This window comes from Hibiscus syriacus, unplaced genomic scaffold (assembly GCF_006381635.1).
Source record: "Hibiscus syriacus cultivar Baekdansim isolate YM2019G1 unplaced genomic scaffold, ASM638163v2 tig00111388_pilon, whole genome shotgun sequence".
NCBI lineage: Eukaryota > Viridiplantae > Streptophyta > Magnoliopsida > Malvales > Malvaceae > Hibiscus > Hibiscus syriacus.
The window spans coordinates 764,086-907,860 of NW_024063076.1; the positions used below are offsets into that span (position 1 = coordinate 764,086).

Here is a 143,775-nt window from a genome sequence, read left to right on the forward strand (position 1 = left end):
CAGGCACGGGTCAACTGGGCTTAACATATAAGCCAAAATTTTTTAAAAGTCTCATTTTTCTCTTTTCTCACAGAAACGCCCCACCCCACTTTCAATTTGCTCTCAACTGTTCTTGAGTATCCAAGAACAAGGGTCGTGCACCGCCACCTAAAAATGGTGGCCACCACCTCGCCGCCGCTCATCGGCGGTGGTCTATCACAAAACCCGTCATTTTTAAAGACCATTCTCTTCCCACAGTCTAAAAATCCAAGTGGTTTTTCAAAAATCAGCTCGAAAAAAACGCAGATCTAAGAAATAGGTTTCGAAAAATAAAGGCCTCACTTCATTCATTGGCCAAAAATACTTTTTTTGGGGTTTGAATCAAAAACAACACGAAAGGAACGACATACAGGCCACCAAAACGAAGAAAGGTATGGACTTTACCTTTTGTTCTTCTCAAAAACTCAAAAAATGTTTCTGTTTTACCTTGATAATGCTCGTGGTTTTGCTCGAAAGTTTCTGCCTTTATTTCATATGAAATTCCTAGTTACACTTGTGATGATTTACACTTATTTATAGGTACAAATCATCATATTTTTAGACTATTTGTTAGAGTCCTAATCGGATTACAATGTTTGATGTTTGTTATTTGTTGTCCTTGCGTGCCCGAGAAATTTGGAGTTGTTGAGAGGCGTGCGGTAGTGGAGATCGGGCGTGGTTGAGAGGAATCCATAGAGGAAACGACGTTGTGGGACGAGGCACGGCTAGGGTTTTTGGAAACATCAAACTCGCGCTGGGTCCTGGGGCCAGTTCGTCTGTTGGGCCACTGTTGGGTCTTGTGTAACGTTATTGGGGCCTGTAAATGTAAAAACCTGAATTTAATGAAAATATATATTTATATAATATAGTTTATAATAAAAAAATAATATTATATAATATCAAAATTCAGTGTCTTCAGCTTCCCCTCTTTGCTTATTATCGTGTAACGAAAATAGAGCAAAGATTAAAAGACACAAATTTTGTCCTTATCGAATGCCCTCCGTCGTAGAGTTGAAATTTGATATTAAGACCGATTTGTTGATTTGGATTGAATCACGAAATAACTCCCTCGTCGTGAGGTTGAGTCGAACTAGAAATTTCTGAGCGCGATATCCTTCGTCGTGAAGTTGAAACCGAGCTCAAAGATTTGACTAGCAACTTCTGGATCATATTCTAGCTCAAGATACCTCGTCGTGAAAGTGAAACTTGTCTTGAAGACTTCAGTATGGTTGTGTTACAGATGGCTCCTTCGTCGTGAAGTTGGGTCAATCTGTTTGTGAAGTTGGAATTATATATGGCCCCTTCGTCGTGAAGTTGAGCCTTGGAATTGGATATCCTTCGTTGTGAAGTTGAAATCCAATGTAAGATGCGTTGTTTCGAGGCCAATATCCTCCGCCGTGAAGTTGAAATTAACTCTGAAACTGGAAAGTTTTTTGACAGTCAGTCGTTCCTTCGCTGTGAAGTTGAGCTTGTGTTGTCTTGAGTCCAATATCCTTCGTTGTGAAGTTGAAATTGACTCTGAATAAAATTGAAAAGTTGTTTGTTGATAATCAGCCGCCCCTTCATCGTGAAGTTGAGCTTGTGTTGTCTTGGGTCCAATGTCCTTCGTTGTGAAGTTAAATTTGGCTATGAAATTGGAAAGCCCATTCGTCGTGAAGTTGAGCCCCGAATAGAACGATATCCTCTGTCGTGGAGTTGAAATCGTGGATGTGTGGGTACGATATCCTCCGTCGTGGAGTTGAAATTGCGGATGGCCCCTTCGTCGTGAAGTTGATCCTTGACTTGAATATCCTTCGTCGTGAAGTTGAAATCCAAGTATCGTATGTTGTAGGTGGACACGATTCCCTTCGCCGTGAAGTTGAAACCGTGGATGAACCCTTTTATTGTGAAGTTTGGCTTCAAGCTAGATATCTTTCGTCGTGAAGTTAAAATCTACTCTCGAGTAAATTGTGTCATTTCGAGTCCAATATCTTTCGCTGCGAAGTTGAAATTGGCTCTAGATAAAACCTGAAAAATCATGCATATATGTGATGCTATGGATGTAATGCTCTTAGGTATGCCTAAAATGTATATGCAACATATGTTATCTTGGGGCTCTTGAGAGAAATCTCAATCTCCGGTTTCCTGTCTGGAATCTTGAAGTCCCGATCCCTGGTCTTGAATTCTTCAAATGTTGGAATCTGACGTGCATATTTTGCTTTTTTGATCATTGATCTAGGAAATACCTCTCGACCATCTCAAGTATATGCATGAGCTTTGATCGGCTTCCGGGTACCTGTACTTTTCAATGAATCTTTGTACAATAATATGCGATTATCTTTTGCATAAGTAAACAAATCATTAGGTTTAAATTCAATCCAAGATGCTCAAAAGGAATTAATTTAGAGAAAAAGATTGTTTTTATTCACAAGGGGGAAAAATACATGACAAACATTTTGGAAAATGAATACATGATGAAGTATGAGATCTCGATAATGTGAACACGTCTGAGCTGAAAAGTCGTTAGGTGACTTTGAATGCAGACTTTGCCAATGGATCTTTGAAAATGCGACAACATTCTGGGGAGTGCAACATTCCTCCACCCCATTGAGTCTGTAGAAGATTCAGATGTCGGGATGTTTTCAGTATCTGGATTTCTTGAACTGATATCCAAATCGCCCTTTCGGGTTTTCAACTTGGACCCATCATTGGTTACAAAACGCCCTTTACAGGTTTTCATCTTGAACCCACCTTATTTTTTCTTTTCTTTTTTCCTTTCGTTCTTTTGTCTCTTTTTCTCTTTTTTTCTGTTTTTCAATTTAGGGCACCCTTTCGAGTTTTCACCCTAAACATTTTTCTTTTTTATTTTCTTTTTTTTCAACTTAGGATGCCCTCTCGGGTTTTCATCCTAAGTGAAGTATTTCTTGACTGCATCCGAGTTGATGAGATGTGGCAGTTCAGGTTCGTCCATTTCAGCCAGGACAAGGGCTCCTCCGGAGAAGGTCTTTTTCATGACATAAGGTCCTTCCCAATTTGGTGTTCATTTTCCTCATAAATCTTTCTGGACTGGCCAAATTCTTTTTAGCACCATATCTCCTTCGCGGAATATTCTCGGGCTCACCTTTTTGTCATGTGATTGGATCATTTGTTTCTGATAGATTTGACCATGATGAATGGATTTCAGTCTTTTTTCATCTATCAGATTAAGCTGATCATATCTAGGTTGTACCCACTCTGCATCATCCAGTTTGACTTCTGTCAAGACCCGGAGTGACGAAATCTCTACTTCAATGGGTAGCACTGCTTCCATTCCATAATCTAGTGAAAATGAAGTTGCCCCAGTCGAGGTTCGTGCCGAGGTTCGATAAGCGAACAATGCAAAAGGCAACTTCTCATGACAATCTTTGTAAGTTTCAGTCGTTTTCTCCACTATCTTCTTAATGTTTTTGTTTGCTGCTTTTACTTCTCCGTTCATCTTTGGTCTGTAAGCAGTGGAATTGTGATGTTTTATCTTGAACTGCTCATAAGCAGCATTCATCATTTTGTTGTTCAAGTTTGTAGCGTTATCGGTGATGATCCTTTCAGGTAGACCATACCGACATATAATCTCTTTCTTCAGAAACTTGCAAATAGTAGACTAAGTGACACTGTCATATGACGCAGCCTCTACCCATTTTGTGAAGTAGTCAATTGTTACGAGAATGAAACAATGACCATTGGAAGCATTCGGATGGATTTTCCTGATAACGTCCATGCCCCACACGAGAAATGCCATGGTGACATCATTACATGAAGCGGATGGGGTGGAACATTTATCTTGTCTCCGTAAATTTGACATTTATAACATCTTCTCGCATAGTTGATGTAATCACTTTCCAGTGTGGACAAAAAATATTCGCATCTTATTATTTGTCTTGACATCATATGTCCATTTGCATGTGCTCCACAAACTCCATCATGTACTTCTTCCACTATCATTTTTGCCTCTTCAGTATCGACGCACCTTAACAGGACTTGATTATGGCTTTTCTTGTATAAAACCTCTCCGTCAAGGACGTATCCATCTGTCATCTTTCTAAGGGTTCTCTTATCGATTTCGGTGGCCTATTCTGGATAACTCCGATGCTTGATATACTGCAGAATGTCATAGTACCAAGGCTTAGTGTCTTTCAGTTCTTCAATTTGGTAACAATGAGCCGGGTACTCATACGACTGCATGTTAATTGGCATCATTTTAGACTCCCCGCCAGTCTTGAATGCGGCTGCCAAGGTAGCTAAAGCGTCAGCCATTTGATTTTCTTCTCTAGGCACGTAGTGGAATGTGACTTCATCGAATTCCTCGAGGAGATCCAGTATTAGTCTCTGGTATTCCATCAGCTTTGTATCATTGGTTTCTTATTCTCCGCGGAGCTGATAGATTACTAATGTTGAATCTCCGTATACCCGCAGGGACTTTATATTTTGCCCCAGTGCAGCTCGAATTCCCAAGACATAAGCTTCGTATTCTGCCAAATTGTTGGTGCAGTTAAAGTTTAGTCTACTGGTGAATGGGTAGTGATTCCCTTTCGGAGAGATCAGGATTGCCCCAACGTCATGGCCTAATGCATTTGATACACCATCGAAATGCATTCTCCAGGAACTGTCCGTTGAAGTGCTTGCTTCTTCTAAGGATATAGCCATCAAGTCTTCGTCTGGGAAGTCAAAGTCTAAAGGATCATAATTCTCATTGGTTATACTTGCCAAGAACTCTGATATGGCACTTCTTTTGATTGCTTTCTGGCTCACGTACTCGATGTCAAATTCTGACAAGAGCATTTGCCATCGGGCTAACCTTCCAGATAGAGCAGGTACACCCATCATGTACTTTAAAGGATCTAACTTGGAGATCAGCCAAGTGGTATGATACAACATATATTGTCGGAGTCTTTTTATAGCCCAGACTAAATCACAACAAACCTTCTCGATAGGAGGATATCTGACCCCGCAATCGGTGAACTTCTTACTTAAATAGTAGATGGCTCTCTCCTTCTTCCCGAATTCATCATGTTGACCTAGGACACACCTCATAGAGTTCTCGAATATGGAGAGATACAATAACAGAGGTTTGCTCGGGATAGGGGACATCAGGATAGGAAAGTGAGACAAATACTCATTTACTTTCTCGAATGCAATCTGAAATTTTTCATCCCATGCTCCAGCGTTGTTCTTTCAGAGAAGGCGGAAGATTGGGTCACACTTGTCGGTTAACTGAGATATGAATCATGCTATGTAGTTTAATCTGCCCATAAAACCTCTGACCTCTTTTTGTGTTCGTGGTAGAGGTAGACTTTGAATAGCCTTAACTTTATCGGGATCGACTTCGATGCCTTTTTGCTGACCACGAAGCCTAATAGTTTTCCGGATATTACCCCGAAGGTGCACTTTCTAGGGTTCAATCTCAGTTGGAACTTTCTCAATCTTTGGAAGAGCTTCTTCAAATTCTCAACATATTCATTCTCGGTTTGTGCCTTGACAATCATGTCATCGATATAAACTTCGATTTTTTTGTGCATTATGTCGTGGAATATGGTCACCATCGCTCTCTGATATGTTGCCTCAGCATTCTTCAAACCGAAGGGCATCACTTTATAGCAGAAGGTTCCCCACATTGTGATGAACGTGGTTTTCTCCATGTCTTCAGGATGCATCTTTATCTGGTTATATCCCAAAAATCCATCCATGAATAAAAAGAAAGTGTTCTTGGTTGTATTGTCTACCAACGTGTCAATGTGAGGCAGAGGAAAGTTGTCTTTAGGGCTCACTTTGTTGAGGTCCCGATAATCGACGCACATGCGAACCTTCCCATCATTCTTTTAAACAGACACTATGTTGGCCACCCACTCCGGATACTTGGCCACTTGAAGAAAACCAGCATCAAATTGCTTCTTGACCTCTTCTTTGATCTTAAGGATCATTTCTGGTCGCATCCTTCTCAGTTTCTGTTGCACGGGTTTGCATTCTGGCTTAATTGGCAGTTTATGAACTACCATATCTGTGTCTAGTCCCGGCATGTCTTGATACGACCAAGTGAACACATATCTGTACTCCTGAAGTAAGACTATAAGGTTTTGTCTTGCTTGAGCCGATAGAGTTGTCCGATTTTAACCTCCTTTCTGTCATTTTCAGTGCCTAGATTCAAGATTTCGATCACCTTCTCATGTGGTAGTATTTGTTTTTCTTCTCTTTCTATCATTCTCAAAAATTCGGTGGGCAAGTTGCACTCCTCTTCATTGTCGCATTCGTCGAATTCCCCTAGACAAATGGTCGATTCAAAATCCACTTTCGGATCAAGATCATCAGTGCCTACATTATCATTATCTGGGGTCCTGAAGGAACAAAGAAGATATGTGTGTGTGAGAGGAAATATCCCACACGAAATAGTGAAATAATTAAATTTGAAAGAGAATAGAATAGAGTATTGGAATGAAGAAAATAAACAATGAATTCAAAAAGAAATGAAAATAAGAAAACTTGTTTTCCATGGAAAGGAAAAAATGCATCTTTTATTTAATTTAAACAAAATGTTTATTCACCCTTACAAAAGATCACCTATTGCCCTGGGTATAAGCAAATAGGGATAGTTCGAATATTACTCTGAAAGACGCTTGTAAACCACATGTATTTCTTCCACCGACGAACTGCTAGGCACGAACCCAGGTGGCAGAGGGCATATTCTGGATCTATCTTCGCTTTCAACATCTTCTATGGTCACAAAATTAATGTTCATATCTTACAGAGCCGCTTCTAGATCGGATGAGGTAGTCTCGAACATATAACCACCCGACTTGAATGAATTGTAAAGAGGCGGGAATACCATGGGTTCCCTTTTAAGTTTAGCTCCAGTTAACCTGGCTAGTCTTATTTCTCGGTTCTTCTGGACTTCCTTCCTCTTTTCATGGTAACTAGGCTGAAAACCGAGCCCAAACTGATCTAACTTCAAAATTGGAAGGACTGGATTGATCCTTCCTTATAGCAACTTCCCAAACCCTCTTCCGATCTTGGCGCCTCATCCCAAGGTTTGCTTGATCTCTATTTTGGTGCACTGGGAGAGTCAAGGTTTAGGAATCCTTCTTCCTTCTACCAAGAATGTGGCATTCACGAATTCTAAGGAGCGGAATGAGTACTCCACCGTTTCCTCATCTACTTTGACGTATAGGGCCTCCGTGGTCACACTTGCCATAATATCTTCCTTAGCATTGATAATTACTAAGGCCCCGTCAATAACAAATTTAACTTTTTGGTGCAGCGTGAAGGGTACTGCACCTGCTTGATGAATCCATGGCCTTCCCAAAAGATAGCTATAGGATGGCATCATATCCATCACAAGGAACTCAACATCATAGGTGGCTGGTCCGATGGTCAACGGTACCTCGATCTTACTGACTACCTCTCTTTTGGTCCCGTAAAATGCTCGGACCACATTCTGACAGGCTCTCATATGAGAGGTATCTATTGGTAGCCTCTTCAATGTCACCAAAGACATCACATTCACAGCCGGCCCGTTGTCAATCAATACACTCGGTAAAGCGTGTCCCTTGTAGTACGTAGTAATATGCAATGCCTTTGTTCGGCCTCTTCCTCCGGATGGAATCTCATCATCTGAAAATGAGATGAGATTATCAGCTTAAATAATGTTCACCAGTCGATCCATCTTGCTGACCGGTATGTCTTGTGGCACGAACGTTTGATTTAGGACTTTCAACAGTGCTTCTCGGTGTGCCTCTGAGTTTAAAAATAGTGCTAGCGTTGAAGTACGCGTAGGTAAGATGTGAAGTTGTTCTACAATGTTGTACTCGCTGTGCTTCAAGATCTTGAGGAACTCTTTAGCTTCTTCCTCCTTTATAGGTTCATTGACAACTAGCACATCTTCTTTGAATGGCTCAAGTGGTCTTTTCCCCACTTTGCTATCACATCCTTTGGAAGTACTCACATGTCATTCGTACTTCCATGGCACTTTTCGATTGTCGTTGTATTGAAAAAGACGAGGTATTATGATCACCACCTTGGCTGGTATTGTTACTGTCATATTTGCCTTAGGGGTAATTACCAAAGGACTACCCCTTCCGAATCTTTTGTCTGATGATTCTCCGGTGACACAAACATCTGCTTCCAAAAAATCTTGAATTTCTTCGTAAAATTCCAGCTCTTTCTGGTCCATCATGAGCTGGACTATAGATCTGAATTCTAGGCACTCTTGCACATTATGCCCCTCTTCGTTGTGGTAACAACAATGGTTACCATCTTCAATCCTAGTTGCACGTGAATGGGGTGTAAGAAGCCCCGCCTTTACCATTTGGCTCCATACCCAAGCCAAAGGAGCTTTAACTTCTGAAACACAAGTTTTAATTCTCTTGCCATTTTCGGTGGTGATTGCGTTGATTCCTCTCTCCTGATGATTAGGAAAAGGATTTTGGACGACGTTCGGTGTTCCAGAGTTGAAATGGATCCAGTTCTTGTTCCGCATTTTTTGTACAAGCCTCTTGAATGTGAGACAATTTTCGATTGAATGCCCCTGCACACCTCCATAATATTCATAGTGGGAGTTCTCATCAAACCATTTCGGATAGGGGGATTTATCGGATCCATAGGATAGGGTGACACCGCGTAAGTGTCGAAGAGTTGTTGATATAACTCTTTATATGTCATGGGAATGGGATCGAACTACTCCTTTCCATTTCTTTCCTTAGTACTCTCTGAGTTTGGTTAGAAGTATCGGATGGTACAGCTGCAGTGGCTTTTGAACTTAAGATTGTAGCGTTATAGGTGTTGAAATTGTTGATCTCGTGGTCCTTGTTCTTCATGGAATGCTTCTTACTGGAGTCTCCTCCTTCGATTTTTTCTTATTTTAGGGCAAGTTCGATCATTTCATCGGTCATGACCAGATCTGAGAAACTTCCCGATGTGATCGCCACCAGGTACCCGAAGGAAGGTGTCTTCAGGGTCTGTACAAACAACTTTCTTGGTTTTTTTTTCATCCAATGGTGGATAAACTTGCATAGATAAATCCTACGTACTGTCGAAAACTTTTGTTTTGCTTCTTTTCCAGGCTTTGGAGCATAACCCGGTCTGGTCTCATATCATTGATATGTTTGTACTGCTCTAAGAAAGATTTGGCTAAGTCTTTCCACGTCTTGATATGAGTTCGGCTAAGCTGGTTGTACCACCTGATAGTTGAACCGGACAGGCTCTCCTGAAAGCAATGGATTAGGAGTTGGTCATTTCCCCCATATCATGTCACCTTCCGACAGAACATAGTGATATGGGCTGAAGGGCAGATGTTCCCGTCGAACTTCTCAAACTCAGGAATTTTAAACTTAGGTGGAAGCACCAAATCTGGAACCAGACTCAGCTCCATTGCGTCCACTCTATAATAATCATGGTCCCCTTAGAACATCTTCATTTGATCTTCTAACATCCTGATCTTCTTTTCCATCTTCTTTGCCTTATCCTCTTCGTCAAAATCTGGGATAGGGCAGTCGTCTGGATGACTGTCAGGATTTACCGCAGAAGTCTGTAAATTTGCAACCGATACAACTTTCCCTTTGGTGGTAGATGAGTCACCTTGCAGTCCGGGTAAAATCTCGGATGAGACAACCACTTATGGGGTCGGTGGTATGGTTATCCCTTTAGATGCACCTACTCCAAATGTACTTGCCTGTTATTGTAAGCCAGACAACTTAGCCACGATTTGGTCGACTAAATATTCTTGGCTTTTCTTGATGGACTCTATAGTACTTTGACTATTCTGAGCCATTTTGTCCTCTAATTCTTTATGTAGTCTTACCATGTTCTCTTCGATCTTCTCCATTCTGGCCTCTATTTATCTCTTTTTTGCTCGAGTATTGTGCGGGTGATGCGTATCTAATGCTTGCGGTGTTAATTTTGGTGTCTGAGACATGTTTTGTTAGTTAATACGAATGTAAAAATATGGAAAATATAAAAATAAACATGAAATATATAAAATGCAAAGTATGCAATGTATGATGTATACAATTTGGAGGCGTTGATCCAGAAAAGTATCCATTATTATAAATAATCCTTATTCAGACAAAAATGTTTTATCTTTTAAGAGACATAAAAACAAATTAAAGGTACATTCGGACTAAATCCTCTAGACCCCGAATAGCTTCTAGTAGGCTGACAAGTCTTCTGCCTTCATCTGTCACTGGTTGAATACCTTGTCGAACCACTCCAGCTTCCCTTGCTAGGCCGTGAAGACGACGGGCTGCTTTCTGTACCTGATCCAGGAAATCTCGGATGGTTACGTCTCTAGCCCTCACCCTTCGCTGTGCTTGCTCCCAACAGAAACGCCACTGTAATCCTCCGTCAAAGGGTACTATCTGAAGCTCGTTTGCTTGCCTCTTGAACCCATCTACAATAGCTTCTAACTCAGCTATTGTCTTGTCATCTTTCTCATGTTGTTTATCTAAGTCATACACCCAGATTCTCAAACGTTGGTTCTGATGTTGACTGTCTGCCAAGCGTCTTTGAGCAGTCTTCAGTTGTTCCTTCCAAGCTCTTTCATCGGGCCCCTCGAACTTCCTTTTCAGACTGTGAGCTTCGTCTTTCCAGTATTCAGAGGTTACTTTCAACTTGGAGTTATCCTTTACTTTATCCTGATACCCCTTTCTCAAATCTTCGAGCTCAAAACGGACCATTTTATGTTATCTTTCTAGTTTATCTACTCTATCTTTCTGAGAGTCAGCATTTAGCTTCCATTGATAACGTTTAGTTTCAAGTTCCTTAATCCTCTGCTTCAGCTCGTTATTCACAGCTTCAAATTCTGCCTTGGCTATCTCAAGTCCAGAAGGGACAGGCCTGAGATGTTCCTCCATAGTTCAAGTGTCTTCACAGTCTGGCACTGGGACGTTATTATTCTTTCTCAATCTTTTCCACTCCCCATAATCCGGAGTAAGCATGTCTCTAGCAGCTATAACATCCATCCGAATACTTTCTTCCATGAATCGACTGCTTCCTTGATCATTTTCTTATAGCTGTCACTATGATACACAAACTCTGATCTAGCTAGTCCGCTTGTTGCTGGGATAAACTGACATGCCCCATACTTTCTAAGTGCTAACAACAGAGCATACTCAACTACACCCCAAAGTCCGAGTAAGGTCATAGTATCAGAATCCCCACACCAGAAAAGAACGTCGCCGAAGAATAACCAGGGGGCTCTCCAGGTAATGTCCCGATCCTGAAGATGTGTAAAGACTTTCATCCATTTTTCCTTTGTAGCGCTTCATGCCACTTCATAGTGATGAAATCTCTCAAAGGTGAATAGGTGGTGCTAAGTCGGCGGTAATCAACCCCGTTAGTCTTCCAGAAGTGGCTGTGAATCTAGACTTGAAGGAGATGAACACACCCAACGAACCTACCTCCACAAGCTCTTATGCAATGATTAAGAGACCGAAAGGTCTCGGCTAAGATGACCGGTGCTGGGTTGACTCGTCTTGGAAGTTGTTCAAATAGTTCTACCATGGCTGCGTTGATGCACCCCAAAGTCTTCAGAAAGATAACCAAACCATACAGACCTAGTGCAAAAAGGTCTATAGTTTTCCATTCATCAGGGTGGTTCTTTATTAGTTACCTTATGTGAATCCACTCGATTCCTTCCCCGTTACCTTTATGTCGGAGTCTATCAGTCACCCATTTTTCATCAACCCCTGCAATCTTAGCCAGTCCGTTCTTGAAAGGTTGACTTTTGATGTGTTTGATATATGCCCTCTCTAGTCTGATGCTTTCACAGTGCAATAGGGTAGTATACTCTTCGATAGTGGGCATCATGTCCTCCTGGTTAAAGGTGAAGCAACTATATCCCGGGTTCTAGAATTGAATTAATGCTCGGAGCAGGGGCTCATTAGTCTTGACATGGAGTAAGAGGGCAATATCACCATATCGTTGGCTGAACTTCTGCTTTCTGTCATTCTTCCAACTGTCCCAAATATTTCGCAGCTCTTGGACATCATTCTGTTTCAGGATGACAGAGGTGTAACTAACCAGCTCTGATACATAATTTCCCTGAAGACTGTCTCCCTTCTCTTTCTAAGTCTTCTCGGACCATAGTCGTGCCTCAGCATTTTCAATCTCTTATATTACAACACCTTTGTCCATTAATTCAGATTATTTTGTGTTTAATAAACGCTTTTTAAGGATTAATAACCTCTTGTTATGGTGCAAATGCTAGAAAACAAACACAAAGGCAAAAAAAGTTAGTAAAATAAAAATAAATAAATAAAACGACGAAAGAAAAAATCACAAAAAAAATGGTTAGTGTAAAAATATCCTAGGTTTTGGAATGTGGTTTTTGGGTAGGCTCTAATTCTCCATGGTCTCCCGGTTTAGGTTCTAAAAAACGGTACCCGAGTTCTCATTGCTTGTGCCCCCTTGGGCTTGCCAGACCCTTAGTCCTAAACCCATCACATGCTTGTGTGGACTAAGTTAAACTCGAGTGGACAGATTCCCTTATGCCCGCACGGTGAATAAAATCACAAGAAGACATAAGGTATATGAATCCTGAATGCTACTTGCTAGGCCCGCACGGTGAATAAATTCACACGAAGGCGTCACTTTTACCCCCATTTAAAATAGGTTTAGAGCTCGGGTATATAGCCTTAGAGGAAAAAACGAGTTTGGAAGGCTGAAATCATTAGAAAACGATTAATACAACTATTTACTCGAAAAATATAATCAAAAGTAAGCAATAAGGATCGAAATGCTACCTTAAAATTTAAACTTACCCTTTTCGTTAAAAAGACAACTGGAAATTACCTTAACCTGACTCACTTACCTGTGTCCCCAGCGGAGTCGCCAAGCTGTCATAATCGTCTTTCGAGTGGGCCCGGAATTGGGCTTCGACTTAGATTAAACGAATTGGAGTCGCCATCGATCATTTATTTTAAAACAAATGGGTTGATCGGATACCCTATTTCTTACCTGATCTGCGTCTTACCAGTGATGTGTCGGATTCGGGAGTCGGTTACAGTCAAGGAAGGGTTAGCACCCTTGAATTACCATTTCGGTACTACGCAATTTCCAATTGTCTTTAATTAAGAAAATTGTAATTTTAAATTGAAAGGTAAAATAACGATCCGAGACTTACCACTGATTGATTTAAAACACCCTTTAAAAAGAATATAATTAGCTGACCCTATTCCCATAGGTATGAGGTAAGGGGGAGGTAGGGTAGTAGGCTGCCCCCAACACCAGGTTGAGAGCAACTTCCGTGAAAGACCTCCGTTATGAATTGCCCTCAGTGGGACTCGATCATACGACCACAAGTTTAATAGCTTGCGCTCTACCCTTTAAAAAGAATAAAGACGTTAAAAACGAAAATGAATAAAGTAAAAAGAATAGAGTAAAGGAAATAAGAATGAAAATAAAATAGAAAATAAAAAGGGGAGATAAGCTAAATAACATAAAGTAAAACAAATAAATAAAATAAGGACCCTAAAGGTATCATACACATAGAAATATACAATATAAAAGTAAATAAAAATAACCAAAAAAATAATAAGAATAAAAAAGATAATAAGTGAATAAATAAATGAAATGAAAAAACGTTAAAGAAAGCAAGAAAGAAGATAAATAAATGAATAAAGTTGAAATAAAAAAACAGTAATAATAAATAAGGAATAACATAATAATAAAAAATAAATATATATACTAATCAAATATTGAATAATATATATATATATATATATATATATATATATATATATATATATATATACGTATAATAATAATAATAATAATAAATGTAATAATAAAACGTAATAATGAAAAAAAATTAAAACAATAAAAAAAACTAAAAACTTAAATATGAATTGGATTTAACGGGGGGCCAAATTGAAAAGAAAAGTGAATCGAGTGGCCAAATTAGAACGAATTATGGGTTTAAAAATTGAATTTGGGGGCGAAATGAGGGCTTTAAAACGAATAGGGACTGGAAAGGGGATTAACCCCTTTAATGTTGAAAACATGCGGACCTTGTAGGTCCACGGGTCGGGTCGTGGGTCAAGCACGGGTCAACTGGGCTTAACATATAAGCCAAATTTTTTTAAAAGTTTCATTTTTCTCTTTTCTCACAGAAACGCCCTACCCCCTTTCAATTTGCTCTCAACTGTTCTTGAGTCTCCAAGAACAAGGATCGTGCGCCGCCGCCTAAAAAATGGTGGTCATCGCCTCGCCGCCGCTCATCGGCGGTGGTCCACCACAAAACTCGTCGTTTTTAAAGACCATTCTCTTCCCACAATCCAAAAATCCAAGTGGTTTTTCAAAAATTGGCTCGAAAAAAAAATGCAGATATAAGAAATAGGTTTCAAAAAATAAAGGTCTCACTTCGTTCATCGGCCAAAAATACTTCTTTTTGGAGTTTGAATAAAAAACAATACGAAAGGAACGACATGCAGGCCACCAAAACGAAGAAAGGTATGGACTTTACCTTTTATTATTCTCAAAAAACGTTTCGGTTTTGCCTTGATAATGCTCGTGGTTTTGCTCGAAAGTTTCTGCCTTTATTTCATATGAAATTCCTAGTTACACTTGTGATGATTTACACTTATTTATAGGTGAAAAGCATCCTATTTTTAGATTATTTGTTAGAGTCCTAATCGGATTACAATGTTTGATGTTTGTTATTTGTTGTCCTTGAGTGCCCGAGAAATCTGGAGTTGTTGAGAGGCGTGCGGCAGTGGAGATCGGGCGTGGTTGAGAGGAATCCATAGAGGAAACGACGATGTGGGACGAGGCATGACTAGGGTTTCAGGAAACATCAACTCGCGCTGGGTCCTGGGGCCAGTTCGTCTTTTGGGCCATTGTTGGGTCTTGTGTAACGTTGTTGGGGCCTGTAAATGTAAAAACTCGAATTTAATGAAAATATATATTTATATAATATAATTTATAATAACAAAAAACAATATTATATAATATCGAAATTCAGTGTATTCAGGTACAATAGGGAGTTGTGTTAGACTAAATTATCTAAATCTTACAACTTTGCAGAAACAGAAACATTCTACTCAAATACCAAATATTCTTTCCAGTATTAAAAACTTTTAAAAAAACAGTTCAACTTTTGCTGTAAAGGACCTTGAATTGTCTGTTGAAGACCACAATTTCTGCTTCTTCTTTTTTCCAATTAGACAATCAGATTACGAGAATTAAACATTGAAGATCTGGGTTTTTCCTTTTGAGTCATGAGACTGAAGATATAGTGAAAAACAGCAGTTCATTGGATTCCTCGACACCCGTAGCTTCGGGATCCTCAGAACTTAAAAGCTTGGGCTAACAATGGTGTTCTCTGGACCAGATGTAAAGGTAACATATCTGATAAGATTCATGATATACATTGAAGCTAACCAGTTTACTAGTAGTTTTCACCAAGATCAATCATCACAAATATGCAATTCCAAAAGTACATCATAATACATTCCTCAACAGGATAAGCTTGTCCTTTTGAATGATTTTCTCATGGGTTGTTTCCCGGATTCCTTTTTTCCGAATTATAATTGCGAGTCTATGTTTTTTTCTCATAATTTCTCTGAGAGTGTGTCTATTTCCTGTTTGTCATATTGCCTTTGTTTCTCATGACAGTACAGTTATGAACATTTTCTCTTTCGATTTTTTTCTTCAATTTATGGTCCATGATGTAGATTGTTTGGAGGGTACACTGAAACCATATTTCTGAATTGATTTGATTGTTGGTCTCTGAATGTGAGTTAAGGGTAGCTAGCAGCAACCATGATCACTCAGGGTCAGTTTCATTCAATACTATGCTCACTGCCTCTTCATCTTCCTCTTCAGATTCAGACACTGCCTCTTCATCTTCCTCTTCAGATTCAGACACAGAGGTCAGAGACTGATTCAATGGCAAAAAACTACTTGAATTTTGGTTAAAATATTTTGCTTAGATTTGCTTCATATCTTGGTTGTTGTTTCCTGGGTTTATTTTTCCTTTCACCTTTCATATCCCACATGCATGACTCCTGACCCATGAGTGTATAGCTTTTTGTTTTCTTTCGGTTGTTTTCTCCACCATGAAATTTATCACAAAATGGCTTAATGCAACATTGAATCTCTTGATTCTCCTTTACCCTAGAATACAATGAGTTTTTTGCATAATGACAAAAGTACCCTCAACATGTGTACAAAATGACACTTTGCTCCCTGTTATTTTTTGGAGCATTTTAACTGACGTTTCAATTTTGATTAAAAAAAAACCCTTATTTTATGAAAATCATTAGTTAACGAAAGGTTTTCATTCAACAGGGTATGTTTTAATCAAAAATTAAAACGTTGAGGACTAGAATACTTAAAAAAGAAAAGGAATAGGGGGCAAAATGATCATTTGTATAAATATTGGGATACCTTTGTCATTATGCCTTTATATTTTATCCAGGTCACTAACAAGTTGCCAAAGTAGTAAGTTAAAAGTAAATACTCTTTTTACAGCTCTGCTTTATGGGGATTGGAGTTGTGATGTTGAGCCTGATTTGATTCCTTTTTCCATTACACGTCTTTAATAATGGAGACCGGAGTGTGATGGTTGGTGCTTTTTCCTTCACACTCAGTGAGGTGTTGGAGTGTTAAAACAGCAGCAGGCCAGGCAGCACTCAATAATTGCAACAAAACAATTGATGCGGTGCCGGCATGACTTTTTGTAATGTCAGCACACACTGAGCATTGCTGCTCCTGGATCAGAGATATCAGATGGACACATTTGATTAAAATAGATTCCTTTTCTGAAAATTATTCCGTAGATTACATTGACATTACCTTAATGTTATGACCAATGGGTGCCCTTGGATCTTAGAGCTAACTGCCGCTCGTACTCTTTGATGTCACATAACTTTGCCATATCAGTGTTAAGATTAAGCAAAGATGGTTGAACCCCCATATTTTATTTGATTGCACTCCAAAGGGTCTTGTGTCCATTACCTTTGGGAGCTCAATTGGTTTTTCCAGCATCTTGGAACTGTCCATTACTGAGTATGCCCTTGCAACTAAGGTTCTGGTCTCATATTTTCTGATGTTTCAACCAAGGGCTAAACTCTGTTTACATTGTGGTGTTCCTTGAATCAAATACTAATTTATTACCTTTCAGCATTTTTCTATTCACAGATACGAAAGATTTCTACGCTGACGTCCGAATTGCTGGAAAACGTGTCGGTGAATTTCTTTTGTTTTTTAATCTCTCGAAACCAAAGACAGCCCAACGTAGGAAGATTTTCAGATGTTTTTACGTGTGATTGCATCATGTTTTGTTGGCTGTAACTGTCTTCCACCCGTTAATCATTAAAAACTAATTACTTTCGGGTAGATATTTTCCCTGTGCTTTGATGGAAAAAAGATATCTAGTGGGGTTCCTATTTGACTGCTACTACCAAGTACTTGGTCTATGAAAGACCCTACCAAGTTTACAGCTCTTTCTCTCTCCTTTTCTCTTGAAGCTATGGAGTGTGAGGTGGTAATGGTCTCATCTTTCCTACAACTTTAAACTTCCAACAACACATTTATTACGATAGCTTCACAAAGTGCATTGTTGTTTGAGGATAGGATACCACTTTAAAAAATCATTGTTTTCTTATCCCAAACAGTAAAAAATGGAAGGGTAGAAAAATACATACAAGTTTAAATTTTTTTTTCTTTTATTTATTAGTAAAATCTTTTGATTTGAACGGATTTCATTAAAAATATAAGTGATATACTACCTTAAATTTAATAGTATTTAAAAATATATAGTTAATTAATATTTAAATATTATGATATCAATTTAAATTACGTTAAAAATATAATTAATTTTTTTATTAAAATTAAATAATTTATAATGATTACATGTATTCTGTAAAGATGTATAAAATTTACAATAATTTTTATCCAACAAATAATATAAAATTTTCAAATCCTACAAAAACAGTTGGGAATATAATTACAGCATTTCCACTTTATTCAAAGAAAATTCTACATAAAGAGTTGCGAATATAATTACAGTGAAATGATCAACCCTCTCCTAATTTTAGGACTATGGGACTTTGGTGGGGACAAGAGGCCTTGGTCTCTTCCCAAAGGGCCTCATGGGAGCAGCCATTTAAGAATTTTCAAAACTTTTACTACAATTTTAGAAGAAAAATGATTTTCTTCCCAAATAATATATTGATCTAATGACCCAAAGCTTCTTATTTTCCACCCACCTACCCAAGACCCGCATTTCCTTTCTTATTTTCCCCTACAAATACCAAATGGACCCACCTCCCTATCTATATACCTCTTATGGGTCCCTTGTCTTAGAAGGGAATATCCCACATCGACCAACTTGAAAACTTTTAACTCATCAAAGAGCTGCCAAATTTCAAGGCTGCTTATCGATCCATTCATTTTCTGCAGCAATCTTCCCCATCTTGTTAAATGAACCGACTCCAGATAAGCTCTTGAAACTGGTGCTTCCCTCACTGAAATTCCTCGACTTCCTCTGTTTTCTCACCTTCGGGGAGCTGATGTCCATCTCATGATCAGCATCATCGCAATCTTTTATCTTAGCTACCACCAACCGGACAATGGTGCTCCGGCAAAAGGGGCATAACGGGGGCGTTACACGTGCGGTCGTGGGGTTCGGCTTGCTGTGGCAGCAAAGAGCCAGTGTGCATTGTGCACACATTTGGTGGCCACAGTCCTGAACTTCAATCGTGCAGGTCTGCTCAAAGCATATGCAGCATACTTCGGCATAGCTAGCCTACATCGAAAGAATTCCCCAGTGAATATATTATTTCCATTATTGCCAACTGCAAACTGTTGTAAATAATTCACGTAATAGAAGAAAAACATGGTCCACTACTTATTCATATAACCCTAGCAACCAACAGCTAAATAGTAGGGTCAATATGCAAAAATGGGGATTATGCCAACTAAAATATAGGTTTCATAGTACACTAGAGTTAAAAAAAAATTATGCCTAGAATCGCTAAATCACTAAACAATTTCATCCCGGACCACAACTGAAACCAAGATAGCCAAGGGCAATTCTATGCATTTAAGCACAAGTTTAATGGGATACATATCAAGAAATGACAAATGGTTTTCATTCAAGAGTTAAAGAAACCAACTTTTCCCTAGAATCGAAGGCATGGTTTTGGTTCCAGAGTTCTACCTCAGAAATAGTGTCGTCTAATCCGGAATCAGAGTGCACGGGTGAAGGTGATGGAAGTGCATAACCTGTTCCATTCAAGATGTTCTTTTCCCTTTCCCTGTTTGCCTCCATTAAGGCCTGTTCTAATAGTGATTTTGCCTCATCGTTGAGCTCACTAATGAGCTTTAAAGGTGCTGGCCAGACGAGAGGTTCGGCTGATGAAGGATTTAGCAGAGCGGCACATGCTCCATGTTTGTACTTAAGAGCAACTACATACGGTATTCTCCTGTAAGATACAAACATAACAACAGCAAGTCTTAACAAAAATAATCAAAAGCAAATGAAATATATATAGAGACATACATCCATTCGTCGAAATAACTAGACGTGAATCATATCATTATCACATATGGTAAGATAAAAAAGAGAGGAACAAGCATCAAAGCCAAGGAATAGATTCCCACCACTTTACATCAGACTATGTAAGACAAAAAGATTGCCTAGAATATAAATGAGACTAAATCAGGAATCTCTTGAAACAATCAAATAAAAACATGAAGAACAATAGATCTGCAATAAGATAATAATTTAGAAGACCATATAAACATTAAAACAACAGTTAAATTAAACTATACCCAGATGCATCTCTTTGAAGACGATCGGCACCCCACGCCAACAACTTACGGATACAATCGAGAGATCCAGCTCTAGCAGCCAAATGAAGAGAAGTGCTTCCCGGAAAACTGAAAAACAACATTTTCAATCACTATATTCATTTGTAAAAGATTAGCACACAAAAATAAAAATAAAAAACCAATTATTACCCATATTCACCAGTTGAAGCACAAACAAGAGCGCCATTGTCTAACAGGATATGAACGCATTCAGACCGTCTTTGACGGGCTGCTAAGTGCAAGGGAGTGGCTCCCCTAGCATCTCTTATATTCACAAATCGTGCATATCCCCTGATATATATATCCAACCCAGAAAACATATATGATCAATAAAAACTGAGATCAATCGCCCAATTAATCAAAAATAGATTATGAGAAATGATGCCAACCATGAAACGGCAACAGGGCTCGATCGAGCAGCAGAGAGGATGGCTTGAAGGCAGTCAAAGTGACCATAATAGGCTGCATAGTGCAAGCAAGTTCTTCCATGGAGGGAGTCAAACATTAAGATCTGAAAAAGGATATATCAGATCATTCAAATTCAAATTTTTTTCAACACACAAAAAAGATTAAATTGCAACTCCTGGGAATTTGAAAAATGCCTCACATTGGCACCAGCTTCAATGAGCTTCTTCACACAGGAGATCTTCCCATGCATTGCAGCCAACATAAGTGGAGTCTGAAAACATTGAAAAGGAAACACAAAAACTAAATAAAGATAATATATAACAAAAAAGGAACTTAAAACGTTTCAAAAATGAAAATGACCTGCTTGTGACGATTCACCACATCTGGGTTCGCGGATTTCTCCAAAAGCATGCCCAAAATCTACCAACGAATAAAGAACACACATTTCCAAATCAATGAATTGAAACCAAATATGAAAATAGAAAGCTAAAAAGAGCCAAACATAGTCCCAAAAAGTAATCTTCAGACACCTGCAAATGAACTACCCAGTACCCACCTCGATCTGGCCATAAGCAGCAGCTATATGAAGAGCAGAAAGGCGACCATAAACAGTTGTATGGTATAGAAGACTGGGTTCTCTCTTTAACAGAGCTTCCACGGTTTCAATATCTCCAACTTTAACTGCACCAAACAATCCATTCTCTTGGCTCGCCCCACAACTCATCCCTTGACCCATCTTTCAAAAAAAAAAAAGAGGGTTCACAACTTATTCTAGCTTTCACCACCGGTCGTCGGCGGTGGCTGTTGGTGGTGGCCTGGCCTCTCGTTTAATTTTGGCAAAAGTTCACATATAAGTAGTTGTTCAAAAGCGAGTGAAGAGAGAAAATAAAAAAACAATTATTTTTATTTAATAGTATTATTTAGTTTTTTTAATTTATTGGACTTTGTATCTGCCCGAGGCGAGAGGTGGGAGCTGCCCGTGTAGTTACAGAAACAAAGTTACGGGCAGTTGTCAGATATTTCCTTTTTTTTTGTTTGGGGGGGAGAGATCTAAAAGGGAAGATCTCAACCGTTGATTACATCGTTTGTTGAAAACTGTCCGTACGATTGGCGAGTGTAAAATTAAGTGGTCAATTGGGTTAAACAAAAAAACAAGGACAAACTATTTAAATGGTTACTTACTTTTTATGTGTTTTTTTTTATAGAAACTTACTTTTATGTGTTACTTATTATATTTTTAAATTTTTAAATTTTAGTTACTCATATTATCGACTTATTAATTTTTATCACTAATATGTTAAAAATCGTTAGTTTGGTGATATGATATATTAATAAATTAATTATTTTAGATTTATAAAAAAATCATAATTAATATCTAAAGTTTAAGTTTAAAATAAAAAAAACTATTTATTAATTTATTATATCATTAAATTAATAACACTTAACGTTTTAATAATCAATATTTAATAAAATAATAATAAGTTATAAAAAAAATAACTTTTTTTTAATTTGATGCGTAAAAAAATATAAATATAAAAGGTGAAAGAAGTTTATTCAAAACAATGAAATGTGCAGACATTGAAATCGCAGCTCGTTAATTGGAGCTAAGGTGGTTTTGACTACGAGCCGGCGTTACCCACGGTGCTATTTTAGGGTAAATTACGCTTTTAGTAACTAAACTATAAGTTTTAATTTGTTTTAGTATTTTAATTTTAATTTTTTTCTAAATCATAATATCGTTTAGTTTTTGTTTCATTTTAAAATTTCTCCATCATTAACGAGTGATTTTCACATGACCCTTTTTTATGGGTAAATCATATCATTATTTACATGTAAGAAAAAGATAAAAATTTTCCTTAAAAAATGAAACAAAAAGATATATGTGGGTCTATATTAACTTTTATATTAACAATATATGTAATTGTTTTTAAAATCATTTAATATGTTAAACAAAATTTTTAACAGAAGCAATAGAAAAGGTTTATGAACTTTTATATTAAAATCTTATAATTTAATATCATAGGAATATTACATAAACTCAAATTACCTTAAAAAATATGATACACTCGATTACAAGAATGAAAAAAATGGCTCTTTTGCCCTGTACTTATTTCATGCCTAGCCAGGTTAAAGAAACTGATATCAGTAGTAATATATGGCCTTCCTTTTAATTTCCACCAGTAACTTTGTGGGTTAAGTTTTTTTTTTTTCTTTACTGCATAGAGATGGGACCTCAAATGACCTAATCCCTGTCTGAGTTGAAGAGATTTTTATTTTTGATTGAATAACGAAACTATTTTTTTCTTTGTATTTAATAATTAATTATCTAGAACTGGTGACGTAAGTTTGGTCTCCACCACTGTCTTCAATTATTATTAGGGTAAAGTATAGTAATGGTCACTGAATTTTTTTAAAGCTTTCATTTAAGTCCCTCAACTTTTAAAACTTGTAATACAGTCCCTCAACATTTAGTTCATTTGCAATATGGTCCCCCAACAGTTATGTTGGGGACCATATTGCAAACGGACTAAATGTTGGGGGACCATATTGCAAACGAACTAAATGTTGGGGGACTGTATTGCAAGTTTTAAAAGTTGAGAGACCTAAATGAAAGCTTTAGAAAAGTTCAGTGACCGTTACTATACTTTAGCCAATTAATTAACTCTAGTGATAGTTTAATTCAAATATTATTTATTTTATATTTTATTTTATAATATATCATATTCAAGTATTAATTAATCTTATATTTTATGTTATAAATATAATTAGAGTATTATATAATTTAGTTTGTAATATTATTCAAATTTTAATTAATAATTAAATTAAATTCTATTATAATTTGAATGATTAAAAATTTCTTGGTGATTAACTTTATTACGTAAGAATTCAATAATTTTACCCAAACATCATTCTTACCCTCGTTCGTAGAGGGCGACCTCAATAGCCTAACGTGGTGGAGTGTCTACTTAAGAAGGTGTCCGTTAAGGCTGTAAAATCAGGTAATCGGTCAGGTTTCAGTCGGATCCTGGTAGGTCGGGGTAAAATCGGGTACAGGTCAAGTCAGGTTAATTTGATGGTTTGACTCGGATCAGGTCGGGTACATGTCAAATCAGTTCGGGTTATTTTCAGGTTGATTAACACTAGATCCATATAGGGTTCAAGTCGAGTCATTCTCAGTTCGGATCGATGTCAGTTCAAGTCCGAAGCAGATAAAGACCAGTTAATTCAGGTTCAGGTGGACTTTAGTCGGATCTCGTTCAGATCGGGTCACATCATTGATAGATAAAATTCAGTTCGGATATTTATTAGATACGAATTGAGTTCAGGTCGGGTCATTTTTAATTTTGGGTTAATTATTTTGTCATCTTTCGTGATTGTTGAATCCAAGTTGTAATTGTATATGATTTCAAGTAAATTACAAAAAAAATAATCATGGATCAATTTTGTAAAAAAATATAAATTTAAGGACAAAATTGAAGAAATGTAAAATTACAAATAAAATTTTAAATAAATTAAGGGTAAAGTATAGTAATAGTCACTAAACTTTTCTAAAGCTTTCATTTAGGTCCCTCAACTTTTAAAACTTGCAATATAGTCCCTCAACATTTAGTATGTTTACAATATGGTCCCCTAACATTTAGTTTGTTTGTAATATGGTCCCCAACGTAACTGTTGGGGGACCATATTGCAAACGGACTAAATGTTAGGGATTTTATTGCAAGTTTTAAAAGTTAGGGGACCTAAATGAAAGCTTTAGAAAAGTTTAGTGACAATTACTATACTTTACCCTTATTATTATTTTCAATTCACAAGTTGATAAAACCCCAATTCTCTTACCTATTCAGATATCAACCATTTTTCTTTTTCCAAATTGGTGTTTTGGTTTCTTTGCCGTGTTCGAATTTTGGATACTTGTTTTTTTCTTCTTCTGATTTTACATAAATTTATCTTATAATAATTTTAATATATTTAGCTACTCCGAATAATATTATAAAGATTTGCATGTTAAAAATAATATAACATGTGATAATTTAAAGTATTAAACCAGTTATTTCGGTGGAAAATTACATCTGTTTTTCTTTCCAGGTTTCAAAAATATCTTGTCGATTATTATGCAATGAAAGCAGCAGTTTCATTGAAAATAAGTTCCTAATATTGCTCTGACTTCCATTTTCCACCTTAAAACCGAGTCATCAATCACCTGAGCAACTGTCACATTGATTGTTTAAGCCTTGATTATATCACCTTAGAGAAAAAAATTAAGGGTTATTAATTAGTATAAGCAAGTTTAAAAAATTGTTGGGGTTCTTTAGGTTAAGATTCCACGTAACTGCTTGTTAATGGTTAATGCTTCTCGATTTCATTAGTGGATAATATGCTGAGGTTATTAACAGTAACCAAAGAGAGAGATGATTAGGGTTCAAGTTGAATCTTTTGATGGAAGACCGTGCATGGATTAGACGTAGACATGGCTTGCATTGCACGAAAGTGGATGGGCCATACCATCGCCAAGGGTATCTTAGAAGCAGACATCAATTGGTCTGGATTCCAAATGAATAAAGAGTTAAGAGGTTTGGTGGTGATGTCATGCAAAATCATGTTTAAGAAGTTTGTTTCGTACACGATTAAGCATCCTCTTGACATATATTTTATTAAAGCTTTTTTGGCTTTATTGCAGTGATATCAGTGTCTGGTTTTTGACTTCCCACATATTTTTCTTCCAAGCTTTCTAACAAAGATGGTTGTTGTTTATTTTTACCAAAAACAACTCTACTTCGAAGACACAGCCACGAAAATCATTGTTTATATGCCTCAGATTTCCAGTTTTCTTGGCACTCGGTGGTTGCTGTCGTTGGCATGGAAAGCACTGCCTTTTTCTTTTTTCTTCGTGAAGGCCACAAATGTAACATCTCTATTTGCGGCCAAGACAAATAGAATTGTATCAATTTACAAGTCATTTATTATCAAAACAAATTTTAATTCAGACTCCAATCATTCAAGTTTAAAACAATTAAAATTCAATTTTTCGTGTCGGATCGAATCATAAGAGATTCAAATCATTTCAAAGGCACGTTACTTTAGGATCGGTTTGATCTTTAATGGTTAAATTATAGCCACCTTTATTCTATTCCATGGTCAAATATGGAAAAATTTTGTCTAAATTGATTATGCTAACACATCAATACAATTTGACCTAAATGTTAAGATGATGAAACTTGTGATATTTCGTTTGAAACTTAGCTTAGTAAGACGTTGGATGCAGATTTAATTTCTTAGTTTGTCACTTCAGATCCAGCTTGTGAAATTATCTTGTCGATCTCCATCAATCTTGCAGTTGTGAAAACAAAGTAAAATGATTGTGGAGTGGTGCTATGACTAACCTGAGCTATATTGTTTTAGTAACCCGAACACCATGGTGATTTGTTAGAATAGTCGAAAGATTTACAGCACAATTTCACAAATTGGATCCGAAGAAACAAACCAAGAAGAAGCATCGTACATAGGTAAGTTTCTAGCAAGTACATAAACTCTTTCATCTTCTTAAACAAATATTTAAGTAAACCCTAAACCCTTTTACTCAAAAAATAATAGTCTAAACATCTTCTGTTTACTTGATCTCTCGTAATGGCATTGGAACTTCAAACGTTGCTTCGGTTTCTGTATTGTTTTATGTGATCAAAATGGCAGCTATGAACCTTCAGTTGGATCAGTGCCCTACACATGTAATTCTCCCGTCCATATATTTATATATGCGACTCAATAATGGTCATTACATATTGTGACCAGCTATGGAGGAAATGACTGACTAATTAGGGGAGGGTGTTGGGCAAACCAAGCAAGTAGGCGGTAGTATGCTAAAAAGGTGGGGGCAAAGGACCAGCAATAATCATATTACTTCCTACTATCAAATTTAATATTTACGATTAACATTTGAAATTATCTGAACAGGAATCATAAACCGATGTGAACCTCGTCACCATATCTAGACACAGCAAGCAATATCGAATAAGGCTATTGCCAAAACCAGCCACAGAAAGTAAGGGCATAGTTGAGTGGGATTCACCCAGGTCTTCCACAGCACGCTGAATATGACCAGCTCTTTGCCAGATTTGATCTTAACAGGCCATTATGGTTGTTTAAATAGCCTGGCTGTGGCAGGAAACTCACCTCCTGTTTCTCACTAACAAAACAGGAAAAGAAAGACACAAGGGCAATAGTAATCATATCGTTATAAAATCCTTATTTCACCTTTAATAACTGTATTCATTTTCTCTCAGCTAACTCAATTTGTAAATATTTTCTCAATTGGTGGTTAGAATTGCCAGTTCAACTATTTCCCTATCGATGGCCAAAATTAGAGACAATACCTAACTGCAGTATATGACAGACGTACTTCCATGCACCATATGTGCCACACACCCTAATCAGCAACCTCCAATTGACCTTCTAAAGGCATGTCCTGAAAATCCAAATATCTAAACTGTTCCCCCGTGTTTGAGAAGTGAAGACTGTCGCCAACGACAACTGCAGCTAAAGTTGAGAGACAAAACAACAAGGGAATGCACCAGGAGCAAGATGGGCAGCAACACTTCCATCATTTCATGGGTAAGAACTCCTTGACATTTAGCTAGATTCCTTTATTATACGGATTTTTAAACCTCATATCATGACAGGTCAATCCTAGATGCAGCCAATTGAATAAAAATTAGAATGATAGAACATTATAAATCATGGATATCCAGGAATAAGACTTGGTTCTACAAAATATATCACCTGGTAAAGGTGAAGCATTAAGTTGGAACTCTGGATACTTCTTCCAGTTTACCTGGATAAATTAAAAGTTAAAAGAACATCATTTCACATTTTTTTCTCTTATCACATATATTGCAGACTAAGTAAACTATTACTAGCAAAGTGCACTCGAAAATATATCCATTTTTCTTGAAAAAAACAGTTTCTGATTGGTCTAGCAGGGAGCTTACCCACTCTTCAGTTCTGATATTGAAACATATGCAATAGACATGCCATATCAGAAACAGCCCCTACATAGACATAAAATGCTGAAGTAAAATACTTTTAACACGGAAATAAATATGGACAGATACACCTAGAGGATTCAGAAACAAGAACAATTTTAAAAATCAAATGATACAAACCTGCCATAGCACTTGGAGAACACAAAAAGCAATGTGCTTCTTGCCATTACTAAAATGGAACCAGTCTATCCAAAACATCCAGAAAAGGGGGAAACATCAATATACAAGTATCAATAATTGAAGGATATATATATTGCTGAAACAGATGTATTGTATTAGATAAAACATTAAAGGAATGACTTACCTCCACGCTAATTTCTTTCGAAACTTGAAACTTTGAGGCAACTGCAAATAAATATGTTTAAGAAAGTAAATGACTTTAGTAAAGTTAGCAAAAGAAATTTCAATATAAGAAAGCATTGCAACACAAGCTACGAATCCAAATGAATCATAGTTTTCTTTAAGTCAAAGGTTAATCAAGTAGATTAAGAATTCAGGCCTCGCCAAGCTTATACTTACACTGGGATGAGCAAACAACGTAAGAAATTTCAGTAGTGATAAATCCAACCAGAAGAACCATAAAGAGTACATAATTTTTCCGACCTGCATGATGACATAAAAACATCAACCACAAAGGAGGATAATATTTAGTTAAGAATAATCTTATAAACAAAGGGTTATTTGCATGGTAAGAACAGATTAAGAAGGTATCAACAAATCAAAGAAAATTAGTTAAAAAATGTATAGCCAAAAACAAAATGATTTCTAGTACCAAATTACCAATACAGTTTCCAAAAGCAGGGCAGTGGTGGTCAAAACCCTGTACGTATGTCTGGCAGCTCTTACAGTATCTTACTCTCATTTGCAAAAGAGAACTCTGGAAGACATGGTGAGATCAATTAGAAACAAAATTTTGAATGAGGTTGATAGGAAACTTTCAGTCTTAAATTCACTGGTAGCATTCAATAGAAGGAAAAATTGCACATTTCTAATGAACTTTACTTGGTAAATACATTTTGAAACTTCAAGAAATTAGACGTCTAATCAGTTACTTCAAGCATTTTCCAACAATGTGCATGTTAATATTATTCTATTTCTACACTTGCATCACATTGAACAACAAAAAATGAAACCAGACAACCTCTGCGTGAGTTCTAACACCAAGAACAGAATTTCCATCAAGTTCATCCATACAGAACGACTCTTGTGCCACAAAACCAGGATCCTTTAGCATGATCCTGCCATTGGAAATACTATAGCATGTTTTATCAATGATCAACAAAAATTAGCAGAACGAGATTTCTATGTGACTAAGCAAGTTATGTATGTTGCAAAAGATCGAAAGAGACAAATAGAAACAACCTACATAAACCAATGATGAGCATAATCATCTGTCCATTGAAAGCAATGTCCATAACACGTGAAATTGCTGCAAAAACAAAGCAAATAATAGGTTGTCATCAAACAAAAGGAAGTTAATTTCACATTCCCATATTGACAATCAAATTATAGGAAAATATCCAAAATACTATTATTAACTGAAAGGACACCAATCACACCATGTCTCAGTGAGTTAAACTTCACCCAAACTTTCAAATAAAGAAAACAGATGCTGAGCAATTGAGATTATACTTATGCCAATAGATCTGTAATTTCCCCCCAAAAATGGGTAAAGCAATAAAAGACATCCAGCGATTAAATTTAGCTTCAAAAATTGAGGGCAGCGAAGGTACCTTTTCGAACAATAGCAATATAAACACCCGAAATTAAAAATATACTGAAGAACACAAAAGCTGGAGCCGATGCATTGAACCCTAGAAGCCGTCTACACCACCCTCCAAATTCCATAACCATAAGCAAAATAGAAGCTGCAAAGAAGAGAAAGAAGTGTGTTATTGAACTTCAGAAAAATCGAGAACTTTGAATAGTTTCATATATGATCTTGAGAGAGAATAGACCTGAGAGTGCAAGTTGAATGAGGTGGGGAGAAGCTGAGAAAAAAAGAGGAACCAAAAAGAGAACAAATTGAGTAAGCAAAACGGATACGCATGAAGTTGTACATCGACCGATCGATTTCGACCAAGCTAACATCTTCCTTTGATCATATAATTGTAGCAGTTTCTCCATCTCTGAGAAAGTAACGATATTTGAGTAAATTTCTCACTTTTATTTTCGCGTAAACTACGTTAAATGGTCCCTAATATTTGAGTAATTTTGTCTTTTTCCCATCGATGTTTCAAAAGTAACGATTTAGTTAACTTTTTTGAGATCATTTGATCATGCTAAAAACTCGCTCTTTCTCTTCCATCTTCACCCTTCCTCTGGCCTATTGGTAACAAACACCAAAATTGTTCAAAATATGGAAATCTCAAAATTTTCGAGGAAGCAAACAAGCACTGTGTGAAAATGTTCTTGGTTAGAGAAGGGGCATAAATGTAAAACTACCAGGCTCGATACATTTTGCAAGGACAAAGCCTGCTAATTTGATTGGTGATGACGAGGCTTTTGTAGCTAAGAGGATATTCTCCGTCTTCAAATCTATATTCACAATCCTATTTCTCACTGGATCAAGTTCTGATTATAAGTTTAGCATTATCAATATTTGTTGATGCCCTCTTCCTACATCCTATCAATGACCATCCACTTTCTCATATAACTATCTCTAAAGAATCTCACTGTAAAGGGACAAAGCTAGGATCCCATTGAATCTTGAGTGGACAAATTACTTAACTCTAAAATAAGTAGGATCCTTTATATTAATTAAACTATAAAAACTAAGACACAAAGGGTTTACTTTCATTAAATTTAAAATTTAAAGGTGTTTAAAAGTAATTAAACCACATAAATTTGGGGTAAATGCTTAATTTCATTAATTTCAAAACTGATAATTTCTTAAAAAAGAATTATACCAAAAAAATTGAGAGGGCTAAGAGTTTATTTATAATAGTTTTAAAACTATCAGTAACCTAAATAGTAATTAGACCATCAAAGTTGGGAGGGGTTACATGTATAGCACACTAGGGTACCTCCGACGACGGTTCATTGGAGTTGGCAATTGGGTCCTAGTTTGAAACTAAGCATGATGCCCAATTAACAGTGAAAGAGTTGTGTATCAAAGCTCATATAGAATTCTATATGGTGGAGTCTGATCAGAATACATATTTTGTCAGATATACCAACCATAATGTCGTCTATAAGTGGAGGATGTTGGTTTCATATTACATCGTAAGATGTTGTGAGAGGTAACAATGTTCTATGGCACACACAGCTATACATTGAGCTCATTGACTCAGGACCGCAAACACTTAGATTTTGATGTCATATGCTCATACGAAAAACTTTTGGTGGAGAAAAATCCAAGGATCCTAGTTTCAATGATAGTTGCATCCATCCAGAATGATTTTGGTTATATTCCATCTTACTACAAGTTGTGGATAGAAAAAAAGAAAGTGATGACACTATTATACGGTGATTATGATCAATTATATAATGACCTTTCACATTTGTTGCACGCCATGGAATTTTTCATCCCTATAACCATTGTACGATCTTATACTCATTCTGCGACTATTGATGGATAAGTTATTCTAGGGAAGAAGTTTTTGGAGGGTTGTTCTGGGCTTTCAAGTCAGAAATTGAAGGTTTTCGCCATTTTAGACAAATGGTTCAAGTTGATGGGACTTTTTTGTATGACGTATACAAACACGTCTTTATGATAGTTGTTGCACAATATGGTGACAAAAAAATTTCCCTATTGCTTTTGCCATTGTTAAGAATGAGTTAGAGGAAACATGTATTTTCTTTCTCTCAAACTTGCACTCTTATGTTGTCACTTAAGATGGGGTTTGTATGATATCAAATCGTTCAACTGGATTGTTGGCCACGATTAATAGACTAAGAAACAGTTGGTCACCTTCGTAATTATGTTATCATGTTGTTTTGTTGTACCAATAGTTGGATAATTTAGTTATGAACATCATTATCCATCTACAATTTTTTTTACTTACATAATTGCATACTACTCATACATAAATTTTAACTAAACACAAATTCATACATATATTTAAAACATTTCATCAACATACAAAACAACTTTTTCTCTCATTCTTCTCCATTTCTACACAATTATTTTTTTCTTTTTTTCATTCTTCTCCATAAGACGTTTTCTACGTCGAATCGATAACTTTTCATATTTTTTTCCTCTTCTTCTTCTTCTTCTTCTTCTTCTTCCTCTTCTTCTTCTTCTTCTTCCTCTTCCTCTTCCTCTTCCTCTTCCTCTTCCTCTTCCTCTTCCTCTTCCTCTTCCTCTTCCTTCCTCCTCTTCTTCCTCCTCTTCTCCTCCTCTTCTTCCTCTTCTTCTTCTTCTTCTTCTTCTTCTTCTTCTTCTTCTTCTTCTTCTTCTTCTCTCTTCTTTTCTTCTTCTTCTTCTTCTTCTTCTCTTCTTTCTTCTTCTTCTTCTTCTTCTCTTTCTTCTTCTTCTCTTCTTTCTTCTTCTTCTCTTCTTCTTCTTCTTTTCTTCTTCTTCTTCTCTTCTCTTCTTCTTCTCTTCTTCTTCTTCTTCTTCTTCTTTTCTTCTTCTTTCTTCTTCTTCTTCTTCTTCTTCTTCTTCTCTTCTCTTCTCTTCTTCTTCTTCTTCTTCTTCTTCTTTTCTTCTTTCTTCTTTCTTCCTTCTTCTTCCTTCTTCTTTCTTTTCCTTCTCTTCTTCTCTTCTTCTCTTCTTTCTTCTTCTCTTTCCTTTCTCTTCTTCTTCTTCTTCTTTCTCTTTTTCTCTTTCTTCTTCTTCTTCTCCTCTCTCTTCTTCTTCTTCTTCTTCTTCTTCTCTTTCTCTTCTTCTTCTTTCTCTTCTTCTCTTCTCTTCTCCTCTTTCTCTCTTCTTCTTTCCTTCTCTTCTTCTTCTTCTTTCTTCTCTCTCTTTCTTTTTCTTCTTCTTCTCTCTTCTTTCTTTTCTTTTCTTCTTTCTTCTTCTTCTTTCTTCTCTCTTCCTTATACACTATTCCCTCTTATTTATAATGAAAAATTTATAAAAATGACTCCTGGAACTCGTCACCTCAGCATGACGAGTTCCAATTTTTTATTTTTGTAAGAAATAAAATACTCGAAAAATAAATAAAAATTTATTTTAATGAAATTCTTCATCTTGATGTGATGAGTTTCGAGAAAAATAATTAAATATTCATACGTCGATTTAAAAATTATTTCTAACAAAACTCATCACCTCAAGATGACAAATTCTAACTATACTATGATGTCAAATTTACTAAAGAAAATCCCAACTTGGATGCTCCGGCAAGAGAAAAAAAATCTTCCTTCTATTATCAACAGTGGGCAAACAACCACTGACCGAAATCACAAGACCCCATTTATACCAGATGATTTCCGCTGTCCAATATCCCTTGAGCTGATGAAGGGTCCTGTCATTGTTTCAACAGGGCAGGTATATTTATTTTAGATTTCTTCTTCTTTTTAATTATCACTTCAGTCTTGAAAACCATCTGCCCTCGTTAAATTGCTGTGAATGATCAATTTTGCTTGATATATTGCTTGGTTAATGACCTCGCTTGTTTCATCAAATCACATTGTTATGTCATTATTCTATTTGACTAAAATTTCAATTCTAAAATGGTCTTAGTCATTATTCAATATGGGTGCTAAATGCAAGATGTTTATAACAACCATGCATTTGATTATACATTTTATGTAAAACCGCTCATGTATAAAGACGGCAATCTCGAAGACCAAAGAATGGCTGCAGGTGAAATCCGTCTTCTAGCTAAACGCAATGCAGATAACCGTGTAACTATTGCTGAAGCTGGGGCTATACCTCTCCTTGTGAGCCTCCTTTCAACAACTGACTCACACACCCAAGAACATGCTGTAACAGCACTTCTTAACCTTTCCATTTGTGAAGTTAACAAAGGATGTATCGTATCCTCTGGAGCGGTTCCTGGTATTGTCCAAGTGCTTAAGAAGGGGAGCATGGAAGCTAGAGAGAATGCAACAGCCATCCTCTTCAGCCTCTCGATAGTGGATGAAAATAAGGTGGCAATTGGTTCCTCGGGAGCAATCCCTCCACTAGTGACACTGCTAAGTGAAGGCACACGGAGGAGCAAAAAGGATGCAGCTACGGCACTCTTCAACTTGTGCATTTACCAAGGGAACAAGGGAAAAGCAGTTAGAGCTGGAGTTATACCTACATTAATGCGTTTACCGACAAAACCTGGAGGCGGAATGGTGGATGAGTCGTTGGCCATATTTGCAATACTTGGTAGCCAATCTGGAGGGAAGTCTGCCATCGGAGCGGTCAAGGCTGTGCCACTTTTGGTAGATTTTATTGGAAATGGATCCCCGAGGAACAAGGAGAATGCAGCTGCGATTTTGGTGCACCTTTGTGCCAGAGACCAACATCTAGGAGAGGCAGTGGAACTATGAGTGATGGATCATTTGGTGGACTTGGCACAAAATGGTACGGACAGGGCCAAGCGAAAGGCAGCTCAACTGCTTCAGCGGTTGAGTAGGTTTGTTGAGCAGCAAAAGCAGGAACATGCCCACTTTGAGGCCCAAGCACAGCAGTTGATAGCCGAGTTTCATTTTGTCTTAAATTATATTCATTTTATTACCTTGTTTTTTTTGGGGGGGTAGTAAAAGAGTCGGCTTTGCTTCAGACAAGGAGGTGGAAGATCACCCGACCGACCCGTAAGTTATTCATTTGTGTGGAAGAATATTTTACTCAGAATCATCAAAGTTGAAAGAAGAAAGCAAAGGGAAAGAAAAAGGCTAAATTTGCATTTAACATCTATGTGAATTTGTATGTACCAAAAAAAATGGGAATCTGTACCATTGGAATGTTATAGAACTGCTATCATCCTCGGTTTTTAACTGGGGAGAGGTTCTTGTATTGAAATAAAAAGTTGTTTCAAAATTCACCAGTGATATGTAAAACCTTGTTCTTTGATCTGATGTATTCAGCTTTAGACCTTGTTTTGCTTGTGTTCTGTATCGGTTGATGTGATCCAATGGGAACCCATTTGCTTGTAATACAATCTTTTCTTGAAACATGATCAACCGCCCCTTTGATTACATCCAAAACTTGGAAATTCTCAATAATGCTCTTTATTCTTCTATTTTCAAATCGGTTATTGAACTGATAAGCTTGGGCGGTTATGGTGGGTCTGAGGAAAAGATTATGAGCTGACTCAGGTGGTTGTGGTGGTGGGTCATGGCTTAGGCCCTGTTTGTATCCGGTGCTGCTGCTTGCGTCGAAACAACGCTCTTCGAGATTAATATAACACATGTGAATATGTCGAGTTATATATAAAACGATAATGTCACATCAATATATATATATTTTTTTCGAGTAATGTAATGTAATTGATTTTGTAAATTGTGAAATCATAGGGATTTTTTTATTCGATTAAGAGAATATCCTTTAATCTCATAAAATGAAGATTAAATATAGTTTACTTGTTGGGACTATCAATAACTAAAGAGTACAATTATATTTTTATTATTTTTAAGTAATGGTCTCACTAAATTGTTATGTAATTATACTTTGTTAGTTAAATATGCATAAAATTTAGAATAAAAAAATATTATAATTGTAACTTTAAAAATTATTGTATTATCTAAACATACCTTATTATGCCCGAACCAAACTACCTCGATAATTAGAAGGATGGTTGTTTTTCCTAAAGACCTAGGTTCGAGCACCTGAGACTGCAAATGTTATTTGCGCATTCATTGTCAAATGATTGTGAATCTTTAGAGTATATACTATCTTATAATCATCCTAGATTAATCATACACACCTTAATTATATGGAAAAGAACGAAGGAACATTTTCTTCACGCCAAACAACCAAGGTTTTTTTTTTTTTGACAAATTCTGAATCTAATCCTAATTTTAGAAGAAGAGAAGAGAGCCAGGGACAGAGTCGGGATTGAATCATGAGGGGACAATTTGCTTAAATTTAAAATAAATAGGATATTAAAAATAATTAAATTGTAAAAAAATAAGAGATAAAGGGTTTAATTTCATTAAATTTAAAATTGAAAAATCTTAAAAATGAGTAAACACAAAAATTTGAGGTAAAAGTTTAATTTCATTAATTTTAAAATTAACAATGTCCTATAAAACAATTATACCATAAAATTTTAAAAGAGATAATAGCTTATTCATAACGGTTTAAAATTATTAGTGACTTAAAAGATAATTAAACCATCAAAGTTGGGAGAAGCAATTGCTCTTTCCACCTGAAACATGTATTTGCCCCAGAAGAGGATTTTTCTAATAAGTCCATAACTAACTATCTAAGAGAATATGAGGAACCAAAAAATCAAGTTGGATCAATAAAAAGAATAAATAAATAGAGCTATGGACACAAATACCCCTCCATGTGTAAAGTTTACCCTAATTCTTGTTTTCAGTTATTCGACTTTACTACCCCCGAAAAAGCAAAGGATTTAGTTGGCAGCCACATTTTACGTCATCACATGCAGAAACTTACTTATTTACCGCATGCTTTTTTCACTTTAATTCAAAGGTTTGGATCTATGAAGCAGCTGAGCTTCCCCCACATTTTGCATGGTTTTCAGAATCGGACCGGTTAACGAACCGGTCATATTATCGGTTCACTGGTTCAATCGATCGAATCGATCTGATTGGTCGGAAGAACTAGACGACGTCATAATTATTTAAAAAATTAAATAAAAATACCAAAAATATTTAATAAAAAATAATTTTTTATATCACAAGTCATATTCAAAGCAAGTCATAACATATATAAGTTAAAAACTATAAAATCAAGTGAAACAAAATGATTCAAATTAACTACAACATAATATTTAAGGTAAAACATATTAAATAATAAATATAATTATATAACTATAATTAAAAAATAAATTTGAGGTTAAAAATTATAACAAAATGATATTGTTTGGTTTAATTTTTTTTAAAACAATCCCACATGCCTAAGAAACATAGAAGAACATCCCAAAAATCTAAAGAGTAAAAATATGAGAACAAAACAATCTCACATTGCTAAGTAACATAGAAGCGCATCACAACTAACTTCTATAAATAATAGAGGTAATTTGACATTCAAAATCATTGAGCCTTTTGGTGAGCATTGAGTGAACTATTCTTTCACTTCAATCAAGCTCGAATTTTAGGCTTCAATCGAGCTTCTAATTTTTTTTTGAGTTCAAGTTTCAATATTATATTTCGAGTTTGAGTTGAACTTGATAATTTTTAGCTTGTGAGTTTGAGTTGAGTTGATCTTACTTTTAAAGTTTTCAAGTTTGAGTCGAGCTCAACAATACTCGAGTTCGACTTGGCTCGTTTAACGAACGACGTTGTTTGGTTTAATTTTTTTAAAAAAAAAAACAAAAATCTCGGTTTTTCCCGGTTTTCAGCCAGTCCGGTTCGAACGGTTAAATGGTTCTGGCTGGTTCACTAATAACAGTTCAACCGATTTAAATTAAACCGGACTAAACAACAGTTCCCGATTGAACCGGTCGATCTGGTCCGATTTTCAAAACAGAGACATTTTGCTTTATTGGCACTGCTAGTCTTGGTCCTTGCAAAAAGCATTTATCCCCATTCCTATGATTCCCTCTATTTTTCTTTTCAATATTATTATTCTTTTTATAAAATTTTAGAATATTTCACTTTCTCTGCTTCTCCATAATTTTATTTGAAAATTGCATGATTTTTAGGTGGGATACACACATGATTTCTTTTAGGTGACAAACTTATAAAATTTTAAAATTTGAAGGGATAAAAACAAATTATCAACAGAAAAACATAAAAAATTTCACCTCAAACTAATTAATATCTCACGACTATGTATAAATTTATTGTACTACCTCCGTCTCACTTAAAATATCGATTATTGACTTCTTTTATCAATTTTTTGAACTTTGACTCTTTAGTATGTAAGATTTATTATTGATAAAATATAAAAAAATATATTTTAAAAAAATTCAATCAATTAGTTTTAAAATATTTATTTTATAGGTTTAAAGATATATATTATAAAATTTATCTTTTTAAAATGTTTAAACTAATTGCGATAAAAGTTTAAAAATTGACTTTTTGAAAAATTAATAAACAACAATTTTAATAAGACGGAGAGGTAACAAAAATATAACCAAAATCATGTACTATTTTTGCACAAAATTTGATGCATGGCCTGCGGGCTAATATCTTTTCTTGGGGACGATGAAGGATCTTATTTAAACTTAAAGAGTCAATGGATTTGATTTATATATCAAATTTAAACAAAATTAATTTAATGTAAAAATAATTTTAATTTATTTAAAGCTCGAACTCCCTTGACATCAATAGGATTCGAATTTGATCCTCAAAGAATAACAATAATTCATTTTCTACAAAGAAATGATAAATCTACCGTGTATATATATATATAAACTTCAAACTCAAATTAAAAATAATTTGAATTGAAATTACATCCGGAAATTTAAATGGAGATGGAATCGATATTTGATAATCAACACGCGCTGGAGCTGAGATGCCATTAAGAAACTTGGACAAATCTATTAAGTTTATGAGCATGCTAGAGATCGCACCATATTACATATTCACGAAGATGCTTCTTAACTCCATAAGAATGATCGTAGGGATATGCGATAAGAGTTTGTTAGTATTTTCTGGAGATTTTTTTTCTCTATTTTTCCGATGAGAAGTTAAACTAAGATGCAGATGATTTCATAAACTGTTCTTCAGCTAGAATTCCAACAAGTTTCTTTTAAGAATCAGGAATATGCATAGGAACCATGATTTTATGTAACCTAAACAACGATGTTGATCTCCAACAGTTATATATGCAATAAGAAGACACAGACACGAGGGCAATGAAGTTACCTCGGAGGATATTAACAAAGAAAATTAGCTTATCATGTCAGATTACAGATCCCAAAACTTCACATACACACATAAATGATCGAATTTGTAAACAAGCCCATGCAAAATAAAAAGAAAACCCCAAATATATAGTATGAAACAACATTAATTCTACCAATCTTTTGATTTTCTTTCGGTAGATGACGATGAAAACGAGTTCCTCACTGTCAACTTTGATGTGAAATATCTGTCATTAAAGCTTCAAGGAAGGTTGAAAGTAGCTCATAGGAGATGGTTAGTAGTGGAAGAGTTGAGACCTGATAAATCCGTCCAATTATTTCCTCCCCAATACTGATTATTGTCTGATAGATTTAGCCTCTGGTTGCTTTCAGTTTTCACTGGAGCTACCTGAGAAAACCTAGAAGACGATGGTGCTTCCAAACCCTCACTTTGAAATGGATATAAAACGCCATTGGTTGGTTCAAAGAAAGGGAACTGCTGCTGCTGCAGCAGTTGCTGATGAGTTCCTATTTGAAACCCCATATCAGCCTGTCCACTAGTTCCACTTGTTGCCCCTATCTGACTCTGAATTCCACCAAATTTTAACCCAGTATTCACGAAACCATACTGAGAAAAATTTTGCAGAGTGGCCATGAAGGGTAAATGAGATGATTGCTGCGGTAAATGAGCAGTGATTTGATCAGACGGATTCGACCCGACTTGCTTCTCTGTTGAAGCCGAGGATTTCGAGCTACTGCTTTTGTTCTTCTTGTTTCTCCGGCAACTCCCGCCTACCGGGACGTTTCTAAGAGCTCCTCCTCGGGTCCAATACCTCCGACACGTCTTGCAAAAGTGGCGTGGCTGAGAGAGGTTGTAGTTATTGAAGTAGCAGAATTTAGTGTTGGTGGATTCACACCTTGGACACTTGAGGGCGGCTTCTGGCTGTGGAAGCTTGGCTAGCCTGGCTCGGTCCGCCATCGAACCGGGTCTAATGGATCCACCACCAGCTCCAGGAGGTGGAAGCTCAGGTTTCTCGGTTCCTTGTTGATCATTGTGCGGCTGCAAAAAGAAAACCCAGGTAATCTCATAACTGTAAAGAAGAAATATATTTGGTATATTCAGGGAAGAAAAGATCACAAAGGAATATGAATATTTATCTTTCTATATATTGCTTTCATTTTGGGTGCAGAAGCTGTGGATAGAAATTGATGATGAAGAAAAGAAAAGAAAAATAAACCCTTACCTGCTGCCAGTTGGGAGGATCTAAATAGACTGGAAGAGATGAAAAAACCATGGCTAAATATAATTTGCCGTGTCTTCTTTTATAAAAGTTGATGGGTTCTTTGAGAAAAACAAGGTGGAGAATCACTCAAAGGGAATACCAGAGACCAAAGAGAATTAAAGGGAAGAGGCAGAGGGAGAAGGCTGCTTTTTTATATACATAATTTTTATTCTTTTCATTTGATTATTGTGTCATCTCTACCTTTTTGTTTTTATTATTATTTTAGGGTTTTGAGTGGACTAAGTTTTCCTTCACCTATAAGCTTTTGATTCTTCTTGAAAATTTTACGACGCCACAACCTTAATATACAATTAAAATATATATTATTGGGTTTGTTATTATTTAAGTAATAAAATGGTAAAAATATTTTTTAAAATATTATTATTTCTACTTAAAATATCAATATTTTTTAATATTTTTGGTAAAGTGTCTAACAATAACAAAATCGATAGAAAATCGGTAACGCTTTACCGGTTTTGTTTAAAACACCCAATAATAACAAAACCTGAAGAAATAATAATGTTTCCGGTAACTTTTTACCGGTTTTGTTATTAAATAAAAACAAAACCGGTAGTTTTTTTAGCCGTATATTAAGGGGAAATGATCACGTGTAACAACCTTAATATACGGTTAAAAAATGTATTACCGGTTTTGTTATTATTTAAATAATAAAATCAGTAAAAAATTACCGAAAATATTATTATTTCTATTGATTTTGTTATTGTTGGACACTTTACCAGAAATATTAAAAAATATTAATGTTTTAAATAGAAATAATAATATTTTAAGTAATTTTTTTACGATTTAATTATTTAAATAATAACAAAATAAATAACATCTTTTTTAATTATATATTAAGAGTGTCACACTATAAAACTTCTCCCTGTCTCACGTTATCATTTCCTATTCTTCAACTGTTGAGTTTTTGTGCTCAAAGAGAGAGCTGTTCATGCACGGGAGGTATAAATATAACCTACTGTATTATACAGCCAGAAATTACCACCCTTTTGCCACTTTGGTCTTCACATAAATTGTTATACTTTCATTATAAATTATTATTTCTCTTAACTTACTTATACCACACATAATCTAAAAGCGAGTTTATTTAAATTTAAGATATTTAAAAAAATAACGTTTTTCCATTAGTTATATTTTATATACGTTCAAATTAACAATAAAGTGTTTGAAGCATTGTTTCTTAGGGTCCGTTTGATTAACGTAAAACATTTTTCGGAAAACGTTTTCCTCATTTTTCAAGGTTTGGTTGGGGGAAAACAGATTGATCAATGTAAAACATTTTCCTTGTCAACATAATTTCCTTTGCATTTTCTGGAAAATGACTTCGGTTTAATTTTCCGTATGTCATTTTCTAAACTTTTCACTTCAAAGCATAACTACTCAAAATAATATTATTTTATAAATTTAATATTAATATGATATTTTAGCATCATGTTAATAAAAATATTAATTATTAACATATTTAAAATATAGTTATTAATATTTTTTAATAATATAATATAATAGTATTATTACAATAATATACTCAATTATATTATAATAATATATGATACTATTATATTCTTATTTTAATAATATATAATAAATTATTAATAAAATTTATATTATTTATTAATTTCTTAAAAATAATATTATTGAATTATTAATAGTGAATACTTTTATTTATGTATTTAATATTAATATAATAGTATAATAATATTATAAAAATTCCTTAAAATATATTTATTAATAATTTTAAAATATAATATAATATTTTTATTTTTATAGATATTAAATATAAATTATCATATTTTATTTTAATAGAATATACAAGAGTTAATATTTTTATTTATAAAATTATAGAAATAATATTTTATTAATAATATTGACATAAATAATATTTGTAATCGGCCATTTCCGTTTTGGGCTTTTTGGCCAATTAAAGATTATATCGACCTGTTCTCCTCAACGCCCCTTTTCTATGTCATTAATTATGTGGTCTTCTTTTGTATGATTTAGTTGGCTTTTTACCTCTAGTTTTGAGTTAATATCAATTTTATTTTAATAGTTTAAGATCATTATGAAATAATATTTTTTCAAAAAAATTTAATTGTTGACAACGTATACATCTTATGAATGCAGCAACTCGAACGTAAGATTCTTAAAACAAATACTATTTATTTTAGTCGCTAAGATCACATAATGGGTTCAAAATACAACTTCATTATATGGTACAGTAATGGTACAGAAATATCATTATTTGATATAAATTTTATGACATGAAAAAAGAAAAAATATTATAAAATTGGAAACTAAACCAAGGAGGACGTGAATATTAGATCTTTTGTTTTTTTAAGTAAATTTTAGGGTTGATCAATTCCGTTTAAATTTTGTATACTTGTTCTAATTAAATTAAAAAAAATACAATAGTTGGTCATTTATTTACTTAAAATTTAATCACTTTCTTTTTTATTCAATTAAGATGTGATCATTGAGGGTTAACTAGACCTTTGACGTAACATAGTAAATTTATAAAATTAAAAAGGATAAACTAGAAAAATGATCACTCATGTTTGAGGAGGTTTTTATTTTTTCATTGAAGTTTCAAAAATAAAAAATTGGTCACTAAAAGGTCAAATATGAAACAATAGTTTTATATCTAATTTATTCCAAAATATATCTATTTTTTTGTTTATCATTGAAATACTTGATTGTTTTATGTCCAAAAAAAGTTCATCTTTAAGTTTTATTTTTAAAATTTAATATATATATATATATATATATAAATAATTAGAAAAATTAGAAAGCTTTTGGAGTAAATTAGATATAAAATCATTTGCAAAGACTTTTTTGATGTTTTAGTGATCAATTTATTACTTTTGAAACTTTAGTAGGGAAAACGAAAACTTAGTCAAACATTAGTGACCATTTGTGTAGTATACCCTTTTTAATTTTATAAATTCATTATGTCAAGTCAACATCCCATTAAAGATCTAACGACATTTAGCCTTAGTGAGCACATCTTAATTAAATAATAACGAAAGTGATCAAATAATATGTTTTTTGAATCTAGCGAGAAAAAATATACAAAACTTAAATGAAAGTGATCAATCGTGTAATGTACCCTATTTTTTATTTATTTATATTTTTGTGTCTAATATTTTTATTTTAACTAGGACAAATATTCGATTTGAACCGATGGTCTTACGTCTGGACTAATCAAAATTTAATGTAAAATTTTATTATTATCACATTTCTTGTAGTTTAACCAGACATACATTGTTCATGACACCATGTTCTCGATTGCATATTTAGTGCTACGAGATAATTTTCAAGTCAATTATGAACATTTATGACAATTCACAATAAAGATGTATCCTTTCCAAATTAGAAAAAGAAAAAGATTATGGGTTTAACCAATTTTCTATCAACTTTTTGAGCTGCTTTAGGAAATCTCGTTGTCCCTTAAGCTTTAATGCTTATATCATGAATGTTCTTTTTCTTAATTATTAGAGGAATTAATAGCAATTTGTAACTTGTCTTTCTTCCCTTAATTTCCCTTCACGTTCCTATACACTTTTCTCGGTTGAGTCCCCCTTTTATTGGATTGAGACAGCAAAGAGAGTAGAGTACTTGGAGATAAATTGTGGGAAATTAAAGTACTTTGTTTAGTGGGAAGGCAGCTTGAGAATAAAAAAAAAAAAAGATGCATGCATGCATATCTTCTTATCTAAGGAATCTTTGCTTCTATTACTAAGAAAAGGATTCTCTTCCACATATATACAATGAGTTTTATATTTAATATTTCGTAGATAATATTAAGGAGGCAAGTGTTGAAAAATTAATTCAAAGGTTCTTACAATTGTGCCTTTAATTCTTTTGGAAACACTTCAAAAGAAAAATAAACTATCGAGATTGAATGAGTTGATGGTCGAACTTAATACATCCAAGATGTATGCAAGGAAGGCCTCACACCCTTTTATGACAAGTTTCATGCTTTAATTGCCATGATCCTTCAGGGCATTGGACTCATAATAATTACCCCTAACTCCTAACAGGCATGTGACCTATGGATGCTGGGGTAGACCTCTTTGAAGCTACAACTCTATACTTCTCATTCTTTAGGCAGTCGGGGCGATAATTGTCCAGAACAACAACAAGCATCAGTTTCCCTTATACAATTCTCATAGTGATGACAGTCACAAATGATCACAGAATACGGGTCTTAAGGTCCTTTTTAGACCTCCTTGTGTTAGCTATCCACAACACCTTGTATCCAATTTAGAATTATGATCGAATCTTAGAGACCACGTGCATCATAAAACAAAACATTTACCGAGTTATTCAACCCTTTCTATTTTTTAACAAACATAAAACAATCAACTCAATCGAAACACAAAAGGGCATTCGATTTCTTATTTTACGTATCACGAGGACTAACTTATAAATTTAATAAGATACTTTTTAATAACTAGAAATTTATGAGAAATACTAAATTACTGTGCAATTAAATACAAGTTCGTTCAAGAATATCAATTCTAAAGTAAATCATAGTTAAATCAGATGTTGATTGAAAAATATATGATTTAAGTGAAATCAGACATTAATTGAAAAATATATTATTTAAGGATTAAACCGTAAAACTAATGTGTACTAGAATAGTAAACTTTAGAGACTAAGTTGAGAAATTGTCAAATTAAAGGACTAATGTAGACAAAAAAAAGTCACCAATTTAAATGACTAAAAGTTGTTTTATACTTCCTAAACACACCCAAACAAACTCTAACTAACATGGTCAATAGTCAAGACCATCCATAACAAAGAAATAGTAAAGCAGTTTGAATAGGTAAAATCCCATACCCATCGAATACGGTCAAGAGCTCAAAACAATTACACACTTAACACTACTAAAGAAGGATCGTCCTAGAGAACTCCATAGACACTTTTCTTTTTAATTATTGTTTCTTGGGTATCTGCAACTTAAAAGAGCTTATCAATGGCTGGCAAAGGTGAGGGTCCGGCAATCGGCATAGATCTTGGCACTACGTACTCGTGCGTTGGCGTTTGGCAACATGATCGGGTGGAGAACGGCGACGTTACCGTCCCTGCCTGTATGACCTTTTAACTTACATTATAACTCAAGACAATAAATATATATTAGAGAAAGTGTTTACATTATTCTTCGTATTCTACTACACAAATTACGAACATATTTATAAGATTGTATATAGCTTTTTTACTAGTCTATAATTTAATATTTATAAGATTGTTTGACCAGTTGATCAAATTACGAACATATTTTTCTAAATTTTTCTATATATAAAACTATTTTAATAATATTGATAAATTTACTTCACAAACTTTCAATAGCTTTTGCATGTGCATTGGAATAAGTGTTGAACATCCTATAACATGTTCAAGTAAAAAATTAGTGTTCACAACATGTATTATCAAAAATTTTCTTCACTTATAATCAAGAAAATAACAATGACATTAATGACTTGAACCCGAATTGAACCAATAATATGATAATCGAACTCGACTTGCATTCGATTGATATGAATCCGAACTCGAGATTAATCGGGTAAATAACTGGTGTTACACGATCTTTTATGAACCTTACCTATAATTGACTCAACATATAAATGATCCAACGGCAGGATAAGAATGATATCAACATCACACAAAGCTAAAAACAAAGCATCAGAAACTAAAAAGAAGTTCATCTACATAAAGAGTCTCATCATTTCGTATATAGAGTTTAATTTTTTTTTCTTCTTCTTTAAACTCTCTTTAAAACTCACAAAACTCAATCCAACATCTAAAGGAAAATAATTTTTAATCTATGATCTTCATTATCAACGTGGAATCATTAAATATTTTGTTTCCTTCTCTACCTTTTCACTGTTTGAAATTGAAAAAATATGTCGAGAAGTGAAAGTGGGGCAAACTTTCGGTCGAATCGCGTGATAACAGTGACGTTTCTTGTTGTTTAGGTAAAACCTCACAACTATTTCTGTTTGTAAACTTTTTTCCCCTATCTTTTCAAGATTTCGTATTGACTAATTCGGATCGACTCGTGTCGCACATCTAATTTTGGTGGGCAAGTCTCTCGGCAGGGATTTTATGCATATACAATGACTCAAACTTAAGATCTTGCTTAAGCGATATCAAGCTATTTAGCATTTGAACCAACCTTGTTTCTCCTCCTTTAATGCATATATTAAATGGCTCCTTGGGCCTATTGAAAATTTTTCTTTACTTCAAAGTTAAACCTGAAACAACTAAATTGATCATTTTTATAATTGAAGGACTAATTTGATAAAGCTATATAGTACAAAGACGCACCAGACCGCATAACATTTGGAGGGAAAGCTTTAGTTTACGTATCTGCTAACTTTGGATTGGACAAAAAGACAATTATAAGGCTAAAATTTTCAACAAACAACTGTAAAATCTTACCAGGCATGGAAAAGGAAGTAAGTTTATGCATAACTTTCAACTGTTTTGAATCGGAACAAAAAGGGTTAGCCGTATTAGCACTTAAGGACAGTAATTACTTTAAGAAATCTAAAGCGAAAACAAGGGAAAGCATTGTTTGCCCTTTCAGACAATGGTGAACTGGAAACACATGAAGTTATCTTTGCATAATAAGATGTTACAGGATTGGTCATGGACCATGGTTATCTACCATTTTTCCTCTATTCTGGAAACGTTTTGAACTAATACAGTGGTAGATGAAAAGAATAAACTAAGAGGAAGAAAAAAGAACGGGAAACTCTAGCAGACCAAGATTCAGGAATCACTACAAAAAAATTTCAAATTACCGACGAATTTAAAATCTATCACAATTTATCAATGAAAATAAATTATTCTGTCACAAAGTTGTGACCTAAATGTAGTTTTTGACCAAATTATTTTTTCCGTCAAAAAGTTTGTTCATTTCAATAAAAAAATATCAATTTAATTTATGACGGAACAATGATTCCGTCGGAATTTTTCTCACTTTAATAAAAATATACTAATTTAATTTGTGATGGAAAAATCATTCCGTCGGAAATAAAAAAATATTATCACCACCTGTAAACAATTACCATTTATATGCATTTCTTTACTTTTTTTTATTTATATGCATTTATCTTTTTTATTTTATATTGTAATTTTTGATTGTAAAATGTTGTTTGTCTACATGATTTAGCTATCTAATTTCATGAATTATATATAGCATACTCAATCATCTTCTTATAAAAATAAAATAAAATTTTTCCTCTAAGGTTATTGCTTTGCATATAATTAATGATAATATATATAATGCAAATAGCTTCCTTTTCAAAAAAAAAATAATGCAAGTTGTTTTTAATCAATTAATAAACTTCTTTTTAATGATGTTGATAACATAATTATCATTTTTTACATTTATAAGAAGAATAATATTTTAAATTTTATTATTTGTGAGCTGAGGTAAGTTTAAATTTATTTTTAAAACATAATGCTATCAATTTATTAGTATTATCCTTTTAATTAAAAAGGTGTAAAATATGTCAACAAGTAAAGAAAATATTTTTGCATGTAACATAGTTTAATAATGTTTTTTGCGTATAAATAAAAACGTTAATTAAAATTTTTTGCATGTAATTTATAATAATAATACCATAAATCTTGATTTTTTAGAAAAATTAAAAAATTTAAATTAAAAATTTAAAAATTATTATTTAAAATTTTACTAATTTAAGTATCTCAATTTAATAATACATAGAAACATGTTTTAGTATTCAGTATGGATCGATCATGTACAATATTGATAGGCTAATAAATGGTCACATTATTAATCCTGATTTCGAGCGGCCACTGTTGGAGTTCATCACATTTGCATTAAGTAAGACTAGATTTATGGATCGAGAAAATATTAGGTGTCCATATAATCGACCTAAATGCATAAATAAAAGTTTTTTAGATCCATAAATGATTAAAGTTCATGTGATCACCATGGCTTGTTCCATATTATTACAATTGGGTGCATTATGGAGAGCCACGTTTTTCTCTAACTGGTTACTATAACCATCTGACGAGATCTAGTACTCTAATATCAAAGTATGCATCCATGAGGTAACAATCATGATTCCCATGAAGTAGATATTGGTGGTCCTGAATTAAATGCATATATGTCAGAAGATGATCAACCACCAATTGGTTCGATGCAAATGTTTTACGATAGATTTGGTGCTTCTTATGAACATATATGACCCAGTAGCAATGAGTCCAAGTTATCAATGGTTTCCGAATGAATACACTGAAAAGCACAATATCATATTCCTAATGCATGCTACGATGACCTTTGTTGAATAATGCAGAGGTTAATGCCCGAAGATAATGTCATGTCCGAATACTCTTATGTTTTGTTGAACTATAATGGTTCAATACTTTTATTTGCTCATAAATGAAAAGACAACAAGGTTAGTGCACTTTTCCTTCCTTAGGATTTAGAGAGAGGTTTTAGAGACGACTACCTTATTTTTTTTAAAAAAAATTAAAATTAAAATTATATTTTTTACTTTTCTTTAAAATTATGCACAATATAACTACCCGAATAGATTACAAAAGAAACAAAATTATTATTATTCTATTTTTATTTTATGTGATAATTTTAAAAGTGTTTTCAATTTTGTGACAGAATATGTGGACCATCAAAATTTGTGACGGATCCACATGTTCTGTCACAAAATTTAGAGTTTTTTTAATTATCCTCTCATTACTTCCAATTTCCCTCCATTGAAACATAAAATTTGTGACGAGTTCATATGTTCCGTCACAAAATTTAGAGTTTTTTTAATTACCTCTCATTTCCTCCAATTTCCATCCATTGAAACATAAAATTTGTGACGGGTCCACATGTTCCTCACAAAATTTAGTATTTTTTTAATTACCCGCTCATATCCTCCAATTTCCCTCCATTGAAACATAAAATTTGTGACGGGTTCACATATTCTGTCACAAAATTTAGAGGTTTTTTACTTACCCGCTCATTTCCTCCAATCTCCCTCCATTGAAACATACTTATTTTACACCTTTTTTCTATTTAAACCTTTCTAAACTCATTTTTCTGTAATTTCTTTTTTCTTATTTCTTCTCTTCTTATTATCTCATTTTTTTCAACAAAAATAATTTAGATAATACTTATTGAAATTACATTTTATTACAATCTATTTTAATTTTAATTAATTTTTGAAAATTTTAATTTGATTATTTAGACATTTAATCTGGCTTATATAGCTCGTCAACTCCATCTCTCCAATCTAGTTTAGATATTTGATTTCAACTACTCAAACAAATATGACTACTCAATCCAGCTTGTCCGCCTTCATGTTGTTGCTTGTGACATTGTAATTCAATATATGAGAGTTATTGCGGGAAACATATTTTTTTGGTTGGTGCACTTGGTAAGGGGTTGGATGATTTTTTTATATGATAATTTTTTTATAAAAAAATAATTTTTTAGAAAAAGTATTTTAAATTTGTGACGGAATTTGTGATCCCGTCACAAATTTCTGACAGATCCACCAATTCCGTCACAAATTTGTATGTTCTGTCACATAAAAAATTCAATTTTTAGAAAAAAAATATTTTAAATTTGTGACGAAATTTGTGAAACCGTCACAAATTTCTGACATATCCACCTATTCCATCACAAAATTGTGACGAGTATACATGTTCCGTCACAATTTTTGGAGTTTTTTTTTACCCGCTTCCACTTCCTTCAATTTCCCTCCATTGTACCATAAAATTTTAAATTTATCCACTTTTTTACCTAATTTTTTCCTATTTAAACCTTTCTACACTCATTTCTCTCTCATTTCTTTCTTCTCATTTCATCTCTTCTTATTAACTCATTTTTCTCCTTAAATGTTCTTCTCTTAATTTCATCATTTTTTTTATTATCATTATTATCAATATTGATGTAAGTTTTAGTTTTTGTTCAATGTAATTTCTTTCAATATATACTTTGTTTATTATATTATTTTTAATTAATTATTAACATCTTTCATTATATTTTGTAGTTTGCTTGAAAATTTTTAAATGATAACAATTCTTAAGTATACAAACTTTGTATTTTACTCTCTTTTTTTATTGAATATTATATTTTTTATGTATAGTTTACAATCATATATTTATATTTATTAGAAATATTAAATTGTGAAATATATGTTGTAAATCCATATTTAATCTTAGTTAATATGCTGAATTTAATTTTTCATTATTTATTATTATTTTCTTATTAAGGAATTGTTAGTATTATTATTATTATTATTATTATTATTATTATTATTATTATTATTATTATTATTATCCTTTTTTTAAATTAATGTAACTATTTTAATTGTATTATTATTAATTTTCGGCAAATTAACTAATTAAATAAAAATTTGGATTCATAATATTTTGGAAGGAAAGAAAATTTTTCAGAATCCCAATAAATTTTCTCTCATTTTTTAAAAAGTAAGATTTAAATTTTCGAAGGAAAATATGTAATCCATCGGAAATTAAAAATTCAGATTTTCTTTTTATATTTTTAAATATCCCAACGGAAAAGATATGTTCGTCGGAAATATAAAATATAAAATATAATTTATATATAACATTCCGACAGAATTTAAATTTTCCGCCAATAATATACTGACGGATTTCCGTCAGTAAACTTTTAACGGGTTACTTTCTTCCCTCGAAAATATTGGTTTCGACCAATATTTTACTAACCACTCTATTCCCTAAAAAATTCCGTTAATAAAATTAAATTTCGTCACAAATTCACTCGCAAAATTCCATCATCAATTACATATTTTTTTTAGTGAATCTAACGCATACTGTCTGTCTTGTCTGGTGGTCTGAATGTTGTATTAGAAGAAGGCAATGGCACCTGAGAAGAACTCGAAGGGTACTGCGGTAAACATTGGAGAGGTTCCATGTTCTTATCGATAATGAATTTTAAGAAAGACCCTTGCATATTCTCACCTTGAAGAGAACCTCCATTTCTATGTACTTTTTCTCGGCTTCAAGCATCAATCTTCTCAAGAGTTTCTCTTCTGCGTCTCTTAGGAACTTGAACTTTGGTGGAGGTGAAGATCTCAGCTTATTTAGCTCGGCATCTGTTGATGATTCAAAGAGAGGGTTGAATCCCTGGCGGTGATAAGAACCTAAAGGGTTTAAGGGAGGTGATTTGGTTGGTTGAGGAGAAGCCATTGGAGTGTCGATGGTTAAAATAAGATCACTCAAGCTCCTTGTTCTTGAACCCTTTCTGCTTTTGTCGCCTCTAGACCGGCCATCTTCCGAGTCAAGATCTTCCTCGGTTTCCTCCTTGATTGTGAAGAGGAATCTAGGTGGGCCGGCCAGATTGTGAAGTCTCATGAGCTCTGATTCGATACCCTCTTCGCCATAGCCCTTCAGCAGCAAATCCTTGCTTGACCCGAGTTCCAAATCTGGCTCAACAACGCCATTAATGGCTTGGTCTTTGACCAAATCTTGAATGTTGTTGGTATTGGAGGATGCGTGCAGAGAAGCAGATTTCTTCCAGCAGAACAGCTGAATGAGTTCCTTTGCGTATTTGGTGTAATCATCTTCAACTTGTGAGCTTCCAATTAATCTCTTCTTCCACCAAAGCAAGTAGTAAAGCTCAGCAACAAGAGCTAATAAAAGACAACCAAAAACCAAGCTTAAACCAATCCCTAATCCACTGAAAGATGTCATCTTGCTTGAAATTCACATCTCCTGGGTACATAAAATCTTGGATTTTGCTTGAAATTCAGTACCAAAAGTGGAAAAAAAGTTTGTCAGATTAAAAAAAGGCCTTTAAATCACAAAGCTCGTATTTCTAAAGGAAACTACTATGAAATAAAGAAAGAACCCTTGGATAAGCTTCACTTTTACTGCATTCACAAGTTAATATTCCTTGTGGTGAAGAATAAAGGGGGCAATGTACAAATTTGCCTAAAACAAACGCCACTAGGAATCTGAGGAAAAAGCTTACTTCAGATACAAAACTTACCCTTTAAGTTCAAAATCTCAAAGCAAACAAAGGAACACCACAAAAGTTGTTTAGGCTTACTGCCAATGGAAACAAAAAAAATGAAAGCGAAATTATATTTTGTGGAAATTGAAAACCGAAGGCAAATTGAATAGTCAAAACTAGGTCTGTAAAGGAGAGGATACATATCGCGAGCTACTCGATCGACTCGATCAAGGCACGATAAAAACTCATATCGAATGGACTCGAGTTCTTAACGAGTCGAAACGAGCTACTTGATATTCGACTCGAAAAGCTCGTGAGCAGCTCGAAAACATAATATATTAAAATTTTATTTTTTAAAATAAATTATTAATAATATTAACATTTATGTATTGATTTTTTTTTTATAAAAAATACAGTAAGATTTTCATGTATTTAAAGTTTAGGTTCGAGTTTGAGTTTGAGGCTTCAATCGAGTTAAGTTTAAGAAAAAAATTTCTTCATTTCGAGTCTTTTCGAGCTGCTCATGAGCTTCAGTTTAGAATTTCGAGTTCAAGTTGAACTTGAAACTTTTAAACTTACGAGTTTTTAAATTGAACTTCATTTCAGAATTTTCGAGTCGAGTGGAGAATTCGTTTACACTCCTAGTCAAAACAAAGAGCGTTGAAAAGAGAGCAAAGAAAAGTAAAATATATGATTGCGGGTCTGCCAAATGTGTGTTTTGGAGTCTGTGAAAATGGTAATTGCTTGGAGAATGCCGCTCACATAGGAAGTAAAGTTATTAAAACGAAGAGAAGGGTCAAATTATAGTTTTGGTCCCTCTGTAATACTCGGATGATAGATTTATTTGTTTTTGGTTTAATACCAAAATTAGTGCTCAAACTATACCGTTATTCTCAAATAGGTGCATAAACTATATTTTTACTCATTCAAGTACCTAACATTACAAACGTTACCCGTTAAGTGCCTCGATCGTAACGGCTATTATAAAACTCTTTTAAGTGACACTTGTCACCATATTAGAATTTTAATTTTTTTAAAAAAAATAAAAATATCATTAAAAAATCCCAAACCTTTCCCCTGTGTGCCCCTTTTCCCTCCCTTGCTCCCTCTTTCCATGGCCAAACGACCAAAGGTACAACGACCGATCAAATAGTCGATCAAATGGTTGGCTTCCATGGTCAACGAAATGACCAATTATCACAATCGAATTTGAGGGAATGAGCATTTGAGATTTTAGAGATTAGAAATTTAAATTTAGGGATTTGAGAACTTAGGGTTTTGAGATGATAGTAAGAGTTGTGACGGGTGGTCGGTAAGGATGGGCATGGGGATTTTTTATCCACCCGACCTGAAAATTATAAATCCTCCACCCGACCCGACCTGACCTAAAATAATATATTTATTAAAAATATTATTTTTATTCAGTAAAATAAGAATTTAATTGAAATAAAATAATATATAGAGGTGTATTATTGCAATTATCCCTAAATATATAAGGTAAAATTATAATTTTTCGGTTCAGTTAGAGTAGGATATTTTTTACCCTAAAACCAAACTTGACCATACTCGAACATAACCTTAAAAAACTTGACACATCACGACCCCAAACTCGAACCCAAATTAAAAAAAAACATTTGACCCGATCGGGTTAGGTCAAAACCCTTCGAGTCGGGTCCCATGCCCATCCCTAGTGGTCGATGAAATATGGGTGGCCAGTCGCCAGCGAATGGGTGGCCGAAGATGACTGGTGGTTGGAGTAAATGAGATTAGAATAAGAAATTTTAAGAGTTTGAGGTTTTTTTATATTTAGAAAAAATTGGGGTTTTTAAAAATAAATTATTTTTATTTTAAAAAATAAATTTCTAAAATTATCAGATTATAATACGTGTCACTTAACAGGAAAATTAACGTCGTTGAAGGCCTGTGCACCTAAATGGGTAACATTTGTAACATTAGACATTTGGATTAGTAAAAAAATAATTTAGGCACTATTTGAGAATAATTATATAGTTTAGGCACTTATTTTGATATTAAGCCTTTGTTTTTTTACTTTAACTTCACACAATTTAATCACTCTACTTTTATGACCTTTTTGCCTGCAAGTAATCTTTAACTGAATTTCAAGAGAGTGGCAAAAGGTCATCCATGAGAATCTAGCTTTGGGTTTTGATGGGAAGATGTGAACTAAAGATATTGAGCCTTAAGAGAATCTACCGTTAACTGTCTTTTCTGTCCACTTTTCCTTTTTTTTTTACGCAAATCTATACCTTGATTTCATATTTTATTTGAATACATTCATTTTTTTTATATAATTTTAATCTATTGATCAACTAATCCGAATTGAATCAGCAGAACAATTGAATGAGTTCCTTTGCATATTTTGATCCAAATATGACCAAACGGCAGATTATATGACCAAATATCCTGGTATGCTTTTCTTGCAGATAAAAGGTTGATCTATTAGTTTAGGTTTTCTTTTTTTTTCATTAAAAAAATCTAGCTTATTCGAACCTAACCGAAGTGGGGGACTAGGGGTGGGAATAGACAAGGCCAGGTCATGTTTTAATAGGCATGAGTCTGGCCTACGATGAATTTTGTAGGCTCGGCCTGGCCTTTAGCATGTCAAAGGCTTTTATTTTGGCTCGGCTTAGCCTGTTTAAAAACATGTTTCACAATAAACATTTAATATTCATTTGATAGTTATTTTTACTAAAAAAAATAACACACATTCTATAATATGTTAAACAAACCCTTAATATATAATTTGGTTTAATTTTTAATCTAACGTTAATTTAGTTGGACACATATATATTGGTACCCAAAAAAATAATATAAGTATTTTAACCACTAATTTTTGTCCCACATACCTATCTGCATAGTACCCAAAGTCAGCACCATACCTTGATGTTCCCGACGTCTGCACTAGCACACCATCAAATGTTGCTGACGCCCAGACGTCCATGCTCCATTTTGTTGATATTTATTTATGTTTGTAATGGATATATAATAAAAAATGAATGAAACAATGGTAGGGAGACCCGCTCGTGAGAGATGATTGGAGGGGGAGAGATTGAAGAGAGAAAGAAATGGGAAAAGGGGGTTTGTTTAGTTTTAGGTTTATATATTAGATTTAGGCTTAATTACCTTCTAGACCCTATAGTTTAGTCAAATATTTTCAGTTTAGTCATTAATTTTAGAGTAAAGTCTATATTAAGTCACTCTAACTTAGGCGCATTTTACAAAGTAGTCACTCTAAATAGGCTGGCCTATTATGCTTATAAGACTTAATAATAACTCAAAGCCTGACCTATTTAAATTAATATACTTTTAAAAAAAACCTGAGCCTGACCTTTTTATTAAATAGTTCAGGCCGTAAACCCCTGTAGATCGGCCTGACCTATTCCCACCCCTATGGGGGACTTGATGGATAGATCCACCCGTGTGACCCATTGTTAAGGATTTAAGACCCACCTGAAAGGGTATTGAACTCGACGTCGATTGATGCCGAACTGAAATTATAAACATGGCCCATATGGGTTGGATATCAGAGTGCACAAGGGACCATTGCCAACAACATCGAAAACTGATGGATCAATGCGAAAACTGTACAGGTCTAATCATCTAAGTAAGCTCCGAAAACGACCGATTGGCTAAGCATCAAAATTTTACTCCTTTATGGGGCGAATACGGCGAAAGTGCAAGCCTTAAAGGGCCCCCGGGTTTGGTACGCCGAGGCATTTAAAAAAGAACTGTGAAATGGTAATGATTTTGGAAGCATCTTTTATAGAACTAATGGCTCCTAAATTTGGATTATTTCATTGAATTCACTTGTAAGTTATATGGAGTAATAATATTTTATTCCCTTCGAATAAGGTAAAATGACTTATGGTGTTTGCCTCTCGGTTTCCTTCAATTGTTATTAATGGAATGTTCGAAGCAACAATGATGTATTTGTTTTAGCTCAATATCGTAGGCGAGTTATTTATTTATTTAATTTAATATGATATTATATATTTTATTTTAGAAATTATATTTGATATAGTGATTTAAAATTCGTCACGTGAGCATAACGAGTTTCAATAAAATATATTATTTTATTGAAAAATTTCACTGTGATATGAGAAAATTTTAATAAATAAATTGTATTTTTTTTGAATTTATCATCTCGACATGATGAGTTTAAATAAAAAATTATTATTTGGATAAACTCGTCAAGTGGATATAATGAGTTTATCTTACACTGTAACATTTACCGTGGATCGTAAATTAATTTTAGATATGGTCTAGGCCAAGTTTTTTATCCGTGTAACCTATTGGATCAATTTTACCGTATTTGGTAGTATAGATGTATAACGATGGTTGGTGTTTAGTTATTGTTAGCGACGGCAGGCCTAAGATGGTTGAGAGTGACCCAAGCATGCCATACAGCCATTCATTGGGCTGAACCGTTATATACACATTTTGGACTGCCCTATTGGTTTCAAGTCGTCTAGATTTTTGGGGTTCTAAGTCTTTTAGATTTAGGGTCGAATTTTAATTTATTTGTTTTTCTAGAACCCAATTGGAAATGGAGTGTTAGTTCAAAAAACGTCCAAAGCAGTCCGGTTAGAAGGTAATCAAATTCAAACCCATACGCCATGCCGATATGTGCCATTTTTTATTCCCAAATTCAATGGCATAATGACGTGGAATAACCTTATTGGCTGTGAAATCCACCGCGCACAGGAATCGGGAGGTTACGAACCATAAAAACAAGGACAATTTTCAACAAAAAAAAAAAAGTCTCTGCCATAACCTCATCTCATCTCAGTTTCTCCCCTACTCATGACTCCCTGAAAAAAAAAACTCTTTTGCTTGTCAAAAGAATCTTTCATCAAGCAAAATCCATGGCGAGGGCTCTAATTTCATCACATCCGTTCATCGGCACCCCACTTCCATCATCAAAAAGCTTTCGCCATGGTGGCCTCTATACTAACTCTAGACTTGCCTCCACCGGAATCCGTCTAAGCTTCAACGAAATCCCTCCGATTACTTCACTTGATTCTTCCGTCGATTTCCAAGCACTTTTTACCAAAGCTGAGAGCCTCCTATACACTCTCGCCGACGCTGCTGTTGCGGAGGATCCAACCGCCACCGCTGCCGGGTCTGCTGACGATGCCACGCAGAAAAATGGTGGTTGGTTCGGTTTCATCTCTGAATCAATGGAATTTGTTCTCAAGGTGAAGCTTCTCTCCCAAGTCCCCGTGTAAACACATATTCTACACATCAAAAACTAATTACTGATTAATTATCTAACTAAATATTGCTGAATTATTATTTTTTCGTTTAGGTGTTGAAAGACGGATTATCGGCATTACATGTGCCTTACGCGTATGGATTTGCGATTATATTACTTACGGTTATAGTTAAGATTGCTACGTTTCCTTTGACAAAGCAGCAGGTTTGCCTTTGGTTCAACTTGTTTAGGAAAAGAAAGTGCTTAAAATTTAGATGTGGGTTTGATTATTTCCATCTCGAAACTCGAAAGTTAACATTGACGATGGTTTTTAGGTGGAATCAACGCTAGCTATGCAAAATCTTCAACCAAAAATAAAAGCTATCCAACAAAGATACGCTGGAAATCAGGTAATACGGAAGTTTGAATTTGATTACTTACTTTTTTATTGATTGGAAAGGTTCATTTTTTCTCTTTTGATTCTATTTAGGAGAGAATACAACTCGAAACTTCTCGCTTGTATAGGCAGGCTGGGGTTAATCCTTTGGCAGGTATCCTTTTGATTAACCACTTGATATTCATGTTTTTTCTTCCAAATTTAATTAAATTTAGCTTCTTTTGAAAGCTTTTTTTTTTTTGCTTTGTTGGTATCTTATCTTATAAAAACCGATGATAGAGAGTTTATGATGGTTGTATGGCAATTGACTTGAACTTAAATGTTAGTATTATTTTATGAAAGGGAGTAAATAATGAATTTATGATGCAATGGTTCTCGTGCCATTCTTTCTCTTCAGGCCTTTTGCCTCTCTTCATTTTTATGTAGGCCTTGAGTCTTATAGTTATTAGCTTCATAGGAGATAGGACAATGCTCATCAGTATCTTAAATCTTTGTCTTTGCAGGTTGCTTCCCTACTTTAGCCACTATTCCAGTCTGGATAGGCCTGTATCAAGCTCTTTCAAATGTGGCAAATGAGGTACTAAAGTGGATGACGTAGCATTCTGATTTCTGAATGATGTTGGAGAACACTTTCACATGTCAAAAAACTTTGATTACTAATTGCTGCAAATTTTTACTCAAAGGGATTGTTGACGGAAGGTTTCTTTTGGATCCCTTCTTTGGGGGGGCCAACTACAATTGCTGCTCGACAAAGCGGGTCTGGAATTTCTTGGCTTATTCCATTTGTGGTAATGAACTTACTCCCAAACTTTGATGGTTAACAATTCTCTTCATTATTTTGTAGTTTTCAGCATTTTGGATTTCCTTATTTGTTTGTATCTTACACTTGTCTGTGAGTCTGTGACAACTCTCTATTTTACTTTTTTATCTTCTTTTTAAATGCTACAGAGGTGTTAAAGAGACTGATTGTTGTTACTTATTTAAGTATTTTAGTCTCATTGGTGTTGATTTGTTTATTAGCAATTGTGCGAATGAGACCACTATTTTTGAAGATTGATTATATTGACCTTACCTTTATAATTACCCTAATAATTTGTAGCATATTTACCTTTGGTTCGATGGATGAAAAAAATATGATTATAAATTTATAATACCTACTAAATTTGTGTGAAGCTATGGCTTAACTATATTTTACAGCTGAGATTAGATTAAGAATAGCAAATTAGAGTTTTGAGATGTAGCTTCTGTTGACCAGGTGCAGAAACCACGTTCTTCCTTTGGTTCATACATCTGATTTTATTCTCTAACATATGAGGGGCAATGATCATGTAGGATGGCCATCCGCCATTGGGTTGGCATGACACTGCTGCATACCTTGTTCTACCTGTGCTTCTTGTTGTTAGTCAATATGTTTCAATGGAGCTGATGAAGCCGCCCCAGGTAAGAAGAACAGCCTTCATTACTTCCATTTCATTCCGATTTGACATATTAATTTGGTTAATAGTTTAAACATCTCGATTTTTTTTGGACAGACGGATCCAGCCCAAAAGAATACACTTCTTGTTCTCAAGTTTCTTCCACTTATGATTGGTTACTTTTCGTTATCTGTTCCATCAGGATTATCAATTTACTGGTTGGTCTCTTTTAGCACTTTTACTGAAACCAATAGGCTTAGCAATATGCACTTGGCTTCTAGTTTAGTTTCTGATTGTGTCACAAACATATAATATATGCAGTGGCTTTGTATGGTCATCATTCTGAACCATGACTGAAACATTTTATACTTGCACTATCATTAATTTTACAATGGTGTATGTTCCAACAGGATTAGAGAATTCAAAATTCATTTTTTTCTTGTATTTTTCTGTTGTTAATAATTCCTTTTGAGGTTGGATGTAGATATGCAATTGGAATTTGCATATATTAGCATAAAATACGTGACTGAATTTGCATATGTTTGCATAAGATACGTAACTGACTTTGCATACGAGAATAAATTGTCCCAGCTTCATTGCTTTTGATTTCCTCCATATTTAATTTCGAGCACTAACCTCTATATCTCCGCATGTACTATCTTCATTTGTTTTGACATTATGCTGCATCATATGTGTGGATTCTGTCCTTGTTTGTCTTTTCTGTTGAATGTGTATAAACATGTTGATTGTTCTAGCCTTCTAGATGAGGTTGTTTACTTGAACACTATAACCTTTTTCCCTTTTACAAAATAGTGGTACACCCAACTTGCTGTAAAAATTCATCTTACTATTCAGCTATATGGTTTGTCGTTTCTGAGATGTGCCCATTTTCAGGTTTACAAACAATGTCCTTAGCACTGCACAACAAGTGTGGTTACGCAAATTAGGTGGTGCAAAACCTGTTGTTGATGAGAGCGCTAGTGGAATTATTACCGCAGGACGTGCAAAACGTTCAGCTGCTGAGACAGAACGTCATGGGGATAGGTTAGTGCCTGGCTTTTTAAATGATAACAGTGTTCTGTTTTTGCTTCAAATTTAGCATGCTGAAAAACAAATGGAAATTAACAGGTTCAGGCAATTAAAAGAAGAAGAGAAGAAGAAGAAGAAAGGAAGCAAGGCTCTGTCAGCAGATGAGGCTCAGGCTCTAGATTCAGCATCTGATTCTGATGGGGAGTCAGAGGATGAGACAAAGGGCAAGGTAAATTTTTACTTTCAGTGACTAGAGGCTGCTCTTTTCATTTTAAGGTCTCTCTAATCCATGTTTGGAATTTCTCTAGATTTATTCTCACAATAAACAAAGGGGGTATAGAGCCCAATGCACAGTGGATGCTGGTGGAATATTACTACTTTCTTGAACTTGCCATATGTTTTTTATTACCCTCTAGAAGATAATGATGTCTTGTTTAGATTGATGGCTGTCAAACAGAATTTTCTTATAGGATCATTTGCAAGGTTTTAACCTTGCAAGTTGAATTCTATGAAGTCATTAGCGACGATAGTACTACTTTAGCTGTCATTTATGGATTTTCTAAATTGCCATATAGGGCAGCAAAAAAAGAAGCAAAAATGACATGAGAAGCTAGTCATCTTTAGGAAGAGACGAAATTAATCTGTGACTGCGTGTTTATGGAAGCATGATTACACGCACAAAGTTTTGACTTTATGGTGTCTGTAGGTGGGTTCCACTGCTGCAAAATCCAATATTGATTGAACTATGCAATAAAATCAAACATTTTCTTTTGTAAGTTAGTGCATGCTATTAACATGGGGAGGATTAGTTAGTAACATGAGTGGGACATCAGCTACAACCACACCTGTCTTGTCTATATGCATAAATGAAGTCTATTCGACTGTGGTTAACTCTAAAACAGCACTGGCCATTCTCTTGTTCTAGAAGAATATATGTAAAATTGCATTACCTATTTCAGTAGTAACAAATCTATACAGGTATGCGAGGTTTGCCTTTTTCTATGTTGATAAACATAAACTTTATTTTAGGCTTTTAGGTCGGAGGCTGATAATTTGATGTGTTGGTGTGATGATTTCCTAATATTTTACCATTTGAAGTTGTGCCAATTACTGCCTGCAAATCTGAAACTTGACCACATTTCGCTTGTTAAACCAACAACTAATTTCAAGTTTCTAACAGGATGGTGAGAGACTTGAAGAAGCATATGCTTCCAATGAAAGCAAACAATTTCCTAATATTTCGCAGCCAAGACGAAGCAAGAGAACTAAGCGGAAGCGTGCTGTATGAGAAGATTGTAGTGAGTTGTGTATATCTGAAGAAGTGTATTATTTTTAATTTAGTGGCAATTTTGATGTTGGCTCATTCAAGATGTTTTGTAAAATCATGAAAACAACTCTGATTAAAAAACCACCACGTCCATGCTCCAAAAGGCCTATATTTTTCTTATTTCAGTCGTTACTCAATTGTGAACTACTAATCTGACATTTTTATCTTTTGGTATGTCGAGCTAGCTTAAGTATTTCAAGCCTCATCCCTGGAAACATTTGTGATAGGAATCTTGCAGTGTTAAACATTTGTGATAGAAGCATATAATAGTACACCAATACTTGCTTTTTCATATGTATCTTTAAAATTAAAATTCTTTTCCTACAAAGACATATCTGACCTCCAATCCAATTGGTGTCACCTTATCCTATCTCCCACATTGGCTGTTGCATCCATCGTTGTGGTCGTTGATTTTCTAATGGGTTCGGTCCAGATTGGGAGTTATGAACCCTCCTCATTTTAACCTGCTTTTCCATCATTTTATTACAGTAGTAAGGAGACTTTTTCGTGAATGGGTTTCATTATACTAGTTTTAATCTTAAAGAGACAACACAGTGCTTACCCATGCAGGTAATACATGTCTCACTTGAACTCGAGATCTGAACGTGAAGTCAACTGTTGGCACTAAAGGAAAAACATAAATTCGTTACAATTTAGAAGCTAGAAAAATACGGAAAGCCTGCTTGATGTAGTTGCGTGGTATGCGTCGAATGCTAAAAGAGATAATGTAAGATTGCCCGATTCAATGACTTGAACATTGATTTGGTAGCCCTGGGAGTTGAGGATCTACAAGGAGCCATGCTAGTAGAAGAACGTAGATTAGAACTTGCCCTCTTATCTTATCTAGGTGGTTGTATCCGTTGCTTGCTTTAGTCTATTTATGGGACTCTTACAAGAATGGAGGAGCATTTTAACGGTACATTTTCTGTAATCATAACCAAACTTGAAAATAGATTTAAGAATGTTTGTGAAAAGTGCTGGGGGATTATGTACAAGATTGTCAAGATTAAAAAATTCTAACATGATAGCCCACCGCTTATGCATGACTGTTACCAACAACATGAACTTTAATTATATGTAATATGTGGTGTATGTATTATGCATGTTTGTAAGTTGGATTGAAGAATCAATGGCGTTGAACAGCAAGTCTAATAGTTTCCCTGCGCAAAATATTGGCTTTGGCTACAAGATCCCTGTTTTAGCTGAACAATCTCTCACAAACTACCAGAGCCAACAGCCACTATTACCAACGACAATATCCACACATTTACGGTATTCAGAGAATCCTAAAATGAAGAACAAATGCAACAAAACTGGATTTTTACTAGTAGAAATTGCATTCTTGGTGAGCTTTGAGTTAAGGGATTCCATCGTTGTCGAGTACTAGGTCGCTTGTGATAGGATCACGCAAATCGTATCCATCCCAACGCAGTACATGGTCCCTGCAGCCACCATTCTCGTTCAAAACCCAATTCCGGAATATATGATTCACTGTTGGAAAGAAAACAACTTACAAATGAAATATGTAATTCCCTTCATATACACGGTTGGCAGGCGGATCACGGACACCCTGGAACCATTAGGCGGATCAGATAGTGTTTGTAAACAATCATCGAAACCCCCCCCCCCAAAAAAAAAGAACTTACAATCTTCTCGCCGATGATTCTGTTGCAGCCATTGCAACGGACATACACCATTGGAATATTATGGCGAAACAAACCAAAGCGATCGGCCCGCACATTGACGCTGTATAGTCAACGAAGCACAAAGATTAAATTATAACGATTCTACTTTATCACACAATGAAATGTAGATGAGAGGTATCTTACGCGCTACGGAAGATAACTCCATTGGCCGGGGTCGGCCATTCTATCTGAAATTTTGGTTCAAAGTAAGTATATATCCTACAAGAATTGACAAGGCAGTAAGTAAATACAAAGACAATAGATACATACAGAGCCAAGGCAGTCGTAAAGAGGGGCGAGGTGAGTTCTGCAATGGATGCATAAGAGGAAACCAGTTGGAGTATTCCTCGGAAATCTGATGGTGTTTGGAGGCCTCTCCCCCATTGGAATGGAAGAAAGAAATTGGGTAAATGATATAGTTGGATTGTTTAGAGATTTCTTGATTGTGAGCTGTGAAGTGGATTCAAGCTTCATGGAAGGAGAAAGGGTTTTATATACACAAAATGTGAACTGATTGCTCCTTTGTTTCGGTTGTAACTGTCAGGGCGAAAGGGATCTTGCCGGTAAACTAAACCCTAAAATCCATGAACTCCCGGCGAGCTTGGTTAAAATGAACTTTGACGATGACAGTTACTTCCACGTTGCGATTTTCGTATTAAATTACCATTACGGTTTCAATTGCAGGTGAGATATTACAATTATGGATATCATGAACATTACGACATGATTCTAAAAGAAATGTGTTCATTATTTTTTTTTTAAATTTTGATTCATTATGGATATTACAATTATTATTTAAAATTTTGATTCTATATTTATAATTTAAACATATTTAAAAGTTAATAGTTAAAGTTTTTTTTATTAATTTAGATAAATACAAATTAATATTTGTTGTTTGAATCTAAAATTTTTAAAAATAACAACAATTCTTTTTACAACCGAGGTGGCTTGATTTACGCGTATTAAAGTTTAAGCTAAGATATGTGAACGTGTGTATTAAAATATGTTAGATGGCTTGAATACCTAATCACACTTAGGGATAGTAATTTCACTCGCATCCGAAGGGTTTCAATATGATCGGATCGAATTTTTTAAAAAAAATATCAAATTCGAGTCTGGTTGTATTTTTTAAGCGATGAATTCGGGTCGGGTCAGTTTCGGGTGGAGGGTAAAAAACTTCGACCCGACTCGAGGATAATAATATAATTTATTTAAAAAATTATTATTATTTTTAATTAAATCCTTAATTTATATATGATCGAGTCAGAGTCGGGTGGAGTACATATATTTTTCGAGTCCGATCAAATGTAATATATAAATTTTTTGGATCAAATAAAATTCGAATGGATGATATATATTTTTTGGTCTAATTAACCAAAAATCCGATGATAATTCGGATTGTTGCCATCCCTGATCGCACCCCCTCCCCACCACCACAAAGTTTAAGAACCTAGTTGCATAATTAAAAAAAGAAGTTAAATATTAACAACTAATTAATATAGTGAGATGATGTACTAGATCCGTTAAGTAAAGTCATGTTTGAATCCTGACGTTTTCGAATGGAGTAAACTGGGTTAGGAGGGTCGCCCTTGCCTCTGAAGTACCAGACCTAGATTAGTCGGTCAATAAATCGGATACTAGTGATTAATTAAAAAAAATTAAATACCTACTATCACCAACAAAAACTTAATTACCAAATTGCACAAATACCGAAATTAATTACCAAAAGTTATATTTACCCAACCACACTCCTGACAGAACTCTTACGTGGCAACTTTTGATTCGCGCCAAAACGAATGTGGAAACAAATCAAACCGTACCTAATCCTTGCTCTCCTGTGCGCAATATTTAAGTCCAGTATCGCCGAAATCTCTATCTATAAAGAGAAACGAAGTGACTGCTTTTAATTTTCTCTTTGCTTTCCCTTTCTTGAATTCGAAGAGTTGTTTTGCAGCTCTCTCTCTCTCTCTCTCTCTCTCTCTGTATTTTTACATGGCATCTCAGGCCAGCCTCCTCCTTCAGAAGCAGCTCAAAGGTACTATTTTCTTCCATCGTTTTCAATTTAATGAATACGTATAATATACGAGTTCCTTTTGTGGGGTTTTGGTAAGATTTTTTTAATCGGGTTCCGATCGATCTTTTTGCAGATCTTTGCAAGAATCCGGTTGATGGGTTCTCAGCTGGGTTGGTTGATGAGAGCAATATCTTTGAATGGAGTGTTACAATTATTGGACCTCCTGATACTCTCTAGTAAGTTCCTTTGTTTTTCTTTTTCTTGTTAAAGTTTGCTACTTTAATTGGAATATAGTGTTTCTTGTGGATTCTTTGATGTGGGTTTTGTTTGTTTGACATCGGATCATGAACTGATGTTATGACCTTTAAATGAAGTGTTACGATCATTGGACCTTCCTGTTGCTTATTCTCCGTTTAGTATTATTGGTCTTCAGTAATCTTGACATTGAATTGAGCTCCGTTGATTTTCTTTTTCTGTGTTGCTAATCTCTCATCTGGGGGACTTGTTTTCTGATTTTTACTGATAATGTTGCTTAATATAAATAATCTATTTTTTAGTGAAGGGGGATTTTTCAATGCCATAATGAGTTTTCCACATAATTATCCAAACAGCCCTCCAACGGTGAAATTTACATCAGAGATCTGGCATCCTAATGGTATACCTTTTGTTTACTCAATTTCTTACTTGCCTTTATATGATGCAAGAATTAGTTCTATCTTTATGTGTATTTCAGTTTATACCGACGGGCGTGTCTGCATATCAATACTTCATCCTCCCGGTGATGATCCAAATGGGTATGAGCTTGCAAGTGAGCGCTGGATGCCAGTCCATACGGTATGTTTATGAAGTGTAATATATTTTTGAAATTTCTTTTGTTTATGATTGCTCATGTGCTAATAACATTCATATTCGTTGTAAGAGATATGTATGTAAGTAGAAACCGAAGTTCTATATGAATCTAAATGTTGATACTAAATGATCTATTCTTACTAGTGTGAAGGTTGAAAATGATGTATTTTGTTGTATAAGAACTATGTTAAAGGTGGAAGATATCTGAAAGAAAAGCACTAAAGAAGGATGATGAAAACCATTGGGTAACTTGTAAATTGTGTGAGTACCTTAAATTCCCCATAAGGATGACATGGAGAAAAAGTTCATGTGCAGTAACATAATTGGTTTCAGATAAAGGCTTAGCTTGGTTGAGGTGTCATTAGAACCTTTTGTTTTGGAAATTATTGTTTTCCACTCTCTTGAAAAATTCACATGCTATTTGGCAGGTTGAAAGCATTGTTTTGAGTATCATATCAATGCTTTCCAGCCCTAACGACGAATCTCCTGCAAATGTTGAAGCTGCAGTAAGTGATTGTTTCGATTCATATATTTCCCTTCTGGTGCAACTTTGCCCTTTGTTATATGAACCAAAGAACTAAACCGCGACTTCTTTGTGTATATTCACAGAAAGAATGGAGAGAGACGAGAGATGAATTCAGGAAGAAAGTTAGCCGTTGTGTAAGACGGTCACAAGAAATGTTATGATGTTTTTTTCTTCTTCTCTACAGTGTGTGTACCCAGGGAATGCTTTCAATTGATTGTGTGGGGATATGGCGTAAGTGTCCTTGTAGAATGCCATCTGAAATCCCCACACTTTACCCCTTTCTTGAATGAAATTCTCCGTTTTAGCTTTTGGTTGGAGTAATTGTAATAACTCTCGTATTCGAAAGCGTTTACTTTTTGTTGGCAAACGTTATTGTGATATAATATTTTTCTACGGTAGCAGTTAAGACTAACTAATAAAGTCCATGAATTTGCCATTATCACTAACTAATGAACCGCTCCCCCATTTGACTATTTATATAAATACATTCCACGCGTCACGTAGCTGAGCCTTCTTTGGCCTAATATTCCTACCCAACGCAACCATTCACTTCCACTGCGTCTCCTTCGAAATAAATAAATTGCCGTTAAAACTGTCACTTTGATCTTATTAATTGACAATGTGGAAATTTTCATAGGTTTTCTCAATTTTGTTCTCATGGGAGAGAAAATAGGTTATGAGGGAAATTCACTAGTTTCCAGGAGTAGTTACAGGCAAAAAACTGCCGTAAGGAATCGTGGAAATGTTAAGGATGCAGCAGGTCATGCTGCAATATTTTTGCTCAAAGTTGTTGCATTAGAAACGGTTAGAAGGGTCGCAAAGGCCAACTGTCCCTCTTTATGGCGCGGGCTTCAGGCTCTGCAAGTTATTTGCTATACTCCCTTTATTTGTGTTCAGAATGGGTTCCCTTTAAGGGTTTGCTCAAAGGAATGGAGGTTTGTTCTTTAATAAATTCGTACAAATTTGCATTTCCAATTAATTGCTTGGTGGAATTGTTCGTCATCATAAAGGGCTTCGTTTGAACAAATGGTTGGCATTGTTCCAGACATTGTCGAGACCGGTATTGGTGCTTTCGATTGCGACATCACTTTCTGATCAAGAAGATTTAGCTGGTGAAGCAACTAATAGTGGTTCTCTGGTGAATCCAGAATTGCATTCTGATGAACCCTTTTTGCAGTCAGCCTTGGATGCATGGTAAATTCAAGCATATCAAGTTCTTATTTTTAGGACATGCATGGTAAATTCAAGCATATCAACGATTTTAATACATGCATGCCAATCTTGAAAGGAAACTATAGTTGCCTCATTTTAAAATGATGTCTATTCATGGTCTGATCTCAGGAGCTTTTGTTAACTTTTAATTAACTGATGCTGCAGAGTGATAAATGGGGTTCGACTGAACGTAAAAGTGAACTATTTATAAGGGTAAATTCTATCTGGTCTACACACAGATCATGGAAATTCCTGAACATAAAGAATTACTTGTAACTAATATTGTGTTTTTGATTGGTTCTGTTGTTCAGATGTGGTTCATATCTATCCATTTCGATTCTGATGGGTTTTTTCCTCTCATGAGGCATTCTTTCTGGTTTGCATGTTGTAGACACTAATTTCCGTCCATATTTTTTTATTTTATACATATATGCACATATATATTATACAGTTTGCAAATTGTTTTTGAAAATACATATATAATATATAGTTTAAAATATTTTTGAAAATATGTATATTATATAGTTTTTAAAATATTTTTGAAAATTATATAATATATAGTTTTTGAAAACGTTTTTAAAATATATATATAATATATACTTTTGAAAACGTTATGAAAACATTTATATAATATATAATTTTTAAAAAACCATTTTGAAAATATATATAATATATAGTTTTTTTTTTTTAAAAAAAAACATTTTAAAAATTTATATATTATATGTTTTTGAAAACGTTTATATATATATATTATTATTATTTATTTTTAATTAATTTATTTTTCATTTATTTTTGTGCAGGGTCCATGTCCAATAACAGTCCAAGTCTAGTCCACCGAACGGGCCTGACCCAGCCCGGATTCCATGCTAGGGTTTCCAACGTATGTTCAAACAGGCGCCGCGTAAGCCAAGGAGGTCAAGGGTCAGTCACACCGGCCGCCGAGATTTCCGGCCGAGGAGATCGGGACTGACCCATCCCGAAATCCCCGGCCAACTAACCACGAGCACGTTACCGTTATCATCGGAGCAGACCCCCGGTGGGGTGGGTATAAATATCCCACCACGGCCATCAGGGGGGGGGGACAGACACACATCAAAAAAGAACCGTAAACCCAGAAGCCTAGAAACGAAAAACCCATCGAGAGAACAAAACACGAAAACATCTCAGTACCACACCGAGAGACCAACGACCATAAAAATAGAAGCATCATCGAGCCACAACCGAACAAAAAGACCATCAACAACAGACAAAAATCATCACAAAAATACAAGCCAAAGGCCGAAGCCCCTCAGTAAACAAACCAAAACAAGCACGTAGAGAAACCACAAAGCCAAAGGCCTTGTGAAACGAAGGGACACCGGCGAGAGGGGTAAAAAACCGAAACTTGCACTTTAGATCTACGCCGTTTGGGGTCCCTTTAGGGGAAACGGGTTTCGGATCGGGGTTTAGAGTGACAAGGCGAGTGTCTCGGGCTAAATGTTTTTTTCGGCCACCGCCGGCGGTGGCCGGCATGGTGGCCGGTGCGACGGGGAGACCACCGGAGCTGTGGCCTGATATCTCTCATTTGAGAGAGTTTGAGAGACGAGAGAGAGCGCGGAGAGAGAAGGAAAAGTGACCAAATGAGAGGAATGAAGAAATAAAACCCTATTTTCGGCTTTAAATATGAAAATCAAAACGGCGTCGTTTTACGAAGGATTGATCTGCAAATAGAAGATTTTTAAATCCTCTCCGCAGTCCCTGGTATTTTGAGTCGCAGTTCAATTTGGTCACTACCTGTAAATTAGCCCCCATATTTCTGATTTAACCAATTTGGTCCCTATTTATATTTTTTATATTCTGTGAATTGGTCCCATAACTTTTTATTTGTTCTTTTGCAGTTCATTTTCTAATTCATTAAGTTCAATTTGTTCCAATTTGATCCTAAGTTTTATCTTTATTTTTCATTTTACTTTTTAAATATTTTTTTAATTTAACCTTTTATTATTATTTTATTATTTCTTTCTTTCATTATTATTATTATTTTTTATATTTTTTTTATTATTTAACATTTTGTTGTCGCTTTTTATCTAACATATTTTGTTTCAGTCATGATTTCAGCCAATCAAATGGTAAGTAATTCGGATCGAATAATTTTAATTTTTCTAATTTTCGCAATTAAAGGCAACCGACAAATTAATTGGTACCGAAAGGACGGTTCAAGGGTGCTAATCCTTCCTTGACCGTAATCGACTCCCGAACCCGACACATTTCTGGTATAACGCAGATCAGGTAAGATGGTGTCCGGCCTACCTAAATTCGTTTTAAAGTGGTCGGTGGCGACTCCAATCCACAATTAATCCAAGTCGAAGCCCAATTCCGGGGCCCAACCGAAAGACGGTTGCGACAGCTTGGCGACTCTGCTGGGGATAGGTAAGTGAGTCAGGCCAGAATTAATTTTTGGTTGTCTTTTTATGCGAAAATGGTAAATTTAAATTTTAATTTATTTATTCGATTCGAATTATTTACCTTTGATTATTTTTTTTCAAATAAATAGTTGTACTAACATTTTTTAATGATTTCAGATTTTTCAAAGTTTTCATCTCAGGCTCTATACCCGAGCTCCAAACCCTATTTAAGTGGGGGTGAAAGCGACGCCTTCGTGTGAATTTATTCACCGTGCGGGCCTAGCAAGTAGCCTTCGGGATTCATATACCTTATGTCTTCGTGTGAATTTATTCTCCGTATGGGCATAAGGGAATGTTTCCTCTCGAGTTTAACTTAGTCCACACAAGCTTATAATGGGCTTAGGACTAAGGGTCTGGCAAGCCCAAGGGGGCACCGGCAAGGAGAACTCGAGTACCGTTTTTTAGAACCTAAACCGGGAGAGTACAGGGAATTAGAGCCCACCCCAAAACCTCATTTCAAACCCTAGGATGCCGGAATTATTTCCTGCTTTACTTTCTGTTCAAAGCATGCGAACTAGACAAATATGCGGTTAGGATTTGTTTGAAATTAGCATGCGGGATAGATATCATGTGGGGTAGGACTTTTCATTTTCATCTTTTTTTATTATCCTTATCTCACTAACCTTTTTTCTCCTTTCATTTTTGTTCTTTTGCATTTTTTATATCATTCACATCATTAAAACGAGGTGTTGATCCACAAAAAAATGTGTTTGTTAAAACATGAATAATCTGTATTAATGGACAAAGGGGTTATAATACAAAGAGATAAAAAGCTCAGAAGTCCAACCGGTATCAAAGAATACTTAGAGGCAAAGGTTTCAGGGGCAAGACGAGGAAATAGTTATTGACCCGGAGAGTCCTTTCGATAATTACGAGAACAAGATGGTGAAACCCTAGCTAAGCTGGAGACCATTATTGATGAATTCCAAAAATAAGTCGACAAACTTCGGATGGAGGGCTCCAATGGCACTTTCGTTTGGAACGAGCTCGGCATAGAGTGAAGGCGGGAGATGCAGTTATTCGAGACATTTTTTGGGGCAAGCAACTAATCACCCGCACAAGTTTAGCCAAAGGAGTCGGAATAGTTCGACAGGATATTCAACCGATGAAAAAACGGAAGACGAATCAACTTTCCAGAGACTGCGGGATCTATACCATCAAAAAGTTTTTTTGTCTCTTCAGACGTAACATTTTTGTCCCCAGTAAGGATTATTCAGAATAATAGGCACATTTTTCGGATCAATGCCTCGGACATTTCATGCATCATGCATTTAAACATTTTGCATTTTGTTCATTTCTTTACATTCACATTAACTAATCTATACATGTCTCATCAGAAAGGAGTAAATACTGGATACACCGCCTCAAGTATTGGACACACCCCATCCACATAACACTCGTTTGAAGAAGAAGAGGATGGAAGCCAGAATTACACAAATCGAGGAGAATATGGTAAAACTACAAAAGGAGCTAGAAGACAAAATAAACCAGAACAGTCGAAATACTCTGGAAACAATCACAAAGAACCAAGAGTCCTTGGTTGATCAGATCGTTGCCAAGTTAGTTGGCTTACAACAGACCAGTGCGCCTGGGGCAGGTTCATCGGAAGGGGTAACTATACAACCTACCCCACAGGTGGTTATCTCACCTGAAATCTTACCAGAACTTCGAGGGGACTCATCTGCTGCAAAAGCAAAGCCCTCGTCCTCTGTATTCAACCCTAAGAACAATCCGGGTTATTACCATGTACCGGATTTGGACGAAGAGGTAAAAGCGAGGAAGATGGAGAAAAAAATCAAACAATTGGAGGACCAAATGAATATAGTCAAAGGAGACCGTGACTACCATGAAATCGATGCAGCGGAACTTAGTCTAGTCCCGGACTTGGTTCTTCCCCCGAAATTTAAGTCCCCGGAGTTCGAGAAGTTTGACGGGAATAGTTGCCCATCCACTCACATCACCATGTTCTGCCGAAAGATGACAGGATATGGAGGAAACGACCAACTTCTGATCCACTGCTTTCAGGATAGTCTGTCGGGCTCAGCCATTCGGTGGTACAACCAGCTAAGCCGATCAAATATCAAGACCTGGAAGGACCTGGCCAAGTCATTTCTGGAACAATACAAGCATAACAATGACATAAGGCCAGATCGAGTTATGCTACAAAACATGGAAAAGAAGCATAACGAGAGTTTCAGGCAGTACGCACAAAAATGGAGGGACTTGGCTGTGCAAGTTCATCCACCGTTAGATGAAAAGGAAACTCGGAAACTTTTCGTGCAGACTCTGAAGGCTCCATACTTCGGGCATCTGGTGGCGATCACATCAGGAAGCTTTTCAGACTTGGTTATGGCCGGAGAAATGATTGAGTCGGCCATAAAGCAAGGCAAGATTAAGGATGGGGAAGCCAGTAAGAAGCCTCCTATGAGGGAGAGGGATGGAGAGGTTAATAACATCAAACACTCCAGCAAAGGTGTTACAATCTCCAGCCCAAAATCAACTGCAGCTGTACCGTTAGGTACTTCTAAACAAGATTCCAGGAGGGAAAGGGAACATTTCGACCCAATTCCCATAACCTACAAAGAGCTTTACCAGCAACTTCTTGACACCCATGTGGTGTCACCATATCCAGTAGAACCCATGAAGCCCCCATACCCCAAGTGGTATGATGAGAATGCGTATTGTGAATATCACGGCGGAGTCCCAGGGCACACAATTGAGAACTGTTACGCATTCAAGAGGGTTGTACAAAAGATGCGCAACCAGAACTGGATCGACTTCAACAACTTGGGGGCATCCAAGTGAGGGATATCATTTCATCATTTGAGGCATTCTGTTTGACTTTGTTTTTCTTCCATTTTTTTCTCAAGTTTTTGTAAAGACATTTTAATCAAATTTATGTTACTTTAAAGGTTGTAAGCAATGAATCACATTTGCAAACTCACAATTCTTTGAATATCATCTGAATTAAGAAACTCTGTAAACGGTTCAAAGTTACGAATCTTTGACGAAGTAACATGATTTAAAACAAGGACTTTGACCTTATCCAGTTCTTAGAATTAACCAATTTCCCTTTCATAAGGTACGGACAACATGGGGCATCATTTGCATATGACAATTACTATGTTTTTTAAGATGTTCAATGACGATGATGATCTTTACAAATGAAAGAGTCGAGTATGTGAATCTAGTTTAGGTCAGCTGCTTGAAAATTAAACTCTAAAGATGAAATTGTTGACTTTCAACAAATACCTAGGCTATAACAGGTTCTTCTTAACAATCTTAAGAAATTAAATCCGTAAAAACTGAGCTATTCCGCTAAGGCAATTGGTTATAGAGGAAACTTGAAAGCCCTGGCCTTATGAGTAGATTACGTTCAAACCATGACATTGCTCGGACACTTGGCAATTCGGTGTTTGCTCCACTGCTCTTGTCAGGTTGAAAACTCTGTGATGAGATGAACCCTTCAGTTGACTTGATAAGAGTGATTATAATGTTAAGTTGTCCCTCTAAGGCAATTGGTTAAATGCCCCGGCTTTATGGATTCAGCTAGCCAGATAATGACAAATTAAATCAAATTTATCTAAGAAATTTTCGGTAAAATGGACTAAGGGAGTTAAGGAACACCTTTTATAGTCAACTACACACGAGCACTCAAGAATTTCATTTTTAGACCGATATTTTTTGCACTGCCTTTGTTGGAAGAGCCTACAAAGCTTGAACAAATGAAAGATTTCAGAGGACTGAGATAAAAAGTCTAGTAATTGATCATGCTAGTTGCGTCATTTTGTCCGCACTCAATTAAAGTGCCAAAACATGTTGCGATATTTTAAAAAAAAAAATGACGTTTTTACCAAAAAAACCTTAGAAAGGAGGTCAACCTAAAGCCGACTCGTCCCTTTGAACATTTGTCAAAGATTTGTAACTCTGAAAGCATTAAAAGAGCTCTTCATTCCTTTGATATTTTTTGAACTCACATTTACAATTTGATTCAATTGCGAATAATACTTTACAACATTTTTATCATTTCTCCCTCCTGAAACGAGAAAAAGGAGAAAAACGTTTTCAAACAGAACAATCTCAGATATGAAATGTCTGTAAAGCCCAAGCTCGAGAAGCAAATGGGGCACGATCGATTACATGGAGGAGATTGGCAGGCAAAGCACGAGACTCCATCCAAGAAATAACACATAATTTATTCATGTTGCATGCATCTTAGACATACTTAGGTGCATTACATTCATCATTTTAGCATGCATAATTTTGCAGCTTTCAGAGTCAAGCTTCGACTTCAGGATGAAGGCTACTCGACTTGCAGGCACCTTTAAAGAACAATGGTGTAACTCAGCAGCAAGAAGCTACACCTCAATCGACTTTACATATATACAGATCTCAGAACCAATTTCAGATGGGTTCGAGAACCAATTCAGATCAAATTCAGTTCAGCTCAACTCAACAATGAGCAACATCTTTTCAGTTAACACTTTCAAGCCAGATTTCAATTCCACGACGGAAGATATCCGGCTGTCAGAATTTATCAGTAGGTTTTCCCAGACCAGCTTAGGGGAACCACCTGAAGAATCATGATTGTTTTCGACCCGTAAAGGGAAGCCATTTTTAAACAAACTATTTGCAGCTTAGCTCAAGGCCAGAAGGGCTATCTGTCCACCAAGACCTTCGAGTTCGACTACGTTCAGCTTCGAAGGCACATCATTTGCAGTATAACTTAAGTCAAGAAAGGTTATCTGCCAACTAAAGACCCTTAAGTTCGATTACACTCAGCTTCAAGGGCATATCATTTACAGCATAACTCAAGGCTAGAAGGGTTATCTGTAACCAAAGACCTTTGAGTTCGACTACGCTCAGCTCCAAGGCACATCATTTGCAGAATAGCTTAAGTCGAGAAGGGCTATCTGCCAAAGACCCTCGAGTTCGACTACGTTCAGCTTCGAAGGCACATCATTTGCAGTATAACTTAAGTCAAGAAAGGTTATCTGCCAACTAAAGACCCTTAAGTTCGATTACACTCAGCTTCAAGGGCATATCATTTACAGCATAACTCAAGGCTAGAAGGGTTATCTGTAACCAAAGACCTTTGAGTTCGACTACGCTCAGCTCCAAGGCACATCATTTGCAGAATAGCTTAAGTCGAGAAGGGCTATCTGCCAAAGACCCTCGAGTTCGACTACGTTCAGCTTCGAAGGCACATCATTTGCAGTATAACTTAAGTCAAGAAGGGTTATCTGCCAACTAAAGACCCTTAAGTTCGATTACACTCAGCTTCAAGGGCATAACATTTACAGCATAACTCAAGGCTAGAAGGGTTATCTGTGACCAAAAAACCTTTGAGTTCGACTACGCTCAGCTCCAAGGCACATCATTTGCAGCATAGCTTAAGTCGAGAAGGGCTATCTGCCAAAGACCCTTAAGTTCGATTACACTCAGCTTCAAGGGCATAACATTTACAGCATAACTCAAGGCTAGAAGGGTTATCTGTGACCAAAAGACCTTCGAGTTCGACTCCGCTCAGCTCCAAGGCACATCATTTGCAGCATAGCTTAAGTCGAGAAGGGCTATCTGCTAAAGACCTCCGAGGTCGATTATATTCAACTTAGAGGCAAATCAAGCTTACATAATAGCTCAATGCAAAAAGAGCTATCTGTCAATAAAACTGTCGAGTTCGATTCTAATCAGAATCACACTCCTGTCCGACTGTAATCGAGATTTTCAAGTCCAAAAGAAGACCTGGGTTAACTATGCCTCAGCAATAAAAAAATCGTTTTCCAGCAACATAGCTTAAGTCGAGAAAAGCTATTTGTCAACAAAGACTTTTCGAGTTCGATTTTATTCAGCTCGAGGGCTTGTCAAACCAGATGGTGAAGTCAAAGAAATATTTCCAGCCGAATTTTTAACCAAGGTCCTTAAACTGAGGAAAAGACCGAGGTTGACTACAATTGGGCAACAAGAAGTCGCATTCCGATTCAATTCCATATCATGTCAAGATTGACTTGACTTCACGACGGAGGGGTCATCCGCAGCTCAATCCGACAGGGGGTTTTTCTTCAACCCCACTGAACGAAAATTTGTGTCTTTTTATCTTTGTCCTATTTTTCGTTCCACGAAAAAGGACAAAGAGGGGCAGCTGTAGACACTAATTTCCGTCCATATTTTTTTATTTTATACATATATGCACATATATATTATACAGTTTGCAAATTGTTTTTGAAAATACATATATAATATATAGTTTAAAATATTTTTGAAAATATGTATATTATATAGTTTTTAAAATATTTTTGAAAATTATATAATATATAGTTTTTGAAAACGTTTTTAAAATATATATAATATATACTTTTGAAAACGTTATGAAAACATTTATATAATATATAATTTTTAAAAAACCATTTTGAAAATATATATAATATATAGTTTTTTTTTTTAAAAAAAAAACATTTTAAAAATTTATATATTATATGTTTTTGAAAACGTTTATATATATATATTATTATTATTTATTTTTAATTAATTTATTTTTCATTTATTTTTGTGCAGGGTCCATGTCCAATAACAGTCCAAGTCTAGTCCACCGAACGGGCCTGACCCAGCCCGGATTCCATGCTAGGGTTTCCAACGTATGTTCAAACAGGCGCCGCGTAAGCCAAGGAGGTCAAGGGTCAGTCACACCGGCCGCCGAGATTTCCGGCCGAGGAGATCGGGACTGACCCATCCCGAAATCCCCGGCCAACTAACCACGAGCACGTTACCGTTATCATCGGAGCAGACCCCCGGTGGGGTGGGTATAAATATCCCACCACGGCCATCAGGGGGGGGGACAGACACACATCAAAAAAGAACCGTAAACCCAGAAGCCTAGAAACGAAAAACCCATCGAGAGAACAAAACACGAAAACATCTCAGTACCACACCGAGAGACCAACGACCATAAAAATAGAAGCATCATCGAGCCACAACCGAACAAAAAGACCATCAACAACAGACAAAAATCATCACAAAAATACAAGCCAAAGGCCGAAGCCCCTCAGTAAACAAACCAAAACAAGCACGTAGAGAAACCACAAAGCCAAAGGCCTTGTGAAACGAAGGGACACCGGCGAGAGGGGTAAAAAACCGAAACTTGCACTTTAGATCTACGCCGTTTGGGGTCCCTTTAGGGGAAACGGGTTTCGGATCGGGGTTTAGAGTGACAAGGCGAGTGTCTCGGGCTAAATGTTTTTTTCGGCCACCGCCGGCGGTGGCCGGCATGGTGGCCGGTGCGACGGGGAGACCACCGGAGCTGTGGCCTGATATCTCTCATTTGAGAGAGTTTGAGAGACGAGAGAGAGCGCGGAGAGAGAAGGAAAAGTGACCAAATGAGAGGAATGAAGAAATAAAACCCTATTTTCGGCTTTAAATATGAAAATCAAAACGGCGTCGTTTTACGAAGGATTGATCTGCAAATAGAAGATTTTTAAATCCTCTCCGCAGTCCCTGGTATTTTGAGTCGCAGTTCAATTTGGTCACTACCTGTAAATTAGCCCCCATATTTCTGATTTAACCAATTTGGTCCCTATTTATATTTTTTATATTCTGTGAATTGGTCCCATAACTTTTTATTTGTTCTTTTGCAGTTCATTTTCTAATTCATTAAGTTCAATTTGTTCCAATTTGATCCTAAGTTTTATCTTTATTTTTCATTTTACTTTTTAAATATTTTTTTAATTTAACCTTTTATTATTATTTTATTATTTCTTTCTTTCATTATTATTATTATTATTTTTTATATTTTTTTTATTATTTAACATTTTGTTGTCGCTTTTTTATCTAACATATTTTGTTTCAGTCATGATTTCAGCCAATCAAATGGTAAGTAATTCGGATCGAATAATTTTAATTTTTCTAATTTTCGCAATTAAAGGCAACCGACAAATTAATTGGTACCGAAAGGACGGTTCAAGGGTGCTAATCCTTCCTTGACCGTAATCGACTCCCGAACCCGACACATTTCTGGTATAACGCAGATCAGGTAAGATGGTGTCCGGCCTACCTAAATTCGTTTTAAAGTGGTCGGTGGCGACTCCAATCCACAATTAATCCAAGTCGAAGCCCAATTCCGGGGCCCAACCGAAAGACGGTTGCGACACATGTGTTCAAATAGTACCAAAGAAAATGCATCACCTATTAGGTTGAATATGATTAGACCAGGCTTCCCCCTTGAATATTCTGGGTTTGCATGTTTCAAGCATTTTGGTGTTCAAGTTGACTAGCAAGTGGAACCTTACATGCAATTGTATGTTACTCCTGTTAGAAACTTGAGTATGTCATCAGTGATAAGCTTTGTTTACTAACCTCTTAATTCTGTGTAAAAATCAGCGATGAAGCTTCCCAAAATCTAGAGTGTGACTGGTTGGACAAACTCCACAAGGAACTGGAAAGTCAAGGAATTAGTTTACCAGAGAGGTTATTAAACATGAATTATAAACTTCTTCCATTACTAGATTTAATAGTTCGTCATCAGGTTGTTTACTTTCTCTGCTTTTATTCATTACTAATAATTGATGATGAACTTCAGTGTTGTTCATTTTTTAATTGCTTGGTTCTTTTCTTGCAGCAGACCATGACATTGTAGTGTTTATGCAGAATCAGAGACGAATATCTCCGTAGATTTTATACATCTGCAAAGGGTGACTTTGTAGTTTTCATATAATCAATTAAAAAGACAATCAGATGGAGGGAGACATATAGACTTCATTCTCAAGAAGAGCTTGAGACATGGGAGAACATGGTATTCTGGCACGGATATGATCTCATGCAACGACCTTGCCTCGTTGTACAGCTTGGGCTAGCCGCGTGTCATCTCATGACAGATCTCATTTTGCTCAGGCGGTCAGTGTGTTTTTAGCCCCTGGAATACTATTTATCTTTCCATTTTGCTACCTTTTGAAATTTAATGAGACTTCTATTGGTTTCACATCTTTAAATTCTCTCTTTAATATGAGTTGGTGAAAGCTTTTTCCATCTGAAATAGCCAGCTGGATTATCCATAGCATATGTCAATGAAACCTTGTTATCATCCTGGATTACATCCACTACGATATTTTTATGTACCGTTACAGTGCTTTCTTTTCCTCTTGGTTGGTCTGCCAAGCGACTTTTTCATGAACTCAAAATTCAACATTTTTAAAAGAATCTATTTTTCTGGACCGGCATTTTATCCATGGAATTCTATTTAAAATAATTGCCTTTCACTTGTTATAAGACAAAAAGAGAAAAATATGTCTTCCTAATCATCACTACAGGTTAGTAGCTTTTGTGTATGATATTATGGGTAAAGAGAAATGGTTGTTGATGCAGTATCTCAAGTGGAACATGGAGTTAGTCAGCCCAGAAAATCCTGAAGTTACAGTTTTAGTGGACTGTGAAGGATTATCTCCTTTCAGAATTCCCATGCAAATAATGAGATCATGTTCTTCCCTCTTGCAAGACCACTACCCCAACAGCTTTGGCTGTTTGTTTGTTTTACGGCTTCCACCGGTTGTTCATGTCATTTCTCAGAGGTTAACTCTCATTCTTTGACTAATATATGCTAAGAGTTCACTTCTTAATTTTTTGGGGCCAATTTGTGGATTTTCTCAGGTTTTGAAACCAGTTACTAGGAAAAAGTTAAAGATTGGAGGAGAAATGTACCACAAAGTTCTCCTTGAGAATCTTCAGACACTCCCATCATATCTTGGTGGAGATTGTAGGTGCACAAAATGTTTAAATATTTTCCATTACGTGAAGCGTCCTCACACAAACCAATTCAACACGATACATACAAGCGAAGATGTTAGTGACAGTGAGGATCTATGCACCCTTGATCTAATTTGTCAGGATGATATTGACCAGAGATGGGGCTGTGACCAGTTATTGAGAACTGCTATAATAGGCCTGCACATGTTGTGGGTTCTTATAAGCTTTCTTGGCAGGATTATATGATCCAGAAAACCCTTTCTTTCCATCTCAATGAAAGATATGTTTTTTATTAGAAACCACCCAGTTCTTTCCTTGTTCAAGGCCAAGTATTTTGACATTATTTGAGAGTGTCCATTGTCCCAATTGTGTTTAAATCCTTCTGTCCAGAAATTGATGCAGTATTTAGGAAAACTAGGTTTGTTGTATCGTCGAGCTAGGTCCACAGCTCTATTTTGTACAAGGTGATAAGTTATTGTCATATTCTCAATATCGATTCCCTCTACCGTGATATTATGGCCTTGTTTGCCTTAACATATCGATAATAGAATGGTAAATGTTTACTAATGAATTTGAATGATTATAGTCTATAAGAAAGGCCCTAAAGCTGGTGCACCAGGAAAAGGATCAGAGACGAAGCTTTTGCCTTTGTAATGATGCAGCTTATGTGCACCAGGAATAGCATGTTGATGGCTGTTCGATTTCACTCCCTGTCGATGTCATCGGTGCACAATGGAACTGCTTATCTTCAAGACTGTTCTCTAGTTATATGTATATATGGAGTATATACTAATCTCTTCTAGTCTGTGATTTTGTATCTCCTGGAATTAGCATTGGTTTTAAGAATTCCATTTGCACTTTTTAGCAAGAGAAGATTGGATTACAGTGAGTTTCAAGTGTTTGTATCGAAAATGTTCAATGGCTGGATAAACTCAGTATTATGAAGAATGTTGCAGATGCATTGGTATGGAACAAATTAAGTGTGCTCAAAGAGAATCTTTCTCCTACTTCAGTGTCAAATTCCTGTCTATTGTTCCGAAGTTGTCTTGCATTTGGCGAGGCTTGTTTATCAACATATGTTAAATACTCAATTCTGGTAGTGTAAAACTAGGTTGCATTTATAAAGTTTCACAAGCTCTTGTATCATAAGTCATAACAATGAAATTGTCGAAATTATGCAACTCCTCTGGTATTTCACATTGTTATATGACCCTGAAGAATACGAGAGGAAAGTGATTTAAGGAGATGAATTCTACTGCAAAGCAAAAAACTAGATTTACATGTAACAATATAAAATAAGACAGATTTCAAAAGGCTTGAGCAAATCTGTGCTGTTATAGAGAACATTGAAGAGCTTTATTCCAAAGGTTCCGAAAAAAGAGTAAACCATTGTGGCTGCTGGGATCCGAGCCCAGGTCTCCACGGCCACAACGTGGAATTCTTACCACTAAACTACAGCCACTTGTTGTTTAACCTCTAACCAAAAATAATTAATTCGTATAGTCATTTTATTCCTTCTTCACCTCCTCCCCACTGTTGCTTAAGCAATGCAAGGCACCAACCATTAATACCTAATTACATAACCTTAATTGAGTTATTTCCTTAATTTCACTCTCCTACCACCGTAATTACATTTTAATCCCAAACCTACCCTTTATTTAAAAGCCCGCGTTTGTTTAGCCACTTAAGATCTGTCATTTAATAATTGATAACTTTGATTTTTCTTATTTTTAATATTTGAGGTTTTAAAATTTAAACTTTGAATTCAGTTTGGTGTGATCTGCAGTTGTTGTTTTGTTATCAAGGAGCTATCATTGAAATCTCTCACTTTTCGTAAGTTTGAAGTCTCTCCGATCCTTTCTTTTTTAAAAGAAATTTATTTGGTGGAGGAAGTTTCGATTTTTAGAAAAAAAATTTGAAGCTATAAATAAGGCTATCTGATCCCAGGTTTTTGGTGCAAGTAAGAGATCAATCCCGCAAATTTTGAATCAGGTATTCTTATTCCGATCTCTATCTAAAAACCAATCCTTTCTTCTTTTCTTTGTTTAAAATCTCAATCAGCGCTGTTTTCTAGCAGGTTTTTGAGTTATAACGCGAGATCTGAGCAATGGCAGCAAATTCATCAAATGGGGAACAACAATCACCCTCAAAGCCATCACCTTTGCCATCTCCATTGCGCTTTTCTAAGTTTTTCCAGGTCTTTTTTTCTTTTTGTTTGTTTAATACTATAATGGTGGTATCAGTTGAGTTTATTTAACATGTTATGCAGTTTTCTCTGTCATTGTGCTAATTAATAGGGAGTGATTGTGATGTTTTCTGCATCTGAGTAGTTGCTTTCTTGTGTGAATTATGATATATTAAAAAGATTTGTTGAGCTTAGCCTTTGATTACGGCTTAAGAAAAAAGGTTGAATTTAAGCAATCTAAAGTGGGGCAGATAATGTTTACTACTATGGGCCCTCAGCTAATGAACTATATACCATATATGAAAAGTAGGTGATTGTACACTTAGCTTCATGGATCCCTCTTGATTTGCACTCTAAAGTATACCAATTAGATCCATTGTGTTAACTGTTAGCAAATTTTCATTTTATAATGAATCTGTCCACTGTTGGATAATCCCCTTCACATTCAAAGAAGATTGTCCGAGAAACATGTGGTAGGCCATGTTCCAAAACCGACATCTTTTCCCTTGATTTCTTGACATTTAATTTTCTATCTTTTCAAAATAAATGCCATGAGGTTGTTGAGAGTATTATAAAAATAAATAATTCTTCAAAAGCAATTCATTCAGATCTATAGAGAATCATTCTTAAGATAAGTTCAATAGTTCATGATGAATCCCAATATAGTTGTCCCTCCTGAACAGGTAGCTCTAGGATAATAGATCTTTCATTATGGTTAAATATTCAGTTTAGATTTGTGAATGGTGCGTGAGATCTTGTTTATTTGTGAATGGTGTGTGAGATCTTGTTTATCTTAGTACTTTCTTGACCTTTATGTCCTTGATTTAATTACATCTTATATAAAGCTTTGTTCATCAGTTTCATTACTTTTTATCTTCATCTACATTCCATTTATACCACTAATGCTATCCTTTTACCGTTTACTACAGTCCAACATGAGGATTTTGGTTACCGGAGGAGCTGGTTTTATTGGTTCTCACTTGGTGGACAAATTGATGGAAAATGAGAAAAATGAGGTTGGTAGATTTTTCTGATCTTATCCAAGCTCTGTTTCCTTCTCTAGAAATGATAAGCAGAATCGATACTCGCATTGGATCCATGCACTACGGTTATCATGTTCTGTACTGTTCTTTTTGTTTACCTTATCCTCAGGTGATTGTTGTTGATAACTTCTTCACTGGATCAAAGGACAATCTTAGAAAGTGGATTGGTCATCCTAGATTTGAGCTTATTCGTCACGGTAAGTTCATATTGTTTCAGGGTCTCTTGATCTAAAAGCATTTCTTTTTTGTTACCATATGGTATAATATTTTGGTGAATCATAATTGGTCAAACGGGTTAAATTTAGTGTAGCTGCTCCGTAGAAACCATGTTGGCTGTTGTTGTATCTTGTATTCCGCAGTCTCTCTGAATTGAAATGAATGGATTTTGGAGTAAATATCGTTCAGATGAGAGTATCACTATATTAGGGAAACAAATCTTGAGAATTTGACATTATAAATTCTGAATCATCAGTCATCATTCAATTTACTTCTACTGCAAAGTGCAAAGTATTGCAAAATAAAGTGGTTCAAAGAGAAATTGGCAGTGAATGCAAAAGTTCTGTATTTCATGAAAATATGTTATTGTATTTCTTCCAAAACCGTTCTGAGTTTAAAATACAAAATGATTGCATTTTGCTACATTGGTCAAAATGGATTTTTTTCCTTTTTTTTTACCTAGTAATTGAATATGCTTCACTTCTTTTCTTTGCAGATGTTACCGAGCCATTGTTGATTGAGGTTGATCAAATTTACCACCTTGCATGCCCGGCTTCTCCAATTTTCTACAAGTACAACCCTGTGAAGGTGGGTGTTGTTGTTTCTGATTGCTTTCTAAAATTTTTCTGACCAGGTCATTAATTTTTACTTTGTTTTACCATAGACAATAAAGACGAATGTCATTGGCACACTGAACATGTTGGGGCTTGCAAAGCGAGTGGGAGCAAGGTAAGGGATTGTAGTTCTCTGTCAATTTATTCATGTTCCCCTCTCCACTGGCTCTAATCTATTGGTATTTTGGGCAACAGGATATTGCTTACATCAACATCAGAGGTGTATGGAGATCCTCTTATCCACCCTCAACCTGAAACATATTGGGGCAATGTTAACCCAATTGGTAAGTCTATTGAGGAAACATATATGCATTTGTTGATCCTACTGACAGTACCGAATGAAATGTTTGTACTCCTGAAAGACAATACTTCCTTGCATTATAATGTTATATTTCTTTTCAAATCTTCAAAATTCTAATGAGGAATTGAACCTAGGAATTGCAATGAACATCAAAGACAGATTGGCGGAATGTATAATGTTATACAACATTATTCTGGTACTGAATGCTTCTTTTATATAGGGGTTCGGAGTTGCTATGATGAAGGGAAACGTGTAGCTGAAACCCTAATGTTTGATTACCATAGGCAGCATGGGATAGGTAAATTTTATTGGTTTTGCCTGAATAATAGTGTACTGTTATTTTTATTAATTCTTATCATTGTTCTTGTTTCCTTTTCCATAGAGATCCGCATTGCTAGAATCTTCAACACATATGGGCCACGCATGAACATTGATGATGGGCGTGTTGTCAGCAATTTCATTGCTCAAGCACTTCGGTAAATATTGTGTTATAGTGTGCCATATTATGGTTACTATATTACCTGCTCCTTTTTATTCTTAAGTTTGTTGTCAACTAGATTCCAATTCACTTATCAGTTACTGACTTAATCAAAGAACAACTAGTTTTGCCTAAATTTTGTTACCTTATAGTCATTTAGAAAACTTTCTTTCCTTCTAGATTTTCCCATGAGCTAGTTTGTCTCTTATTTCATTTCTCTTTTGCACTTTTTAGTGGTGAACCACTGACAGTTCAGAAACCCGGGACACAAACTCGTAGTTTTTGTTATGTCTCCGACATGGTATGCTACTTATTATGAATTTTTAATGTTTTTACTAGCTTTAGTTCCTTGTGACGGTATCCCTCTATTTTAATAAATTTAAGAATAACATTTGCATAAACTGCTAGGTTGATGGCCTTATTCGTCTCATGGAGGGGGAGAACACTGGTCCAATCAATATCGGGAACCCAGGTTATTGCACAACTTTTATGTTATAAACAATGTTTGTATAGGATTTAACGTTCCCAGGCTTATGGCCATTTTCATGCACTTACTCCTCTATATGCTTTTTGTTCTCTTTTAGGCGAATTTACCATGATCGAGCTTGCTGAGACGGTAAAGGAGGTGAGTTTCATAGTTTCATTTCAGATTATGTTTTGAATACTGAACTGCGAAAAAGAGAGGGTTCAAAGTTGTGAAAACATGGAGATTTAAAGGAATGGGGGATGCGAAGTACTACCTTTTTCGGGTCTTCTAGTGTTCTGAAAACTTTTGAAACTTAGGGTCTGTTTGTTTCCCGTAATTGGAATTACGGAATTGGTTTTCCCCGAATTCCCGTGTTTGTTTCAAGTAATTCGTTTTCCGGAAAATGTTTTCCCGTGTTTGTTTCACGTAATTCGTTTTTCGGAAAACGTTTTCCCGTGTTTGTTTCACGTAATTCGTTTTCCGGAATGTAATTCATTTTCCTAGTAATAGAATTTCCTTTGTGTTTTCTGTAAAATGACTTACGGATTCATTTTCCGTAAGTCATTTAAAGCAAAAATACTCAAAATAATTTTATTTTATGAATTTAATATTAATAAAATATTTTAATATCATTTTCATCAAAATATTAATTATTAAAATATTTTTATTAATATTTTTAATAATATAATATTATATTTTTAATATTATATAAAATAATCAATTATATTATAATAATACAAGATATTATATTTTTATTTTAATAATATATAATAATTTTTTTATATATTTAATAATGAGTAATATTATTTATATATTTCAATAATATTTTAGTAAAGATATTTAAAATATACTAATTAATATTTTTAAAATATAATATAGCACTATTACTTTAATAAATAATTAATATAATTTATAATATTTTATAATATTTTATTTCACTAAAATATACCAATATTAATATTTTTATTAATAAAATTATAAAAATAATATTTAATAATAAATAAATTGTTTTAATATTTTAAAATAATAATATTAAGTTTTATGATAAATAATATTATTTATTATATTTAATATTTGTAATAAATAATTTTTAAAAATGGAAAAAATGTTTAAATAACATCTTCCAAACATCATAAAACGTTTTCCAGATGTTTTCCATAAATGTAATTCATTTTCCAGAAATGTAATTCATTTTACAGAAATGTAATTCATTTTCCAGAATTCAAATTCCAGTAATTCATTTTCCAGTAATTCAAATTCCAGTAATTCATTTTCTGGAAAACCAATTACAGCTAAACAAACAGACCCTTATATGGTTTCTGTATCATGTTGCATTGTTGCACTTGCAGCTTATTAATCCGAAGGTGGAGATAAATATGGTGGAGAACACTCCAGACGATCCACGACAAAGAAAACCCGACATCACAAAAGCAAAAGAGTTGCTAGGTTGGGAGCCGAAAGTGAAGTTGCGTGACGGTCTTCCTCTAATGGAGGAGGATTTCCGATTGAGGCTCGGAGTCTCCAAAGAGAACAAACCATGAATGAATTATACAGCGGGTAGAATTTTTTGGATTGGCCGATTTCAGTGCTTGTGGTGGGAAAAGTGGGAGCTTATGTTATCAGTGAAGTCTAGTTGATGCCCTCGTCTGCTGTGTCTTGTTCTTTATGATTTCATAGAAAATAAACCATTATATCCCCACTGAATGTGAGAATTTGTGAAACTATTTGAATTTTGGTATGGCTTGTAGATGATGGAGTTGCCATGAATTTTGTTGGTTACAAGCAATTAATAAAATTTGATGATTATTATTGTGTTTTTATTTTCTTGACCGACTACTGCACTTGGTTTAGTCAATTTCTTTACGACAATCCAATTCTTGTATCAACATCACTGCAAAGAACAGGTCAGCTGGTGCTTTCTTTGATTTGAAAGGGAAAAAGAACCCATAAACAAACATAACCAAGGAACAGATATGATTGTTGAACCATAACTAAAAACAATACCATATGACAGGTATATCTCACAAGCACCCTCAATACAAACCACTCCATTTGACATCAGCTACCATACAGTTTTTTATTTACTTATAATCTTAATTATAACTTTGAACTCAAATTCAGTAAGCTACTTCAAATGGGACACCCTCAAATATCCTAATTCTTTATTTTAGTAATTCAATGACATGATAAAGTGTTAAAAATAGTTAAGTGTGGAAAAATTAAACATTGAAAAGTAAATGTTATTTAAATTCCAAGTCTATTTAATATCTTACTTAAAATTACATATTAGATATGATAAAATTGTTTGATGAATGTAAATTTTAAAGATAATATAAATAAAAGAAATAAAAAAATAAAGTGTTAACATATTCCCCATTAATATTGAAGAATCATTAATACATTCTTCAAAAGTATACTAAAAGTTGAATCTTCATTCAAGTTGAGTTCAAGCACAAGTCATACAAAATATTCAATTTTCATTTATTTATTTACTAAATGAGCTTATATGAAAAAATTGTAGTAGTTCCATCCAAATCGAACTCAAGTGGAACCAAGTGCTTTAATCAGATTCAAGCGTTATGCGTTCAAATTATTCACACCCAAATCAAGACCTCCAACGCCAGCCAGATAGGGAAATGATGGGAAGTAGAAGACTTAGTACTACTCATACTTGGCCAGTATTTAGCTCATACTAAGAATTGGCAAACAATGATGTAAAATGTCAAGTTTCGATTTTCATGATCACATAACCAGAATCAAGGGCATCAAACACAAACAATAATTGTAAAAGATGTTTTTAACATTTATTCAAAGCAAAATCATTCATAGTTGACAAAAAAAAATCACAAATAGAGTGTACTCGGGATGTCTTTCTGTTATTGTTATAGTTCATTGGGGAAAGAAAGAACCAAGCCTCTCATAAGAAGGGATTGCAGCCATATAGGCTTTGTCAAATCAGTTGATCACCTGCATAAACAAAGAAACCAGGGAGACATTATTCACAACATCAGATAATCTGTCATTTCCAAAGAGGATGATAGAACATAAAATGTAATAGACTAAGATTAAAGAAAAACTTAGAATTTTTAAATATATATGTGTGTGTGTGTTTCATGGCCCTATGTGTCAACTGTCAATGCTGTCATAATCCTTGAGATGCATCAAATTATAGATTTATTTCCTAAAGTCCCTTTTTCCATGGCCATGGATGAGGAATATAGTAATGTAATTCAATAAAATTATTATAAGTTCGGAACTGCCTATGCTATAAGTAATTAAGAATATTGAAAAGAGATCTCAAAGAATCTAATCCCTGAATAAAAAACTGAACCAATAAAATTCCTAATTTTCAAAGTGTACAATTTAGTCCCAGGATAAAAACTCTGATCTACTTTCTTACGATTGTAACCTGATACTTCTAAATTTCAACTGACTACTGAAAATCGGTGTCGACTAAGAACAAATTTCACTTCATTTTTGCTATGTTTTGTTTCTCTTAGATCATTCTGATACTCTTTTCGTTCCGGCATTCAAACAGACTAAAATGTCATGCCAGCATGCCTAATTCAGGGACAGACGCAAATCCCAAAGGTCAATTCAAGTGAACTCTTAAGTGTTTTTTTGTTTTTGGCAAGTCAGTTTGGTTCAGACAATGGAAAAACGGCTTCCACTGTATACATATTAAGAATGTTCAATCTTAAAGCACCACAAACCATCAAAGACTCCAATTTTTCAACGTTCCATGTATCAAAATCTAACATAACCCGCACATTTCTTCAAATTTGAAACATAACTTATGAGGAAAAGACACTAGAAAGGGAAATTGTTGTGATTAACATTAAAAAAAATAAGAAAATCTTATCTCTTATAGTTTAAACACGATTCTCAGATCTGTCTCAATTAAAAAACAAATATTGCAAATCTCTAAAATCTATGTGAAGGACCCAAACAATCCTTTAATTCTTGATTCAAAATCCAAAAAAAAAAACGAAAATAAGAAATCAGAAATTAGGGTTTCTTAACCTCTTGTGCTTCTGAGCAAATGGAGAGTTCTTCTCATCTTCCTCTGCAAAAAGGGGGATAACAATTAGAAAAAAAATCGATAGGTATATTTGAATATATGCTGACGCATGAAAATATGAAGATTACAAATTGAAAGTAAAAAAAAATGTTACCGGTGAGACCAAGGGAGAACTTGGTGATGATGGCTCCGGTAACTGCGAAACCAACAAGGAAGGGCCAAGTGCGGTTGAACTCTCTCTTGAAGAACACGGGCCATGGATCGAACCACCTCTTCATCTTCCTTTCGTTTTTTTTTTCTTCCGATTCTTTGCTGTTCACTTTGGTAGCTGTAAACAAGGGCTCGAGGTTAAGGAGGAGATCGATTTTTGTGGAGGAAATTGAATTTTGGTTTCATCGTGGCCGTCGGATCATCAGATGGTTTTGTTGAGATCTGGTCTATAGAAGGGGTTTTGGGTACATGCTTAGTAATAACATTGGATCGAATTTGTCTCGAAAACAATAAACTTAATACATTACGTTAAGGACTTAAATACAACAAAATTTACCCACACCTTAAACAGTAAATAAAATCATAAATATACGACTATTCTTTATGATATTTTAATCATCGTAATCAGTAGACTCATCAGAATTAATATTCATTTCTTCAATTCTCCATGCTTTTTCTTGTTGTCGTTCACGTACAAATTGAAGCCATTTCAAGACTCCATCATCTATCTTTGTTTCTTCATCATTATTCTTAGTTGATGGGATATTAGAGATGGAAGCAACATTTCAATCATACGAGTAAGGTGGACATCAGCGAACTCTACAAACAAATCGACATTAAACATAGAATGATAGTAATATATCTCAATTATACTAGTAAGGTCGACATCAAAAAACTCTACAAACAAATATGGAGAAGATGTTTACAACTTTGCAGTTGAAATATATTGAGAAAGATGGCCACATGCATATAATGACCAGGGTTGACATTATGGTCATATGACAACTAATCTTGCCGAATGTATAAATTTAGTGTTTAAATGGACTAGACATCTTCCGATTGTAAGTATTGTTAGGGAGACTTATTTCTGATTGGGTAAAGTTTGGGCGGACAGAAGTTCGCAAATAGAGGCAATGATCAACGATGGTAGAAATTAGGCTCCAGATTTGGAGAATACAATGAACAAAAATCAAACACATGCAACATCAATGTCTGTTCATAATTTCGCCAAACTTGATTCTGATTACGTTGTTCAAGAACTTGTTCGACCACATGAGGCTGGTAATTCTGCCACATACATCGATAATCTGAATAGAAGATGATGGGATTACAGACGATTTCAAGCTTTCAGATACCCATGTGTTCACGTTATTGTTGTATATATGCATGTTAATGTTGACCTATACTCGTATGTTGATGATTGTTATAGCTTATATACTGTGTAACATTTGCAACTGTGAGTTTAAGTATCTCTCAAATGATGTTTATTGGCCACCAACAAATTTTGAAGAATGGTTGGCAAATCCAGAATTACGAAGGAAGTTGAAGGGTCGACCTGAATCTAGTCAAACTCATATTTATATGGATGATAGTAAAGGGCTGGTATCGATACTTCTGGTATGTGGTATCGATACTTTCCTGAGTATCGATATCAAATTTGTTTTTGATGTTTTGAAAAATACTTAAGTATCGATACCCCTATTGGGGAGTATTGATAGAGTATCGATACTTCAATGAGTATCGATACCAAAAGTGGCTATTGGAATCTACTAAGTGAATTTGGTATCGATATCGCCCTGCATGTATCGATACCTTACCTACAATATCAGTACCCATTGTATGAATATCAATACTTCTAGGTCAAAATCCCTTTATTTTTAGTGTCTGGAGAATAATATCAGTATTGTTCTTCTAATACCGATACTCGTGCCCAGAAATACTCTTTTTTAGGAACGAAACTCTCCAACACTCCCATGATTTCTATGAAGTTCCCTAAACGTTATTAAAGTGTTAACTCTGATAATATGGGTCATAATAAGTTCATAAATATGCTGAAAAACACTAGATGTTGACTATGCCATGAACATGCTTCATAACTCATACAAGTTAACCAAACACGCCTATTATCTTACATGTGGTATAGTTGAGTTAGAAGAGAGTTAACTTGGATTTCTAAGCTGCTGAAAACACCCAAGGTTCAACCAAGAGTGAGTTTTCCCTTTCCTTGCACTTAGAGTTTTCTCCAACTTTTCTCACCAGACAAGAATCAACCACAAGTGTTACTAACATTGTTGGGAGTTTAGAAAAGAGTTTAGGAAGTTTCTTGAGGCTTGAGTCTCTAAAAAAATGAGCTGGTTTCGCTTAGGTTTCTAAAACCCCTGCTAAACCCATATTTTGGATGCTACGATGAAAATAATAGATTAAGAGCTTGAATAATAGCTTGAAATGAGGGGGTTTTGATTCTTACCTTAAAAATCCCTTGTTATACTTGGAAACCCACAAAGTTGTTACATTTATATAACCTACGCTTGAGAAAGAATATGAAGAGAAGATATTAAGCTTTTGGGAGAGAAAATGACAAATAAGGGGAAAAAGATATGCCTGCAACGTGAGATCATCCCACTATCACATAAATATGATTCATCATTTCAAAATAAAAATGGATAAATCTCTCTTTTGGTCCTTCCAATCTTAATCTTAATTTAAAACACCTCTTCTTTAACTCATGTTGGGCTTAATCAAGCCTAATCCATTCAAATTTTGGTCATGGTTTTCTTACAAGCTAATAACTTTGTTTTAAGTCATTCTCGGGTTATCCTGAACTCCTAACCCAGGATTTGGGACGTTACAAAAAATAGAAAAATTATCTCTCATATTTATTTAATAGTGGAGACATCTTAACACTCTCATTCTTGAGATAGAGTTAATTCATTACCATTTTTAGAATAATTCAGTTGATAAGCGAAATCACGTGAGCAAGGACATCTCAACACTTGCGTTGAAGAAAATATACTAATCCTAGGTGCGATGGTGAAAAATAATATGATTTTCAATGTATTATAATGATAATGGATAATTTCCTATTACAAGATTAGAGGCATCACATCTCTCTTGATTATAGAGGAGATATTTCAACATATTTTGAATGAGTTGAAACAATGAGCAAAGATGTCTTTATGCTAGTAAAGATATAAAAAACTCTTAACACTTGCGAAAGTGAAGAATAACAATCTTTATTTAGCATAAGTGTTGTAACTTTTCTAAAAAAATCATCTCAATAAGACATTTTAGGAGGTATAAGCTCAGTTAAAGGATAAATATTTACAGATAGTGACATTTCTAAAATGAGGTACTGGGTGTCAAATAAAGGAATGATGTCCCAATAGAACTATTATTAAAAAACTAAGATTGAAAATTCATAAGACCCTGGTCGAAGAAAGGGCATCTTAACACCTTCGGATATATCCAATTGATGGACGAAGGCTTTATCGTTTAAGCGAGTTTTATCTATTATATTAATATTTATTTGATCAAAATAAAATGAAATGTCATTGCATAGTAGATAAGATGAATCACGATAAACCTGTGAATATTAGTTTTTCCCACTCTCATCAAGAGTTGTAATTATAATTATTGAAGATAAAACTTTAGTGTTTAATTATAATTTATATCTACTATTAACGAAAAAGGTTTAAATAAAGAAAGTGTTTAAACTATAATTTTTTCTCTCTTAGATGCATAAACTTTTTTTGTCATTACGAGTGGCTAACGTTACAAATGTTATCATTTTAAATGCCTACACTGTAACTATCATTAAAAATATCATCAACCACTTAAAATGCAACAAGTGGTGCAGTGCGCTTATAAATTTTTTAAAATTTTATTTTAAAAAAATTAAAATTATTATTATTAAAAAATCCTAACATATTTTTAAAATCTAAAAAAATAAAACCCTTAATCTCAAAAACATCAACCCCACTCATTGATCATATACTTACACAATCATCCATAGATATAAAATACTTCAACTTCTGGGTTAGTAGTTCCGTGTTTACCCGAGAGGTACATAAACTTCGAGGAGTTAGTAATTGAAGTCTTTGGACCAAGTTTGGGCTTATTTGGGTTGGAATTGAGACCAAAAGGTCATAAAAGGGGGATTTTTGCATATTAGGTAAAACAAAGGGACTAAAAATGTGATTATCCCATTTTTAAAAGGGATGTTGAATTTTAGAAATTTTTGACGGCATCATGCATGGGGATACTAGACCAAAGCTTGTGGTTTTTTATCTTTATCTTTCTTTCTTATTCTTCTTTATTTTCTTTTATTTCCTTCATCTTCTTTATTTCATTAAACCTTCATAGCTTCAAGAGGGTGGTAAGAACTTCTTTCTTCACTTCAATAAGTTCTAAATTTGTCCCTAATACTTCATCCAACATTATTTTGTTAAGAAAAACTTGATATTTCATGTTTGGCTAGAGAAATTGGTAAATAAGCAACCAAGTCTTAGATAGGAGTAGTAGCTATCTAAATGAGCTTTATTTCGAGATTCTAGCATCAATATATTGTATTTCAGATCCTTTGTGGTGAGGTTTTCATAATCATGATGATTTTTTTAGATTTAGATATTTAAGAATCTTAGGATTTATGTTTAATTTATTCCCTAAATGATGTTATTCTTGTAAATATTGTGTTTTTATGGTATTAAATGACCCTATAAGATTCTCTTAAGCTTTATTTGTTAATTGGAGTTAAACTTGAGTGTTTAGGAGGGTCTTTGGGTGATTTCCAAGCCTTATTCAGGGTTTTCTGTATTGTAGTATCAATATTATTCTTGTAGTATCGGTACTAGTATCGATATCAGTATCAATACTAGTATCAATATCTATACCAATACAAGTATCAATAATGTCCAATACCAAAAGTTTCAAAATATCACTCGTCACATTCGAATATCTATATATTGCTATAAAATGTACAAGTAAGCTTGGAAAAAGGTCTTAATTCATGAAATTATTGAAATACCCTTTAGGTGACATAAATTACCAAATACCCTTAATATGAAATAAACTTTAAAAGTACCCATAAAGGTACATGTAGCGAATGTTTGTGAATGACTGATCATTTCAAATAAATAAATACAAGCAAGATAATGTACCATGTGAAAAGTATGATAGAGGAATCGTGTACTACGTGAACGTCAATAAATCGAGGACGTACTAGTCGTTCTTCCAATTCAATGGTGAATAGAGGGGAAATATAATGAGAGCAACTAAAGTGTCGCTACCAAGTACTGAACCCAAGTCATGTATCAGGCCATCAAATAATACAACAAATGAGTAGCAGTAATGACAATCATCGTAGAGCGTGAAACACTAAAGGCAATTTCAGAGGTAAAAATAACAAAAACACCCTTTAGTGTTAAATGGCCATAATAGAGTAGATTAGTAAGCTAACGAACGTGAGAGACTAGTAAACCTTTGCATAACATTCTAGATGAGAGAACGAGCAAGATAGTGGCGGGAAAGGGTATGACCTCACCTAATTATGATAAGTTTGATAGTTAGTAGCCGAGTTATCTTGCTTGTTTTACGTAGCATTGATTGATATGTGTCGAGACGTTTAGCTCCAGGAAATAGCTTTATAATAACGATAAGATACTAATGTAATAATAATGTTATTTGTGTGATAACCTAAGAACCTTATGAGGTGAAATTCCATAAGACTTATATCTTGTTTTCCGCTCAAGAAACACAGATGACACCTGAGTTACTTCTATGTGTGACAATCGTCTTATTGACTAAGAAAATATTTGGATATATCCAAACAAGTACAAGGGCACTTAAAACGTTAGTTGAACGTTATACTGATGCCATGTGACCCATACATGTTTTAAGTACTCTAGAGGAGAATACTAGCCAGGTACTAATACTATGTAACCTAGACCTAGCCTAGGATACTTGGGAGATATTGATGCTATGTGACGCAGATCTTACCCAAGGTACATCTAATAAGAAAATAGGGGTGTGAGTTCTGTGATGGTCTGTGACCTTGAGCTATACCATGATGCTTACTTGTTGTGTGATTGTACCTGTCGTCTCTATGATATCAGGTACTATAATTGTGTGTTGCATGATGATGCATTGTAGAATGATACTAAGGTTAAAGACCCAATATGTGTTACTCATGATGGGGCCCTTAGCGGAGACTAAGAGAAGCGTGAGACTTATATTACAGTGGCAAAACTGTTGAACCTAAAGTAGGTAGCACTTTATTAGGATTATGCATGTACCTACTACTTAGTATCATGCCTTTATCATGCTTGTATTTGTGAGACTCATAATGCTGCTATAGATTAACGATTATATTGTCGAGCTTTGTAAGCTCAACGTTCAAATGTTTTCATCCGCAATTTTTTAGCGTAAGTCGTTCGAAGAGCACTATCTCAGCAGGATTTCTAGCATTACTTTTAGAGTATTGTAATATAGTTTTAATGGACATGTGTATTCGTAGGATCTTATTTATGTATTTGGTTTACAACTTAAGTTGCATTATTTGTTTTAAAATATGTTTCATAGAGCTCCGATTTATAAAGGTGTTTTTACAATTATTGTGTATGTCTATTTTGATACCATATAATATGTTTAAAAAGAAAATGAACATATTTTAAAAATCAGGGGTTGCCTCGACAACCTAATATGACATTTTAGGTCTAATCGAATTTAGATTGTTACATATCAACCGTATACCTACCCATCATTGGCCTCACTTATAGTTTAAACCTCCAAAATCTCTAAATTCCAATACACATCTATCCCAATTGATGGGTGAGTGATCATTGACGATGATGGTGGTAAGTGGTTGAATTGAAAATCTTTGAGTATTTTATGAAAAATACAAAAATATTTAAAAAAAAATTAAATTAAATAAATAATTAAACGACGAGTTAAATATCGATTTGTTAATTAATTTTTAATATTTTTTTTATTGATCATTACAATATAAAACTTAAATTAATAACATTTATAATATCAAACCTGGATTACAACAACAACAACAAAATCCTATTCCCATATGCAATGGGGTAAGGGGGATGTAGGGTAGTAGGCTGCCCTCAACGCATGGTTGAGAGCAGCTTCCGTGGAAGACCTCCGGCAGTCAGAAAATTAAAAATAAAGATAAAATGCAATGCATGTATAAATAAATAAATAAATACATATTTAAACAGTCTTCATATACAGTCTTAATATGCGCTTCTGTAATGGGAAGTAATCCCAGCTAATAAATCCCTGCATAATAATCTCTGCATATAAACAGAAACGTAAGACCCGACTAAAATTAAAAAGATGAAATATGAAGAGAATGATACACAGAAGTCAACGATAGCAAGCTACGAGAAGGAATAAAGTCAAATGGGTTAAAACCTAAACTAAGGCAACACTAATCCGCTACCCTAGTTCTAAGTCTTCATTAATTCCAATGACAGAAACATATAAAAAGTAGAAGTCATAGAAATTACAACAAAGACATTAAAAGAAGACAGAAATGTTACACCCTATGGATGTGGCCCGCACTAATCGACTACCCTGGTCTTAAGTCTCCATACTTTCCTATCAGAGGTCATGTCCTCGGTAAGGGCTAAATTCTTCAAATCAGATATCAAGTAGTCTTCCCACTTTCGAGTAAGGACAAGAAAAAAAGAATATTCTACATTTGTTTTAGTTAAGATTTAGAAAGCATCCCTAACAAGATGTTCAAGCAAATATGCTAAAGTAGAAATTGAAGAAGTGCAAATGCCATAAGCCCATAACCCACATCTAATATTGGTCGTACAGCTATAATGTCCTTGTTCATAGTTTATACTTGATGATGGGTTCTCTACATCTATTTTTTGTACTGTTTTATAGACAACCAAAAGATAACAGCACATAAAATAATGCAAGGACATCTAGTTAAGACACACATGTGGAGAGAGAAAGAGCGTCCAGAAAACAATCTTGCCTTCATTGAACATTTTGGGTGTCATTGGATTTGACACTTTCGACCCATCTCTTTCCCACCTCCACTGGCCATCTGATTTTGGAGCTGGATTGAAATTTTCAAACATTTAAATAAGAAAAGAAGCATAAGAAAAAAATAATTTGAACAATATTTTATTTTTATGCCAAAAATTATTATATCGATTCGATTGATAAATTGCTCAAAGTCCAATTTCCAAACCAGATTTCTGGAGCAGTATCTAAATTGAATTCGCTTCTTGTTTTCCCGTAATCCGCAAAAAATAAATCAAAACTCTCTCGAAAAGCTTGAACCCGCCAAATTTAAATTTCTAAAAGGCTTAATAATAAAATAAGTGACTAAACTATACATATTTTCACAAATAGGTGTCTAAAGTATTTTTTGTTCATTTAGGTGTATAATATTATAAACGTTACCACTTTAGATGTTCACCGTCAATTACGTTAATTTCCCCTGTTAAGTGACACATGCCATAATATGATAATTTTAAAATTGTTGTATAAAAAAAAATTGTATATTTTTTTTAAAATAAAACATAAATTTTTGAAATAAACCCAAAACTTTAAAAATCTTCATTTCAACCTATAAACCCAAGCCGACCACTACCCTTTCCCATCAACGAAGCTCCACCCGAACTCACCTCCCCCGATGATCAAAACCCTTATGAAATCGTGATCAATTGATGGTCGATAGGCGACGAATCGATGTTTTATACCCCTCGAACCCTAGGTTGAAAATCGCGATCCCATGTGATTCCTACGACCAATCAGTAGCAAATGCGACGACATATGACTAGGAGGATGGCAGGGAATACGTCGACGGTGATGGTTGTGGCCGGAAAGTGCGTCTATGACGGATTAAGGTTAGAATTTAGAGATTTTGGGGATTTGGGGGGCTATTTTATAATTTAAGAGAAATTATGTTTTTTTAATAAATATAATAATACTTTTAAAAATAAATTTCAAAATCACCAGATTTTGACATGTGTCACTTAACATAAGAAATTAACGTCGTTGACAGCTGGGACACCTAAATAGATAACATTTATAACCTTAGACACTTAAATGAGTTGAAAAATACTTTAAACACGTATTCTTGAAAATAAGTATAATTTAAACACTTATTTTATACCTAGCCTTTCTAAAACACTCAAAAAGCACAATCCGCGTCACATGTTGTAAAATTACTCCCAACCGTCGATGAAATCCTATCAACGATTTATATGTAATTTAATAAACATAACACGGATAGATACTCTCGAGAAAAACTGGATCCGAAATTCCAATCTCACAGAGTCAGGGCATAAACATTGTACTCCTGATAACCATCGACGGTATGCATTCTGCTCATTATTTTCACGTGGATCGACACTTCTATACGTCCATAAGCATTTTAATCGTGCGACTCAGATTGATTCCCGCCAAACTTTTTAAAAAACCAAGGCACCTATAATTCGATCTATAAATAACATCACAATCTTATTACCTTCTCACTTGCATTTCATTCCTGTTTCTCATTCTTAGAACTTAAATAGTTTTACTAGATTTTCCAAAGCTTTCAAATACAATGTCAGGAAGGGGAAAGGGAGGTAAGGGTCTTGGAAAGGGAGGAGCCAAGAGGCACAGGAAGGTCCTAAGGGATAACATCCAGGGTATTACAAAGCCTGCGATTCGCCGTTTGGCTCGCAGAGGTGGAGTCAAAAGAATCAGCGGCTTGATCTATGAAGAGACCAGAGGGGTATTGAAGATCTTCTTAGAGAACGTGATTCGTGATGCGGTGACCTACACTGAGCACGCAAGAAGGAAGACTGTCACAGCCATGGATGTTGTTTATGCCTTGAAAAGGCAAGGCAGGACCCTCTATGGATTTGGAGGTTAAGTAAAGCAATCTTCATGTTTGATGTAGCTTTGAAATATTAAGCTTGTGTTGTCGAATCATGGATATTGGCTATAGATCTTTGCTTTTATGTAATTGTATCGGATCGTTGTTGATGCTCCTGCAATATTTGATGTTTTCAATATCATCAAAGGAATTAGTTCATCAAAGTTTTGCATCTATACAGTTTTGTTCGTGTTTGCTGTTTCGAGGGAATAATTTTTTCGTATTGTATTTCAGTCGTTAATTTCACAAGCCGTTCTATGGATCTATAACTTGGTTGGTAATGGCTGAGCTCTGTACCACCAACTCCTCTGATTAAAAAATATTTTTTAAAGTAAAATAACTTAATCATCGCTGTCGATTCGCCATTTGGGCTTGTCAATTAGGTGGTTGTAGTTGGCCATTACTTCTATGTTTGGTGCTTCTAGATTTTTTCTTCACTTTGTCAATGACGGTGAAATAATAAAATGAGATTAGTTGAGGATATGGCGCATTGGGTCTTGTCGTTCCATTAACGAAGTACAGCTGTCCAAGTAGAATTTCTTATAGCTGATTTGCTAATTTCAGTTACCGACTTCAGAATTTTCCTTGTCAAAATTGAATATCTTGACAGTAACATTTTTACTGGAAGACGATAGAGGTTCTACGTACATGCAACAGATGTATAATCACCCATGCCCGTCGCTTTTTCTTCGATCGGACGATCCCGTTTGAACATTACCATAGCACAGCCACGTGCCTTTGAAGCTTCCCACGCTTTTCTCGACGCGGAGTTTGCCCCTCCAAATACGACCAACACCTCGAATTTCGTTGTCCTTATCCTTCAGAACCAGAGAAAAACCGCTTACCCGATTTTAGTAGAAAAGTACGGAAGACACTCTTCAGCTTTGCGAATCGAGTTCCGGCATTGTTACTGGTTGCTTACCGTTGCCGGTATGGGAGTGTCGAGCGACGACGCCGTTTTGATCCAGAATGGAAAGAAGCCGGGAGAGCCTCATGTAATTACCGTTAATTGTCCAGATAAGCATGGCCTAGGATGCGATATTTGCCATATAATCCTTGATTTCGTTCTATACATCACCAAAGGAGGTGAATTCTTTGATCCCTTTTTCGTATTTGTAATTATTGGATTTGTATGGCTAAATTTTCATTACCCGAAATTATGAATTCTATTTTACTAGTTTTGTTCTGGAACTTTGATATGAGCTGAAACCAGGTATTTTCTAGATTAGCTTAGCTATGCTTTAACGGTCAATGTTTTCTGGTCGTAGATGTTTCAACCGATGGGATTGGTGCTTTTTGATATTTTGGGTGGTACCTCATTCGAGTTCACATTTTATAAGGTGGCCAAGTTTGAAGAGCCGGCTTCAATCCTTATGTCCTTGTTCTGTGACATTTTACTTGAATGATCAACCTTCGCACTCTGCGGCTTCTCCGGTTTACTTCTTGAAGTTCTTTTGCCTTGATCGGAAAGGATTGCTACACGGTAATCATGATTCCAATTAAATGTTCCTTATGTTAGGTTGTAAAATTAGCCTTTAGCAAATATCTTGAGAATGGATTTGGATTCTAAACAAATTATTGTGGAAGAAATTTTAGAAATGAAACAGTTACAAATAAAGTGTTTTCCATTCATAATTGTTAAGGATTTTGTTTATAAGGTGGTTTATACATTGACTAAAAGCTCATTTGAGATTAATTCCTTTACGGCCCTGATTATTGCGGGTGTGTGTTCTTTCTGGTTTGGTGTGCTTTCCATAGTCAAATCTAATGTGGTTAGGATCTTGTATTAGATGTCACACAGGTTCTCACCGTGCTTGAGCTTGCAATTCTAAAGGTGAAAGTTACAACAACCCCAGATGGCAGAGTCCTCGACCTCTTCTTTATAACCGATAACATGTAAGATTTTCTTTTCTTTCTTTGAGATGGATGCACTGCTTTTTTGCTTCTTCTTTTTAGATATATTCACTAGTGTAATAGCAGTTTCATGTAGCTTATGAGCTTTTCTTTAAGAAATTTCAGCTCTTTATCACTGTTTGATATGTTGACGTATTTAGGCTCTAGCATTTAAATGTTGTGCTGAAGGTCAATACTTTTGGATCACTTAATCAATTATCAAGTGGTCCACTTGTAATGAAAATAAAATAATTGTCTTTTCATGTAGTTTGTGGTTTTATTTCGTCTTCATCATCGTGTTTTATTTTTCTTTAGGCCTTTGTTTCTTTATATTTTGTTTTTCTATCTAAAGACCTTGGTCTATTCTATATATTGTCTTTCTATCTGTTGCCATCTACGTGTCATGGGAAATAACCTGAACACCTTTTTTTCTTGGTACCTGTATTGTTAATCTTACTTATAGTTCTTTTCAGAGTACCTCTTCATCGAAGAGTGAAAATAACATGGTATGTGCTCTATTGATGATTGAGCTGTTATTTGTAGATTTGGGCAGCTTAGAACTTTTGGACCAGTTCTTTGGAAATTTTGTAATTGTACTAATAATAACCAAGTGCCGAAGGAATTAAGTATTGAACAATATGTTTATTAATCTTAATTGTGTTTCATCATTGCCAGGGAGCTTTTACACACCAAAGAACGACAAAATGACTTGCATAAACAATTAGATGCTGTGTTGGGTGAATCATGTGTCAGTTGTGAACTCAAGTTGGCAGGTCCAGAGTATGAATATCATCATGCTATCTCATCTCTTTCTCCTTCTGTAGCAGAAGAGTTATTTCGTTTTGAGCTATCTGATAAAGAGTCTCTTTTGCAAGCTCTTAGTTCTGATATGACGAGATTGAAGAAAGCTAATGTGGTTGTAGACAATTCATTGAGCCCAGCTCATACATTGCTTCAAATAAGTTGTGTTGAACACAAAGGCCTTTTCTACGACATCTTGAGAACTTTGAAAGACCGCAATATCAAGGTAAAACTGTTAATGTTTGAAAAGCATGGCCGGTTCTTTTTTTTTCTTTTGGATAAATTTTCAACTTTGTTGATTAATGCTATTTGTTTTTCTTTCCAGATAGCTTATGGTCTGTTCTCACCAAATTCCAATTATCGTGATTTATACCTCTTCATTCAGCAAAAAGATGGCAAGAAATTTGTGGACCCTGAGATGCAAAATGGATTATGCTCACTTGAAGGTGGAAATGCTTCACCCATTGCATGTCGTCATTGGTAACCGGGGGCCAGATACAGAACTTCTGGTTGCTAATCCAGTTGAGTTAGCTGGGAAGGGAAGACCACGGGTTTTCTATGATGTTACACTAGCTCTAAAGGCTCTTGGAATTTGCATATTCTCTGTAAGTGTTGTTAAAATAAAAGTGGTTTGAAGCCTATCAATAGATTGTAGCTTTTGCAAAGTTGCTAAGACATAATGTTATGAATTCAAGAACTCGCTAATATGAATTGAAATACTCAAACTGGATTTTCATTGAAGAACAAGAAAATACAGCAGTAAAGAAGATGTAAAGAAGATAGGAAGAGAAATAAGAAGGAAGATTAGAGGAGATTTAGAAAAGAAGAGAGGATAACAGATTGTCACAATATTCATGCCTCCTCTCACATGTACTCTTACCCAGCACCTACTGCTGACTTAGCCATGGTTGTTGTATGTGTTGCGTTAGCATAGGTTGCCTTTGGGTCATAACACATAACATAAAGATAACAATGATGCAATGCTTGGTATATCAATCTAGACGGTTTAGTTTATGTTTTCATTGTTCAATACAATTATGGTAGCGTGGTTTGCAGTTTTGAGCTAGAGATATTAAGGTAAGAAGACTTTTAGTTCATTCACCCAATCATTTCCTAGTTGAATCATTTTTTCCTGGACAGCAGCCAAACAATTGCTTTAACTTTCATTAACCATTTGATTTTTCGGGTTTTAGGCTGAAATCGGAAGACATTCGAGTTCAGACCATGAATGGGAAGTCTACAGATTTCTTTTGGATGAGAAATGTGGATTCCAATTATCAAGTATGTCAGCTAGAAATCAGATTGTCGATAGAGTCAGAAGAATGCTGATGGGTTGGTGAGTGCCACCGCTAATGATCTGCCTGTGGCCTGACTCGCCTGGCCTCCCATTCTGTCTTTATATTCTGAAACGAACCTTCATTTAGTAACCATTGTCGAGCATGTGCTAGTTCAAATGTGTGTGCACTTTATTTGTGGTAGAGATGGACAGAATATTCCGAAGATTTTCTCTAATCTGATGTAGAGCATGCTCATCCATGGCCGGCTGTGGCTGGTTTGCTGGAGGAAGGGTTGCCATCGTTTATTGTGTCTTTATGGCACACTTCAGTTTCAACTGTAAATTCCGGATTGTATTATACTTTATGAGTTAAGCCTATGAACCTTTGTAATACTGAACATAAACATTGAAGTTTTGCATCCCATAATGCAATCCTCAATGCAGATGAAATAAAGGTAAAACGACTTTACAATCACATTTGTGTAAATACTACTAAAATGGGAAAATGTTTATTTGAGAAAAACAGAAGGATGAAAGGTATAAATAGGAAAAATGAATTTCTCGAATGTATTTGAGAAAAAAAAACTAAAATAAATGAGAGAACTGACCACTTTTTTATCATCATGTGTAAAACTAAATTATTTTAATTCATGAAAATGATAAAAAAAAATATAAATTAACTTAAAAATATGTAATTTTAAAAAACATTTTCCTTATATTTTTCAACTTTATCAAACAATAAATATAAAATAATATATATGATTTAATCTTTACATCTTTCTACCAAGCATATCAATAAAAAGGAAAAAAAGTATCAAGTAACGATACGATACAATCATCAAACATAATTCCTAATATCATTTCTCTATCGCACGTCTCTCTTCTCCACCACCGTGATTTTCTTCTTCACCGACTGTCGTAGCCTTGGTTTTAAAAGGCGCGCTTCGAGCTCTCCTAGATACAAGGTTCAGCCCGGCACTGAAGATGGCGCCCCTTGGGTTGAGGCGAGGCGAGGCGAGATACAAGAGGCGCACGCCTTCGGGCTTTAGACGTCGGGCGCCTTTGCGCCTTTCATTTTTACTATTTTAATAAATTATTATATTTTAATATTAAAAACCCAACTTAAAATATTCCATTAACGATACAATACAATCACCAAACATAATTCCTAATATCCTATCTCTATCGCACGTCTCTCTTCTTCACCACTGTGATTTTCTTCTTCACCAGCCATCACAGTAGCCACCACAGACCAAGTAGTTCTTTTGCTCTTATAATAATAAGATAAAACTAATCTATAAAATAATAGATTGATATAGTAAATAAGATAGTGCCACCGTCTGTCCCTTCAGTTTTTGTTGTTATTGTTATATTCTAATATAATAAAGATAGCCTAAAAATAAACTAATATTAAAAATGTAATTAAAATATAAATAGATAGTGTCACCGCATGTCCCTGACTCCCCTCACCTTAGGATAAGTGTCTCCCACTGTTTTTTATTCTTTGTTAATTTGTGTGGACAACACCACATCAAAACTTTCCCAACTCTTTTCTTATTTCAAAACAAATTTGTTTACACTAATTTTTTTGACCTTTTATTAATATACTCGTACTTATATTAACTTTAAAAACGAATCATTATAATTTATTATTTATAATAAGAAAAGATATAAAATATTAACTAAATCAGAATTTATATAATTTTTAAATAAAATAATAAGAGATTTCATTAATTTACTTTGAAATTAAAATTATTCATTATATATAATACAACCAGTGTGCCTCGCATGCAAAAGGCACACGCAAGCGCCTAGGTTCTAGGGACCTTTTGCGCTTAGGTACGCCTTGTACCTTTAAAAACCAAGGTTGGAAGGACCAACATATTCACTTTCCGGAAAATTTTCTTTTGCCAGCTTCAAAAATTAAAGGTGGAGCCGGTCCTACTGCATTATCTTTCGCAGATTAAGGTTCTCCGAGGTATGATTTATTACCATCAACTTCTTCTAAGATCATGGGGCTTTTGACTATTCAAATATAACCTTAATTTTTACTTCCTGCAGGCATGGAACTGAGAATGGCTACAAGTACAAGGCTCAAAACCTGTCTGTATAGCTTTACTTCACCTGGTGGTCCAATGTATCCTACAAGGGCTGTCCGTCATGTGGTTTGGGATGCCTTACATTTCCTTTTTCCCGCAAGTACCCTTTGGAACTGCTCTTTACAGTGACTAGCGTTTCGGAAATAAAACAAACAAAGCAGTGATTTTCGACTTTTGAAATAGGGGTTGTCAGGACTTGAATGAATATCTTCGCGAGACATAAATGAACTGTAATTAGACTCATTAATTGAGTCAATACTAACAAACCCATAAATGCTCTTTAACGAATTTCCAAGTTGAAAATCCATCCACACATTGCATCCAAGTTGCTCTGAATCTCTGATGCATTATTCATAAGCTAATCGTGTTTACATGCACGTAGAAGCTTAGAGTGGACTCTTACAAGTAAATATACTTCCATTGGAAAATTGGTCTTCTGAATTTTAGTTAGTCATCTGCTTACAAAGCAAGTATAGGGATAGCAAGGGCGATGGGGGCAGAGTGGTTTCTTTGTCGCCTCAACCCCATCTCAATTTTTATGCCTCCTATCCTGAATTAGATTTTGTTTAAAACTTCAGCATTAGAACTGAACCTCGACATCTAATAATTGCTACTATTGTTGTTTTGCAGGTAGGACGTTACCCTCGACATCTAATAAGCTTGCTCTTTAGACTGTTATATCCCTGGTATTGGCCATCTTCATGTTGGAACTTTATAGTGTCTTGCATAAAGGCTGTTTTCTATTCTTTGTTGGTATTGATCTATTCTAGGTGGGGAAAACTTAAGAGAGCGCAAATCGGCTTAATACATTTTCAAATATGAGTTCAATAAGTTACGCAAAACTATAGGTTGTATGATTACATGTGTCAAGTATGTTTCTCTTAGTTTTTTTCTTTTTAATTTACTTTCTTGGCCTTTTAGATAAGGGGGTAGAGTCTTGGCCCTCATGTAAAGTGTTTTTTTTTTTAAATTTAAATAACTGAATTTTTTGACCCAGAGTCCAAGCGTCAAACGGCATTTATAGAACATTACAATATTTTGAAGGTTGTTTTCTAAAAAGTTTAGTTTTAGTTTGATTGCAATTTATGGGCAGGCTATTGACTCGGGCGTTAAGCTTACGCGATAAATGTTCAGCCCTTTAGCGTAGGGTTGGTTGGATCTCAAGTAGGAAGGATCAGTTCTGTTGGAACCTCGGCCCTCTAATCCAATGCTCAGAAAACCAAGACAATAGGACATTTAGCTAGGGCTAGTTGCCATCTGCTATGAATGAAAAATATCAGCGTATATTTTGCTTATAAACAGGCATAATTATCATTTGAACATTTAATAACATCGAAGGGGGCCGAACCCAGTTTAGACTTGGCTGCGAAATGTATCAGTAGCATAAAGTCGAACACAACGGGGAGCAGTAACTCGATGAATTTACATTCGCAAAAGATTAAATCGTATCCAGTTCGGTGTAACCTTTAGCATTAAACTCCAGTTCATTCACCGAATTAAACGCCCAATATGATATTGTTTCGAATTAGATTTCTATTAATAAAATATTAAACCGAACATATATTTATCCAAAATTGGAAAGATAAGCATATAACATGACGAACAAATCAGTTCAACATTCCACCGTTTTAAACTAAAATTGGTGACAGACCGAACACTGCTGGAGTGAAAGAACCATCACTTCTTAAACTAACACAGTGAATTGTCCTTGAGATGGTAACAAAGTACTTTCTCGTCCATATAAAACTAAAATAGGTAGAATTCATATAAAGATATCAACCAGAGAGTAGATGAGACCACTAGGTCCAATAACTAGGCAGACCCGTAAATAGGAAAACCAGCACTCACTAACTTCATTGTCCAAAGGTTGAAGCTAGCTTCCATAGTCGTGATTTATAGAGTTATGCCAACTATGAGAACCATATAAAGCATTGGTGGCTTTCAATTTCCTAAAATCGATTCAGAGGAAGACGTGCTTCCTCATGCTGAATTAAAGCCATTTGACCCAAACAATAAGCATAGCAGCTCGCTGTATGACAAAAAAAAGGTCGTGCAAATTCCCACCATTTAAGTCTTGGCTCTTCATAAAGTATATCACGCCCTAACTACTCACTAATGGGTTTCAAGATTTTAACACCCAATCCAAACTTCTAGACCTCCTCAGAACCTCAAAAATGAAATGCAGGCATACACATGCCCCAGGAGTGATTAATACTTGATTCACTTGCTATAGAGACTGAAAGAAAAACTTCAGAATCTTAGTGTACTTCAACAGATTTCTATTATCATTTCAACTTGAAACCAAGCCCTATATGCAAAATCCGTCAACAGCCTTTCTCCACCACGGTTGAACTGAAGCAGAGAGATTCAACAATGATTGACTACGATAAGTCACATCAGGAGACTACATAGATAAAGGGGAAAGAATAGTATCCCTTGGCACCAATATATAGGGTGAAGTCTAAATAAGAAAAGCAATTGCTTCACACATAATTCAAAGGACAGATTCTGAAAAAAGGAAACAAGAGAACATAAAAGGAATCTACCTTGATTGCAGTCTACCTCGTCCCAAAATGCAGGAGCAACCAAAAGACAATGCAAGCTTTGGGCAACGGCGAGATTACTCCTTCCACAGGATGCAGCCAAATTTTCCTTTGCATATGGAAAACCGAGAGAAAAAGTTCTTTCATTCCTGACTTGTGGGATGAGTCAATGTCATAATTGCAGATTACAGAATGATAGCTTTCCACTAATCCACATTCTTTATACCCAAGTCAAAGGAACAATCAACAGTAAAAGCCCAAACTTCATAAAACTCAAGATACTAATAGTTCTCTCCATGACTAGTTCCTCTAAAGAGTTCTTTTGGTAGAGATATAGGAAATAGTTTAGCATCAAGCACATAATGTCCATAGTAGGAAAGACTTGAAGCCAACCAAAAGATGATCATTGCTTCAATTTGTCTGCATTGCTTCAGTATGATACTTCTCTAGATCAGCATCAAGATCTTCAGCAGAAACCTTTTCTCCACGGCCCCTTCCACGTCCACGGCCTCTTCCAAAGCCACGGCCTCCACCAGCACCACGTTGCCTACGAAATCCTCCACCCCTGCCACGGCCACTGTAAAATAACAACATCAAGATCAGATAAGTTACTTAAATTGATCAGTACTAGAAAACGGTTTATTAATAGCATGAACAAACAAAATGGAGCAAATATTCCACACAAATTCACCAACAAAAATTTTGGTACCAAATTCACCATACAATGAAAGCAAACAGACTTACAAATATGAATTATTGCATGAAACAAGATGTAGAACCATGAATTCTCTCAAGCTATCAGACTATTGTTAATCAAAAACAAGAATTTTAAAATAAATGGATGCATAAGATTAAACTTCTACCCAAATGAATCAAAGATAAAATGCAGCTTTAGAATTTTTCAGAAACCCAAGATAACTGGAAGTATAGGCAATTTTTTTAGCAGCATGTAACATCTCAAAAGAAACAGCATAAGAATTGACAGAATCTAAAATAAAGAATAAACAAGGTTAGTTTCATGCAAATTATAAAAAACTCGTACCCCCTAGGGGCTCCATTTGAACTTCCAAAAGCAAAATTAACAGCTACAGGTGCAGCAGGGGGGGCAATGTTTGTCCCCACGATCTCAATTTTCATTGGCTTCCCATCAAGCTGAACATTGTTGTATCTCTTGACCGCAGCCAAAGCATCAGCTTTCCGTGAGAAGACAACTTCTGCTGTTCCCTGGTAAGAGTTTTTTTTTTCTTTCTAAATTACAATGTGATGCAAATAATTTCAACAAAAGGAACAATCAATAGCAAACACGATCAGATACCTTCGATCTACCGGTCCAGTCATAATGAATTGCATAGCGTTTCAGGTCACCAACCTCAGAAAATAACTCCTATATATGAACACAAACATTAGAAAAAATCCCCCAAAAAAAAGGCCATAACAACAACACAATATCCATCTTAAAAAATTGAATGTGTTGCGAAGTATAGTTAGACTTCATTCAAATACATGAAAATTTTAAATTTAAATAATAGTTTAGCTACTCGCCACCCCCCCCCCCCAAAAAAGAGGCCTAATTACGGAGAAATAAAATTCAAATCAATATCGCGGTAACGTAATAACAAATTGAAACAAAAAAGAAAAATAATGCATTAAATACTAAAGAACATAGCAGAAAACAATTATAAAAAATTACTTTGATGTCGTCGTTAGAAACTCCAAAATCTAAATTAGAGATGTAGAGCTTCGTTCCAGTTTCTATTGCGGAGGCCCGACCGGCTTGTCCTTGGAACGCCGCTCCCTTGTCAGTATACATATCATGCTGCCACGACGAATCCGTCGCCTGAACAAAATCAAACGAACTTAGTTGATATAAAATGATCAAAACGAAATTAAGAAGAAAAAAAACACACACACAAAGAGAAGCATAATCAGATCCAAAACCCTAGCTATGTACCATAGAGGTGGGATACGGTGCCGAGCGGTTAGCTCCTCGGTTAGAAAAGCGACGGACGGGTCCAGCTCCAGATCCACGGCCTCGACCGCGGGGATTACCAGATCCGGACTTACGGTTACGCTTGATGAGGTCTTCTAGAGACATCTCTAAGGCACTTGACATTCTTTTAAATATTTTTTTCAGTTAGAACAAAGAAGAAAGAAAAACTCTAGAAAGATAAACGTAAGAACAGAGACACAGAGATGGAAGGAGCAGAGGTAGGGTTCCGCCAAAGAGAAACACAGAGTAGCGATTTGTATCCAAAAACATAAAAGAAAAGCTATTAACCTGTGTTTAAGTTATATTTTATTTAAGCTAAGCTATATTTTTTTCCGATGTAGTATCGTGGTGTAGTTGATTAACACGTTGGTCTGACACGCCGAAAGGTTTACGGTTCTAGTCTGGGCAATGCCAAATGTTTTACTTTTCTAACCTGAAAGTCAATAAATATTAAACAATGTGATTCACAAATGCCGACAAGCAACCATGTAATGTCGTGGTGTACTTGTTTATCACGTCATTCAATCACTTTGAAGGTCTCCGGTTCAAGTCTGAGCGATGCCATTCTCTTTTTCTTTTTTGCCGTTGTCACTAACCGGTTATAACTTAGGGTGCGTTTGGTTCACGGAATGTAAGATTATCAGTGAGAATAAAAGATTATCAGTGAGAATAAAAGATTATCAGAGAATAGGATTACTGGGAATGTTACATTACTGTGTTTGGTTGGTTTGGCAGGAATGGAAGATTACAATGTTTAATTGAAGGATTAAAATATTATTAGAATGTATATTTTACCAAATTACCCTTGTTCTATATTTTTTAACAAGTGAAATTCTAAATGTTTAAATAAAAATTATTTATATAAAAATTCTATTTGTTGATAATATATTACTTGAGTATTTAAATATATCATGTATTATTTTAATTTTAATTAATATTAAATTTTACATAATTTATGTAAAAATATATTAAAATTTTACATCATGTAATTAAATGTTTACATTGTGAAAATTCTTCATAGATATTCATAATAATAAAAAGATGTAAATTATTTTTGTTATCTAAGATATATTTTTTTTATATCTTCTATATACAATAATTTATTTATTTATTTATCTTTTATATTTATATTTAATTCTGCATACTTTATCATTATTATTTATCTCATGAATTTATATTATAAAAACATAATTCAAATAAGTAAGAAAATATAACACTAAAAATCATATTGTCTATAATTTTAAATTTCACCGTCATTCATCATTATCTGTGCTAATATTTTATCAAAGTAATGATAAAACCAACGGCCTTAAAAAATGCAGCCAATACTTTATCTTCCAGCTTTTGTTTTTGTTGCATGTTGTGGGTGGTTTTAAGTTGCTAGCTTAATAAAAAAACTCACATTTTTTTCTTTGGCTACTGGATTTTGGCAAGTTTTGGTTTCTTAATTGTAGGATGTGTTAGGTTTTAGCTTTAGCAGCCTGTGTGAAAGTTAATCTCCTTATAGCAAGTTTTGCAAAATCATGCTTGTTCCAGCTTAGTTAAGCCTTTTAACTTCAAATTCTCATGTACTCGGGCTTGAAAACTTGGTGATGCTGGGTTCTAATTTGGTTATCAAGCTTTCTGTTCATAGAATCGTTTTGATTTCTAGTTATTATTATTTTTGGATGACTTGATATGCAAAAAGTTGCTTTCTTTTGCTTTGTCAGGTTCATTTTCTTGGTGCTATCATGGATTCCCCACAGTCAGTTGTCTCACCATTCAAGAACTCTGTTTTTGTTGAGCCTGAGAATCAGAAACCCGAATTTTTCAGTACCAAAACTGGTGGTTTATTGTCGAATGGGTCCGACGTTAACCGAAAGGAAGAGAATATCATCGGTACCAAAACTTCCCGGAAATCATCATCCGATAAGAGGTCTCTAGCTAAATCAAACCCAGCTCTAAGAACTACTTTGCCCGAATCGGACACTGAATCCCATGTTCTATGATTTCGACTAGGGACTTTAAGTGAGGAAGAACCGCACAACCAATCAAAATAGCAATTTGTTGAACAATCTTGATCCCAGTATGCCTAGCTTGCCATGACTTCTTACTCTGACACAACTTTCAAAAATGGCAGAAGTACAAGAATCCCAAGTGCAGAAGCAACAATATTAAAAGCTCTAGCAGTTGTATTCCTAACATATTAGCAGAAGTGCAGGAATCCCAAGTGTCGAATTCATGTAATGCAAAAGTTAATGAGCAAACAAAATATTATCAAAAATTTTCCAACCTGGCAAGAAAGCCGCCTGAATGTCGCTAATACAAGCGGCCATGATCATGTCAAGAAAAATACACATCCTCATGTGATCCAAATTGTGCATCATTTGTGGTCCAAAATAGAAAACTAATCCATATGATAGAAGTGATTATAAAACTTGACAAAGAAAGAAGAAGTTCTGACACTCATTTGAAAGATTTCAGTTAGTCAAGAAGATTGGCAATCTGGGAATAATTTCATTCCATCAATCGTACATTTTCAAGTCTTTACCAGATAATGTTATGACAACATAAAACTTATCATCTTTATACAACAATGGCCAAAGCAGACAGCTTGCATTCCTAGAAAATGAAATGGAATATATTTCAGGAATAAATCCTTCTCAATCGTACCTTTTCAGCAGAAGAAGCACGACCAGAATTTGCCCCAGCACCTAACCGGCTTATCAAATCTTTTGTCTGCTCAATCTCCTTCTGTTGCATCTCCCACGCAGCATATTGAGATTCAACCCATGATGCATTCGCCTCAACATACTGAGAATAATTACCCTCAAATGTCCTGGGAACACCCATATCAGTCTCCACAATCTTTGTGCACAGCTGATCTAGAAAAGCTCTATCGTGGGATATAATGACCATTGGAACATCTTGCTTGTTGAGATACCCTTCAAGCCACTCAATTATATCGAGGTCAAGGTGACTTGTAGGCTCGTCCAAAAGAAAAAAATCAGGTTCCTGCAAATTTACATCTATATCAACAAAATAACTAGAATACCAATTTACTCTACTATGTATCGTACGCATGACCCATGTATTAACAACCTACACATCATCAAAAGATATATAACAAGTTAACCTGTTAATAGTAAAAATTTGCAGCCCGAGTCCAATCATAGCTATAACTTATGCAAAAGTAAACAATGTTGTTTTGAACATTACTATTACTATGAAAATATACATTTAAAAACAATATATTTGTTAGCCATCAACGAATCAACCTCCTATGCAATTCTAGAAGTGAACTCCTATACCTCTTAACCTCTACAAATTAGGCTCAAGAAATTCATTTCCCCTACTTCATTTAACAAAGCAAAAAAGAAACCTTTGGTTAAACTAGGCAACTATCATGATATCAAATTAATAATTTTACCTGCAACAAGATCTTTCCAAGTGACATCCTCATCTGCCAACTGCTACTAAAACTGGCAACCAACCTATCCGAATCCTCAAGAGAAAACCCGAGCTCCGACATCAACTTGCTAGCCTTAGCATCAACCTCATCCAAATCAACAGCCTGAGCTCTTCTTTGCAACAAATCAAACTCATCCAAAAGCCTTCCCATCAGCTCCAAATCCTTGGTAGTCCCTTATATCGCCTTTTGAACCCTCTCTAACCTCTCAGAAATATCCATTTCCTCTTTAAAGGAACTCATAAACTCCTCCCTCACTGTCCTAGTCATCGAAACCTCGAATTCCTAGTTCAAGAACGCAATTTTCATGTGGGGCTTAGCCTTTATAACGTTCCCCGAATCGGGTTCTTCTAGCCCAGCTATAATTCTCATTTGGGTCGTTTTCCCTGCTTCGTTTACTCCAACCAATCCAACTTTCTCGCATTTTTTCACTTCCCAGCTCACATCTTTCAAAACCGTTACTCCTTTATAGCTCTTGCTAATGTTTTCGAGCTTTACACTAGAGGAAATACCCGAAGCACCGGTGTTGGATTGCCTGTTGCCACGCTTCCGATCAATCTCTTCCACAGTGTCGGATGAAAACAATGATTCAATGTCGTTTTGAGGGTCCTTGATGGAGGTCTCAACACTGAGAGTGGAAACTTGGGAAGTTATCTTAGAGGGTCTAAATTTAAGGCATTTGGGGAGGCAAGTGAGCAGGAACCCAGAAACATATGCTAGCGGGGAGAAGAAAGGGAGTGGAGAATAAGATATCGCGCAGAAATAAGCTGGAGAAGAAGGGTATTTTAGCCCTTAGGACGGGAATAAAATAAAACCTAACATACATACGGGAATAACATTCCCAGGAATAAAATCCCAAAAATTACTATTGGTATTATAACATTACCCTCACTTGGGAATTATACCCAACCAAACATGGGTATCTTTCATCAGTAAACAAATATGCCTGTTGGGAATGTTAAATTCCTTGATCCAAATAGACTCTTAGTCGTTTAAAAGTAGTGTGGTGGTAGATTGGATAAACTGCAATGTATGGAGCAACACGATCAAACAAAACGGAATTACTTACCACTGCAATGTCCTGGAGGATGGAACATCAATATAGTCGTTTAAACTGCATGTTATTTTTTTCCAAACCAACCAAAAGTTTTTTTTATACTATGAATCTTATACTTGGAAATGGGCCCTAGTCATTTCAAACCAATCAAAAGTTGTTCCTGCATGAAGCAACTATGGAAAAATCAGCAAATGAAACAAACATATGAATATGATCCTGGATATCAACCAGCCCTTGGTTAAGTATACTTATGCTTTGACTTCTGAAGTGTTGAATACAAAGAAAAACCTATAAAGAGAATCAGAAAACACTAATCTTGTATAGTTAAACAACTCTCATTCATTGGCCCACACTAGCAGAACCAGCAACAATACCTGCGAAGAAAGTCAAGCACAAAGGAAAATCACCTTGGATATCTTCACAATGTGAGCAGGCTAGCTTATTTTCTCTTGGGAAGTCTAATGGAATCCTTACAAGGCATTGGAATGATTTATACAAGGTTGATGATGGAGATATAGCTAATTATTTTTTCACAATTCTTATTTCTTTCTCAACATAAATATTTTATTAACTTAAAAAAATTGTCAAATTCATTTGTAACACACTTGCGAGACATATTGTTAAATTTGCTCAAGTGTGATTTTTGGTGTTTAATTTGTGCAAACATATTTGCCTTTATGAGGTTTCTCTTTTGTTTGCTAAATTCGTAATTACTCTTAGCGGAGAGTGTGCATTCAAGGTTTTGGGGTATAAACCTTATAGTATTTGTATGGTTACATATTGTCCTTAAAGGTTTGCAAATATAGTGGATTTGATAAAGCCTTAGTGTGGATGCTAAGGTAATGGATGTAGCCTTGGTTTAGAAAGTCGAACCACTCTAAATTCTTTGTACAATAGTTTAATTTTTGATAGCTTCCACCACAAAGTTATTAAAGGTCAATTCACCCTCCTCTTGGCTATTTCAGTTGATTGATAAAGCTAACAACTAGTATAAGAGCGAGTCACAATCGACGATTTAACAACCTTATGAATATCTTAGAAGAGCTCTATCAACTTATTCTATCAATCGATAAAGATGGCTTCAAATTTGGCTCATACAATGTTGAAGACTCCCAATCCATTTCAAGACCTCCATACTTCAATGGTATAAAATACTCATATTGAAAGAATAGGATGAGTTTGTTCATTCAAGCCACCGATCTTGATGTTTGGGATACAATCATCGGCGATTCTCCCAACCCTCCAAGAAACCGGTCGGAGTGGACCAATGAAGATAAGAAGCTCGCCTAACTCAATGCTAAAGCCATGCACATTCTCTTTTGTGCACTTGGGCCAGACAAATATAGTAGAGTATCTTCATGCTCTAATGTTAAGGAGATATGGGACAAGTTGGTGATGGCTCATGAAGGAACAAGCCAAGTGAAGAAATCCAAGATTGGCATCCGCATTTCTCAATTACGAGAACTTCAAGATGAAGCCCGATAAAGACAATATTCGATAGGTTCAATTTAATAATTAACGATTTGAAGAACTTTGAGAAGGCCTATCCAATGAAGAAGTAGTGAGAAAAGAGCTTGCCTCATTGCCTACATCTTGGGAAGGCAAAACAACCGCTATCGAAGAAGTAAAGGATTTTGAGTTGTACACCCTCGATGAGCTAATTGGGCATTTCTCAAATCCTCCAATGAACACAAACAAGATTCAAGTGAAGAGGTGGATGATGAAGATGAAGATAGGACCAATCTCTTTAAGAAATTCAAGAGATTCATGTCATCCAAAGAAAAAAGAAAGAAAGTATGAATCGAAGAATGGGAATGATCCTATCATATGCTACCATTATTAAAAATCAGGACACTTTGAGTATGATTGTCCCCACTTAAAGAAGAAAGGATCAAGCAAGCCAAAGAAGAAGGCTTTTGTGGTTACATGGAGTGATGAAGACTCCACCGATGATGAAGAGAATGAAGTAGCCAATCTTTGCTTCATGGTCATCCAAGAAGATTCAAAGGTATCATCTAACCCATCTAATTCAAATTCAAATACATATGATGAGTTGCAAGATGCCTATGATGAATTATTTTTAGAATGTGAAGTCATGATCTCAAAACACAAAAATATTCATTGAAAGTTGAAAATAAAAAAATGACTCATTTTCTAAGACTAATAGTGAACTTGAAAGCCAAGTCAATGATTTACAAGAAAAATTAAATGTTTTTGAGAAAAAGAATTTAGACTTGCAAAACTTGTTTTCCAAAGTTCACGAGGATCATTAAAGGTGATAATCTTAAGAAAGAAAATGCTAATTTTGAAAAAAAATTAAAAGTAAATTTGAAAGAGGAGATTGCTCCAAATCAAATTTTGTCAAAAATGGCTTTTACAATAGACATACTTATTCCCCCAAATTTTATAACGGAAAAATGATTAGGAGTATATGGATCCCTAAATGACTCATTTCTATAATTTTTTTTTGGATATCCCATCTTCATGGATACCTGAGGGGACTAGATTGTTCAAAACTAACATAAATGGACCAAAAAAGATTTGGGTACCAAAAAGTACATAATTGTCTATTGTAGGTGTGTTGCATCTATGGTGAGCAAAGTCAAGCTATTTTGGAGCCCCAAAAACACACTAAGGAATAAAACTTGAAGAAAGGAAGACTTAACCAATCAACCTTACTTCAAGTGGTAAAATATTTCAATTTCATGCAATTTTATGTTTTTATGTGATTATACTTATTTTTGTGCTTGATTGTATGTCTCCTTCTGGTGACTTATTACATTTAGTAAGGGGGAGTTAATATTGCATGAAGTAGATTCTTGTGGCCTTATATGATTAATTTGATATCTTATGGCCTTAAATTCTTTTTGATATGTTTTGGACCTTGTTTGATATAACTAATACTTTCTTCAAAAATCCATAACATACATTTTAGTAAAGTACCTAGCAAAACATTAAATTTAGTGTCCAATCTTTATCTATAGTGCCTAAATAAGTTTCTAGTGTTTTTCATAGTCTTAAAATCATTAGGTGCTTATTCTGGAATGTCTTAATGGTTTAAAATGTCATTTTTGACATTTTCAGGTTGTTGGTATCGAGATCATTCCATCGGTATCGAGACCATAATTCCAGTATCCCAAATCGGTACTGATACCATCTTTCAGTATCGATACCCATAAAAAAGTCTCGAGACCACCTATCTCGGTATCGAGACTGAGGTCCTTGTACGCGTGAAATCGTGCTTTTATTTCAAAAATGCCCAAATTCTTCATTATTTTAAAACCTTAACCTACTTGTTATCAAAATCCTCTCAAATCCACCCTACAAAATTCCGATTTCACTCAAATTTTCACTCACATTCATCATCCTTGGATAGTATCAAGTGGACTTGCATCAAGGGGCTCATCAAAATCCATATTTTTAATAAAAATTTTGAGGTATTTTCGAATGAACTCATTTATACAATTTTTATGGTTTATTTTTTAATGGCTCTAATCATGTTTTTATAATGATTCTTGCTACTAAAAGTTATTACATATCTTTTGAACGCATTTCCATTTCATCAAAAACATGTTTTATTCAAAAATATTTATAAATTGTTCAATATAGGATTTCAGTTGTTTTTCAAACTTATGCAATATTTGAACAATTTTGATGAAATTTATTAGTTTATTGGGTTGTATTATATGTGTTTCCATTGCAGGAGGATAACCCATTCACCAATTTTTTCTTAGATTCATTGTTTTAGGTTTGTTCACCAAGTGTTCGACAAAATTCCTAAAATAGTTCTCTCTTGTTTTTAGCCACTATGTTTTCTAATATGCCTCCTAGAACTAATTTGAAACATCTTAGGACTAGTGGCCTAGAAAACTGGGTCAATCCTAAAATACCACTAGTTTTAAAAATGCATGCTTTCGTAATCCTAATGCCCTCGAACTCTTCAATAGATTTTTTTTAAAAAAAAACTCTTCGAACTGAACTTACAATTGATCGTAACTTTCTTATGTATGAGGATTATCAATTTCTTATTTTTGAAACGGTCGTCACTTGGGATTGGTTGGATTTGTTTAGCATTCCTCCTTTAGTCAATCCTAACCTCGTTTGAGTTTTCTTCTCGAATGCTATTCTTATTCATGAGAAGGATAATGTAAACAAAGTTGTAGGGATATAATCCTACCTCATGAAAAAAACTTTCGTTATTGGTCTCAGTTCAATTTCCTCGTTCTTAAAAATCAATAATAATGATGGTCCTTATAAAGAAAATGCACATGTTCCTATGGAGTGATTTCCAAATTATAGCCCTACCTCTCTCTATTTCCCCGATCGTCTCCTTTTACTCCCCATTACATGGTTTTTCGTCTTTTCAGTGGTAAAGATACCTATATGCATGCTTGTGATTATTGGTGGTTTTATCATATCAAGAACGATATTTGTCCTAATTTTGCCATTATCATTTTCCTTGAGCTTGTCGATGTCATGTCTAAAGGGACAAACTATGCAATAACTCTTCCCTATAGTTGTATCCTTAGTTACATCTTTAGGGATAAGTTTGAAGTGTTCGCCATGTATGACCCATTCATTCCTCTCGTTAGTATCATTGATCTCAAATCTGACCACAAGGCTAATTGGGATTTTGATATAAGAATCGGTGAGTGGTATGCTTTTAGACGACATCTCGAGGGCGTCATTAAGGAACAAGAAAATGAAATGGATGAGCCACCGATGTCCCTACCTCAAGAGGATATTTCGATGTAGACCATGTATGATTATATGGTTCAAAGCTTCAGGAACATAAATGCTCATTTAGACATGTTTAAGTCTACTGTGGATCGTTGTTTGGATGCGATTGTGCATGACGATCATTCGATTCGTCATCATTTGATGCCTCTATCTCCTTCTCCACCACATTCGGAAGGATAGACATATTTATGATGCTTTTAGGATTATTGCATTATGACTTGTTTTCATGCACTTTATGGATTTTATTTTAGCACTTTATGTTGCGTTATCTTTGATACTATTTTATTTTGGTACTTTATGTTTGAACTACTCTTGTTATGAATTTATGCTTATTTAATCTTTTAAACTTGTTTATTTTATGTTAAGTATGAATTTGATCTTATTTTTATTGTTGAATATTTGAGTTCTTTTTTACACTAACATATTTTCTCTTTTGAAGCTAAATTTGATTTTGTTATAACAAAAATGGGGAGAAATATGTGTAAGTGTAAAATTTGCCAGCCAAAAATTATTTTACTTAGGGGAGATTTTATTTTCACAAAACTAAATTGACAAATCATTTTTAAAGCTAAAGCAAATTTTCACAAATGATTTTGTTATATCAAAAGGGGGATATTTTTGAACTAACTTTTTCTTTTGATATAACATGAATTTTTAAATGATTTAAGTTGTTAAAATTTTCATTTCACAATTTTATAAAGAATTTGTTATAAACAAATTTAAAGTGTTTTGAAGTGTGAATAATAATAATAAGTGTTCTTGAGTATTTTCAAATATTGTAAGTTTTGTTTTAAAGCTCAAAACACTTGTATTTTAGCCAAAACCCCTCCTAGTCTCATACCAGTGTGCTAGTCTCGATATCAAAGTCCCAGAAGGCTTCTCAGTCTCGAGACCATATTCCTAGTATTGAGATCGGTAGTTGAGTATCGATACTCATTCAAACAATATCAACACCAAGGTAAATTTGACTGTTAGGATGTTCGATCTCAATACCATCTTCTCGGTATCGATACCAAATGTGCAAGTGAGCATTAAATGCTTAAAATTAATGATTACAACGGCTGAAATCAATCTTCAATGACTCCAAAAGGCTAGATTGAAGTTAGAATACATAAAAGAGACCAAGATTCAAATGGAGAATAATAAGAAAGTCAATTGCAATATCAAACCAACATAAATAGAGTTTTAGAGAAAAATTGTCAAATTCATTTATAAAACACATGTGAGCTACATTGTTAAATTTGCTCAAGTGTGATTTTTGGTGAGTGCTAAATTTGTGCAAACATATTTGCCTTTGTGAGGTTTCTCTTTTGTTTGCTAAATTTGTAATTACTCGTAGGGTATAAATATTGGAGTGTTTGTAAGGTTACACATTGTCCTTAAAGGTTTGCAAATCTAGTGGATTTGAGAAATCCTTAGTGTGTATTCTAACTTAGTGGATGTAGACTTTGGTATAGAAAGTTGAACCATTCTAAATTCTTTGTGCAAAAGTTTAATTTTTGATAGCTTCCACCACAAAGTTTTTAAAGGCCAATTAACCCCTCTTGGCTATTTCGATTGATTGATAAAGCTAACAAAAAATAATTGAAGTTTGATTTATGAATGAATTCATTCGCCTTAGTTCCATTTACTTTCGGCTCTAGGAGAGTAACAATATTAGGTTTCTAAACTTTCATGAACATCTTGAAGTATCGATTAAACATAAGATCAATAATTTTTAGATATTCCAAAAAATAATTTTAACCATAGATAAAGGAAGATAAAACTAACGAATCAGATTTAAATCTAGCGGTCATCATCTAAGTCTCATTCGAAGGTTGTGTTTCCCCTCCATTACACTGTTCTAGGATTATCATTTCCTAGATCCCTCATATAAGGATCTCCCATATTTGATTTAGGCGTAATTTGGCAAAGTTCATTAATCATGATAGTAATCCAGTCTGCTAGGACCGACTTGGTCAGGTATTTCTCTTCTCTTTTCTTAGCTTTGACTCTTTTTTATGGGACCTTTGGCCATTCCTGTATTCTTAATATTGTAGAACTTATATTTTTATATAAAAAATAAGAGCAAAATGTTTTTGGACTAAATTGAATTTATTCAAAGTCATCAAAAATAATTCAAAGTCCAAATAAAAGTTAAAAATATGTTTTTAAATGTTTTTCAAACTTAGTTGAACCTTTTTCAAAACATACTCGACTGTTTTCGCGCTTTAAAGTCATGTTTCCAAGCTTCTCTAGCTCAAAGGATCGATCCATTCGATCAAAGGATTGATCTCTTAGATAACAGTGAGTTTGGGATCAATCCCTTCCCAAAAAGGATTAATCCCTTTGGTATAACAGTTAAAATATTTGAAAAAATATCGATCCCTTTGGTAAAAGGATAGATCCCTTGTGCCTTAAGAGTTGTATGTAACGACTATTTTGATCCGCAACGGCTCTGAAACATCCCCAGTAACTAGAACCGACTAGTAACTCATTCTAACTTATAAAAACAACCAAATGACACTTGAAGAAGGTTATCAACACCTATCCAAGTAATCAAACACGAGAAAAACTTTTCAATCCTTATTTTCTTTCTTTTATAAATATTTGTATTTTTAGCTCAATTGTATATCCTTAGGTTCTGCTTTTGTGAGCTAAATCTTTGTAAACACCTGCCTAGAGAGGTCTTCTTATTTATACATTTATTACCCTTTGTTAAGGGGTTTTAGTTCTAGTTTAGTCAAGTGAAAAACTAGGTAGTTGTAAATGTTACTCTTGGTCTTTGAAAAAGAAAGAACAAATTAGTGGATTTATTGGAAAATCCTAAGTGAGGAGTTTAGGTATTGGATGTAGACTTCATTGAGGAAGTTTAACCATTATAAATCATTGTGCAAATTGTGTATCATTTCTCTCCTTACTCCCTAAATTTTCAAAAATCCAATTCACCAACTCTTGGTATATTTCAGTTGATCGATCGAGCTTCATTAATCTTAACAATTGGTATCAGAGCAGGTTCTAAATTAAAGGTCTAACAACCTTGTGAAGATCCTTGAAGGCTCTTATCAATTTCCTAAAGCAACTGAGAATATGACTTTTTCCTCCGGCGCTTACTACATTGAAGATTCTCAACCAGTTAATAAGCCACCCTATTTCAATGGAGCAAATTATGTTTATTGAAAGAATAGGATGATGATCTTCATTCAAGCTACCGATCTAGATGCTTGGAGCTCTATCTTGATGGGTCGCTCTAATCTAACTATAGCTATGGCATAATAGAGTGAAAGAGAGAAGAAAGTGTTCAAACTCAATGCTAAGTCCATGCACATTTTGTTTTGTACATTAGGACCAGATGAATATGGAAAAATCTCATCTTATTCAAATGCCAAGGAGATATGGGACAAGCTCCAAGTCACTCATGAAGGAACCAATTAAGTGAGTGAAACAAAAATCAGTTTTCTCGATCATAGCTATGAGAATTTCAAGATAAAACTGAATGAAGATATAAAAGCTATAACGGATAGATTTTCTGTGATATTCAATGGTCTCAAGGGATTTGGAGAGATCATCCCTAATGAGAAGCTTGTTAGGAAGATGATATATTATCTTCCAAAATCTTAGCAATCGAAGAAGATAGCGATCATTGAAGTGAATAACTTAAAAACTCTATCGATTGATGAAATTATTAGCTCCCCTCACTCATGAGATGATGGAAAAGGAGGAAAAACAAGAAGAAGAGAAGAAACAAGAAAAGAAAGAAAATGTGTTGCCTTGAAATCCTCCACTCAAGATGAAAACACCTCAAATGAAGAAGAGGATGATGAACAAGAAATGACCAAGTTCTTCGAGAAATTTAAACGATTCATGACATCCAAAGAACGCAAGAAGCATAATCGAGTAAGAAAAAAGGTCCCCCGATATGCTTTGGGTGGAAAAGGATGAGACATATCAAGTATGGATGTCCTCACCTAAAGAATAAATGATCAAGCAAAAAGAAGACATTTGTGGCGGGTTGGAGTGATGATGAAGAATCAAATGATGAAGTAGACAACCTATGTCTCATGGCCATTCAAGAATATTCAATGGTAACTTCTAACTCTTTTAATTCAAATTCTTATTTATTTAAAGAATTACAAGATGCCTATGATGAGTTGTATTTGGAATTTGAGACAATGAATTCCAAATATAAGAAATTAATTCAAAATTTATAGTTGAAAATTATGTGATTTTAAAAGTAAAATTTGATTTAGAAAAATAAAATAAAACTTTGAGAAATGATTTAGAACTTTCAAAAATCAAAATCAATGATTTAGAAAAAAAAATATTGATTTGAAAGTTAAGCTTGAAAGCTTAACAAAAGAAAAAGAATTATTTTCTAAAAATAACTGTAACAACCCGGATATTTACAAAATAGTATTTAATTGAAATTGGAGGTGAATTGTGAAAATTGGCAAAAATTTGGGGACTAATTTGAAAGATTTTAAAACTTGGAGCTTATTTTAGAGTTAAAGAAAATTCAGAGACTAAGCCCTGAATTTATCCAAAAAAATTTAGGTAAGTTTGGGGTTATATGTTATATACGTGTGGTTTCTGTTTCAAAAACAGAAAACCACACTCCCAAATTCCCTTCCCCTACGCCAGTTTCCAACTTAGATCCCGGCGCCGTCCGAATTCTGATCGTCGTTTTGAAATCACCATCGTGTTCGTTATCGAGTCAGGAACAATCCCCTTAAATTAATTGAAGCGAAACGCTGCCAAACGTCGAGAATTTCAAGTCAAAGCATCGACGTTTTTTTTAGCTCTATCGCCGAGAAAATCTTAAATTCACCGCCGATCGTTGCTCCGTTTACGACACCTCCTGCACCATCGTGTTCCTTGTGTCGTTGTGAGTCCGCCGGTGTCAACCTTGTTCGCCGTCGACGGTGACGCGTGAGGAGGTAGAGCATTCAAAGATTCGACCGAGTTGAAATTCGAGCTCTCCGCCATTCAAAAATTTGAACCGATCGTTGTAAGTATCTCGAAATCGCTCAAAATAATTTTTGGAAATTTTTTCGTAATTTTTAGACCCCCGAAGGAGGCCTCACGCGCCACACGCGCCGCCGCAGGGAGAGTGAGCAGCTGGAAAACCGGTTTGATCGATTTTGAACCGATTTTGACCGGTCTGAACCGACCCGACCGTTGACCGTTGACTTTCTTTGACCAAAACTTAAAATGGCTTTAACCGACCATTAAACGACCATTAATCTTTTTCGGGTATACCTATTCTGATAGTTTTCGACGTGCCGAATCCGTTTCTGCTGTCCGTTTCGCCAAATTCGAACCTGAAGACCTACAAATCGATGGTCAAAGTGGTTAACTTTGACCAAGAATTTAAATTTTCGAAAAGTCCTACTTTATGTTTTTCGATGTCCTGATTCCGATTCCGCAATCCGTTTGGCCAAATTCAAACCCGAAATCCTCCAAATTGATAGTTAAACCCTAAAAATACTTATATACTTAAGAATTTAGCTTTGAACAATTAAGTAAGATTTGGAGATGATAAATTATTATTATTTGAAGGTACAAGAGACTCTCCGGATCGTTCGACAGCTCGACCCAGCTCTTCTAGATCAATTAAACCACGTGTGCCAGTATTCACCCGTAATACCTGTAAATTTTATGATTTTAGAGATTTATTTATGTTACCCATAAGTAATATAGTGTTATTATAAAATAGGTTCGAAAACTGTAGCAGAGCGTGGTGAAACTAGCAATCAGTAGATCTACTATTTAAACCTATTATCGAGGTGTGTTCCCTAATTATTACTGAACTGTTTTATTGGTTTTAATATGAGGTACACTGAGTTCTTTGGTTACTGTTTTATTGATGCACCAATTTAATGTGATGATTTATGGAATTTGTGTCACGGTGCAATTGAACTTTTGGATTGAATTACAATAGTATAGCTCTGATCAAGCTAATAAACAGAATGGGCCTAATGTGACTCTTGGGGACCCAAGATACATTAGGTTGGCTTCCCTTACTGTGTGCTTAGGGTAAGCTATATGGACTTTGACTTACGGGTTTAAGGATACAAGCTCTAAAGCTTATCCTTAGGTTGACTTTCTTTTTGCTGTGTGCTTAGAGTAAGCTATATGGAAAATAGTTTTGAAAATTACTGATGGTGTACAAGAAAAGAGTTTAAACTATGATTTTCAAAAGTTAAACTCTTTTATGAATTTATGAGATTTACTGGACTATGATTTGTTTAATGTACCTATTGTGATTTTAAGGTAATATTGGGACACACTGAGCCTAGCTCACCTTTCGAAAATGTTTTCCCCCCTTTCAGATAATGTTGGTTAGATACATCGGTTCGAGCACTTGGAGGATCAAGATATCTCTTGAAGTATATCTGATTGTAATGTTTTATCTTACTAGTTGACTTTATTTTGATGACATGGACCTTATTTTAAAGTATCGTATTTTAGGATGATACCACTTTTGCTATTACTATTCGGTTTATTGTGATTTTGATTTTGAAGACCTGTTTTAAATTAATTTATTACTTATTGGTATTATATTTACAAGTTGGGTTTTGATAGTATAATATCATGTCATTTATAATGTGATTTTACAATGATTGAATAACGGTTTCAGAAAATGTCTTTAAGAATCATGTACGTGATCCACCAGACTTAGTCAAAACGCATAGGTCGGGTCTTGGGGGTTACATTTATTGGTATCAGAGCTTTTTGTTTTTAAACCGCGGACTGTGTATGAGTCCACATTGAAAATACGGTTTTAGAAATATTTTACAAAACAAGTTACTAAGGCCATGTCACAAGTTATTAAGATTTTAACTGTGTTCGAGACTCCAAGTGCTTGTCTAACCCTAAGTTTTATCTCCTGTAGTAAACTTGAGATCCACCAAAAATGAGTGCTAGACGTGGTCGTCGAACTAGCCGTGGACGAGGTCGAGTGGCTAGATTTGCAGACCCGATCGATGAGATAAGAGTAGATCCCCCACCTCCGATAGGTGATCCTGCTCCTACGACCCCAACGAATCTGCCTCCTGCCGCTGGTATTGGCATGACTACACCGATCATAGGAGCGACCGATATTGAGTCAGAGTCTACCGGAGTTGCTTTGGATGAGAATTTTGGTAGAAAATTTCTGCAGTTGATATAGGGAGCAGTCAGAGCTACTGGTGTTGTATCAGAGGTTCCTATTTCGCAGACTTTGATTGCCAATGGAGTTAGAACTTTTGGGGGACAGATTGGTGGAGCTCCTACTGAAGCTGAGGATTGGCTCTAGGATACAGAGAGGCGCATGGATCAGTTGGGTTTAGACTCAACTAAGAGATATCAGGGTGATGTGGCGATGTTAGATAGCAATGCCTATACTTGGTGGGAGTCAGTGACCAGTAGTGTTCATACTGATCGTTTGACCTGGAATTTCTTTAAAGATCGCTTTCAGAGTCATTTTCTGGGAGAGCGCTACTTAGCTCAGAGACGTCAGCAGTTTCAAGACCTGGTTCAGGGAGACATGACTGTTTCTGAGTATGAGATCGAGTTCTTGAAGTTGCTGAATTATGGATTCAGTATGGTACCTACTGAGAGAGATAGATGTCGTAAATTTGCCCTTGGACTCAGATACGAGCTGCGTAGGCAAGTTGTAACCCATCAGGATGAGATATTTGATGTGCTGGTAGGCAGAGCCAAAGATGCTGAAGAGGTGGAGGTTTTAACTTCTGGTAGAGAGCGTGTTGAACAGGAACGATCTAAGAAATTTTCAAGCCCGATGGAGTCATCAGCACAGTCCGAGAAGAGGACTCGTACTTCAGCCCCTCAGAGAAGCAATACACGTTTCAGGCCTACAGTTTCCTCATCGTTAGTTGGCAGTCGAGGCGGTTCCTCGTCGTATTATCATGGGTTTCTCTGTGAGTTTTGTGGTAAACAACACACATGAGAGTGTCGTAAGAAGATGGGTCTTTGCTATCAGTGTGGATCTAGTGGTCATTTTCGGAGGGATTGTCCTCAGCTAGCTTCGTTTGAGCAGACCGCTACCCAGACTCCTGTGCGTTCTCAGACTACAGTACAGACCCCAATTAGAGATCGTAATCAAGGAAAGACTCGAGGATCAGCATCTAGAACAGACAGTAGAGCCCGACCTCAGCAAAATAGAGGGCCAACAGTTTCTGAGGCTAGACAACCAGCTTTGGTTTATGCCACTAGATGTCGGGATGACAGAGATGAGCCTGAGGTTATTGCAGGTACATTTACTATATATTCCATTCCATACTTTGCATTACTGGACAATGGCTCCACTCACTCCTATGTATCGAGCTCGATATCTCGAAACCTTCAGATTCTGATCGAGAACACTGAAAATAATGTTACAGTTACGAGTCCAGTAGGACAGGCGATATTAGTGAATAAGGTATTTTGGCGTTGTCCTCTGGAGGTTAAGGGATAAATTTTTCTCGCTGATCTTATGGAGCTTCCTTTAGAGGAGTTTGATCTAATTCTTGGGATGGATTGGTTGACTAAACACAAGGTAAATCTGGATTGCGAGTACAAGAGAGCTACTCTGAAAACTTCTGATGGTCGGACTATTGTGTTAATTGGTGAACGTCGCGGTTATCTCTCCAATATAGTTTCAGCGATGAAAATTGATAGTATGATCCGGAAGGGATATGAGACTTTCATTACTTGTATTTTGAACACCAAAGGTGCATTGTCCACGATCGAGGAGATTCGTACAGTTAGCGAGTTTCCTGATGTTTTTCCGGAGGAGTTGTCTGGGTTACCTCCTGATAGAGAGATAAAGTTCGAGATTGAGACTTATCCGAGATCTGCACCTATTTCTATGGCACCTTATCGCATGGCTCCAAAAGAACTTAAGGAGTTGAAGGTCCAATTGCAAGAATTATTCGATCGAGGATTTATCCGACATAGTACCTCACCCTGGGGAACTCCAGTTCTGTTCATGAAAAAGAAGGATGGGTCGCTAAGATTATGTATTGACTATCGGAAATTGAACATGATGACGGTCAAGAATAAATATCCACTACCCAAGATTGATGACTTATTTGATCAATTGCGATGAGCTACTGTATTCTCTAAGATTGATCTTCGTTCGGGGTATTATCAATTGAAAGTTAAAGGATCTGATGTTGCAAAGACGACGATTCACACTAGATATGGTCATTATGAATTCTTAGTGATGCCTTTTGGTTTGACGAACGCTCCTGCAGCTTTCATGGATTTCATGAATCGGGTGTTCCGACCATATTTGGATCAATTTGTGGTGGTCTTCATTGATGATATTCTGATCTATTCTCGTACTGAGGTAGAGCATGACGACCATTTGAAGATCATTCTACGGACTTTGAGAGAGCATCATCTTTATGCCAAACTAAGCAAGTGTGAGTTTTGGCTTCAAGAAGTGTCGTTTCCGGGGCATATTTTTTCAGCGCGAGGTATTCAGGTCGATCCAAGCAAGATTGAAGCTATTGTGAATTGGAAACGACCCAAGAATATCTCTGAGATTCGCAGTTTCTTGGGCTTGGCTGGTTATTATCGACGTTTTGTTGAGGGCTTTTCGATCATTGCTTCTCATTTGACAAAGTTGTTAAGGAAGAATGTGCCGTTTGACTGGGGTGAGGCACAACAGGAGAGATTTAAGAAATTAAAGGCGGTATTGACTCAAGCACCAATATTGATTCAACCAGAGTCCGGGAAGGATTTTATAGTGTATAGTGATGCGTCACACTCAGGACTTGGTTGTGTTCTAATGCAGGAAGGTAAGGTGGTGGCTTATGCATCCCGTCAGCTGCGACCGCATGAGTATAATTATCCTACTCACGATTTGGAGTTGGCAGTAGTAATTTTTGCCTTGAAGATTTGGAGACACTATCTTTATGGAGAGAAGTGTTACATTTCCACGGATCATAAGAGCTTAAAGTATCTTCTGACCCAGAAGGAGCTTAATTTGAGACAGCGACGCTGGCTAGAGCTTCTAAAGGATTATGATTGCGTGATTGATTATCACCCTAGAAAAGCTAACATTGTAGCGGATGCTTTAAGTCAAAAGGCGGTAACAGAGTTGAGATCTTTAATGGCCAGGATGAATTTATATAACGATGGCACTCTGTTAGCAGAATTACAAGTTAAGCCGACCTTGGTTGATGAGATCAAAGCTAAGCAGCCCCTTGATAGCTCCTTGCTTTCCATCTTTGAGCAAGTAGAGCAAGGGACAAGCTCAGATTACGCCCTTGATCAGGATGAAGTTTTATGCTTCAAAGGTCAGTATTGTGTGCCTGATGATGCTGAGTTGAGGCAGACTATCCTTACTGAGGCTCATAGTAGTCCATATGCTATGCACCCGGGTGGAGATAAGATGTATCAGAATTTGAGAGAGAAGTATCAGTGGGTCGGCATGAAGAAAGACATCTCGAATTTTGTGGCTAGGTGTTTGACTTGTCAGCAAGTTAAGGCAGAACATCAACATCCATCAGGTTTGTTACAACCTATCAAGATTCCGGAATGGAAATGGGAGCGTATTACTATGGATTTTGTTATTGGTTTACTTATGACTCCTTCGAAAAAGGATTCAGTATGGGTTATTGTTGATAGACTTACAAAGTCAGCTCACTTCATTCCTGTGTGGGTAAATTATACTTTGGACAAGCTGGCGAAATTGTATATTTTAGAGATTGTCTGATTACATGGTGTTCCAGTGTCTATTATTTCTGATCGAGATCCGAGATTTACTTCGAGATTTTGGAAGGCGCTACATACGACTTTGGGAACAAGATTGGATTATAACACATCTTTTCATCCACAAACTGATAGTCAATCTGAGAGAGTGATTCAAATACTGGAGGATATGTTGCGGGGTTGCGTAATTGATTTTCATGGTAGCTGGGAGAACTTTTTGCCTTTGGCTGAATTTGCTTACAATAACAGTTATCAGACCAGCATTCGTATGGCACCTTACGAAGCACTCTATGGGCGTAAATGTCGCACTCCGATCTGTTGGACTGAGTTACGTGATAGAAGACGTTGGGACCTGAGTTAGTGCGAGAGACAGAGGACACAGTCAGATTGATCCGTGACCGTCTGAAAGAGGCATTTGATAGGCAGAAATCTTGTGCCGATCAAAGGAGGAAGGATATACAGTTTGACGTTGAAGATCAGGTATTTCTCAAGGTATCTCCATGGAAGAAAGTATTGAGATTTGGACTTAAGGGTAAACTAAGTCCGCGATTTATTGGGCTGTATCGTATTCTGAAGAAAGTTGGACCTGTTGCTTATCAGCTTGAGTTGCCTTCCCACCTCAGTCGTATTCATGATGTCTTTCATGTATCAATGTTGAGGCGATATCATCCAGATCCAGATCACATCATTCAAGTTAATGAGGTAGAGCTGAGACCTGATTTGTCATATGAGGAGGAGCCCATCCAGATCTTAGAAAGAGATGAGCGAGTTCTTCAGAATAGGCGTATTCCAATGGTCAAAGTTCAATGGAGTAATCGAGGCCCCTCAGAAGCTACTTGGGAGACATTGGAGTCAATGGAGGCTCAGTTTCCTCAACTATTCTTATAAGGTAAATTTCGAGGACGAAATTTCTTGTAGAGGGGGAGAATTGTAACAACCCGAATATTTACAAAATAGTATTTAATTGAAATTGAAGGTTAATTGTGAAAATTGGCAAAAATTTGGGGACTTAATTGAAAGATTTTAAAACTTGGAGCTTGTTTTAGAGTTAAAGAAAATTTAGGGACTAAGCCCTGAATTTACCCCAAAAAAATTAGGTAAGTTTGGGGTTATATGTTATATACGTGTGGTTTCTGTTTCAAAAACAGAAAACCACACTCCCAAATTCCCTTCCCCCTACGTCGGTTTCCAACTTAGATCCCGACGCCATCCGAATTCCGATCGTCGTTTTGAAATCACCATCGTTTTCGTTATCGAGTCAGGAATAATCCCCTTAAATTAATTGAAGCGAAACGCTGCCAAACGTCGGGAATTTCAAGTCAAAGCATCAACGTTTTTTGAGCTCTATCACCGGGAAAATCTTAAATTCACCGCCGATCGTTGATCCGTTTACGACACCTCCTGCACCATCGTGTTCCTTGTGTCGTTGCGAGTCTGCCGGTGTCAACTTTGTTCGTCATCGACGGCGACGCGTGAGGAGGTGGAGCAGTCAAAGATTCGGCCGAGTTGAAATTCGAGCTCTCTACCGTTCAAAAATTTGAACCGATCATTGTAAGTATCTCGAAATCGCTCAAAATAATTTTTGGAAATTTTTCTGTAATTTTTAGACCCCCGGAGGAGGCCTCACGCGCCACACGCGCCGCCGCAGGGAGAGTGAGCAGCTGGAACATCGGTTTGACCGGTTTTGACCGGTCTGAACCGGCTTGACCCGACCCAACTCGACCAACCCGACCCGACCCGACCGTTGACCCGACCGGACCGTTGACCGTTGACTTTCTTTGACCAAAACTTAAAATGGCTTTGACCGACCATTAAACGACCGTTAATCTTTTCCGGGTATACCTATTCTGATAGTTTTCGACGTGCCAAATCCGTTTCCGCTGTCCGTTTCGCCAAATTCGAACCTGAAGACCTCCAAATTGATGGTCAAAATGGTTGACTTTGACTTTGACCAAGAATTTAAATTTTCGAAAAGTCCTACTTTATGTTTTTCGACGTCCTGATTCCGATTCCGTAATCCGTTTGGCCAAATTCAAACCCGAAATCCTCCAAATTGATAGTCAAACCCTGAAAATGCTTATATACTTAAGAATTTAGCTTTGAACAATTAAGTAAGATTTGGGGCTGATAAATTATTATTGTTTGAAGGTACAAAAGACTCTCTGGATCGTTCGACAGCTCGACCCAGCTCTTCTAGATCAATTAAACCACGTGTGCCAGTATTCACCCGTATGACCTGTAAATTTTATGATTTTAGAGATTTATTTATGTTACCCATAAGTAATATAGTGTTATTATAAAATAGGTTCAAAAACTGTAGTAGAGCGTGGTGAAACCATCAATCAGTAGATCTACTATTTGAACCTATTATCGAGGTGTGTTCCCTAATTATTACTGAACTGTTTTATTAGTTTTAATATGAGGTACACTGAGTTCTTTGGTTACTGTTTTATTGATGCACCAATTTAATGTGATGATTTATGGAATTTGTGTCACGGTGCAATTGAACTTTTGGATTGAATTACAATATTATAGCTCTGATCAAGCTAATAAACAGAATGGGCCTAATGTGACTCTTGAGGCCCCAAGATACATTAGGTTGTCTTCCCTTGCTGTGTGCTTAGGGTAAGCTATATGGACTTGGACTTACGGGCTTAAGGATACAAGCTCTAAAGCTTATCCTTAGGTTGGCTTTCTTTTTGATGTGTGCTTAGAGTAAGCTATATGGAAAATAGTTTTGGAAATTACTGATGGTGTACAAGAAAAGAGTTTAAACTATGATTTTCAAAAGTTAAACTCTTTTATGAATTTATGAGATTTACTGGACTATGATTTGTTTAATGTACCTATTGTGATTTTAAGGTAATATTGGGACACACTGAGCCTAGCTCACCTTTCGAAAATGTTTTTCCCCCTTTTAGATACTGTTGGTTAGATACATCGGTTTGAGCACTTGGAGGATCAAGATATCTCTTGAAGTATATCTGATTGTAATGTTTTATCTTACTAGTTGACTTTATTTTGATGACATAGACCTTATTTTAAAGTATCGTATTTTAGGATGATGACACTTTTGCTATTACTGTTCGGTTTATTGTGATTTTGATTTTGAAGACCTGTTTTAAATTAATTTATTACTTATTGGTATTATATTTACAAGTTGGGTTTTGATAGTATAATATCATGTCATTTATAATGTGATTTTACAATGATTGAATAACGGTTTCAGAAAATGTCTTTAAGAATCATGTATGTGATCCACTAGACTTAGTCAAAACGCATAGGCCGGGTCTAAGGGGTTACAATAACTCTTTATGTTTAAAAATGGCAAAATGCTAATGTTTCCATTCTCGTGGTCATTTGGAACATACTTGTCCTTTAAAGAAAAAATGTTTTAAAATTAGACAAGTATGGGTTCCTAAAGGAATAAGGGGCATTGAAACTAATGTTCAAGGATCCAAAGCAATTTGGATACCAAAATACAAATAAATGTCTCTTTTAGGTGTGTGGGAGCAATGTTGATGAAAGTGAAGATACTCAAATGCTCTAGCCACACTTGATATAAAATGGATAACCTCTAAGATTATTTTGATTATCTTGCATAATTGGTAACTCATTTAGTTTAAGCATGCACGAGTTTTGATTTTAAATGATTTTATGTTTTCTGTCTCATGTATGTTAAAAAGTGTTGTGATGAACATTTTCTAAAGTTTTAATGATTTTTTTCATAAATGTTTGTTCATCATAATGAATTTTGGTCAAAATTGGTTTTAATGCTTTGTTTTTACAAATTTTAATTTTTTACCTTAATATAAATGTTTATGCATGTGATTTATTGCAAATGACATCTCTCTAACAATTTATATCAATTTTTCAAATACATAACATTTTTGGATAGCTTTATGCACTTGCACTTAGTTTCAACAATTGGTATTGCATAAAGTATATTAGACTTGGATATTTTGAATTTCATATGCTTCTAACTTGTTAGTTCATCTTTGTTGAAATTCAATGTCTTTTAAGTGTCAAACTTTTAAAGTTCAATTTTTCTCATAATGCTTTTGTTGGTAGGAAGCTTTTGATTTTTCTAATGATTTTAATGTTAAAATTATTACTTACTCTCTATTGTTATTTTTGAACCTTAAAGTTTGAATTATTTTTTATATAACAAAAAGGAAGAGAAGTATAGGGTTTGAAAAATTTAATTTCAAAAATGAAAAAGGGGGAGCTTTAATGTTTTCTAAAATATTTCTCTTTTTCATTAAATCTTTTATTAAGGGGAGCTTTTGTCAAAGACTAATTTTCAAAGGTTTTGTTATATCAAAAAGGGGGGAGATTGTAGAACTTATATTTTGATATAATAAATAAGGGCAAAATATTTTTGGACTAAATTGAATTTATTCAAACTCTTCAAAAACAATTCAAAGTCCAAATAAAAGTTAAAAATATGTTTTTAAATGTTTTTCAAACTTATTCGAACATTTTTAAAACACACTCGATTGTTTTTTTTTTGCTTTAAAGTTATGTTTCCAAGATTCTCTGCTCAAAGGATCTATCCCATAGTAAAAGGACCGATCCCTTTGACTAAAGGATTGATCCCCTTGAAAAATGATCGATCCCTTGGACAACAGTTAGTTTGGGATCAATCCATTGACAAAAAGATCGATCCCTTCCCAAAAAAGACCGATCTCTTTGGTATAATAGTCGAAATATTTGAAAAATAATCTATCCTTTTGTAAAATGATCGATCCTTTGTGCCTTAAAAGTTGCAGGTAATGGCTATTTTGATCCCCAAAGGCTAAAAACGACTAGTAACTCATTCCAACTTATAAAAACAACCCAATGACACTTGAAAAAGGTTACTAACACATATCCAAACAATCAAATACAAGAGAAAAGCTTTTCAATCATTATTTTCTTTCTCTTGTAAATATTTGTGTTTTGAGCTCAATTTTATATCATTAGGTTTTATTTTTGTGAGCTAAATCTTTGTAAACACCTACCTAAAGAGTTCTTCTTGTTTACACATTTCTTATCCTTTATCAAGGGGTTTTGGTTCTAGTTTAGCTAAGTGAAAAACTAGGGAGTTGTAAAGGTTACTATTGATCTTTTTAAAAAAAGAACAAATTAGTGGTTTTGTCTTCACTTAGGTATTGGATGTAGACTTCATTGAGGAAGTTGAACCACTATAAATCATTGTGCAAACTGTCTATCATTTCTCTCTTTATTCCCTAAATTTTTAAAAAGCCAATTCACCCCCTATTGGCATATTTCAGTTTATCGACCGAGCTTTATAAATCTTAACAAATACCAATTTTTGAGATCAATCTATGACCAGCTTTCGATGGGATTCTAACTGTAACACCCCCAACCCGTACTCGACCCGGATACGAGTATAAGATATCACATTGACTTTTTAAAACAATATTCTTACAAAATAACAAAACATTTGAACTCATATTAAGAAAATATAATAATATAATGTTGAATTATGTTCATTATAAAAATTTAAGGCAAAAACGTATTTATGAATAGTACTATATGGTATGAATCGTGCCGTGAATAGTAATGAACAGTATCGTGAACAGTAATGAACAACACTATGACTAATAAAAAAATTCGTCCTCGAATTTTCATTGTACCTACCAATAAAAACATATCTTTTTAATGTTCTTACGTTGCTTTCACAACTTTATCCCTTCGCAATTTATAATCAATGATTTGCCTTTAATTTCCAAAGAACCCAATCCATTTTTGTCTTTTCTTTCCTTCAATTCTGCATTTTTCTTTGACCTTTCTAAAATCCATATAATGTCGCTCATTATATAGACAGTAACCTCCATTCTCATTACTCCATATCATAAATCCATCTCTAATTACCTTATAACAATAATCAAACTCTTATTCCATCATCATTTGACCAAGAACACCACCTTAAATCTTCTTCAATTGTGATTAAACATATACTTTATGGAATCAAACAATCTTTTCACATTACCTTGCACATTTTTCATACTTCTATATCAAACTTATCATTTACACTTCCATATAACCTTTATCATACTTAACCCTTTAATTTCCTTATCCCTTACTCATCCACAAATCAAAATCTCCTTGTAACATATATCATATCTTTTCTTCAGACTCTCATACTCTTTTCATATCGCTTATACTTATCCTTGATTATCGATCTTCATCGTATCTTTGTAACTTTGATAATTCCCTTTATTTATACATTATTCATTTACCATCTCTTATACTGATAATTTCTTCCTTAATCATTTACAAATACTTATTTCCTTACCTACATCATATCTATATGATCATAATACACAACCAAATCCAGATTCACATCATACTTGATTAACTTTATCAAATCCACAATTCTTTCTCATATACCATGAAATTTCTTTGTTCACATTCAACATTTTAACTTCTTCCATCTTATAAACTAATCACCGATGTACCTATTTCTTAAACTCTTCCGAGCAATATTCACATCAACGAATCTTCTAATATTCCCATAATAACATTTGTTTACCATACTTTAGCTCGACCGCATAGCAACTAAATTACTTCATCTAAATTCTCCACTTTAGAATAGTGGAGATCCTCTAGTATTATTCGATTGCATATTCAAATTTTTGAACACAATCTTTAACTTTTCAATCTATGGTACAACCCTTATCAACCCGATCATATACCTTATTTTTTATTGAAATTTTCTTCCACGGTATTGTACTCAACTTTTCAAACTTAGACTTTTACTCACACACAGTATTATTCCTCTGATTCAAAATCAAACGTTGTAACTTTCTTTGTCTTATAAACTGATCACTTATATACTCATTCTTAAACTTTTCTATTACTCTTTATATTCTCTTAAACATGCAAATCCTTATCTTTTTCACTACATCACATTTACATAATCAAGATATACAACTATATCCAACACATTTTCATTACGAAATCTTGTTAGCCAATGCTAACTCTTTCCTTCTAAAATACAAACCCTTATCATATCCACACTCTTGCTTATATATGGTACTATCCCTTTAATTCAAATTCATAACTCTGATTTCATTCAGCTTATAAATTTGTCACTGATGCACTTATTCTATAACCCTTCTACAAATTCTAATCACATCACTTAATTTTTTAACATTCTTATCGTGACATTTGTCCACCATAGTGTAACTTGCCCACGTAGTAACGAAACTTCTCAATTTAAGTTCTCCACTTTGGAGAAATGAAAACCTTCTAACATTATCTTCATATCCTTTATACAAAGGTCTGTAACAACAGAGCCTTCCCCACATTCACCCTTGAACTCGGGTGCTCTTAACTCTTTTAACTAATCCGATACATTCATTCTATGAGTTAAAGGAGTATAAAATTAAAACACATCAGAATATCATTCAACATCATGAAACATTCTCTAATCTTATACAGGCATTCCTGAGGTGTTCGCTCTTCTCCATGCCTGGCCAGGGCAGGTGAATTGCTATTGCCTTCGGGTCTATCGCATTTCGCTTCACTTTGGAAGCTCTCATGGCCAGACATCTAATATAACATAATCATTTAACTCTATTAACAAGACATCACACTCCTTACACTATCAGATCAAAAAATCTTTCACTTTGTGTTGGCATGTATACTTTTTAAAATACTTTTGACTTCATTTTTAGTCTAAAATCGGCTAAATCGTAGCGCTGATACCATTAAATGTAACACCCCAACTCGTACCCGACCCGGATACGAGTCTAAAATGTCACATTGACTTTTTAAAACAATATTCTTACAAAATAACAAAACATTTGAACTCATATTAAGAAAATACAATAATATACTGTTGAATTATGTTAATTATAAAAATTTAAGGCAAAAACTTATTTATGAACAGTATTATACAGTATGAACAGTACCGTGAACAGTGCTACAGTGTACCAATGCACTGCTATGGTGTACTGATGCACAAAAAAATCGAATATAAATTATTTATCGATGCACTGCTACAGTGTACCGATGCACTGCTACAATAATTTTCGTAAAAATACATAAAACTCATAAAAATTTAACCTTCCATTGCTATACAGTTACCATTTACATAAATATGTTTAAAATATTACAAAACTCGATCATATGATTTTACGAAACCGATTAGAACATATCGGATTCAAACCTTTATTTACATGCCAACCACCATCCGTATGACAAAATACAAACTATTCAATTCTTTTATGATCTGATCTTTGGAAAGGAGAAACTGACTTGTCTTGCTTAAGTTTTATCAGTCTTCCTCTTCTCGGAACCTAAGTATGAAACAATCACACGCTAAGTCGTTGACTTAGTGAGGCATATAAAACATATAATAGAAACCATATAACATTTCGTATAACAAAATCCATGCATACACATATACCATCATACCAAGTTTATTTATTAATTCTCTTTATTAGTCCATGTACACATGTAATTCAGTGTAAACAATAATAACATTTTAAAATGCAAACATTTATACACTTTTTACATCTTTTGTAAGCCCATGCACACTATTGAGAACTTAAGGTATGTGAGTACTTTGAGATTGTGCACACTTATGCTGTCACCACTGCTCGTATAATAATATGTCCATATGTCCCAAAAGACATAGGTAAACTATCCATATGTCCCGAAAGACATAGGTAAACTGTCCATATGTCCCGAAAGACATAGGTAATACTGTCCATATATCCCGAAAGACATAGGTAATACTGTTCGTCTATCCCGAAAGACATAGGTAATACTGTCCATATGTCCCGAAAGACATAAGTAAACCCTCGACTCTTGGCATGCCAACTATACCTATAGCTCTCATATCACATAACATGGACACTATCATTATGATTCATATAATTGCTCTTATGATCACATATTTCCTCTTTTCTGTCACATACTACATGTATGTGTAAACATATATCTCATCATATAACATGTATTTTTCAAGTATATTCACATATCACATAGTCACGTAGTTCGCTTACCAGTAGATCATTTCCATATAATTCACATGTTACATGTACCTTTTCTCATATATCTCATTTCATACATATATCATATATGCATACCTTCACTTATCTCATATCATATACTTTATGCTCTGTCCTCTTATGTTCACATGACATATAATGCATACAAATCATATTCACACATACCTTTACTCATGAATTCATACATCATACAAATCATGTCATTCACCTGCTTATATTTATGACTTCATGTATTATAATTATAGGAAATAACACTTCTCCTGTGTTCATATGACATGTAAATCATTTTCATCTCTTGTTCTCATATGTTTCCATACATCACATATATTACATTCATATCACATATTCATATAGGCTCACGGTTTTTATCACCTATCATGTCATTTCACATATACACTTTTATTACATTAAAAGATAGACATGTAGTCTTATATGCCCTATCAATATTATCTATTCATATAATATCCTTTTACCTTATAAGTAAATATTACTTATTTTATCTCACCTTTCCATTTATTCTCTTAATTATTTATATCAATTCACATAGTTTATTACACAAATTATAACACCTTTTCATGTATTACACATATCTCGTCACATATCCTATATTATAATTTCATATATAATAACATATACTCATTTTCATGTACTCATACACACATAAGAATCACAATTCAAATCACATTTTAGGAGTCACTTCTCACCATAGTAACTCCGTCACTGGCTCATCGCAAGCCAATGTTTATTCAATAACATAAGTACAATTAAATTTGCACTCACCTTAGCCTTGCTTGCTTTGATTCGATCTTAATTCTTCAATTGTTCCGGAACAGAATTACGTTCTATGTCTACATAATCACACATATAGTATACATATCAACATTCTACTTGACATACTCTAATCTTTCATTTCATAAACTAAAATAAAGATATATTTCCATTTTCCCTTTGTAGTGTATCGGTACACACTATAGTGTATCGATGCACTCATGGCATTCGATGTTTTCATTTTAAGAGGTGCATCGATGCACTCCCTGTGCATCGATACACACTAAATAATTTCTGGAAATTTATCCTTGATACATCGGTACATGTTGAATGTGTACCGATGCACATTAGCCCAGAATTCCCATTTTTGCACGAAAACTACTTCATTCTAACTTAATTGTGTCATATTTCAACTTCTTTCATATCTTTAACTCACATACACATGCTTAAACTCATTTATATCCATTTATCTCATCTTTAACCTTAATATCCTCTCCTTTTCAAAAATCATGCCAAATTTTCAAGATGCTCTAAATCCAATTCTATCACTTCATATCTCTTAATTAAGTTGATGACAAGTCAAATTTAGTTTCAAATTTAATGTATCAACTCTTTTCCAGAAATTCACTTAAAAACACATTCTCTTTAATCTTTCATAACTTCTTCATCTTTTGATTATAAGACAAATTAAGCTTTCTTTAAGCTTAAGTATCACCTTAGGATCATAACTCAACCTTTAATTCAACAAATAATCAACTAATTAAGAAACTCACCTTTGCTTGGGGTACTTCACGTTGAAGAAGAGAAGAAGATAAATTTGGAAACTTGATTTCCAAACATATGCTCCACATGGGTATTATAATACCCATTAATTATTATTTTATTATTTCCTTTGTTCAATGACCTTTTTGCCCCTTTCCTTCTCCTTCATTTGTTAAATTATCCTACACAATACATTTCAATTAATTCCTTCACTTTTCAATTTATCTAATTTGGTCATTGAATTTTAAAATCTTACACTTTAATCACTAACCCGATATTGAGGATGTTACACTAACATTTCTCTCACGTAGCACACCCCAAAGTTTTCATCCATAATTTGTATAGTTGTATGATTCCCCATGCTCAAATCCGACTGAACCTTCACCATTTTCTCCGTCGAAGCAATCAAAACTATCTCTTTATTTGTTTTTGTTACTTCTCGTTCGCCTCAATATTCTTCCTCGTCGCTTTATCTAATCCCACAACTTTGTAAATAGCCATTTCTCCACTACTAGATAGATTCATAAGTCAACCATTTTCCCCTTCCAACTGATGCTCGTCCTCCCTCACTTCTTTTCCTTTATTGATTATATTGTTTTCCACATTAACATGTTATTCATCAACATCTATTACTGCTAAAGCATCAAATTATGGCCTGTTATTATTACCTCCGCTCCTGGCAGCGCTTCGTTCAGAGTTCCCTACTTTCTTGTTTGATGACACATTCTTCCTCTTGTTGATCACTTGCATCCATGGTCCATAAGATTCATTAGGAGCCATTTCCACCATTTTCTCCTGGTTGATATCAAACTGATCACCAGAACTTCCCTTTAAGCAATTATCTTTCCCATGGTCATACTTTCCGCATACATAACATATAGTACATAGCCCCTCCTACTCCACACTTTGGTATATGCTATCTATCACCATGTCTGGAATCAAAGGCTCATACTGATTGGTGATAATCTCTAGGCGAGCAAATTGTCTCTGTTTGCCTTGGGTAGTATTATAATATACTCTAACTACTGCACCCAATGCACCAGCAATAGTCTGAAACAAACTCTTCTTATAGTAGCCATATGGTAATCCAAGAAGCCGAACCCAAACAAAAATCATTTCTGGGTGATCTTCAGATGTTGAGAAACTCCTCCACCATGGTTGAACTGTAAGGTAGCTGCCATAGATCATCCAGGGACCACCAGATATAATCTTATGGTTATTTTCCTCCAACGCAAAACGAACAAGAAAATACTCATTATCCAAATCAACAACTTGTACCTCACCAGACGGCTTCCATAACAATTTTATACGATTTAAAAGCGCTCTGTAGCCGATCAACTTTCCCAGGAGGCGCACAATCACTGACTTTGACAGTTTTTTGTCAATGGATTGATGGATCTGCTCAGAAAAATGAATATCCGACACTGCTTCCCCTGTATCAATTCGAACATCCTCTAGAAGCAATTCATCGTCTAAATTAGAGACATTATTAACCTTTTGGTTCACTCCACTTTGACCAATAGCCACATCCCTAAAAGATAATTTGTTCTTAATCTGAGTAGCCCCTCTTCTGGCATGTCCCTCATGACTTCATCAGGATCATCTGATTCCAAGCCGGTCGAAACATTCTCCACGATCTTATGCATATTCTCGTTATTCCTTGCTTTTTTCCTGGTCGGTAGATCATTCACTGGGATCACATGTCTTGGCTGCTGCAAGGATATCACTGCGTTGACAAGGCTCAGACCATCCTAGTTGGGGAGACCGTAGCGTTCCCATTAGGTTTCCTATATTCTCAGAGAGAATCTCAAATAGAATTGAAGATTCCATAAAGTTTTTCAAATTTCAAAATAAAAAAAAAACACTAATCACATACCTTAAATTGTTCATTACCACAAACGTACATAATAAAGACCAGTGATGGACCTCAGCGGGGCAGTAGCCCACCATAAAATTTTAAAATTACCATATATTTTAGATTTTTTCTATGTATTTTTTATTAAAATTCTATTTTCACCCTCTAAAATTTTATGAGATCAAGTTCGCCCCTCCTGAAATTTTGTTAGTTCAAGTTTGCCCCCCTTAACATAAAATCTTGCGTCCGTTTCTGATAAAGACTCCGTTTCTGATAAAGACTCTCACTTTGTCTCCAAGTTGTATGATACTCAAAATCAATCTTATAAAAACTTTCCATTTATTAGTCTCCCATTTTCTTTTAGTGACTCATTCTTTGACCTTCTCTTATGGAAGTGTTTCCCTGCTTAAGCTCAAAACCGTAGCTTGTTACTTAACTTATCACTTATTTGAATAAACATTTAGTATTGGAGAATTGGTCTTAAGAAAGATGTATTTTGTTAACTTTGTAGATAAAATCTTGATTTCTCAATTTGGCTATCTTTTCTTCTTGTCAGTCTAATTGAATAAGAAAACGAGGAAGATTGTTTTATCTTCCTTAATTTTGGTTGTGAGAATATCTTCATCTAATTTTTTATTGCTTTTTCTAAGTGACAAGTAAAAAGATTATAAATAATTGAATTGTCATTTCCCACTATCTCAATTTTGGGTAAATTATCCTTAAAGACCCTTTTAATTTTCCTTCCTCCAGATCTTTTACAAATATCTAAACAATTCTCTAATTTTTTAAATTAGATATTTTTAATACTTATGGCGATTACAAGATAATATTTTCTTAACATATTTACAACTTGTACGTGCCCATCATTAAATCAAGTTTATGCTACTAAGATTTGGAGTGAGATTCAGATAAATGAGGGAGGGAAAAAGATAGTTTGGCAAAGGCTTTTTTTGGCCCAATAGGGCTTATGAATTACTAATTTAGGGTTTTACCCATCTTCCAATTTTAATTAGTGATTTATGATATTTGTTACAGTTTTGGGCGAACTCGTCATCTCAAGACGGTGTGTTCCATGGAATATTATTTTTTATGGACTCGAATGAGTGGGTCTCACGTGGGCTATTAATTTATTATTTTTAAGTGAACTCGTCAAGTCGAGCTGATGAGTTTAATAAACAATTATTTTTTATTATTAAAAAAATAAAATTAGAAATTTTTAAATCCAAAAATCTAGTCATTGGTCAACGAGCAGTTCTGCAACGATCACAATGGAACTCGTCACATCGAGGTAACGAATTCACCCGGTTTAAATTTAAAAAATAAATTAATTAAAAAATAGTAATATTTTTTTTATTAAAATAACATTGTTTACAAACTAATAAAATTTATTTATATTTTCTAAGCTCTTGACGATGTCGAGGAGTGCTTGAATGATAATGGCACGAGGCTCGTCAAGTACGTTGGGGTCGTCGACTTTGATCGTCGTCGTCATCTTCATCTTGCTGAGGAGGTGTACTTAACACACTCTGAGATCCACCTTCGAAATACGGTGATGGGCTTATGGTATTTGACTCCATCATTGTTGTTATTGAATTGACTATGTTGTTGACCATATATGAAATGATCACATTCACCCTCAACCGCATGTTATGTTGAAGATGTTTAAATGTGTTGCATTGTATCCCATGAACCTCAAACTCAAGTCGGTTGAGTCTCAGTTGAAGTATGATATGCATGATAGAAACCGAAACTAGCCTGAGATGCATTATAGTAATCTTCAATTGCAGATGTTGAAGCAGAAGAAGAAGACGCCGATGATTTCTTCTTGGACTTGGGGAATCTAGCCTGATGTTGTTCTCGTTCTCCCCACTATTGTGGTGTCGTGAGATATGGTTCCCCATTTTCTTCATAATTTCGGAGATAGAGAAAATGGTCAAAATCTAGATCTAGCGGTGTAATATCATACCGCGGGGGGACGACAAGTCTCGTTGATTCCATAGCTCGATGTAGTAAGCGTGCTTCACCGTCCAATTTTCGGTATGTTTCTCACGCGTATCAATTCTACAAAGCGCGTCCATCTCAATGATTTGCGTAGGAATCGGAAGAATGCAACGCATACTGTCATAATACTCCATCAACGACATGCCTCTCAACAATCGCAAAATGTAATAATGGCGTCGCGATATACCATAAATCAAACCCCTAAAAAAATGCAATGTCAATAACCAGTATATCTCGTCGTCAGCATACGGAAACCAAGAAAACTGTAAATATTAAATATCAAAGTTAATATATATAAAGTTTAATTTTTTTATAAAACTAATAAATAAACAATTGTATATCACATATCGA

At 35.0% G+C, this 143,775-nt stretch overlaps 11 protein-coding genes, 2 long non-coding RNA genes and 2 pseudogenes across 17 annotated transcripts; 8 read left to right on the forward strand and 7 right to left on the reverse strand.

The window, feature by feature from the left end:
• The first annotated feature begins 3,454 nt into the window (after positions 1-3,454).
• LOC120159942 lies at positions 3,455-18,474 on the forward strand. Its single transcript, XR_005519394.1, has 3 exons — positions 3,455-3,466; positions 15,319-15,333; positions 18,331-18,474. It is a non-coding gene; the product is annotated as an uncharacterized LOC120159942 (long non-coding RNA).
• On the reverse strand, positions 18,355-21,017 carry LOC120159940 (putative E3 ubiquitin-protein ligase XBAT31). Its single transcript, XM_039170432.1, has 8 exons — positions 20,801-21,017; positions 20,605-20,664; positions 20,444-20,515; positions 20,226-20,347; positions 19,987-20,127; positions 19,798-19,905; positions 19,184-19,448; positions 18,355-18,769 (listed from the first exon to the last, which is right to left on the reverse strand). Exons 1-8 carry the CDS (start codon positions 20,978-20,980, stop codon positions 18,389-18,391), a joined length of 1,329 nt encoding a protein of 442 aa, XP_039026363.1. The 5' UTR covers positions 20,981-21,017; the 3' UTR covers positions 18,355-18,388.
• Positions 21,018-26,505: 5,488 nt separating this feature from the next.
• LOC120159941 (probable protein S-acyltransferase 12) lies at positions 26,506-29,417 on the reverse strand. The gene is made up of 10 exons (XM_039170434.1): positions 29,240-29,417; positions 29,015-29,149; positions 28,644-28,710; positions 28,423-28,519; positions 28,062-28,158; positions 27,801-27,884; positions 27,586-27,626; positions 27,402-27,466; positions 27,228-27,287; positions 26,506-27,070 (listed from the first exon to the last, which is right to left on the reverse strand). Exons 1-9 carry the CDS (start codon positions 29,406-29,408, stop codon positions 27,275-27,277), a joined length of 768 nt encoding a protein of 255 aa, XP_039026365.1. The 5' UTR covers positions 29,409-29,417; the 3' UTR covers positions 26,506-27,070; positions 27,228-27,274.
• Positions 29,418-32,526: 3,109 nt separating this feature from the next.
• Positions 32,527-33,920, forward strand: LOC120159961 (annotated as a pseudogene).
• Positions 33,921-38,394: 4,474 nt separating this feature from the next.
• LOC120160026 (dof zinc finger protein DOF3.6-like) lies at positions 38,395-39,623 on the reverse strand. The gene is made up of 2 exons (XM_039170496.1): positions 39,385-39,623; positions 38,395-39,200 (listed from the first exon to the last, which is right to left on the reverse strand). Exons 1-2 carry the CDS (start codon positions 39,433-39,435, stop codon positions 38,424-38,426), a joined length of 828 nt encoding a protein of 275 aa, XP_039026427.1. The 5' UTR covers positions 39,436-39,623; the 3' UTR covers positions 38,395-38,423.
• Positions 39,624-50,294: 10,671 nt separating this feature from the next.
• Positions 50,295-51,550, reverse strand: LOC120160003. The gene is made up of 2 exons (XM_039170476.1): positions 51,458-51,550; positions 50,295-51,195 (listed from the first exon to the last, which is right to left on the reverse strand). Exon 2 carries the CDS (start codon positions 51,157-51,159, stop codon positions 50,401-50,403), a length of 759 nt encoding a protein of 252 aa, XP_039026407.1. The 5' UTR covers positions 51,160-51,195; positions 51,458-51,550; the 3' UTR covers positions 50,295-50,400.
• Positions 51,551-56,188: 4,638 nt separating this feature from the next.
• Positions 56,189-60,885, forward strand: LOC120160001 (inner membrane protein PPF-1, chloroplastic-like). Its single transcript, XM_039170471.1, has 11 exons — positions 56,189-56,640; positions 56,751-56,861; positions 56,972-57,046; positions 57,127-57,187; positions 57,537-57,610; positions 57,717-57,821; positions 58,366-58,473; positions 58,566-58,666; positions 59,343-59,492; positions 59,577-59,706; positions 60,658-60,885. Exons 1-11 carry the CDS (start codon positions 56,308-56,310, stop codon positions 60,763-60,765), a joined length of 1,356 nt encoding a protein of 451 aa, XP_039026402.1. The 5' UTR covers positions 56,189-56,307; the 3' UTR covers positions 60,766-60,885.
• A 1,116-nt stretch (positions 60,886-62,001) lies between these two features.
• Positions 62,002-62,533, reverse strand: LOC120160007. Its single transcript, XR_005519395.1, has 3 exons — positions 62,451-62,533; positions 62,319-62,374; positions 62,002-62,246 (listed from the first exon to the last, which is right to left on the reverse strand). It is a non-coding gene; the product is annotated as an uncharacterized LOC120160007 (long non-coding RNA).
• Positions 62,534-64,393: 1,860 nt separating this feature from the next.
• On the forward strand, positions 64,394-66,240 carry LOC120160005 (ubiquitin-conjugating enzyme E2 7-like). Its single transcript, XM_039170478.1, has 6 exons — positions 64,394-64,524; positions 64,637-64,739; positions 65,061-65,158; positions 65,237-65,337; positions 65,781-65,858; positions 65,962-66,240. Exons 1-6 carry the CDS (start codon positions 64,482-64,484, stop codon positions 66,037-66,039), a joined length of 501 nt encoding a protein of 166 aa, XP_039026409.1. The 5' UTR covers positions 64,394-64,481; the 3' UTR covers positions 66,040-66,240.
• A 328-nt stretch (positions 66,241-66,568) lies between these two features.
• Positions 66,569-78,385, forward strand: LOC120160004. Its single transcript, XM_039170477.1, has 4 exons — positions 66,569-66,813; positions 66,924-67,072; positions 77,908-77,994; positions 78,175-78,385. The coding sequence occupies exons 1-4, from the start codon at positions 66,718-66,720 to the stop codon at positions 78,239-78,241; spliced, it is 399 nt and encodes a 132-aa protein (XP_039026408.1). The 5' UTR covers positions 66,569-66,717; the 3' UTR covers positions 78,242-78,385.
• A 2,576-nt stretch (positions 78,386-80,961) lies between these two features.
• On the forward strand, positions 80,962-86,387 carry LOC120160002 (UDP-glucuronic acid decarboxylase 5-like). 4 transcript variants are annotated; one of them, XM_039170473.1, is made up of 13 exons: positions 80,962-81,258; positions 81,344-81,463; positions 82,381-82,467; positions 82,604-82,691; positions 83,207-83,298; positions 83,375-83,439; positions 83,520-83,608; positions 83,846-83,923; positions 84,008-84,101; positions 84,338-84,404; positions 84,512-84,575; positions 84,688-84,728; positions 85,919-86,387. In XM_039170473.1, the coding sequence occupies exons 2-13, from the start codon at positions 81,374-81,376 to the stop codon at positions 86,108-86,110; spliced, it is 1,047 nt and encodes a 348-aa protein (XP_039026404.1). In that variant the 5' UTR covers positions 80,962-81,258; positions 81,344-81,373; the 3' UTR covers positions 86,111-86,387. The 4 variants fall into 4 exon arrangements, with proteins under 4 accessions (XP_039026404.1, XP_039026405.1, XP_039026403.1 ...); XM_039170474.1 differs by having other exon boundaries at positions 80,962-81,226; positions 81,341-81,463; XM_039170472.1 differs by having other exon boundaries at positions 80,962-81,226.
• An 11,744-nt stretch (positions 86,388-98,131) lies between these two features.
• On the forward strand, positions 98,132-98,643 carry LOC120159989 (histone H4). Its single transcript, XM_039170461.1, has one exon. The coding sequence runs from the start codon at positions 98,165-98,167 to the stop codon at positions 98,474-98,476; it is 312 nt and encodes a 103-aa protein (XP_039026392.1). The 5' UTR covers positions 98,132-98,164; the 3' UTR covers positions 98,477-98,643.
• A 420-nt stretch (positions 98,644-99,063) lies between these two features.
• LOC120160059 lies at positions 99,064-102,837 on the forward strand (annotated as a pseudogene).
• A 4,243-nt stretch (positions 102,838-107,080) lies between these two features.
• Positions 107,081-114,469, reverse strand: LOC120160060 (THO complex subunit 4A-like). Of its 2 annotated transcripts, XM_039170519.1 has the most exons (6): positions 114,463-114,469; positions 109,043-109,205; positions 108,782-108,928; positions 108,407-108,475; positions 108,134-108,315; positions 107,081-107,668 (listed from the first exon to the last, which is right to left on the reverse strand). In XM_039170519.1, exons 2-6 carry the CDS (start codon positions 109,202-109,204, stop codon positions 107,503-107,505), a joined length of 726 nt encoding a protein of 241 aa, XP_039026450.1. In that variant the 5' UTR covers position 109,205; positions 114,463-114,469; the 3' UTR covers positions 107,081-107,502. The 2 variants fall into 2 exon arrangements, with proteins under 2 accessions (XP_039026450.1, XP_039026449.1); XM_039170518.1 differs by lacking the exon at positions 114,463-114,469 and having other exon boundaries at positions 109,043-109,358.
• On the reverse strand, positions 111,658-112,144 carry LOC120159962 (ABC transporter F family member 5-like). Its single transcript, XM_039170445.1, has one exon. The coding sequence runs from the start codon at positions 112,142-112,144 to the stop codon at positions 111,707-111,709; it is 438 nt and encodes a 145-aa protein (XP_039026376.1). The 3' UTR covers positions 111,658-111,706.
• Positions 114,470-143,775: the final 29,306 nt, after the last annotated feature.

Excerpts from the sequence above, each read along its gene's own strand:
- LOC120160003 (XM_039170476.1), bottom strand. The coding sequence starts at position 51,159 with ATGACATCTTTCAGTGGATTAGGGATTGGTTTAAGCTTGGTTTTTGGT.
- LOC120160002 (XM_039170473.1), top strand. The coding sequence starts at position 81,374 with ATGGCAGCAAATTCATCAAATGGGGAACAACAATCACCCTCAAAGCCA. Across the intron at positions 83,440-83,519 it reads GCAAAGCGAGTGGGAGCAAG|GATATTGCTTACATCAACAT; the intron begins GTAAGGGATTGT and ends TTTGGGCAACAG. Across the intron at positions 84,405-84,511 it reads TTTGTTATGTCTCCGACATG|GTTGATGGCCTTATTCGTCT; the intron begins GTATGCTACTTA and ends ATAAACTGCTAG.
- LOC120160001 (XM_039170471.1), top strand. The coding sequence starts at position 56,308 with ATGGCGAGGGCTCTAATTTCATCACATCCGTTCATCGGCACCCCACTT. Across the intron at positions 56,641-56,750 it reads CAATGGAATTTGTTCTCAAG|GTGTTGAAAGACGGATTATC; the intron begins GTGAAGCTTCTC and ends TTTTTCGTTTAG. Across the intron at positions 57,047-57,126 it reads AAAGATACGCTGGAAATCAG|GAGAGAATACAACTCGAAAC; the intron begins GTAATACGGAAG and ends GATTCTATTTAG.
- LOC120160004 (XM_039170477.1), top strand. The coding sequence starts at position 66,718 with ATGGCGCGGGCTTCAGGCTCTGCAAGTTATTTGCTATACTCCCTTTAT. Across the intron at positions 67,073-77,907 it reads CAGTCAGCCTTGGATGCATG|CGATGAAGCTTCCCAAAATC; the intron begins GTAAATTCAAGC and ends TGTAAAAATCAG. Across the intron at positions 77,995-78,174 it reads GGAATTAGTTTACCAGAGAG|AATCAGAGACGAATATCTCC; the intron begins GTTATTAAACAT and ends GTGTTTATGCAG.
- LOC120159940 (XM_039170432.1), bottom strand. The coding sequence starts at position 20,980 with ATGGGTCAAGGGATGAGTTGTGGGGCGAGCCAAGAGAATGGATTGTTT. Across the intron at positions 20,128-20,225 it reads AGCCCTGTTGCCGTTTCATG|GGGATATGCACGATTTGTGA; the intron begins GTTGGCATCATT and ends TATATATATCAG. Across the intron at positions 18,770-19,183 it reads TAGACGACACTATTTCTGAG|GCTAGCTATGCCGAAGTATG; the intron begins GTAGAACTCTGG and ends CTTTCGATGTAG.
- LOC120160060 (XM_039170519.1), bottom strand. The coding sequence starts at position 109,204 with ATGTCAAGTGCCTTAGAGATGTCTCTAGAAGACCTCATCAAGCGTAAC. Across the intron at positions 108,476-108,781 it reads TTTCTAACGACGACATCAAA|GAGTTATTTTCTGAGGTTGG; the intron begins GTAATTTTTTAT and ends GTTCATATATAG. Across the intron at positions 107,669-108,133 it reads TCAAATGGAGCCCCTAGGGG|TGGCCGTGGCAGGGGTGGAG; the intron begins GTACGAGTTTTT and ends GTTATTTTACAG.
- LOC120159962 (XM_039170445.1), bottom strand. The coding sequence starts at position 112,144 with ATGCGTACGATACATAGTAGAGTAAATTGGTATTCTAGTTATTTTGTT.
- LOC120159989 (XM_039170461.1), top strand. The coding sequence starts at position 98,165 with ATGTCAGGAAGGGGAAAGGGAGGTAAGGGTCTTGGAAAGGGAGGAGCC.
- LOC120160026 (XM_039170496.1), bottom strand. The coding sequence starts at position 39,435 with ATGGTTTTTTCATCTCTTCCAGTCTATTTAGATCCTCCCAACTGGCAG. Across the intron at positions 39,201-39,384 it reads ATCCTCCCAACTGGCAGCAG|CCGCACAATGATCAACAAGG; the intron begins GTAAGGGTTTAT and ends TTCTTTTTGCAG.
- LOC120160005 (XM_039170478.1), top strand. The coding sequence starts at position 64,482 with ATGGCATCTCAGGCCAGCCTCCTCCTTCAGAAGCAGCTCAAAG. Across the intron at positions 64,740-65,060 it reads GGACCTCCTGATACTCTCTA|TGAAGGGGGATTTTTCAATG; the intron begins GTAAGTTCCTTT and ends TCTATTTTTTAG. Across the intron at positions 65,859-65,961 it reads CTGCAAATGTTGAAGCTGCA|AAAGAATGGAGAGAGACGAG; the intron begins GTAAGTGATTGT and ends GTATATTCACAG.
- LOC120159941 (XM_039170434.1), bottom strand. The coding sequence starts at position 29,408 with ATGGAGAAACTGCTACAATTATATGATCAAAGGAAGATGTTAGCTTGG. Across the intron at positions 28,159-28,422 it reads GTGTTAGAACTCACGCAGAG|AGTTCTCTTTTGCAAATGAG; the intron begins GTTGTCTGGTTT and ends CATGTCTTCCAG. Across the intron at positions 27,467-27,585 it reads CGAAAGAAATTAGCGTGGAG|ACTGGTTCCATTTTAGTAAT; the intron begins GTAAGTCATTCC and ends TGTTTTGGATAG.